The 126,981-nt window shown below is 36.5% G+C and overlaps 5 protein-coding genes and 1 non-coding gene across 15 annotated transcripts; 4 read left to right on the forward strand and 2 right to left on the reverse strand.

Moving 5' to 3' along the window:
* Positions 1-24,385: 24,385 nt before the first annotated feature.
* Positions 24,386-30,459, forward strand: LOC110617008. Of its 5 annotated transcripts, XM_021759585.2 has the most exons (5): positions 24,388-24,714; positions 27,354-27,550; positions 28,770-28,813; positions 29,064-29,355; positions 29,846-30,459. In XM_021759585.2, the coding sequence occupies exons 3-5, from the start codon at positions 28,775-28,777 to the stop codon at positions 30,142-30,144; spliced, it is 630 nt and encodes a 209-aa protein (XP_021615277.1). In that variant the 5' UTR covers positions 24,388-24,714; positions 27,354-27,550; positions 28,770-28,774; the 3' UTR covers positions 30,145-30,459. The 5 variants fall into 5 exon arrangements, with proteins under 5 accessions (XP_043813302.1, XP_021615277.1, XP_021615276.1 ...); XM_043957367.1 differs by lacking the exon at positions 27,354-27,550 and having other exon boundaries at positions 24,386-24,714; positions 29,853-30,459; XM_021759584.2 differs by lacking the exon at positions 27,354-27,550 and having other exon boundaries at positions 24,391-24,714.
* Positions 30,460-30,690: 231 nt separating this feature from the next.
* On the reverse strand, positions 30,691-36,411 carry LOC110617006. Of its 5 annotated transcripts, none has more exons than XM_021759578.2 (3): positions 36,308-36,411; positions 33,249-33,637; positions 30,691-32,969 (listed from the first exon to the last, which is right to left on the reverse strand). In XM_021759578.2, exons 2-3 carry the CDS (start codon positions 33,623-33,625, stop codon positions 30,863-30,865), a joined length of 2,484 nt encoding a protein of 827 aa, XP_021615270.1. In that variant the 5' UTR covers positions 33,626-33,637; positions 36,308-36,411; the 3' UTR covers positions 30,691-30,862. The 5 variants fall into 5 exon arrangements, with proteins under 5 accessions (XP_021615270.1, XP_021615273.1, XP_021615269.1 ...); XM_021759581.2 differs by having other exon boundaries at positions 30,691-32,982; positions 33,249-33,320; positions 36,232-36,405; XM_021759577.2 differs by having other exon boundaries at positions 36,232-36,405.
* A 3,146-nt stretch (positions 36,412-39,557) lies between these two features.
* TRNAR-UCG lies at positions 39,558-39,631 on the forward strand. Its single transcript has one exon. It is a non-coding gene; the product is annotated as a tRNA-Arg (tRNA).
* Positions 39,632-41,183: 1,552 nt separating this feature from the next.
* LOC110618314 (translocase of chloroplast 90, chloroplastic) lies at positions 41,184-45,546 on the forward strand. Of its 2 annotated transcripts, none has more exons than XM_021761471.2 (2): positions 41,184-41,861; positions 42,957-45,546. In XM_021761471.2, exons 1-2 carry the CDS (start codon positions 41,735-41,737, stop codon positions 45,161-45,163), a joined length of 2,334 nt encoding a protein of 777 aa, XP_021617163.1. In that variant the 5' UTR covers positions 41,184-41,734; the 3' UTR covers positions 45,164-45,546. The 2 variants fall into 2 exon arrangements, with proteins under 2 accessions (XP_021617163.1, XP_021617164.1); XM_021761472.2 differs by lacking the exon at positions 41,184-41,861 and adding an exon at positions 42,563-42,695.
* Positions 45,547-51,117: 5,571 nt separating this feature from the next.
* LOC110616529 lies at positions 51,118-53,123 on the reverse strand. Its single transcript, XM_021758921.2, has 2 exons — positions 51,760-53,123; positions 51,118-51,364 (listed from the first exon to the last, which is right to left on the reverse strand). Exon 1 carries the CDS (start codon positions 52,970-52,972, stop codon positions 51,773-51,775), a length of 1,200 nt encoding a protein of 399 aa, XP_021614613.1. The 5' UTR covers positions 52,973-53,123; the 3' UTR covers positions 51,118-51,364; positions 51,760-51,772.
* A 12,313-nt stretch (positions 53,124-65,436) lies between these two features.
* LOC110617720 (bifunctional purple acid phosphatase 26) lies at positions 65,437-71,807 on the forward strand. The gene is made up of 10 exons (XM_021760691.2): positions 65,437-65,757; positions 66,217-66,405; positions 66,889-67,089; positions 67,377-67,488; positions 68,310-68,536; positions 69,373-69,511; positions 70,693-70,913; positions 71,010-71,131; positions 71,261-71,422; positions 71,617-71,807. Exons 2-10 carry the CDS (start codon positions 66,226-66,228, stop codon positions 71,690-71,692), a joined length of 1,440 nt encoding a protein of 479 aa, XP_021616383.1. The 5' UTR covers positions 65,437-65,757; positions 66,217-66,225; the 3' UTR covers positions 71,693-71,807.
* Positions 71,808-126,981: the final 55,174 nt, after the last annotated feature.

A 126,981-nucleotide genomic window follows, 5' to 3' on the forward strand; every position in this document is an offset into this window, starting at 1 on the left:
GCAAACTGATAGAGCATATTTTAGTCCATATTTTCATGATCTTATTGATGTTTATTTGCACCTATTCTACCTAATTTTGTGGTTTTAATCATGTTTTGCAAATATTAGGTGTGAAGAAACAATTTGAAGAAAATGCTCTTAAAAGTGCCAAAGGATGCCCAAAAACAGCCACTTTCGGAAGCACCTTCGGAAGCACTTTCGGAAGCCAAAACTCAACCACTTTCGGGGGCACCTTCGGAAGCACTTTCGGAAGCTGAAAGTCACCCAATTTCGGGGGCACTTTCGGCGGCCTAAAGTCCATTCCAGAGGCGAAAGTCACCCACCTTCGGGGGCACCTTCGGCCGCCGAACCTTAGCTCCAGAGACGAAAGTCCTACCCCCGAAACTTAACTTAGGCGGCCGAACTTGCCCCCGAACATGCTCTTCCCTATTTAATGAGCCAAATCTTGAAGATCACATATTTCCTACATAGTGCTATGCTCATTCAAAATTCAAATCAAGGCTCCACCTTCCTCTTTAGTGCATGAATCTTCTTGGACACACCTTGGACATCAATCAAAAGACCAAAAAGGGCTTGCAACTCCACACATGCACAAAGAAAACTCAAGGGCACTATGGGGCAATCACTCAAAGATACTTGGACACTAAAAAGGAAAAAGGTAACCTCTCAAGATCTATTTAAAGGCCTCAAGAAGACCAAGAATTATAATCTTCCATCAAGGGATTGATCAAGGCTCTCCAAAGGCTCCTCCACCTTAGTTCTTCATCTTTTCTTCTTCTTTTCTTTTATTTTCTATTTTGGTTCAGCCATGAGTGGCTGAAACCCTATTTCTAGTTGAAGTTTGGTTGAAACTAAGGTTGTTTAAAAGGTTGTGAGATCTGAACATAAAGTGTTTGCTTTTGATTTATTCAATATTCATGCAATTGTGCTTAATTATAAAGATTGCTTTGTTGTTTTGATCAAATTGGCCACTTGATTCTTGATTGCAAAGTTAATTGATTGTTGATTAGGATATTTGTTAGTCCGTAATTGCTGGAAATATTCTGATCTAAGAACACTTGGTGTAAAAACCCAAGAAATTGCATGATCTAGCAACATCTCATGCGTTTGAGTAGTTAGGGTTTGGATCTTTCTAGTTCTTCATGCAATTGGCAATTGTTTTGATGCCTATGGCCCAAGGACGTTCCTTGGCAATTTGTTGATTAGTAATTGGTTAGAGGACGTTCCCTAATCAATTTGTTCATAAGGAAAGACATGGTGGTGAGAAGCGTCTTCCACCCCCATAACCAACCTATTGAGTTAATCAAGATTACCATGTTTCAATGATCAACCCAAACAACCAAAGTGGATCCATATCTTCAACTAGACTTTGCTCTTATTGATTTCCTCTTTTATTTTTATTACTTGCTGTTTTAATTACTTTCATTAGTTGTTAATCAAATATCTCAAAACCCCCCTTTTTACTTTCCTTGCACTTTACTTTTGTTCTATTTGCAATCACTTGCTTTCACTTGTGCTTTCAATTGGTTTGATTGGTCTTGATTAAGATAAATAAATAGGTAATCAATTCTCTGTGGATACGATCCTTCACCACTATCTACAATTGTATTTGTAGGTAACCAAGAAGGTTATTTTTGACCGGCTTCGACAACCGCTCCTGTCAAAAATTGGCGCCGTTGCTGGGGAATTGATCTAATTTGTTTATTTTTCTTTCATGACCAGGTCTGAACATAGGGACACTCTACCCTTTAATCTAGAAATTGAACGCACCATCAGAAGGCTAGGAAAGCAAGCCTCAACCGCAGAACCTTCTGCCCAACATTCGGCCGCCAAAACTCATCAACCTTCGGCCGCCGAACTTCCTTCACTCCAGCAACCAGATTTTGCACCAATGGCAGAACCTCAAGCACCAGCTGCTGCCCATGATGGACATGCTGTCCAAGGCCAAATAATCCAAGAAAATCCAGCAAATAGGCCACAAGCAGAAAGGGAAAGAACCATGAGGGAGTTAGCAACTCCCATAGGTGATTATGCTCCACTTTGCATCACCTATCCACCTCTTACAGTTCCCTTTCAACTGAAATCAGGTTTGATTCATCATCTCCCTAAATTTAGAGGTTTGCAAAATGAAAATCCACATAAGCACTTAAAAGAATTTAAAATTATTTGCTCATCCATGGGACCTCAAGGGATCTCTGAAGATCATGTTAAACTAAGAGCCTTCCCTTTTTCATTAGATGACCATGCTAAGGATTGGTTATTTTATTTGCCACCTGGATCTATAACTTCTTGGGATGATATGGTCCAAGCCTTTTTGGACAAATACTTCCCACCATCTAAATCAATTGGCATAATAAGAGAAATCACTAGCATAAGGCAAAAACCAACTGAGGACTTATATGATTATTGGGAAAGGTTTGAAAGACTATGTACAGGTTGTCCACAACATGATATGTCAGACAAAGCCCTCATTCAGTTCTTCTATGGAGGATTGATTCCATCAGAAAGGAAACTCATAAATGTAGCTTGTGGAGGATCTATCTTAGACAAGACACCAAGGGAGATGAAGGAACTAATATCCAATCTTGCAGCTTCATCTAAGCAATATGAAGAAGAGGGGCAAACGCAAAGAGGAATCTATGAGGTAAGATCATCCTCTGTTGAATCTCAATTTTCAAAACTAACATCTCTTGTGGAAAAGATCGTCCTTGGCCAAGTGCAACAGATTCAAGCACCCCAGCCTCCTAGGCTGTAACGACCCCAAAAAGGACCGTCACCGGCGCTAGGATTCAGGTCGGCTTAAGGCCGCCAGAACCCGTAGCAAGCCTGCTATACTCTCTGTGTACCTGTAAACCTCATACATGATCATACATTTTCGGTGCAAATAAAACTCTTTGCTAAACCAAGGCTTAACCTGTGCATGCACTATCTCTGTACTCTGTACTCCTGTACTCTGTACTCTGTATCCCTGACTAGAGCTTGCTCTAGATGGGTTAACTCATACCTGTTAAGCCTGGTTTTCACATACAGGAAAACATATATACATATACAGATCATGTACAAAACATACATCACTAGGTCAAGCAACAACTATTACATCTATTTAATATTACATGTCCACTCTAAGCTATTACAGATCTCTTTACTTTTTCTGTACTCTGCTGGACTGTCCCTGTACACTGTACACTGAACCTGCAAAACTGGGGTTAAGGGAGTGGGTTGAGCTCTATAGCCCAGTGAGTAGAACAGTAAAACATCTCAGTAAAATATGATCTCATGGAATGCACCATATCACAGACAAGCCACATCAAGAGTAAACTTGTCACCACATAGTCTCAGTAACTCTGTGCCAGGGCGTAGAATCGAGCACCTGGTCTTCCTGTCATATATGTATATGTGTATATAACACCTCTGTACTTACCATTGCCAGGGCGTAGTCAAAGGCTCCTGGACTTTGCTATACCTGCCAGGGCGTAGTCAAAGGCTCCTGGACTTCTCTATACCTGCCAGGGCGTAGTCAAAGGCTCCTGGACTTCCTGTCTGAGACTATTGGATCATTCAGCATTCACTCACATCACCAAATAACGATGCAATGCAACATATTCGTGAATACTAATGCAATCAACCTATGGCATAAACATGATGCATGAGATATGCTAAAAGCAGTTTGTGGTTCAATTAAAAGTCATAAGTTTAGTTCCACTCACCTCTGGCTATCTGGACTGACTGACTCTGCAGGCTCTGAACCTCTGGAGCAGGACTCACTGCTGCTCTCTCTGGTTCCTCTGGTCTGTATCAGCACATAAAGACTCAAATGAGGGACCAAACTATCGTAAGACTACCTCTCTTAAACTACCCAAGAAACCCTTTCATCTCACTCTAAAACTCATGCAAAACATGCAAAAGAAAAGCTGGACAGAACACTTTCGGCGGCAGGTTCGGCGGCCGAAAGTCCTCGCCAGAGACGAAACTCAAGCACCTTCGGCGGCACCTTCGGCGGCCGAATCCCCCACACAGAGCCGAACATGCAAAACTCGCGGGGGCAAACTGTGGCAGCCTAAGCCACCATACAAGAGGTTCGGCGGCCGAATGAACCTTCGGCTGCCGAACCTGAGTTCATCCAGAACTCAGCTTCAACGGCAAACCATCTCCTCCTTCCCTTCAAGCTCTCCAAACATGCCTACCTCCTCTACTCAACTCACATATACTCATGTATATGTCCACAGGGGTCCAAAACGATCTAATAACCCCAAACAACAGAACAAACATAACACATAAACATGTATACATGCCTAAATCATCAAAACTAGCATGCATCTCCTTCCATAACTCCCATAAAACCTTCAGAAAACATATTCAAGAACATCACTTACCTCCTGTCGTAAGAAGCTACACACTCTGAACAAGGGAAAACGGATCACCTCCTCTCACACTCTCAAACTCTCTCAAACTCACTTTTTGCTTCACAACCTTCAAAACTGGGTAAACGAGCAAACTCCTGCATGAGCTGCTCAAACTTAGCAAATAAAGCATAGGAGACGTGGCCAACGTCTGGACATGAGCTGGTGATAACACCTGTCCAAAATGCTGACTAAGGGATACAAAACTGCTGGCTAAGTAACTCAGCTTCGGCTGCCGAATCGCATGCAAAACCATGCAACATTCGGGGGCCAAACTTTCCTTCGGAAGCCGAACATTGGGCACTTTCGGCGGCCGAACTTATCTTCGGCGGCCGAACTTGGCTCCTCTGCCTTGGTTCATCTCAACTCTAAACTATGAACTGTAAAACCATAAACCACCTCATAACACGTAGACAACATAACTCCTACCCTTATATAGAATCCCAACACCCCGGATTCCACCAGACAACAGGAATTCCGGTGCCGGATTCTAGCCGGGTATTACATAGGCCATGTGAGATCTGCTTACATGTAGGACACCCCACTGATCAATGTCCTCTCCAAGAAGATCATCACCAAGTCAATGCTATTGGGAGGTACAACAGCCAACCTAGATATGATCCATACTCCAATACATACAATCCAGGTTGGAAAGATCACCCCAATTTTAGCTATGGAAAGAGCAACAGTGATCAGAACTACCAAAGTTACCAAAGAAATCAAGCCCAACCAGCACCTTCAACTCCAAATCAGAACCTTGAGAAGATCATGCAAACAATGATGGAAACAATGGTGAGCACCATGCAAGGCGTGCGACAAGACCTAGGCCAAATGACCACATCTATGCAAGGCGTGCGACAGGACCTAAGCCAAATGGCCACCTCTATAGGCCAACTGCAATCCCAAGGTAAGCTCCCTTCTCAAACTGAAACCAACCCCAGACAGAATGTTAGTGCTATTACTTTGAGAAGTGGCAAAGAGCTTCGCGATACTAATCATGAGCAAGAAAAATCAAAGCCACCTGAAGCCTCTCCATCGCAATCCGCAGCTCCTCCTGCGCAAAAGACTGACCCAAAGGTAAGCTTTCACATTCCACCTCCTTTTCCCAAGAGATTTGAAAGAACACAAAAAGAAAAGGAAGAAAAGGAGATCCTTGACACTTTCAGAAAAGTACAAATCAATATACCTCTGCTAGATGCTGTTAAGCAGATTCCCAGGTACGCTAAATTTCTGAAAGAACTTTGCACTAATAGGAGAAAGCTTGCAGAGAGAGAAAAAGTAAGTGTAGGTGAGGTTGTGACTGCTGTTATTAAAAGAGAACTCCCTACTAAATGCAAAGACAAAGGTATGTTTGCTATCTCTTGCAAGATAGGGAATGTTGGTATAAGGAAAGCCATGTGTGATCTTGGTGCATCCATAAATGTCATGCCTCTCTCCATCTACAAATCTCTCAATGCATGTGCACTAAAAGAAACAAGAGTTGTGATACAATTGGCTGATAGATCTGTGGTATATCCCATAGGTGTTCTAGAAGACGTGTTAGTTCAAGTAAATGAACTAGTCTTTCCTGCTGATTTTTATGTGATTGATACTAAGGAAGATAGTTGTAATACTAGTTCTGACATTCTTCTTGGGCGTCCTTTCTTGAGTACTGCTAGAACTAAGATTGATGTGCATGATGGTACTCTCACTATGGAATTTGAGGGAGAAGTCATTAAATATAATGTCTATGATTCCATGAAATATCCACATGATATATCCCCTGTTTATGGTCTTGATATTGTTGACTGCTTAAGCCAGGAAATTTTTAATGAAAATCAAGATGATATTCTTAACAGTGATTTCTGCAGAGATACTGATCAGGTACAGATTAAGAAGGAGCCAAAACCTAAGGAAACGGTTTGTAGCATCCAACAGATAGTTTGCAGTCAAGCGCAGATTGGAGAAAACTCAGTTGCACCACTTCAGAATGGTGTGCAGACCCTTATTGCGCAAAAAGAGGCACCTGAAGACCTCTTAGGCGCATCCTTTTAGCCTCCCACGCAAAACAGATCCATTTCGCCTCCCTCTCAGTATACTCCTGCGCAAGAAGAACCACTTGAAAGCCTTTCAAGCACATCATCTCAGTCCCAATCTCAAATCTCTCCCACTCTCTATCCAATGCAGACAAGCCAAGCACGAATGGAAAAAGGAGAGCCTAGTTCAGTCAGAAATCCATCTCAGAAAATCTCAGAATCAGATCTGAAGCCTCTTCCAGACCATCTGAAATACATGTATTTGGGAGCTAACAAGACACTACCAGTAATAGTGTCCAATGAATTGAGCCAACAAGAAGAAGCAAGCCTCTTGAAAGTACTACAGAAACACAAAGGAGCCATAGGATGGACTATTGATGACATCAAAGGTATTTCTCCATCCACCTGCATGCATAGAATTCACATGGAGGATGAGTGCAAGCCAGTCAGAGATGCTCAAAGAAGACTGAATCCACCTATGATGGAGGTAGTGAAAAAAGAGATAGTCAAGCTCCTTGATGCAGGCATCATATACCCAATCTCTGATAGCAAATGGGTGAGCCCTGTACATGTAGTTCCAAAGAAAACTGGAATTACCATAGTTCCAAATGCTGAAGGGGAACTTCTCCCCACTAGAGTCCAGAATGGATGGAGGGTATGCATGGACTATAGGAAGCTCAATACTGCAACAAGGAAGGACCACTTCCCACTGCCTTTCATTGATCAGATGCTAGAAAGGCTTGCAAGTAAATCACACTATTGTTGTCTTGATGGTTACTCAGGTTTTTACCAAATCCCAGTTGCTTCAGAAGACCAAGAGAATACTACCTTCACTTGTCCTTTTGGCACTTTCGCCTTTAGAAGAATTCCATTTGGACTATGCAATGCACCTGCCACCTTTCAGCGATGCATGATGAGCATATTTTCTGACTATGTGGGTAAAACAATTGAGGTATTTATGGATGACTTCACAGTTCATGGAAATTCTTTTGATGAATGCCTGACCAATTTAGAAAAGATCTTGCAAAGATGCCTTGAAACTAACCTTGTGCTTAATTATAAAAAATTTCATTTTATGGTTAATCAAGGTATGGTCTTAAGTCATGTTGTTTCAGCTAAGGGCATTGAAGTGGACAAAGCTAAGGTGGATACCATCAAAAATTTGCCTTACCCTTCCAATGTTAGAGACATCCGTTCCTTCCTTGGACATGCAGGGTTCTACAGAAGATTCATCAAAGATTTCTCAAAAATTACTTTGCCATTATGCAGATTGCTCCAACAAGATGTAACATTTGAGTTTGATGCAGATTGCAAAAAGGCGTTTGATTTGATTAAAGAATTGCTTGTGACTGCCCCAATTATTCAAGGGCCTGATTGGAACCTACCATTTAAAATCATGTGTGATGCAAGCAATTATGCAGTAGGCGCAGTCTTGGGGCAACGTGTGGGCAATTCGCCCCATGTCATTCATTATGCCTCTCGCACACTAGACGCTACACAAAGCAACTACACAACAACTGAAAAAGAACTCTTGGCAGTTGTATTTGCTTTGGAGAAGTTCAGACCATATCTATTGGGAACCAAGGTCATTGTCTATTCTGACCATGCAGCCTTGCGATACTTGATCAAGAAAAAAGAAGCAAAACCAAGGCTCATAAGGTGGATCCTACTTCTACAAGAATTTGATCTTGAGATAAGAGACAAAAAGGGCAAAGAAAACCTTGTGGCAGACCACCTCAGCCGACTTCCATCCAACACTGCACCATGCCCAGTCAAGGAAGAGTTCCCAGACGAACATCTGTTCGTCACTCATTCTGCCTAGAGGATCATGTCATGCACACCACATCCCAGGGGAGTATTCAGATTCCTTTGTTCTCCTTTTTCTTTCTTTTACATTGAGGACAATGCATAATTTAAGTGTGGGGGTGCATATAGCTTCTTTTTCTTCTCTCTTTCTTCATTCTTCCTTCTTCTTTCTCATGCTTTCAGATGCAAAAAAAAAATTTCTTTTTTTCCTTTCAGTTTTAAGTTCCTTTTAGTTAATTAGCCACAGTTGAATTTTAATTTATTTATGCTTTCAATAAAACACACACAACCACAACCTTCTTCATCTTTTTGTTTTGCTCTACTCAAACTGATGAACATATTGGATGAGTTTTTATTTCCATGACCCCATTGATGTGATAACTCTTTAAACTTATGTTGAATCAATTGCAGTGAGTTGTATTCATGTTTGAGAATTGCCTTTTGAATTGAATCTTTGAGTTTGCCATGGTGAAAAATATATTGATGACCCTTAATTGATTGAGAATAAATTAAAGTTGTGTGAATGAACTTAACATGACTTGCTTTAGCAATTGGTGTTGATTTGCCCAAATCATTGAGAGAAAGAAAATTCAGCAAAGGCAAAGACCTCAAAAGCACAAATTGAAAATTGTTCCAATGGTCAAAAGACTATGAACAAAGCTAGTAGCCACTTGGATAGGTGACCAACTGAAAATCTAAACCTTCAAATCAAAAATAGGTTGGTGACCTTTCCAAGCAAAATCTAAAGTGCAAAAGCCTGAATAAAGTACTTCAAGGTAAGGGCAAGTCAATCCAAAAGCTAGAAAAAGTCTTAACAAATTAATGTGCATGTCTCTCTTGAGGAAAACAAATCCTAGCCATGGTAAGCAAAGGGAAACAAGGAAAAGAGGTAAGTAATCTTCATGCATATATTCTTCACTGCAATGCTTCAAAATAAGTGTCTAGAGTATGAGATTAAGTGGTAATAAGGATCTAGAGCAAAGAAAGCTTATTTGACTATGTTTATTTGCTTGAGGACAAGCAAAAGCTTAAGTGTGGGGGTATTTGATAGAGCATATTTTAGTCCATATTTTCATGATCTTATTGATGTTTATTTGCACCTATTCTACCTAATTTTGTGGTTTTAATCATGTTTTGCAAATATTAGGTGTGAAGAAACAATTTGAAGAAAATGCTCTTAAAAGTGCCAAAGGATGCCCAAAAACAGCCACTTTCGGAAGCACCTTCGGAAGCACTTTCGGAAGCCAAAACTCAACCACTTTCGGGGACACCTTCGGAAGCACTTTCGGAAGCCGAAAGTCACCCACTTTCGGGGGCACTTTTGGCGGCCTAAAGTCCAGTCCAGAGGCGAAAGTCACCCACCTTCGGGGTCACCTTCGGCCGCCGAACCTTGGCTCCAGAGACGAAAGTCCTACCCCCGAAACTTAACTTAGGCGGCCGAACTTGCCCCCGAACATGCTCTTCCCTATTTAATGAGCCAAATCTTGAAGATCACATGTTTCCTACTGTAACGACCCGGAAACCGGACCGCTACCGGCGCTAGGATTCAGGTCGGCTTAAGGCCGCCAGAACCCGTAGCAAGCCAAACATACATCCTGTGTACCTGTTTAATCCCATACATGGTCAACAACATACATAAAAATTAAAAACTTTTCTTTCATTCAAACATTTCTTTGCCAAGCCTAGCCTGTGCATGCACAAACATAACATAAACCTCTCATTGGAGTCCTCATCAAATACTCCAATGGGGTAACAGAACATAACATAGGCTTGGATTACATAGGCATCATAAAAACATTATATCTCATACAAGACCATGTGTACAGGGAATACAACAGACTCTAGTCAAGCACATTATCAAACTTACATTACATTACATCTCATACTTTTACATTACCAATAAACCATGTCCACAGCTAAGCTATTACATAAACTTCTCTTACTCTGATGACTTCTCTATCTACTCAGCACCTGCAAGACTGGGGTTAAGGGAGAGGGGGTGAGCTATAAAGCCCAATGAGCAGAAACTAAAAACATTTGCTTTAATTCCTCCATTTTTAGGTATATTATTATTCATTTTATTATTATGATAATTCCTCCATTTTTAGGTATATTATTATTTAACTTTTTCTTATTCATGCTTTCATGAAATGCAACACATCACAGCTAATCACATAAAGGATGGTATTGTCACCATTAGTCCTCAACATCTCCAAATGCCAGGGGCGTAGAATGGGCCTCACTGGTCTTTCTCTTACATAGTGCCAGGGGCGTAGAATGGGCCTCGCTGGTCTTTCTCTTACATAGTGCCAGGGGCGTAGAATGGGCCTCGCTGGTCTCCCATAACATATCATCATAGCATAACATCAGAGGACTATGGATCACCCAACAACCATCCACATCAACATCAATTTATGCAATGCAGCATATTCGTAAATTCTAGTGCAAACATCCTGAAATATTGCACCTACATAGTGCTATGCTCATTCAAAATTCAAATCAAGGCTCCACCTTCCTCTTTAGTGCATGAATCTTCTTGGACACACCTTGGACATCAATCAAAAGACCAAAAAGGGCTTGCAACTCCACACATGCACAAAGAAAACTCAAGGGCACTATGGGGCAATCACTCAAAGATACTTGGACACTAAAAAGGAAAAAGGCAGCCTCTCAATATCTATTTAAAGGCCTCAAGAAGACCAAGAATCATAATCTTCCATCAAGGGATTGATCAACGCTCTCCAAAGGCTCCTCCACCTTAGTTCTTCATCTTTTCTTCTTCTTTTCTTTTATTTTCTATTTTGGTTCAGCCACGAGTGGCTGAAACCCTATTTCTAGTTGAAGTTTGGTTGAAACTAAGGTTGTTTAAAAGGTTGTGAGATCTGAACATAAAGTGTTTGCTTTTGATTTATTCAATATTCATGCAATTGTGCTTAATTATAAAGATTGCTTTGTTGTTTTGATCAAATTGGCCACTTGATTCTTGATTGCAAAGTTAATTGATTGTTGATTAGGATATTTGTTAGTCCGTAATTGCTGGAAATATTCTGATCTAAGAACACTTGGTGTAAAAACCCAAGAAATTGCATGATCTAGCAACATCTCATGCGTTTGAGTAGTTAGGGTTTGGATCTTTCTAGTTCTTCATGCAATTGGCAATTGTTTTGATGCCTATGGCCCAAGGACGTTCCTTGGCAATTTGTTGATTAGTAATTGGTTAGAGGACGTTCCCTAATCAATTTGTTCATAAGGAAAGACATGGTGGTGAGAAGCGTCTTTCACCCCCATAACCAACCTATTGAGTTAATCAAGATTACCATGTTTCAATGATCAACCCAAACAACCAAAGTGGATCCATATCTTCAACTAGACTTTGCTCTTATTGATTTCCTCTTTTATTTTTATTACTTGCTGTTTTAATTACTTTCATTAGTTGTTAATCAAATCATCTCAAAAACCCCCTTTTTACTTTCCTTGCACTTTACTTTTGTTCTATTTGCAATCACTTGCTTTCACTTGTGCTTTCAATTGGTTTGATTGGTCTTGATTAAGATAAATAAATAGGTAATCAATTCTCTGTGGATACGATCCTTCACCACTGTCTACAGTTGTATTTGTAGGTAACCAAGAAGGTTATTTTTGACCGGCTTCGACAACCGCTCCTGTCACAAACATACCTTTGTCTTTGCATTTAGTAGGGAGTTCTCTTTTAATAACAGCAGTGACAACTTCGCCTACACTTACTTTCTCTCTTGCAGCTAGCTTTCTTCTATTGGTGCACAATTCTTTTAGAAATTTTGCGTACCTGGGAATCTGCTTAACAGCATCTAGTAGTGGCATGTTGAATGTAATACCCAGCTAGATCCGGGCATTGAAATCTCGACTTTTCGATGGAATCTCCGTCGGAATCTAGAATTCAAAGATGCCGGAGCCTTCTAGAAGGATAAAATGTGTTTTCTAAAATATTTTCACATGATTTTATGGTTTTAATGCAAAAGAAATTGAGTTTTGAAGAGAAAAGACCAAGGAGGGAGGAACCCAGGTTCGGCCGCCGAACATGGGATAGTTTAGGGGGCACGTTAGGCTGCCGAAGGTGGTGGAGCTGTGGAGATAGCTTAGGCCGCCGAAGGTGGTTGACTGGCCACCTATAAAAGGCCCTCAGACCGAAAATGGGTGAGTTTTCTCCCCATTCTAGAGCTAAGGTGAGTTCATGTCCTCCTTTGGTTGATTTCATATTCTTTCTTCAAATCTTTCCCGTTTTAACAAGTTTTAGCTTGGGTTTTGAAGTATTAAAGCTTAAGATCAAGTTTTGGGAGCTTGGAGACCTAAGGAGCTAGATTTCTCCCATCTCCAAGTTAGGGATCGTATCTCCTCTCGATCTTCAAGAGGTAAGTGCAAATCCTTGTCTTCTTGCATGTTTTAAGTAAGTTTTAAGGGTGTTGATGCATGGGATAGAGTAGATGTGCATGTTAGAGATTTTGATGGTTTTATGCTCAATCTTTGTTTATGTGATGTTATGTTGAGAGGTTTAAGCTAGTTTATGCCCTATATGCATGTGGGAGTGTGTATGCATGTTTGGGAGAGAGCATGTGAGGTTTTGGGTTGCTTTGGAAGGTTTGGGAGGCTGTTTGTGCATGAGGAGGCTGAGTTCTGCCTTTCTGGAAGAACTCAGGTTCGACAGCCGAAGGTACTTTCGGCCGCCGAAGGTACTTTCGGCCGCCGAACCTGCCTGTGGTGGCTTGTTTTGGCTGCCGAACCCTGCCCCCAAAAGTTGGACTTTCGGCTCTAGAGGGGAGTTTCGGCCCCCGAAGGTGCCACCGAACATGCATGAGTTTCGGCTCTGGAGGGACTTTCGGCCGCCAAACCTGCCGCTGAAAGTGCCTTGTCCAGCCTTCCTTTGCATGATTCCTATGAGTGTTTTATGATGTTTTAGGGGGTTTTTGGGGAGTTGTTTATGAGTTGTTTAGAGTGTGTTTGGCACCTCATTCGAGTCCACCTATGTAGGATCGGACTTGAGGGACCGAGGAGGCCAGCAATGTTGGCTATTGCAGAGTCAGTCCAGCGTCTGCCAGAGGTGAGTAGAACTAACTCAAATGTTTTAAGCATGTTCACGCATCATGAATACCATGTCTATGTATTAAGCTGTTGCATTAGATTTCACGAAGATGTTGCATTGCATAATTTGCTATTGATGTGGATGGACCAAGGCGACCCCAATAGCCCTAGATATGATATGTTATAGAAGTCCTGAGGAGCCCCTTCGAGGGCCGGGCACTATGGTATGTTACAGAAGTCTTGAGGAGCTCCTTCGAGGGCCGGGCACAGACAGAGGGAGTTTTGGAGGTCATGTCCATCCGTGATGTGAAATGTTTGTGCTGTGACGCATTCCATGAAAGCATGTTTTATTATTATTATTGTTTTCCATGTTCTGCTCACTAGGCTTTTTAGCTCACCCCTTTCCCCTAACCCCCAGGTTTGCAGGTCAGAGGTAGTCCAGGAAGACGTCAAGGGTAAAGGTTATGGCTTTGTAATAGATTAGCATGTTAGTGTGGACATGTAATGTAAATTGATATAATGCATTGTAAGATAATGTAATGTAATGTAATGTAATGAAATGTAAAGTAGAGTAATGGTTTAGTATTGTGCTTGGCCCTAAGGTCTGGTTAATCCCTTTTTGTACATGATGTATGTTATGATTTTTATTGTTGAGATGTGAACCAGGCTTGATGTATGTATTGTTGACCCAGCTAGAGCATTTGATGAGGGCTCTAGCATGGGGGTTTTTGTGTTTACAGTTATGTAGCATACGAATCAAGCTTGGTATAGGAAAGGTTTTAAAGTTTTTATGTTTATGTTTAATCATGTATGGGATTATACCAGTTGTACAGGATGTATGTTAGACTTGCTACGGATCCCGGTGGCCTTAAGCCGATCTGGATCCTAGCGCCGGTAGTGGTCCGGTTTCCGGGTCGTTACAGATTTCCACTTTTCTGAAAGTCTCAAGGATCTCCTTTTCTTCCTTTTCTTTTTGTGTTCTTTCAAATCTTTTTGGAAAAGGAGGTGGAATGTGAAAACGTTCCTTCGGTTCAATCTTTTGCGTAGGAGGTGTTATAGATTGCGCTGGGGAGGCTTCAGGTTGCATTGGTTCTTGTGCAACTTGCTTTTCTTGCTCATATCTAGTATCTTGAAGCTCTTTTTCACTTCTCAAAGTGATGGCACTCACATTCTGTCTAGGATTAGTTTCAGTTTGAGAAGGGAGTTTACCTTGGGTTTCAGAATTGCTTCCAGATGTGGCCATCAGATCCATACGCTGATTGAGGTTTTGTATAGCACTGGCCATGGACTCCATCATCTTTTCAAGGCGTTGGATGGGATTTGAAGGTGTTGGTTGGGCTTGGTTCCTTTGATAGTTCTGATGGTTCTGATTGTTATTGGCTCTTCCGTAGCTGAAATTGGGGTGGTCTCTCCAACCTGGATTGTATGTGTTTGAATATGGATCATGTCTAGGCTAGTTGTTGTACCTTCCAATGGCATTAACTTGCTGGTTGTCTTCTTGCAGAGTAGGACATTGATTAGTTGGATGTCCTGCATATGAACAGATCCCACATGACCTAGGCGGCTGGGCTTGTAATACCCGGCTAGACTCCGGTATCGGAATTCCTACCGTCCAGTGGAATCTCAGATGTCGGAAACCTCTGGAAGGGTAAAACCATGTTTTTATAAAAAGTTTTAATGTATTTTATGATTTTAAGTAAGAAAGAAATGGAGTTTTGAATGAAAAAGACCATGGAGGCATTTCCAGGTTCGGCCGCCGAACATGGGACAGTTTAGGAGGGCACGTTAGGCTTCCGAATATGGCTCATGTTCAGCCGCCGAACCTCATGTTCGCCCGCCGAACCTCATGTTCGCCCGCCGAACATGCATGCGTTTTGGAGTCGCATTCGGCTTCCGAAGGTGGCCTGGCTTGCCACCTATAAAAGGTCTCGTGACCGAAAATGGGCGAGTTTTCTTCCCCATTTCCAGCCAACGGTGAGTCCATGCTCTCCCATGGTTGGTTTTGTTGATTTTCCTCAAATCTTTCAAGTGTTAACAAGTGTTTACTTTGTTTTTGAAGATTTGTGAGCTTAGAGCAAGTTTTGGAGCTTAGAGCAAGTTTTGGAGCTTGGAGGTTCAAGGAGCTAGATCTCTCCCATCTCCGAGTTGGATCGCCTTTCTTCTCGATCTTCAAGAGGTAAGAGTAGATCCTTAGCTCATTTCATGTTTTAAACAAGTTTTATGAAGTTTATGGGGTAGAAATGCATGTTTAAGTTAGTTGATTGCATGTTAGGGTTAATGTTGAATTTATGAGTAATGTATGTTGTTTGAGTTGCTTTCTGAGTTTGTGTTGGGGTTTAGGATAGTTTGAGACCCCTAAATGCTTATTTGCTTGTGTATGCTTGTTGTAGAATAGGTAAATGCATGTTTTAATGGTTTGGGAGGCAAAATGTGCATGTAGAGGCTGAGTTCTGCCCTTTGGAAGAACTCAGGTTCGGCAGCCGAAGGACTTTCGGCCGCCGAACCTGCCTGTGGAGGCAAGCCTTTGGCTGCCGAACCCTGCCCCTGAAAGTGGACTTTCGGCTCTGGAAGGGAGTTTCGGCCGCCGAAGGTGCCGCCGAACATGCATGAGTTTCGTCTCTGGAAGGAACCTTCGGCCGCCGAAAGTGCCGCCAAAGGTGCATGACTTTCGGCTTTGGAGGGACTTTCGGCCGCCAAACCTGTCACCGAAAGTGCCCTGTTCAGCCTTCCTTTGCATGATTTCTATGATTGTTTTAAGGTGTTTTAGGGGGTTTTTGGGGAGTATTTTAGAGTCATGTTCATGTATGTTTGGTCCCTCATTTGAGTCCACCTGTATAGGTTCGGACCCGAGGAACCGAGGACCCCAGCAGTGAGATAGCTGCTTCAGTGTCTTGTCAGAGCTAGCCTGAGGTGAGTAGAATGGATCTTTATGTTTCAAAGCAAATAATGAAAGTTTTAGCATGATTCACGCATCATAAATGCCATGAGATATATTAGGTTGTTAGCATTAGAATTCACGAATATATTGCATTGCATATTATGTTGTTGATGTGGATGAATGTTGAATGATCCTTTAGCCCTCACTATGATATGATATGATATGATGTGATATGGAAGTCCAGGTGTGGCCTGCACTACGCCCCTGGCACTATGTAAGAGAAAGTCCAGGTGTGGCCTGCACTACGCCCCGGCACGAATGGATATGTATGATATGATATGTGTAAGAGAAAGACCAGGTGTGGCCTGCACTACGCCCCTGGCATGATTGGATTGTGTAGAGGGCTATTGGTGACAAGTTCATCCTTAATGTGATTTATCTGTGATGTGATGCATTCCATGATAGCATGTGTTTTAAATGTTTTATTATTCTGCTCACTGGGCTCTAGTAGCTCACCCCATTCCCTTAATCCCCCAGGTTTGCAGGTACGAGGCAGTCCGGGAAGTCAGCTAGAGTAGGAAGTTTTATGTATGTAATAGCTAGTAAGTGGATATGAGAAAGAATATGATGTAATGAATAGTATTGAACAGTCATGTAATGTAATGATGTTTATTGAGGTTTAGAGTTGTGCTTGACCCTAGCATGTATGGTTAATCCCTTTGTGTATACATGATCTATGTAATGTGTTAATGATGTTTATGTAAACTAAGCTTAATGTATGATATGTTACTCTATTGGAGCATTTGATGAGGGCTCCAGTGTGGGGTTTAATGTTTATGATTATGAGTTGTGTATGCACAGGTTAAGCTTGGTGAATGATGGAAAAGTTTAAAATTTTTATGTATAATGTTGATCATGTATGGGATTAAACAGGTACAGGATGTATGTTAGGCTTGCTACGGGTCCCGGCAGCCTTAAGCCGATCTGGATCCTAGCGCCGGTAGCGGTCCGATTTCCGGGTCGTTACAGGGCTGCTTGCATTTGTTGAGCTAGTTCTATGGCAAAACCTTTCATAACAGATGTTAGTTCAGAAATAGTGGGTGAACTTACCTCATGGACTCCTCTTTGCATTTGCTTTTCTTCTCCATATTGCCTTGATGAGGCTGCAAGTGTAGAAATCAACTCTCGCATCTCCCTAAGTGTCTTGTCTGCAATGGATCCACCACAAGCTACATCTATGAATCTCCTTTCTGATGAGAGCAATCCTCCATAGAAGAACTGTATGAGAGACCTGTCTGACATATCATGTTGTGGACAACCTGTACATAGTCTTTCAAACCTTTCCCAATAGTCATATAAATCCTCAGTGGGTTTCTGTCTTATGCTAGTGATTTCTCTTATTATGCCAATTGACTTAGACGTTGGGAAGTATTTGTTCAAAAAGGTTTGGACCATATCATCCCAAAAAGTTATAGATCCAGGTGGCAAATAAAATAACCAATCTTTAGCAAAGTCATCTAATAAAAAGGGAAAAGCTCTTAATTTAATATGATCTTCAGAGATACCTTGAGGTCTCATAGATGAACAAACAATGTTGAATTCTTTCAAGTGCTTGTGTGGATTTTCATTTTTCAAACCTCTAAATTTAGGGAGAAGATGAATCAAACCTGTTTTCAGTTCAAAGGGAACTGTCAGAGGTGGATAGGTGATGCAAAGTGGTGCTTGATCACCTACAAGTGTTGCCAATTCTCTCATGGTTCTTTCTCTTGGCATATGTGGTCTCATGGCTGGATTTTCTTGAATTATTTGGTTCTGGACAGCATGTCCATTAGGGGCAGTAGCTTGTGCATTAGGTTCTGCCATTGGTGCAAAATTCGGTTGCTGGAGTGGAGAAGGTTCGGCGGCCGAAGGTTGATGGGGTTCGGCGGCCGAAGGTTGGGCAGAATGCTCGACAGCTTGCTTTCCTAATCTTCTGAGGGTGCGTTCAATTTCTGGATCAAAGGGCAGAGTGTCCCTGTGTTCAGATCTGGTCATGAAAGAAAAATAAACAAGTAAAATCAACTCCCCGGTAACGGCGCCAATTTTTGACTCGCGGTTATCGAAGCCGGTCAAAAATAACCTTTCTGGTTATCAACAATTTACAACTGCAGATAGTGGTGAAAGGATCGAATCCACAGGGAATTGAATACTTATCTATTTTTTTCAACAAGATATCCCAACTAACAGTCAATTAATTTTGCAATCAAGAATCAAGTGGCCAATTTGATCAAAACAACAAAGCAATCTTAGATTTAAGCACACAATTGCATGAATATTGAACTAATCAAAGACAAATAGTTTATGTTCAGATCTCACAATCCATAAAACAACCATAGTTTCAACCAATCTTCAACTAGAATTAAGGGTTTCAGCCACTCATGGCTGAACCAAAACAGAAAATAGAAGAGAAGAGAGGGAGATGGTGAACCGGCAGTGGCAAAGGTGGAGGAGGAGCGGCGGCCGAACCTTGGAGAGGTTAGGAGATTGAATTCTTCCTCTTCTTGTCTTCATAAGGCCTTTAAATAAGTCTTGAGAGGCTACCTAGGGTTTCTTGGGTGTCCATGCATCTTTTAAAGGTTGCCCAAAGTGCCCTTGGTCTTATATGTGCCTTCTATGTGCATGTGTGAAGTTGCAAGGACTTTTTGGTCTTTTAATTGCTGTCCAAGTGTGTCCAAGAAGTCTTCTTCACATTATTCTTGCCACTCATGCACTAAAGAGGAAGGTGGAGCCTCTTTTGAATTTTGAATGTGCATGGCATGAAGTGGGAAACATGTGATCTTCAAGATTTGGCTTCTTGAATAAGGAAGAGGTAGTTCGGGGGGACTTTCGGCCGCCTAAGCTTGTTTCCGGAAGCTGGACTTTCGGCTCTGGAGCAAACTTTCGGCTGCCGATGGTGTCGCGCGAAGATGGGTGACTTTCGGTTCTGGACGAGACTTTCGGCCGCCGAAGGTGCTTCCGAAGGTGCTTCCGAAGGTGGTTTTTCCAGATTTGGCACTTTTTGGCAGTTTTAAGAGCATTTTCTCTTGATTGTCTCTTTTCACCTAATATCTGTAAAACATGATTAAAACCACAAAATTAGGTAGAAAAGATGTAAATAGACATCAATAAGATCATGATAAAGTGGACTAAAATATGCTCTATCAGTGGGTAAGCAAAACCCGAGGCCTGAGCGCCTCCTTATGATTCTCCCATACCCTCTTCTGACATACTCACACCCAAACTGCCATCCCTCCTCTGATCATCTTCCACTGATTCCCTCACATCCGCCGACATCCTTCCCAGATCGGTTCTCCTCCTGTTTACATCAAAAGACCTTCGAGGGTCCCTTGATGTTTCTCCTCTGTTGGTTCTACTAGACCGTGCTCTTGGTAGAGCAGGGGGTAGGGCATCCATGCCCTCATTCTCAGGTGGAACTCCAGTCAATCGTGCAGATCGACGAGTGCCTCGCATTCTATTTTCTGAAAAACAACATACAACATGTAAACATTAGCATCATACGGTTCATACGGATACACATGAACCCACATCATACATAGCATATCATTAATGCACATGCATATCATCATGGCATTACACATCATCATCAAGACAGGACTCTATATCCTATCCTGGTGGACATGATTTTTCCTATTGTGCTTGCCCTTCTATAACATCTATGAGCCTGACACGCTAAGTCCGACCATATGAACCTAGGGCTCTGATATCACTCTGTAACGACTCAGAAATCGGACTGCTACCAGCGCTAGGATTCAGGTCGACTTAAGGTCGCCGGAACCCGTAGCAAGCCTACTATGCATCCTATATACCTGATAAAATCCCATAGATGAACCTACATTTTCATAAAAAAAATTATAAGCTTTTCATATACCAAGCTCGACCTGTGCATTCAACATCAACTGTATACATAAAACCCACACTAGAGCCCTCATCAAATGCTCTAGTATGGTCAACATCGCATACATCAAGCTTGGTTCAACATAACTCATTACAAAACTTTTACATAAAAACATGTTTACTGGGATTTACAAAACATAAGTTAGGGCAAAGCACAAATCTAATCGATTACATAATACATGTCCACTACTATTCTATTACATAAACTTATACCAGCCTCTAGCCGACATTCCGCTCTATCTCTGATCCTACAAACCTGGGGTTAGGGGAAAGGGATAAGCTACAAGAGCCTAGTGAGCAGAACACAAAAAAAAAATAGTTTAATAAACATATGCTCTCATGAAATGCATCACAACACAAACAATACACATCAAGGATAGACTTGTCACCAGTAACCCTCTACATATCCAATGTGCCCGGCCCTCGACGGAGCTCCTCAGGACTTTCACTTAAACATAACATAACATATACAACTGTGCCAGGGGCGTAGAATGGGCAAGCCCTGGACTTCTGTATCCGTATCATATCATAACCTGCTCGAGGGCTAGTGGATCATCCAATATCCATCCACACCAACAGTAAATTATGCAATGCATCATATTAGTGAATTCTAATGCAAACATCCTATAAACATGGCAATCGTGGTGCATGAACATGCTCAAAAGTTTGATTACTTAAAAATAGTAGATTAGTTTAGTTCTACTCACCTCTGGCTGACGTGTTACTAACACTGGAGCAGTTACCTCACTGCTTGCCTCTTCGGTCTCCCAGGTCCGATCCTACACATATGGACTCAAATGAGGGACCAAACATACTCTAACAAGACTCTAAACATCTTTCCAAAAACCCCTTAAAACATCATAAAACATACATAAGAAACAAGCAAAGGAAGGCTGGGCAGAGGACTTTCGGCGGCACCTTTGGCGGCCGAAGGTCCTCTACAGATCCGAAAGTCGGGGTCTTTCAGGAGCAGGTTCAGCGCCCGAAAGGCTGCCTCCCATGCAGGTTAAGCGGCTGAACCTTGCTTCGACGGCTGAACCTTGCTTCGGTGACCGAACCTTGCTTCGGCGGCAGAACCTAGGTTCTCCAAACTGGCAGAACCCGATTCTGCCTCATGCATTTCAGCCCCGAAACTCTCAAATCCTCACTCCCAACTTCCTACAACATGCATACTCACTCCAACATGTATAAGGGGCATAAAACTAACTTAAGCCCCAAAAACATCACTTAAGCATACATTCAACAAAACCCAAACCCAAAACCTATAACATTAGATCTAGGCATATCATGCATTATAAACCCTTAAACCTCTTAAAACTTACTTAAAACATAATAAAAAGCAATGATCTACACTTATCTCTTGAAGATCAAAGGTAGATGTGACCCAACTTGGAGATGAGGAAAACGGTCTCCGGAGGTCTCCAATCTTTAAAACTTTGGATTCAAGCTTAAAACTTCAAAAATAAATAAAAACTCATGAAAATTTGAAGGAAAAATATAAAATCATCAAAGGAAGGGCAAGAAATCACCTTTGCCCAAAAATGAAGAGAGAAACTCCCCTATTTTCGGACTAGAGGCCTCTTATAGGTGGCTGGTCAGACCACCTTCGGGGGCCGAAGGAGAGCTCCCGCAGCAGCACCATGTTCGGCGGCCGAACATGAGGTTCGGCTGCCGAACCTAGGCTTGTTCCTCAAAACATTTTTTGTTTCATTTTTTAAAACTTTAACTCAAAACCAATCAATAAAATCATAAAAAATATTTTGTAAAAACATATTTTTCCCTTTTAAGAGGTTCCGGTATCCGAAATTTTCGGATTCCAACAGGGATTCCGTCGGAAAGTTGAAATTTCGACACCGGAGTCTAGCCGGGTATTACATGAAAACACCCATCACCTTTGAATTTGAAGAATTGAAGACCAGTAGGGGGACCTCTGATGTTACACAAACAGTCGCCCAAAGTAAGCCATAAGCTGTCACCATAAGATAGGGTTACGTGGTAAGGGCTTGATAAGACGATATGCGGTCTCACTAGTGGGAAGGAAGACTCGGACTTCATAATCACCCGTTTCTTCACCAAGACTCGCCCAATTCAGGAAAGGCCAAGTCTTCTCATGAAGTTACTATTAGTAGACATAATCCAGCAGACTCCTGTTACGCCTATAATCATGGGATCACCGATCGCTTAGCTGGAAAGATCTCTTGTCGATGAACCAACCACATCATTGTCAGATTTCCAGGAAAAACTCTAATTAACCCCACGTCCTTACAGTATAAAAGCTAAGGATCATAGAAAAGGTACACAATTCTCTTATACAACTACTCTTTAGTTCTAAGCATTACAATACTATCGTCTTTCTTCATCTTACTGACTTGAGTGTCGGATTAGCTGCTATAGGTGCTAACCACCTCACTCTCTCTTTTTTGTAGGATTGACCAATCACAGCATAACTCCATTTTGGTCATCTCATCAATTTGGTTTCAGCCACCAAAATGCGATTAAACCCAAATGCAACAACTCAAAATCATAAAGAAACATCCAACATTGACTTAGCACATAGAAATACCAAATCACTGACATGCAATCAACTCAGCACATAGACATTCAAGATTCAATATAAAAGGGGGAAAAAAGACATAAACTTTGTATGCATTTTCATTCAGCAACTCAAGCTATACATAACTCTCATTGAGCCTACAAGAAACGAGTTTTGAGAAAGCCAAACTTACTTCTTGAAGGAAAAACAACCATAGCAACAAGAAAAAAATTTCGGAGAAAAATGGATGATTTCCAAAGATTTCAAAAGCTAAAACTCAAAAATTCAACTTGATTTTTCAAAACGAAGGTAAAACTCATGAATTTTCAAGGGACTTATGGAAAAATCAAGGCGAAAGACATTAAGAGGTTTTTGGCTCACCTATGTCCGAAAGAAAAGAGAAAAACTTCTCTCACAATCAGGTTAGAGGCATTTTATAGTTGGGTCTGCTAGCTTGTATTTGGCGGCTGGACTTGAAATGTTCAAAAACCGAACCTTGATAATTTGAAAATCTCTTTTTTAAAAAAAAAAAAACAAAACAAAACAAATTTTAAAATGCTTAAAATTTATTATATAAAAGTTTATTTTCACTCTTCTAAATCATTCGATTCTGAGATTCCAGATTTCAATAAAAATTTTGTCGGAAAGCTAAAATTTCAACACCGAAATTTAGCCGAATATTACAAAAAATATGTATCCTTTGATATTCTTGCATTTAAATGTTATACTTCTTTCGTCTCATTATTTTTGTTCATCTTTCTTTTATTAGTTGTCTTAAAATTATTATTTATTTTTTTTTAAATCTTTCAAAATATCATAGTATTTAATAAAATTTAATATATTTAAGATGGATATAATTAGAAAGTTAATAAAAAAATTATATTTTTTTAATATGCCTGAAAAAGTAGGGATAAAAATTATATTACGGAGTGATAATAAATTTAATAAATTGTAGAAGTTTAATTGAGAAAAAACATTTAATGAATGGAATGAAATAGAACTGAGAAAAATAATTCAATTTAGGAAATGAAAGGTTTATAAAAAAGAAAAACTTGAAAGGTCATTATCTTGGATTTATTTTCTTTAAATAACAATGGCCCGCTGAGTCTTCACTTGGGCCTTTAGCGTTAGATAGATGAAAAGTCAGTATTCCAAAATTAAGAATAATATATTTAAAATTTTTAAAAATTGCTAATTAGTTTGACAAAATTGGCATTATCATCTATTTTAATATAAATATAATTTTCGTTTGAAGTTATAAATTTTTTTTATTAATGATATTTAGAAAAACTTAATAAAGCTTATTGTAGACACATGGCGATCTTAATACACCCAATTTAAACTTCAATATGGTAGATGAAAACACTAAATTGATAAGAAGAGAAGTTTTTTTTTAAAAAAAAAAAAAATATCTTCAAAAGTCCTATTTTTTTCAAATAATAAAAAATTATAAGGTTAAAAATCACCAGAATATTATCTTATAAAATTAAATTTTAAAAAAATTAAATATACTCTGTTTTCTTCTAAATAAAGTGAGCAATCATATTAATTTATTGTCAAATTTATTTTATAGTTTAATTAAATTTTTATAAAAAAATTATTTATCCAAATTCATAAGAGTTCCTTAAATTTTTTATGATATATTTTCTCAATTATTAAATAAATATAATTTTTAAAATTATTGGGAAACCAAATTTTAAATAAAAGGTTACTTCCTTAAATTTAACTCCCAAACAGTTGAGGTTGGAATGGTCGAACGAGGCGAAACGAGTTAATGTACTGTAATATCCTCGCACGTTTTCTTCCAGTGACCAGAAAAGGCAGAACAACTGAAAAATTGGCAAGTCTGTCTTCCGTGTGATCGATCGTACACGTTCGCAAAAGACCACCTTGTCCGTTTCTGTCACTGCTTCAACCCCGCAAATCCACCATCAGACCTAAAAACCAAACTAAAACCCTTCCATTTTTCAATTCTTGGCCATTAGCCTCTCCTTCGATCTTTCTTAGATAAAAATATCACCTTTCTTTCTATTATGGGGAAGAGAAAGCGAACTACCACTAACCACAACGCCTCCTATCTTCCTTCTAATTCGGGTACGTTTTCTTTCTTTTTATTCTCTGCCCATCTGTGTTTGGTTCCCGAGGAAATGTTACAAAATCGTATGAAGAAAGGAGGATATGATTTTTCTTTTTTATAGAAAAAGAATTGGAAAAGAAAATTGGATTGAGGGTGGCGGCATTTGATGAGGAGTTGTTAACTGAAGTTACCAATTCGTTCAAAGATTTTCGTTTTTGTTGAGGTGGGCTTTTATATTTTCCGGGTTTCTGATGGAATATAAGGGAAATGATGAAAGGCTTGATTTTTCCTTTTCCCCAATTTTCTTTCTCTTTAAAGGCAAAATGGAGAGTCAGGGTTTGTTTTTGTCTTGGTTGGTAATCGTTGTGTGACTTTTATTTATTTTATTTTCCTCTGCAAAATGTTTCGGATTTCTTTTGTTTTACTTGTTTGTCTGATGATCCTTATGCTTTATCTGCTTTTATTTTACCCTTTGTCTAAACAAGATTTGATTGGTTGTCTATTGTTTTTGCAAAATGGTGATTAATTCTTAGAAATCTGAAGAGATGAAATTAATTAATTTGGCCAAAAGATTAGTTGTAGGGATTTGACTTGGAGTGTCTATTATGAAATTGAAGAATAGAATGGTCAAATAATTGTCCTACTGAAAAGGAAAGGAAGTAAATAAAAACAAGGGGGAATGGCCAAAGAAATGAATTACTTCATAGGCAAGTTAATAAATTATGATTGCTGGGTTTGTATTTTGGCATACAGCACTTTGTTGAGTCAGGTCCTGGCCATGATATTTAGTGGATCAACAGCATGCATTCTGACTACTTTAAGCGATTTGGATGCCATTTTAAAGTCATTGTATTGTCTACTTCAGATAACAACTTGTTTTTTGATAATTGCAGGATCTCTTAAACTTTCTTATTAATGAACTCTTTTTTCTAGCCTGATGGATCGACCTCACAGCTGTCAACTTTGGCCATTTAACTTTGAACCATTTAATTGTTATAATTATTTTGTAAAAATCCTTTTAGCTTCAGGCTTCATACTTCTTTAATGCTTTGCCGAGGGATTTGATTAAAGACTGAAGAACATTCTATGTTGACTTTTTCAACTTTTTTTTTTTGGGTTTTAAACCATAGGTGTCCTCAGCCCATCCAACTAGTCTAAGGGATAAAGGGTTCCCAACGAGTATTTACTCCATCCATTGGTTCAAACTCTTGACCTTACTCAAGGGAGAAGAGTTCGACTATCAGCTTTTTTAACTATTTAATAGTCTAGAATTGCATTTTGCAATAATGACAAGAATCTCCTTACCTAGCTGGCTCCCCCCTTTTCCCTTCCAACCCATCTATCTTGAGTTTTGATGGGCATAGGCTTGCAGGCCCTATTCTATTTTCTCCACTGCATAGTAATGAATAATAAATTTTATTTTACTTTTTTTATATGAAGGGCATGCAATTAAGAGAAAGGGAAAACAATAGAGTGATCAAGAAGAACCTAGTAGGGAGTAGGGAAACTCCAATGTTTGGCCTTAATAGAGATAAGAAAAATGAAGACAAATGAGATTATAGAGAAAAAGATGAGGTTAATCTTATGAAGTAAGAAGCTACTTGTTTGGAGAAATGTCCTTTAATAATAGGTGGAAGCAGGCCTCACTTGTTAATTTACCATGATAAATTATTTGCGGACTATTTTAAGGTCATTTGCAGTTAGTGAGAGAGTGGTTTGGCACACCCCCTATAGTAGATATGAAAGGAAGAAGGTTGATAGTGTCTTTCCCTTGTCAAACATTGAACGTTCACCCTTTACCAAAACATCGCTAGGTTTGGTGGAACACCACCAAATGAGTGGAATGTAAGATCTTTCAGACTTTGTGTGATATCCAGATTTTGGTTCTGATTTTGGGTCTCAGGAGCTACCCATCAATATTTGGTATTTCGAATAGAGATTATATTAGATATGACAGAGTCATTTGAGCTCCCCCTGCCTGGACCAGTTCTTTCGGTGTTCATTTACTAGTGATTCAACCTGCCTCCTTGTTGTCAACACTTCATTGCACTTGACTTTCTTTTTCTACTAGCCCCTTTAACTATTCTAGAAGATACAGTTTGACTTTCCAAACTCTACAAGTTATCTTCTTATTATTTGTTAAGTTTTTCCTTTATCAGTTTTCTTAGGTTGAGCTCAAAACTTTCTCTTTTGAGGTCAGGATATCTATCCACTGCTTTTCACGTTTCATTCTTGGTGACTATACATTGATAATCATTTCAGTTCTTCAAGAAGATTTAGGATCATTTGAAGTGTCTTGCAAGAGTCTTCTTGATGGAAATTTATGTGTGCTTTTAATATCTTCACATTAGGAATGGGTGTAGTTGCTATTGGGATGGATACTGTTGATCGACTTTGATCTTCAGGGGGCATTTGCACCCACTACTTGTGCATATCACCTAAGTCTCCTTCACCCCACTTATTTGATCTTCCTTACTCTTTTTCATTTTTCTGAATCAGAGCTACTTGGTTGGATGTCTGTCCTCAGACAGCATAGGCATGAATTAATGCTTTAAAAACTGTTTTGGCTTGTTATTTGGGAGCTGCAATGTTTTTTTCTTGTCTTTTTTTCTTATTGGATTTTCGTCTTTATTTTTTATTCATGTTCTCCTTTTAGGCGTCCTGGCTAGCCCAATGCATGTAGGATTACGAAGTGATAGTCAAGAATCATGGAGGCATGGTGAATGACAAAAATCAACAAATTGCCCCCTTGATAGCCAATTTGGAGTTGGAGCTGCTTCATAGGAACTAGGAAGTCAAAGGCTCTATTAAGCACCTTCAGGAGGTCCTTAAAGAGTTTCACTTTGTTATAAGGTTGAGTGGGTTACATCCTTGAACTTTTTTAAAGATTTATTGGTTCAAGGACAGTGGATGTGAGCATCCCTCTGAGGTTGATGAGTTCCCCTTAAAATCGTGAAACCACTTGCTCTTCTCTTTATGGAAATAGATATCCTTATGTTTTACATGACTGAGGTGATTGACAATATATGACCCCAATGTTTCTGTTTGTCTTAGGTTGTCTTGTTGATAGAATGTTTGCTCCACTATCCTTTTGCCACTTCAGTCCCCTTTTTGTGAGAGTTTCCATCTTTGTGTTTTCACATGTTTATATCACTCCTTTTTGTATTTTTTGCTGTCCTTATACACATATGTTTCTAAATGAAGCTCAATGTTCTACTTTTTGGGCATCAATTTTTTATAAAGCTTCTTTTTCCTACTACATTTCTTCTTTTTGAATTTGCTCATGAAGCAGAATCAATGAAAAGATTTAAATATTAACTTGAATATTTCAATCCCTTTCAAGGTCATTGTTTCGTCATTCTCTTTGGAAGTTAATTTTTAAAAGAAAGGTAAAGTTTGATTTCAAATTTTCACCTCTTTCCCTCCTTTCCTGTAATATTTGTTACTCCTACGAATGACCAGAACTCCTTCGAAAAATAGCACCAATATGATGAATACTGAATTTTTTGATATGAAGGGCCTGCAATTAAGAGAAATGAAAAGTAAGAGGGTGATCTAGGTAGGAACATTCCAATACTAAAGTTAGTACTGGCTTTAATGGAGATAAGGAGAATGAAGGGGAAAGGGGGTAAATGGAGAATAAATGATGAAGGAACTTGGGATTATCAAGTCAGCAGCAGCTACTTGTTTGGAGGAGTATCTTCTATAGAAGGTGGAAAAATCGTCAAGTTATAATGATACATCATATGTGAGCCGTACAGTTATTTGGTATCAGCTAGAAAGGTATTGTTTGGCAGTTAGTACACCCTTTCAGCACAGAAGGATAGGCAGTTGATGGCGTCCTATCCCTGTGAAACATTGTACGTGAACCTTTTTATCCAAGTTGGGTGATGTGGGGTAGATTTGATGGAATCAGTCGGTCTCACTAAGATTTTGTGTCATATAATTGAGGGTTGAAATAAATTATTATTATTATTATTATTATTATTATACTGTTAGTTTATTCTTCTCCTCCATATAAACAATCAGCATGTAAATGCTAATAATTTTTGTTTATTTCTGAATGTTGCAGACAACATGCCATGCTCATCTGGAGCAGAATTACTGTCTAGGGAGGTAAGGTTTTTTCTTTCCCCCCCTTCTCTGTCTCTTTTTTCTTTTCTTGAATTTGAAAGGATGCACTTGGCTTTCACATTCTTTTTATATTTTCTTGAATCAGTCATATTGAATGATCCTTATACAAGCCTCTTGGTTGATAAATGAGGAGAAAATTGCAAATTGAAAAATTATGTGGATCGGAACAGTTTCACACTGGACTTGTGCTTGATTTATCGAATATGATTGTCATTAGTTTTCCTTTTTGCAGAAATCTTCTCATTTACTTGATTCTATTGAATTAAGGCCTCTTTCAACTGGGATGGAAGCCACAGATAGTACCATGAAGCTGTTGAATGTGAATTCTTCTCTTGCACATCAGCATTACAATGTTGGCCGTCCAATTTTCTTGAAACGATCACGTCACCACTATGGGCATCAATACTCTCGAAGGAATTCAGGGAACAATGCTCATGCATCGAGTTCTCATGGGAAAATTGCCCCTTTACGTGATGAGAGACTTGCCTTCAGGTTGTCTGGTTCAGAGTTTGGACACCATACAGGTCACATATCTCTGTTCTGTCATCTGTGAATTTAGGTCGGGGAAAATTGTGATTTGGGTGCTCAATTAATTTCTATAAGGATGCATTTAAATAGATATGGTTTTCAAATGATGAATGAGGTATTCGGATTTGATATCATGTTGAAACTTCGTGATATTGCAAACTATTTCTTCGTTTGATATAATTAATATTGTAAAAAAAGAATTCAAATGAATTTTTATAAAATTACGAAAGACGTCATCGGTCTTTCAAATGAAAATTTTTTAAGTTAAAAAGAATTAAATTCTTTCATTCCAAATAAGATAATTATTAGAACTGGAATCACTTGAATTGAATTCTTGCAAAATTTTTGATACCAAATGGAGGACATACGTAAAAGGTAGTCTTCAATCTACTTTTCATAAATGTGAATGTAACTTAGAATTCACCATATAAGCTTCTTTCATTGTCTCATACTGAGCTGACTTCAAATTTTTTTTCACTTTCTTAGCGACCAGAGAAAAAGCATTTGGCAGGGCAGATAGAATTAGGCTAAGTTCCCTGGTAATGGATGCATCTGATGCAGTGAAGATAATATGTGGGATCTGTCAGAAGCCGTTAAGACGGAAACCATATTTTCTTGGAGAGGCACTTTCTTCCGGGGAATGCTCTATTGTGGCTGTTTTAGTCTGTGGTCATGTGTATCATGCAGACTGTTTGGAGCAGAGAACAAGTGATGAAAATAGATGTGATCCCCCTTGTCCATCTTGCTTGGGCTTGCTTTCTCAGGAGGATCCCTCAAGAGGATAAGAGATATACGGATATTCACTTTTATGATACTGATTATATAGGATAAAACCCAGAAATACCTAGGTGGAAAAGCATAGGTTGGTTGATTTAGTCTATAGGATTATTACAAGCTTGTGAAGAAACATTATGCATTTGTTGCTTCATCTGTATTAGTTAGTGGGAAGCACATGTTTTTCGTCAAGTGATGGACAATAGCATAGTTACATTTCCAGTGTAATATTATAATTCTCCTACTTTTGTTGTACAAATTCACAATCACGTTTTGGAGTTGAAAATGTTGACAAATTTAACTAGGAGATTTCTTCTCCTTTCTTATCTCTTGGTTGAGATGTTGTCTGGTGATTCCCTAGCTCTTGGAGCTGAATGGTAGCTGATCAACTAGGATGTTCTTTAACTTGCTCCTCTGGTTTATGCGTGCTAGTTTATGGATGGTGAATTTGCATTTCAGCTTTACATATGTAAGCCATTTTGGCATTTCGTTTCAGAACTAGCAAAACAAATACTGGAACAATGATTGCTAATCGACTTAAGTAGAAATTCCAGTCATAAAGCACTGTGTAATTCTTGATGCTCATTGCAGATTACTTCAAAATTAATGTCATCAAGAACTACATTACCTTTGCAAAGGAATAGAAAACTGTACAGCGACACACATGCATAAGTACAGACCTATAACGTTAGCGAAAGCTCGTCGAGAGCTTAAACTTCCCAGAAAGAACTACAAAGGTTCCTTGCAGGTGATCTTATTATGCCCTTGTCCCTTGCACCTGGAGCAAGTCATTACTCTTTTAAGTTCATCCATTCTTCTAATTTGTTTTTCCTTTAGTTGGGTTGGCGGCCGAGGTGTAGTCGGAGGAAGCACCTGCTTTACCTCCGAGGCATCTTCTTCATCCAAAGGCTTAAAAATGTCCAAAACTGGATTTATGGACTTGGAATATGTCGAACGGAAGCTATCAACTGTGTAGTGTTTCGAACAATAATCATATACACTCTTTCCAATGCGACTGAAGACAGCAATGGCATGGCGACAAGGTAATCCAGTCAATTCCCATGTCATACAACTACAGTCCCTTTTGACAATATCCACAACATAAATTGAGTCGCCATGAACCTCAAATACGGTATCAGATGAAAACAATACTTTGAAAGCTAGTGAATCCAGAGTTTCCTCCTGCAGTTTTTTCTCCTTGGATGGAGTAAGCTTTGTAGTCCATCCATTTGAATCCATCTCACGTTTGTGCATCAACTCCATCATTTTGCATCCAAGTGATTCTACCTTCTGGGTTACAGGAAGCTCCCACAATTCTTCAATCCAATTACTGTACAACTCCGCAATATTCACTGTAATTTGATTATAAAGCTCGCCCTTGAAAAATGCATTTGTCCAACATTCTTTCTCAATCTGCATAAGCCAATTGTATGCTTTTGGAGAAACCTGTTTAATTTTCTCAGTGAACATTCTGAAATTATCAAGTCGGACTGTATGTGCAGCAGCCAAAAAACTAGCAGGCAAAGCAGCCATCCCATCTCCATGGAATGGCCCTCTCAAATTTCTCATGAATTCATCCAGCAGGGGGTATATAGAGTAACCATGGTGAGCATTCTCAAATACTTGAAGCACAGATTTCGTTAGTCCCTTCTCTTTATCAGAAACAAAAGTTAGGGATTGTGAAGTAGAAATTGCCGATTTCAACTGCTCCAAAAACCAATGCCAGTTATTATCATTCTCAATATCTACTACAGCAAATGCAACCGGAAAAGCACCATCATCCCCATCTAACGCTGTAGCTGTCAGCAAAACCTCATGGAATTTTGATTTGAGATTTGTAGAATCAAGAAATAGAAGTGGGCGACAACCATTCTTGAAACCATGTATTGCGGCATGAAATGAAACAAAAAGGCGTTGAAATTTGCTGTCATCATCAATGAAAAGCTTCACAAAACTACCTGGATTTGCCTCTACCATCTTATCACAGAACCAAGGCAACTGGCTATAAGCCTCTTTATGGGAACCCTGAAGTTGCTTTCTTGCTTCTTCAAGTCCACGTCGCACTTGTGTGTAGCTCAGTTCAATCCCAAAATCTTGCAAAACAGATTTAGCAATGTCTTTAGGTTTGTGATGTGGGCTATCTCTTAGCCTGTCCTTTATAACACTGACCAGCCAACTTTTTGCTGGATGAGCAGCCTTCCATGATTCCCCTTCACATGTATGTGCTTTATTCATCTTTTTTATCCTAAAGACTTGATCAGATGGAACCCAAGATGCATGAATTGACCAAGAGCAACCTTCAGCCACACATATGCCACTTGCTCGATTGGTGTCATTCTTTTTTAACCTGTACACAAAACGATGTGCAATGGCATATTTTTGCAGTGCATCACGAAATTCAGCTACATTCTTGAATTCTTGGCCAACGCCAATTATTCCATCTTTCCAAGCGGCAATCATTTCTTCTAGAGAAACATCATTAGAGTTCATATCAGTAGATGAATAAAGAGAAATGTCTACCCATGGAACATCTGATTGCTTTGCTGCCTGCTCTACTTCATCAATTATGGCAACAGTGCCATAATTATGAGAATTTTTCTTCCTTGATGTACTTTTTCTTGCCTCATTAACCTTGTCAGTGGCAGGATCACTGGCACCAACTTTCCTGGACACAGTACGCCTCCGCTTCTTAACAGTATCAGCTGGGGTAGCATTCATATCAAGTACAGGAGAGATGGGAGCAGTTGCATCATCAACATGGGCAACAGAAGGTGTACCAGCTGCATCTTGAGATGCTTCAGCAGGCACAGTCTTGGCTCGTTTTGTCCCACGTGGTCTGTGAGTGATAACTACTATGAATCAATGCAAATGAAAACAAAATGGAGAGAAAAGTGAAAGTGTTGTCACTGTCAATTTTTCATAACGGGACAATTTTCAGTAACAAACCAGGGTTACTATGCAAGACATTAGCAATTATGTCTACACTTTTACCTTGAGGTAAAGAATGGTGTTTTATCATAAGTTATCCAGTAATCAATTACAGTGAAGTGGCAATCACAAGAGTTACCACCTAAGCTCCTAGAAACATGAAACATCTCAAGGAAGGAAAATTTACCTGCCAGCACGCTTGGGCAAGTCTTCATGATTAAAAGCACGCTTGGGCAAGTCTTCATGATTAAAACCTTCTCTGCCCATAACAAAAACATCTGCGGTTACTGAATCCCCATGAAAATCATACATCCTTTTTACATCTTTGTCATTTGCTAAAGTAATTAGAGTTTTCCTATTTCCTGGGAGGAAGTATTTCATGGACAATGATTCATATTCTAAGTTGCACTTTTTGGCAATTTCTAGCCTGAGATCATCAAACACAGTTTTATGATTGATATCTAGAGCATGTGCTTCTCCACCAGTGTATGAAATATACCCATCATCACTTGTAACAAATTCACCACCAAACTGGCATATCAGAATAAGCTTTTTTCTCGGCATCAGAAATCACTTCTGCACATCAGACAAATAATTAAAAAGCAGTGTTTAGAACAGCCGATACAAGCCTATATGTTATAGTACCTCCAACCTCCAAAGTAACACTTCTATATGCAAAGTCATTTCAAAACAAAGTGCAGGTTGTATGCCTACCTACACCATCCAAACAGAAGTTGGTATTCTAAACCAGCTACAACCATAAAAATCACATACAAAACCATCAAGAACAGATATACCAGTGGACCAGCAAGAGAATAACCCCCTTCCCTCCTCTCCATATATGCTTGCCCCTGCGGCCTAAGAAATTGTAATCTAAACCATTCCACCACCAAAAAAGCAAAAAAGACCCAAAAGACATGAACTGCTAATATTAAATACAGATTTTACTTTTGAACTATAACAAGTATCATGCATTAATTACAATGTTCATGTCATGAAAAATTAGTTCCTTTTCTAACATTTGTCACTCGGATTTAACTAGCTGATTGATAATTTTCATATCGTTTTTACTATATTTCTCTTCAAAATGAAGATCAATAGCCAAATGAACGTCAAGTTACTCAGATATGAGAAAGAATACACCTTCCACTCTACAATTGAAAATTCCAATTTTCAAAAGCATCCCTAGAGAATTTATTTATTTATTTATTAATAAAATTCATGGATTTGAAACTATTCACTCCTACAATCCCCGCTCTTCAACTCTTTTTATGAGATCCTAAAAGTACTCACACACACACAATCAGGCACAATATCAATTGACATCCAGAAGTTCCTCACCGATAAAATAAAACATCAAAAAGTATCCTAATTAATCATATTTCTTTTTTGTGTATGGCAGCATTGCAAAAATGCACTTAGGGCAAAAAAGTTACCTTCCCCACATAAAAAATGAAAAAGGGGACTGATTGCCACGAGAATGACAATTAGTTCAGGAAATGGCATTAAAAAATTAGAAACAAAATTTTTCTGCATTTGGAATAATACGCACACATGTAGTCACTGCTGATTGAGAGTTAATTTCACTCACAGTCCTCAACTTATATAGTTGTATGAATGACTGTCTCTCAACCTCAATTTGTGTCACAAAAATCCTTGAACTTCACTTTGAACATCATTATAGTCTTTATGACCTGCTAGAACTGGTTGATAGGCTAATTTATAGCGATAGGTTAATTTATAGCGATATTTCACTCACTGTTCCTTAACTTAGATAAGTGTACCACAAACGTCCCTTAACTTTAAATTGCATTGCAAAAATTCCTATACTTCAATTTAATAAACAAAGAATTCCTGATACAAAATTTCTGCTTAAAAATAATATAAAATTTGATATATTAGTTGCTGATATAAAAAAAGAATGAAAAATCTATTTACAATATCAACCTATATATTAAAAGAACACAGAAAATCATTCATAAATAATTAATTAGAGTTTGGATGTAATTAAAACAAAGTAAAATAACATACATTACAAATTTTTTCCTTAGATAAAAATAAAATCAATAAGATTAAGATAAAGTAGATGGGATTATTCTTTAGACATTAACTTTAAATTGATTGAAAAGTAATTCAAGTAAAAATGACACTGCTAATCTTTCCTATAATTTTTAATAAGATAATATATATATATACTATTTCTAATTATTTACTTTATAGTTCAAATAAATAGAAAATAAATAAAAGTTTAAGTTTTAAGCTAAATATAAAAGTTCGAAAGATAATTACATAACCATAATTTAAAATTTATTATGAATAATTTTACAAAAAAAAATCAATATATAAATATATATATATAATTAAATTGAAAATTTTAGAAAATTTTGTACAATATATACATTAATATAAATTCAATCTAAATTGAGGACAATAAGAGAAATTTAGACATAAGATAACCTGTAAACCGGTTATAGCAAATCACATTAATTTTGATGATACTCAATTAATTTTTAGGACTTTTTACAATACAAATTGAAGTTGAACGAGACTGCTGATACAAATCTAAGTTGGGAGATAATAGGTATGGATAGAACCATCTTGATAGGGAAGTCATGAACATGAGCTGCATCAACCAATTCACTTTGAGTTTAGCATTTTTAGCAAGGAAGTGATAGAAGATGTCCCGTTAAAAAAATAATAACAATAATTTGTTCATTCCTTTAATAACTCAAAGCAATGAACTACTGTTTACCCAAGGCAAAAATGGGTTTGCTTATTTGTGTCCCTTTCTAACTAACAAATTGAAGAAACGAAGACAAATTATCAACACAAATTACCTTGAGCTTCCTACAGAAACAAAATGGTCACAAGTTCCAAGATTTCACTATACAGTATTTTCACCACTAATGTAGAAAGCAAGAACAGACAGAGCACAAGAAGCTAAGCTTTCAAAGGCTGAAGATCACAGCATTACGTTCCAACTTCCAGAAAAACCCAAAATTTACTACTTTCAGCAAGAAAACATCACATGCACTGTCACCAAATGTAAGCCTATTCTATAAGCTACCCAAAAAAATCCAAAATCATAATTTAAGGTGAAAAACTTAATGATCAAATTAGCATAACCACATTATGTTAAGATATAAGCTAATTCAGTACAAGATACTAACCAGTAAAGCGCAGAAATGTATATTTGAGAGAAGATGGAGAACGCAGGCTCTAGGGCGGGAGAGAAGAAGGGCTTACCAGAGCAGAGGTGAAGTAATTTGGGGTAGAAGAAAACCCTAGAGTTTGGGGCCTTGCGGAAAAAATGCGAATATTGAAGTAAGAGGGGAGAAGGACGTATTGGCGCACGAAATAACAAATGTGGGGGTACAATTGGAAAGAAGAAAATATTTAAGGGGTTGTGTTAAAATTTTTGGAACATATATCACACGGCTGCTTGGACCTAATCACCACCCAAAATGCCGCCCGGCCCAGTCTAAAATGTCATGTTTTATATTCAAAATAATATTTTTATATAATTATTATAGTTAGTATAATTAAAATAATAAATTTTATATTATTTTTTTTCTCAAATACGTCTATTCATAATTTTTAAAATTAAATTATTTTTTTAATTAATAAATTTTTTTGTTTCAATACATATTAAATTGGGTTATATTTTAAAATTCATAAACAAATTCTAATTTTAAGAAGAAAAATTGCATATAGTTTAGGACATGGATATCTTCTGATTCTTTTTCTTACAAAAGTTATTTATTGTAGACCCACTAGTGCTAGAACTGAAACCTTCCTGTTCAGACCAAATGAGGTGGTAAGAGTTTGTCCCCGTTGAAATTTTAATTTTTAAATAGTAATATGTTTGAATACAGATTTATTTTAATTAAATGGATACTTTTAACCCATGTTTTTTTTTAAAGAATAGAATGTTGATTTTTTATTAATTTAATTAAATAAAAACTTAATAAATTAAAATTATATTTTATTAAAATTTAATTCTAGTTAAATTAAACAAAATTTGAAAGAATTTCACTTACGTTAATGAATACCTTAATCTTCTATATATAAATTTCAGATGGAGTTTGTAAGTATAAATGTTACATCCATTACAGCTCTTTTTGAAAACTAATAAACTCAATCTTCTTGTTTCAAAAAAAAAAAAAAAAAAAACTCAATCTTCTTCTTCACAATTACCAAATACTCATCATTTCATATGATTCATTTTATAAAAAACTAATTTAAATAAAATTTTATAAAATTATGTAAGATTTCTATTTATTTAAAATGAAAACTTTTTGAATTAAAAAAATTGAATTCATTTATAATAAATAAAAAATTAGAAAAGAAATTAATTAAATTAAATTATTGTGAAATTCTTTATTTTAAATGAAAACTATTGTGAAACACAAAAATCTCCCATTTGCTTCTGTCTTATTTGTAGGGCCGTGCAATTGATGGATTGGATTTCGAAGCAAAACGAAAAATTTAAAATTGAATTTTAAAATTATTAAAAATTAAATTAAACCGATTATTAAAATCGAATCAAATGATTAAATTTTAGTTTAATTTAGTTTAATTTTTAACAAAATTAATTTAAAAAATTGATATTTTAAACATTTTAATTCAAGTAACAGATGGAAGGACATATTTCAAACTTCAACCATCATGCCAAGAAACAGATAAATCAAAATTGAAACTTCAAACTTCAACCATCATGCCAAGAAACAGATTTAATGCATTTATAAAAGGCATGTGCCAAATTCATAGCCAATAATTAAATATCCAAATTAACAATAAAAAATAAATGCTTAAATATCAATATTCAGTAACATTTCATGAAAATAATAATATCAATATTCAAATTAACATATTAAAAAATAAAATATTTTAAAATTAATAATTAAATCAATTTAACATATTAAATAACTGAATCGAATAAAAATTTTAATTTAATTTTTTAATTAAAATTAAAAAGTGCACGCGGCTGCTCATTTGAAGAACAAAACAAATTCAATATATTGTCATTTCAATCAAAAACCTTAAAAAAAATAGAAAAATTAACTATTTTATTCCCGTAATATAATAAAATTTACCAATTAATTTTTCTATTTTAAAAATTATATTAACATATTTTTAAAATTTTAAAAAATTTATTAATTAGTTCATTTCTCAATTTTAACCGTTAAATATTATAAAAAAATATTCTTTCAAAATAAAGTGTTATAAAAAAATTTAAAATATCTCTAATACGAAAGTATTAATTAATAAATTTTTTTAAAATATAATCAATTAATTAATTAATTTTTTAAAATCATAAAAATTGAAGATTAAAATATTTTATTGTTAAAATTAACGAAAAAATTAATTAATAGACTTTTTAAAATATTAAAAATACTTTAATATATTTTTAAAAATAAAAAGACCTGCTAATAAATTATATCAAAAATTAAATAATAATTTTTGTTAAAAAATAAGCTCACCTAGTATTGACATCACTCGGCAACATAGCTGCATCACTTTTTTACATTCTCATTATTTCATCGTTTATCATTTTACCTTCTCTTACTCATTATATTCTTTTACCACCTAAAATTTCACTTGTATGTAATGGCGGAGTCAGGAGCTTTTTTTTGGTAGGGCACCACCAACGCGCCGCTGCGGCACCTTCATTCCTTTCAAAGCATTTTTCGGTTGCCGATACGGCACGTGCCACCTTATCGTACCCTCCCTCCGCCCCTGCTTGTATGTGAATATTTTAAAATTTATTCATATAGCCCTTAATTTGTTATGACGATCCAAAGAGGGAAGTAATAAAAAGGAGAGATAGATAGATAGAAGGTAGCAGCACCAGAGAAAGGGAGAGGAAAAGGTACGAAGAGTTTTATGAGATAAAAACAGTAAGAGAAGAGAGATCATAATTAATTAATGTGATTTTAGATATTTTATGTATCGATAATTTTAATAAAAAGATTATTTGTTGATAAAACTATAGCCGGCCGATAAACATGCAAACAGTTAAATCATTTGTTGGATTAAAATATTAAAAAATTGAGGGTAGCTTATACGAAACTTATTAATTGCTAGATTATATTTCTTTTATAATTTATTAATTTCTTTTTGAAAATAAAAATTGAAGAGTGGCAAAATAAAATCTGAGATATAGATTATGTCTGTAAGTGCTATAATTTATTAATTATAATTTTTTAAAATTAAAATTTTTATATAAATTATTTAAAATTACAATACATAATACATAATTTAAAAATACTATAAATAATAAACTAATTAGTTATAATATTTATTATTATTATTATTATAAAAATAATTATATTTTAAATTATTATATAGTAAATTAATATTTTTATATTTATCTCATTACTATATTAAATTGGTATATATCTTTATTAGTAGTCATATAACATAATTATAATCAGCTATCCGATAAAGTTGGATTGCATACAAAGCATATTTGATAAGACTATGAACATCCCCTGACCGCATAGCGCAGTGGATTAGCGCGTTTGACTTCGGATCAAAAGGTCGTGGGTTCGACTCCCACTGTGGTCGTTCCTCATTTTCGTCGCTTAATATTTTTTTTTTGTAAATTTATCCATAGGTTTTAATTTTCTCGATTTTGTTTTAATTAGTAAACCTAGTTCCAATTTTATCTAATTCTTTAGCAGAATATTTTGATAATATTTTTAAATACTTCTTACTCACTTGGGAATAATTCAACTCATTATTAAAAAAGAAAATTTCAAATTTCATAATAAATAAATTAATTTATGAATTTCTGTCAACCATGATGATGTGATCTGATGAAACATTATATTCATTGTACTACGTACGAAGAGAGAAATATAAGAGCTCAAAATGGATTTAAAAACTTAACTTTTATTTTGTCTTCAACTTCATTATTCCCATTACTAAATTTTCTTAAAAAATATTAAACCTAAATCAATTACCTCCTCACTCTCACGTACTCATACCCAATCCTTTCATATGCACCACGTTTATTGATCTCAAATTTTATGATGATTATTGATATTCACTTATATGATTTTCATTTATTTCATCTCTTTTTAATGTTAATATTGACGTTTTAGCACTGTCCAATCGGTTAAATTCGATTCGAATTTGAATTGAATTAAAAAAATTAAAAATTAAATTTTGAAAATATTAAAAATCAAATCAAATCGATTATTAAGATATAATTGAATCGAATCAAATCGATAAAAATCGATTCAATTTGATTTTATCAAAATTGAAGTTTGTAAATTTAACATGTTTAGGCTTGGACCGCTAGCTGGATTAGATAAAAGAGAAGGGAAAGAGGTTGGATTTGAGCTACTGATTGAATTGGATAAGAGTTAGTATAATAGTATATAATAAAATCAATTAGTTTAATCGGTGGATTATTTAACACATTTAAAATCAAAACGAATCGAAAATTGAATAATTTAAAAAATATTAATCAAATTAAATTGAATGTTTTGACTCAAATTGCTAAACCAAAATCGATTAATTCAATTTGATTTCTTAGTTTAAACCAAAATATGTTCTCTCCTGTTGGCTTTATTGGCTTGCCCACTCCCGTATGGGTAATACAATGTTATTAAGAACCCTATCAGTCCATCTAGCCTAGCTAAGCATGTACCTCTAAGAACATCTTTAATAGAACTTGCAAGTCCCATTTTAGAGGGTCTCACTTTAATGTCATGTAGGTACTATGTCATACAAAGTGGGACTCTTGAAAAAATGGGAATCCCTCCTCCAAGGTAAGTTCCAAGTCCCAACGGTTAGAATCAGTCTCACTTTCTTCAATCATTTTGGTGGCAGAGGAGAAGTGTGATGCAAAACAAGGACTGAAACTCTTCTAAATTAAAAATGCTCTAAGAGCCATGCTAGCATCAATCATCATGTGTATTGCTTTTGATGCGGCTTATATGTCTTTTCTTTTGATTTTGATCGATTTAGTTGAGTGTTTTGATTTTATCTTTTAATTCTTTTTCTATCTTTCTTTATTTGGTTTGTTTTAATTAAGACTTTAATTTTTGTTCTCAAATCCTCCTTGTTCAAAATGCAATATATTATGTTTGAAGGAAGTAACGTTGAATTCGCTAATATTGGTCTAATTTACACGTGTGACGAAATATCCGATTATTTTTTTCATTCAGCGGCCTTCGTGAAAGTCAGACTAACAGCCATCATATCATAAGCAGGTCTATATTTCCTCCAATTTATCGAATTCTTTTGGTTTATTTTCATCTTTTCAATTTTCTTGCTGTGGGTTTCCTCATTTCGTGCTCGTAAAATCCCAAAAGAATCAACCAACTTTATCTCTGTTTTATCTAAAGCATCTCTTTTCGGCCTCTTGCTTCTTCTCTTGTTTCTTGTTATCACCCTACAGAAAAGGAATCCCAGAAACCGGGAAATGAGTTTTGGATTTTAGTCATTTTTGCATTCCTCGTATCAAATTCTCGGTTGGGTAATTTTTGGATTTCTTTGAGAGGGATTTTTTATTATTTTTAGGGATGGGAAGCTGATTTTTGCAATATGTGTACCATTTTTGCAATTTGATTTCTTGGAAATTCCTTTCCATCTGCTGTTGAGATTATTGATAGCTGAAAGATTTGTGTTTTTAACAAATTGAATTGTGTGTATATCGGGATGAAGGGTATTAGAGATTGGGCTTTTGCTCAATTACTGTCCAAGTCTTTGGCCTCGGCTAGACTGTTGTCTAGCAGTGGCAGTTTCTTCTCTGAAGGACCTGTGAATGAAGATTCTAATGACCCAGGTATTTGGCTATTCTTTTCTCCTTTAGCTTTCGCTTGTTTATGTTTATTTCTTAAACTTGTGACAAACATTGATAAAAGAAATTGCTTATGCCTCGCTTACTCATTGAAACCATGAAAGGAAATCATGGTAACCATAACTCTACCTGTTTACGTTTTCGGTCTTTAGTGACTATTTTTTCTGGTTATGAGACACCTCACATGTATGCATTGAAGAAGAGGAAACTTAAAGAAAAGAAGTAAAAGATGAATTAGGTAATCTTGATCAAGAAGAGGTCCCAAATTGTTTTTGTAAGAACAATGGCCTTTTATTGCCGTAATGACATCGTTTTGATCTTGTATGTTAAGGATGTTATTGGGAACTCAATTACTAAACTAGTCTTTGAAGGATTTTTTACTTCATAAATCAAATGGTTCAAGTTGGGTCCTAGCGTTGCATGATAACTGTCAACTATAATAGGGATCTTTGTCAATGTCTTAAAATTCAGTTGCTTTTGGGAACCCAGTGATGTAAGTATACATGCTGAAATGAGGATTAACAGGATGTTTGGGTCCTCTTAAGTCCATACTAGCTTTCATGTGTAATATTGCATATAGTGTGACATGTTCCTTTTGGATATATATATATATATTTTTTTAATTTGGTTGGTGGGGTTATATTGGATCTCAATTAAAACTCAATTAATTGAATGCTTCAGTTTTGGCCTTCTCATATCATGAATTCATATGGTGCTTGTCTTGGCTTTTGAGTCACCAGATGATGGAATTGTTCATATTGAACAACATTCGGTGGAATGCAGTCAACATCTATGTGATCCGTGGTTGATAAATGGATGGTAAACTACAAAGTATCTTTGGAATCATCTGTCTTTAACTGGTGTAGCGCTTGAGCTTTTCCTCTTGTTGATGTTTATATGAGAATAATTACCTTACAGTACTCAAGCCATATATTCCTATGCATAGGAGTATTTTCTTGGTCAAAATTCTCCATGCTGAGAACTCATTTTAATAGTATCAGAAAATGTCTTTGTTTTCAGCCTGGCTCAAAATTGTATGTTGGTTGTACTGAGAAAGACCTTATTTCCTGTTATCTGCAGCTCACATGGCATGTCCAGAGGTTACAGTACTGCTTCCAGATACATTATGCTCTTCTGATAACACTCACGAGAATGGGCCTCATCCCTCTCTGCAGGAAGATGCTAACAGAACTAATCATGCCAGTGATCCATTGGCAAAGATTGAGGATCTCCAGGTTAAGTTTTTCCGGCTCCTTCAGCGGTTAGGTTATTCAAATGACAATGTTTTGGTAGCAAAGGTTTTGTATAGGATACGCTTAGCAATATCAATACGCGGAAGGGAATTGGATTTGAAAAGAGCTAGAAAAGTAGCTGAAGAACAGGAAGCAATTGACACACCCGAACTAGATTTCTCTGTTAGAATACTTGTCCTGGGGAAGACAGGTGTTGGGAAGAGTGCAACCATAAATTCTATATTTGATCAGAGAAAGATGATAACTGATGCATTTGAACCAGCCACTAATCACATCGAAGAGATTGCTGGAACTGTCAATGGATTCAGAATAACTTTTATTGACACCCCTGGATTCTTTCCTTCATCTGCAAGTAACATGAGAAGAAATAGGAAGATCATGCTCTCTGTGAAGAGATTCATTAGAAAATCCCCACCTCATATTGTTCTTTTTTTTGAACGGCTTGACCTTGTCAACATGGGTTATTATGATTTCCCCCTTATGAAGCTTATGACTGAAGTATTTGGGAGTGCAATTTGGTTTAACACCATCCTTGTCATGACTCATGCTTCGTCAACTCTTCCTGAAGGACCAAGTGGATTTCCGGTCAACTATGAATCATATGTTACCAGATGCACAGATTTGATACAACACTTTATACACCAGGCAGTATCAGACACAAAACTGGAAAATCCTGTACTTTTAGCAGAGAATCATACTCAATGTAAAAAGAATTTCATGGGGGAAAATGTTCTTCCCAATGGACAAGCTTGGAGATCTCAATTCTTATTGTTATGCATGTGTACCAAAGTTCTTGGTGATGCTAATATTCTCTTGGAATTTCAAGATAGCATTGAGTTGGGGTCATCTAGCCCCCGGGTGCCTTCACTGTCACATCTCCTTTTATCTCTTTTACGGCACCGTTTATCAAGCCCAAATGGAGCAGAATATGATGTTAATGAAATTTTACTTTCTGATGCAGATGAAGAAGATGAATATGATCAATTACCTCCAATCCGAATCCTGACAAAATCTCAAATCGAGAGATTGACAAAATCACAGAAAAGGGACTACCTTGATGAGCTGGATTACCGGGAGACTCTTTATTTAAAGAAACAGTTAAAGGAGGACATTAGTCGGAAGAGAGAGAAGAAGCTTGCTGAATCAGAAACTTCGGGTGAGGATAATAACCATGAAGACCAGCAGCCACCTCCAGATAATGTCCTGTTACCAGATATGGCCGTCCCTCCAACTTTTGATTCAGATTGCCCTGTACATAGATATCACTGCGTTGCTACAAGTGACCAATGGCTTGTGAGACCTGTTCTTGATCCCCAAGGATGGGATCATGATGTGAGCTTTGATGGTATAAACTTGGAGACAGCTATGGAAATAAAAAGGAACATTTATGCCTCAATTACAGGGCAGATGAGCAAGGACAAACAGAATTTCAGCATTCAGTCTGAATGTGTTGCTGCTTACACGGATCCTAGGGGCCCTACTTATTCTTTGGGTTTTGATGTTCAATCTGCTGGTAAAGATCTTATCTATACAGTTCACAGCAATACAAAGCTGAAGACTCTCAAGCACCATATTACTGAGTGTGCAATGTCGTTAACATGCTTTGGGGAGAATTATTATGTTGGTACCAAACTTGAAGATACCATATTGATTGGGAAGAGACTGAAGTTCATAATGAATGCTGGCCAAATGAGGAGCTCTGGACAGGTGGCATATGGTGGGACTTTTGAAGCAACATTAAGAGGGCGAGACTACCCTGTAAGGAATGATATTATCAGCCTGTCAATGACGGCTCTGTCATTTAAGAAGGAGACAGTGTTGGGTGTAGGTTTTCAATCTGAATTTCAGCCTGTACGAGGCATGAGAATGGCAGTTAATGCAAATCTAAATAGCCAGAAAACTGGACAAGTTAGCTTAAAGATGAGTAGCTCTGAGTGTACTGAAATCGCATTAGTAGCCATTTTTTCAATTCTCAGAGCCCTTTTCCATAGGAAAGATGAGGGAAATGGAAGGAAAGAAGTATTAGAGATGTGATGAGTCTTGATCTCTTGATTCCCAATTCTCTTAATTTGAAGAGGAAAAATAACCAGACAGGAATTTTTATGCATAACCAGGTTTTTATAGCGACAAAAGAGTTGGATTTTTTGGAAGTTGTTCCCACTTCTTTTGCTCCACACTTTACTTTCATGTTGTGTAGGTTAGATAATGATGTTTTATTATTATTGTTATCGTTTTTTTAATGCATACTGGTAGAGGGTGAATAGTGATTTTTTTTTCTGTTGACCTACTACTCTGGCCACATGTATCTCTGTAGCGAGCAATCGCAGTTATAGTTGTACAGGAACACAAGGAAAATCAATCTTATGGTTGCTGGAATAAATAACCTTTTGATGTTCCAACTGGGTTGGATCTTCGAATTGTTATGAAGCTTCTTTACATTGTGCAAAAATGGCTGTAGATTCCTTAGCGAAAATAGATCAACTTCATCTGTGTTCTGACTTGTGACTTTTCTTCTCCAATTGACTTGTCAGCACACTGCATTTAGAGAAGCTGATGCCATGCCATGTTTGAGCTGGAGAAGGCTCTAAGGTGCTGCAAATAATGTGTATGGGTGCGAGTCTCACAGCTTCATGTATAATCACTTTTGATGGTACGTTCATTGATTCAATTCTAGCATTCAAGGATTACGCTTATGAAACATGAAATGCTTCTCATAAGCATGTCGGAACTTGGATTAAATGCTCCGTTGAATATGTGCTTACACTAAGGTTGACCTATTGGAACGACTGGACTAAAATTATAATTTATTTAATATTTAAATTTATAAAAATTATAACAATTAAAAATAAATTAGTTATATTATTAATAATTTATACAAAAAAATACAAATTTTTATAAAAATAATGAAGTTATACTTATTTAATTTTATCAATTTATAAAAATTTACAGAAAATTCAGAGTATAATATATGTAATTAATTTTTATTTTTTTTAAAATAAATTATTAATAATATAATTAATTTTTATTTAATTTTTATAAATTCAGATCTTGAGTATATTATAATTTTAGTTCTATTCAATAATTTTAATTTAAATATTTATAGATCCACAAATACATACTCAATATATTTAATTAACATATCTTGCATGAAGATGATATTAAATTGCATTCCAATTATGATATTAGTAAATTTTAATATTTAAAGGACAACAGAGCACACTGAAGCTCTGCAATCTCATATTAAATTAAAGCTGTCAGCCATTACAGTTGCAGCTCAGCCCAATAATGGAAAATAAAAACACCCTTGAGTTCTCCAAGTCATTAATTTTTTAACGTGGGGTGGACAGCCAGCAAGGAGAGTGCAAATGTTATGGCTTTTGTCCAATGCTCCCAATTATTGCTGCTTTTAAAGGCAGTAAAATTTAATTTTGGAAAAAATTATTTTTTAATCTCTCAAATATATTTACTTTTAACACCCAGTATTTTAGTCTTAAAATTAAATTTCATCAAAATATGACATCCTTTATAGTGAAAAGACATCACATTCATCTATTTTAATTAATTTTTCATAGTTTTATTGAATTTTTATGTTTAGTTATAAAATTTTTAGTTTCATCTATTATTATTTGATATTTTCACTTAATTCAAAACAAATTAAGGAATATTATTTGATATTTTCACTTAATTCAAAATAAATTAAGGAATGAATAAGACAATTTTAAAAAAAAATCTAAAAAAATTTAGAGAAATTTTAAAAAAAGGACAAAAATATGGGATAAGCGTGTTTTAACATTATACCCCATGTTTTTCACTAGACAAAAAAATGGAGCTAAAATTGATAGTAAAAAATATAAGATAGACCCGTATTTTCATGGTTTAACCCATATTTCACTCCTTTTCATGTGTAATGCCCCATGTTTTTACCAAAAATTTTAATTTTTTAGGTTTTTCACTAGGGTTGACCATTAGAAATCTCAAAAGAGTATAAATACATTATAATTGAAAGACTAAAGACTTTTTGTCCACTTTTAAATACATATACACGATAGAAATCGCAAAGAAATCAAAAAACAAGATTTGGAAGATCTATAAGGAGAAATCCATATATTTTTAATTTTTCTTTCTTCTATTATTCTTTTAACTTGTTGTTCACAATTATTTTAGGATGGTTTTTGATAACTTCTCAATAGAATTTATTATTGAATTCTTGAATATGATTAACTAAATTCATTTGTTAGGAGACTTGATGTTGTAAATTCGGAGAGAAATTAATATGTTTTCTATTAATTGTATTGTGGGTAAAACTCTCTACTTATACATATTTGTATACGATAGTTACAAAGGATAAGCATAAAATACAAACACAACATTAGCTAATAATAAGATAAGTGATAAGAGCTAAGAAATTAGAAATTCGTGATCACATATTATCACTAACAACCCCCTTCATGCTGAGCTACAGGTGACTGAAGTCGAAACTTGCACAAGTGAGAGGGGAATAAATTTTGACCCAATGGTTTGGTTAAGATATCAGCTATTTGATCTGCACCCTTGATAAACCGTATTAGAACAATACCGAGTTTAATTTGATCTCGAATAAAATGATAATCAATTTCAACATGCTTTGTTCGTGCATGGAAAACTGGATTGGAAGTGAGATAAATAGCACTAATATAGTCACACCATAGCGTTGCATATTAAGCAGGCGCATGTCCAATTTCACGCATAAGTGAAGTTATCCACATTAACTTTGTTGTTGCATTAGCTATAGCTTTATATTCACTTTCTGTGCTTGGTCTTGCAACAGTTGGCTGTTTCTTACTGGACCAAGAGATAAGATTATCACCAAAATAAACTAAATAACTACTTGTAGATCGACGATCATCCGAGCAACTAGCCTAATCACTATCCAAATAGCATTGAATAGAAAGTGTAGATGATGGACGAAGCAAAAGCCCATGAACAGAAGTACCATTAAGATAACACAATAATCTCTTACATGTCTGCCAATGGAAATCCGTGGCACAGTGTAAGAACCGAGCTAGCTTGTTGACTACAAAAGCAATATTAGGTCTAGTGATCATCAAATACTAAAGTGCCCCCACTACTTTATGATATTCTGTCATAGAAGACAACAATGTGCCCATATTCTTGCTTAAATTTGGAATTTGCCATTGGTGTACCATACGGTTTTAAATCCTCCATATGCGTGGCTTGAAGTATCTCTGAAATTTATTTACTTTGAGAGAGCAAAAGCCCATCTAGTGTTCAAGTGGCCTCTACCCCAAGAAAATAATTAATATCACTAAGATCTCGAATCGGAAAAGTAGCAGCCAATATGTGAACAAACCAATCAATAAGTGAATATTTAGAACATGTGACAAGAATATCGTCAACATAAATGAGCACAAATAACTAATCAAAACCATTGATATAAACAAATAAAGAGTGATAGCCTGAGTGTACTGAAATTTGATGGAGCACATAAAATTTTTGAGCCTTTCAAACCAAATACGCGGTGCCTACTTCAATCCATAAAGAGATTTGCGCAGCTTACAAACATAATCAGGCTTAGTGTGATCAACAAAGCCTTTGGGTTGTTCATTGTACAAATCTGTATATAAAAACCCATGGAGAAAAGCATTAGAAATGTCCAATTGACACATATCCTATCCATTTATTACAGTAAGAGATAAAAGAAGACGGACAATAGTAAATTTGACCACCGGTGAAAATCTATACTCGATTGTTGTGTAAATCCCTTTACTACAACCCGGGCTTTATAGCACTCAATATTACTATTAGAATGTTGTTTAATCGATAAACCTATTTGTTTTGAATGATAGTAACATTTGTCGGCCTAGGCACTAGTGTCCATGTTTAATTCCTAAGCAAAATTGAAATTTCTTCTTGCATAGCCTCTTGCCACTCTTGCATCTTGTTAGCTTGCAAAAACGTTTTTGGTTCCTGAGATGGCAAAAGGTGAGCAACAGATGCATATTTATGATTTGGTTTATGATTGGATCGTAAAATCATGGGATGAGTTCAAACTTGATTTGGGATAGTTGTAGGTTGGTCAGGTCAAGTACTGCTAGGGAAAGTCATAGGAGAAGAAATATGGATATGATCTATAATCCTTTGGATGGCTCAAATATTGGCATGGTTTCTGTTGAACTTTGAGTGTCGGTTGGTGATATAGGCCGAATGAGAATTTGAGTGAAAGAGAGAGTTGGAGATGAAGGAGTGTGAGGTGAGGAGGGAGTGGAAGAAAGAAAGGTAATTGATGAAGGTGTTGGTGAAAATAACGTTGGATCAGCTTGGGGTTCCTACATGTTGAACGTTGTAGATAATTTGGCATAGGAAAAGTTATTAGAATATGTTTAGCTAAATAGACGCGCCCTGACTTATAATACGCTTAGTTGAACGATAACTAAATTTATGATTATTATAAGAATGTAATAAGGGAAAAATATTGCAACCAAAAGGCTAAAAAGACAAATAATTTGGGTCTTTGAAAAATAATTTCAAGAATGGTGACGCTTTTTATAAGAGATGGCAACGTATTGATCTAACATAACACTTTGTTCAAGATCATAATTCTAATATTTTAAGGGTAGATAAGCATGAGCTAAAAGAGTAAGACCAATATAAATGAGATGTCTAATTTTTCTTTATCTGTACCATTTTTGTTCATGAGTATATGGACAAACAATTCTATAAATATTTTGGTACTTAATTTTTAGTCTTGCGGGTACAATACTCTACTCCCTCCTTATTACTTAAAGGATTCTATACACTTGTAGATATCGCATCGCGCATAGTCTGTCAAATATCATTGAAATTCAATAAATTTATTAATAATTTCTTCAATCCAAATGCAAAATAACTCAATTAATCAAAGAACTAAATACAAATCAATCGCTAGTTGTACAAAATACTCTCAAAATCATTTAAATACAAACACAAAATTAGTTATGGAGTTGCAAGATACTTCCACTGAGATAAAGTCATGGATCGTCCAACAAGGAGTGATAGAGTAGCCATAAAAAGCAACAGTAGAGCAATAGTGAGTAGCGATGGCGAGCAACAATAAGATGCAGCGTAGCAACAATAGGAGCAACAATCTATATGCAAATTCGAGGCTATAATGGTTGCGACAATTTACCATTTATGTGAGAGGCTGTAATGGTTGCGATGACTGATGCAAATAGCCTTGCATGCAATCGGACTTGAGATGAGGGAAAAGAGGGATGAAGAGGATTTGGAGATTAAAAGAGTGAAAGTAATTTTTATTATTGATAAAGGTATTTTTGAAACTATATTTTATTTTTAAAAAATAAATTTAAATTATTAACTTTATGAAATATTACTTTTAATTTTAACGAAATTAAATTTTAAAAATTAGAGCGTTAGATAGTTTAACAGAATTAAATTTTAAAAACTAGAGCGTTAGATTTTAAACTTGTTTAATTAAAATAATTCAATTAACAAATTTTAAATTTTTATAAAATATTAAAATTATGTTTAATTAATTGATATTTTTATTTAATTTTAAAATGAAAAAAATGACTTTTTCTCTTAATTTAATTAAATTATTTTTTAAAAAAATTATTAAAAAATAATTTATTTAAATCAAATAAAATTTTTATAAAATAAATATTCTATTTATCGTAGAATTTTTATCCATTTTATAATCATCCTGCAAATACTGCAAGTTCCCTGCGAAAATGCAAAAGAGAAGTCTCGCGAAAAAGGAAAAAAAATAAAACGAATATTAGAAGCAACTATTGGTTGCAGGAAAAAAAAAAGTGATTATGGACAACTTCTTCCTTAAATTTTGTCATCATCTGAGCTTAAGATTCCAAACTTTTCCTCAAAGAAAAGCCATTTGCCTTTTTTTCTTTGGTCTGAGCTTTTTACAGTTCTGTAACTTCGACAATAACAAGGAATATTCTTTCAAAGAAATAGCGTATTCGAAGAAATGTTGGGCCTTTAAATTATTATTTTCAATAAAGAAAAGATTCTTATCAGATCCTAAAAACTTTCTGCAAACAGGAGACAATATCTAAACATCAATGCCAAGGCAGACTTTTTTAATGAAATTGATTTTAAATCCTTAAATTTTTATACCAGACGTACACCGTCAATTCTCAAACCCAATACCTCTGCAGTCGCCTTGCCTTTCCTTTCCTTTCCTTTCCTTTCCTTTTCTTTTCTTTTCTCTTCTTTCTTGCACTAGTAAAAACCAAAATGACACATAAGATCAGAGATCCTAAGAATTCTAAATTTGCAGGAAGGGAAGCTTCCCATGCCAAATGCTCCAAACATTACAACAAATTAAATCATTTTGTAAGTTTTTTTTTTTTTCCTTAAATCTTTTTGTAAGTTACTAAATATAAAAAATTGCTATAAAAATTTGTATTTAAGTTTTTAAATTTTAATTTTATTATTGAAGTGGCGATTTTTATCCCACAAAAAGTCTGATTTTTATAATGAATGCAACCAATCATCTAATATTCCAATCAAGAATCCAATTTATTTAGAACAACTAAACACATGCATCTAAGATTTACAACAAAAGAATTTGTTTTAACTACACAGATCACTTAAATATGACAGTTTCAGTTTACCTTTCTTACAATGTCAAGGTGAAGAACCCCACAGAACCTCAGCAACAATGGTAGCAGCTTCAGCATCAGAAACAGAAGCTTCCCTAACTCTCTTCAATATCTCCTGTTTGAATGCTCTCTTCTCCCTCTGCCTTAAACCTTCTCCAACTTCCAGCTGCACTGCAAATTTTGCTACACAGCTAGCAAATGGATGGCTTTCTAAGAATCTCTTCTCCCTGCTCTCTCTCTTCTCCTTCTTCCTCTGATTGCTATCCTCTTTATTAGTTTCTTTCTCATCAAATCTACCCATGTCAATCAAGTCACCACCAAGCTCTGATCTCTGCAAATCCACAAGCTTCTTTATCAACCCTTCTCTGAGCATAGCTTCTATTGCTTCTTTGCGACCAGAATACCCAATTTCAAGAATGCAATCCATTGTTTGAACAAGAAGTTGCAGGTCTTTATAGTCCAAGAAATTAATGATTTTGGGTATTTGACCATTGGATTCGATCTCATCTACCAGTGGTGACTTGATTAACTTGATGAGTGTACAGAGTACTTTCATTGATTTCCAGGAAGCCATTGATACAAGAGCATGAATCAGAGGACCCATTAGTACTTGACCCACGAAAACATCTTTATTGAATTGAAACAAAGCTGCAACTACAAAAGAGCACTGTTCTCGAATTCTCTTCGAGCAATTGGGATCGCAGATTATTTTTTCAAGTAACAAAAGAATCTTAGATTTAAGAACCAAATCTTGTAACTCGCGATTAAACCCTTGAGAGAGCCGTTTCTCAAACTGAGTTAACAAACCCACCAACTCGTCCTCGTTCTGTACAGTCTCCTTCAACAAAGTCGTCAAATTATCTATGCTTTCACGGTCGATCCAGGCTTGAATCTCAGACTCAATAGACCCAGCGACTCGGGAGATTGAGTGAGTGGAGACTCGGCGAGTCAAGAAATTCTTGAGGCTATAACCACGGGATTTCTGAAGAGTGTCAACGAGGGTTCTAAGGCTGGTGAGGTGCTGTGAGAGAGTAGAGAGATGTGGGTCTTTGGAGAGGATGGTGTCAGACTCAGTTTCGAGCTCTAACAGAGCTTTAATGGCGGGTGAGTCAGGATCAGCAGACTTGGGAGTTGGGTGGGCTTGGAGATCGTGAGAGGCTTGTCTGAGAGCTTCGAGGACCTTGAGAACTCTGGAAATCTCCTCCTTGGAAGATGGGTCTTCCATTAACGACCAGTACCAGAGACAGAGAGGCGTAGACGCGTAGACGGGGAATTGCAGACTTGTAGCATATGTAGAAGGATGCAGAAGGTTTCCGAGAAATGAACTGAAAAAAACCAATCAGAGAGCCCACAGCGGCTAGCTCGCGTGAGCAACAGCCACTTGTAAACAATATTTCTGTCTTATATATACGCAAAATAATTCATTTTTTTATTTTAAAAATATTAAAATATTTTTAATATTTTATAAAATTTATTAATTAATATTTTTATTAATTTTAATAATTAAATATTATAAAAAATATAGAAAACTGCTTAATAAACGTTTTAAAAATGAGTGATTTACCCTGCAAGTTTATTTATTATCACGAAATTTAGACTAAGCTTAAATAGGTCATACAGACTAAAATTGAAGTCCAATAAAATAAAATTTAACTCACTTAATTTGATAGATTAATAAAGAAATCAATCTATTTACATTTAGAATTCGGTTAATGTAAATAATAAAATAAATTAAATAATTCCTTAACAATGAAAAAACAATTATATATATAATAATTATATATAATATTATATATAATTATATATTATTAGAAGATAAAAATAATATATATATATATAAATTATTCAAACTAAATCTACGCGCATACAAAAATTTTATTTCTTCTAAATCTCAACTCATCCCGTTGATTTTTTAAATTGAATTGACTAATAACCCCTATTTTTTTTCCTGTTAAGGTGAAAGGATTGTGATTTTCAATATTTGTTTTCACATTTGGAATATTATTATATATTATTATTCTGTACATCTTTTCTGACCAAATAATTTAAAATTAAATTCATTCAAAAGCTTTATGTCTGCCATATGATCCGTGAGAATATCCTTTTAATATACGCTTAAAAAAATTCATTAAGAAGAAGATCAATGTTCTGTAATTTTTTTTTTAATTTAATCTCATAAGCTCATCATTTTAAAACTCTTCTTCAGTTTGTAAATATTTTATTTTTAAGCTGTTTTATGCAAATCGGTGTTTGCACGTTGGGCTTAATTAAATATCCACACGGGAGCTAACTGTCCAACGCTGATTGGTGCGCTGGTGGTCTAATTTCAGTTAGAAACTCAATCTAGACTATTGGTGCTTTGGGTTTGTTTATGCAATTTTCCATTACAACAATAAAAGAAAGGAAAAGTGCAAAAAAGTGTCACATCTTTTTGTTGATTTTTGTTTTAAAATTTATAATTTAATTCATATTAAAATAATATTTATAAAATAACATTATTAATAAATAGTACTAATTTTTATATGTTATAAAAAATGGTGATATAAAAATTATATTATGAAATATTAATTTAATATAAATTAAATCTTAAATTTTAAAATAAAAATTAATGAAATAATAAAATATTTTTTATATTTTTTAATTAATATTTATATTTTATTTGTGAAATTGATATTTCTTAAAGGAGTCCGAAAATTAGTTTATATTAATTTATTTTCTAAATGAATTAAGCTTAATTTTGGCAAAAATTTAATTAAATTAAACTTCAACACTATCCAGTTCGACTTTGAAAAAAATGAAATACTTTGAAGAATGCTTATATTTATTTATATTAAATCTGCTTGCATTGAAATGTGCTGCTATTGATATGGATTTGGGTTTTGATAATATATAAAACATTATAAATTTATTTTAATTAAAAAATAGATCACACTTGAGAATATATCAAGATATATTCTCACATATATCTGAAATGAGAGATAGATAAAAAAAAAAGGGTTTTTTCTTCAAAAGGGACTTCCTTTTCCTCCTCTCCATTTTTATTTTCTCTTATTTTTATACCTATCCATATTACTCTAATTCATAAATTTGATTTGAACGTCAGAGAGTCTCTATCGGAGGCATCCCCAATAGACCCCTGGCCATCTTTCTTTATTTTACAGATTCCTTATTTCTTCATTTTGTAGATTCCTTCCTCAAATTAAGTATTGAGGGACTCAAATTGATACGGATCCAATAAGGCAAATTTCTAACAATAGTGTGGAGTAAACTTATATAATTCAATGGATCTAAAAGGAGTTCAAAATCATATTCATATGATCGATATACATTTGGGGCGTGCTTCAACTCATATGGGGCAGATTTGGTGCAACACTTGCAATCATAGGTTTAGGAAGTCTAATCAAACCTATGGACCAAAGCTACACAAAAAGAAGTTTAGAGTGAATATCAAGAAAGGCTTTTGTGAAGATCCAGCTTGGTCATGATGGGCTTGCTATGTTTTATTATTTAAACGCTTGCTTTATTTTGGTTTTATTTGGGCTTGTATTCTAACCATATTTTATTTTTTAAGTTTTAGAGTGTTGGGCCATGTATTAGGCTTATGTTTTAATATTTATGAGTCTGATGAGTTATTTTAGTGTGTGATTGGGCTTGAGCCTTATGTGTCGTTCGGCCAGGCCTAATAAGAGTGTCTTAGGGTTTTATTTGTTTTCTCTTACTATATAATGATAAGAAACAATTGTAAAAAACAACTTTGAATCTAAATTTTCATAATTCTTGTAACGACCCGGAAACCGGACCACTACCGACGCTAGGATCCAGATCGACTTAAGGTCGCCGGGACCCGTAGCAAGCCTACTATATATCTTGTTCATCTGATAAAATCCCATACATGATCATACATTTACATAAAAACTTTAAACTTTCACATATACCAAACTTGACCTGTGCATGCACTAAACTGTAAACATAAAACCCCGTACTGGAGCCCTCATCAAATGCTCCAGTTGGGTCAACATCTCATACATCAAGCTTGGTTCATCATTACTTATCATTAAAACATTTCATAAAGATCATGTACAAAAAGGAATTAACCATAAACATTAGGGCCAAGCACAATACTAATCATCATTACATTACTTTACATTACATCATTTTACAATTCATTATATTACATGTCATTTCATCATGTCCACGACTATTCTATTACATCGACACCTCTTTTACTCTTGACGACTTCCCGGTCTATCTTGAACCTGCAAACCTGGGGGTGAGGGGAAAGTGGTGAGCTACTAGAGCCCAGTGAGCAGAACAGTAAAACGATTTATAAAAATATGCCATCATGAAATGCATCACAACACAATTAAATCACCTTTGGATGGTATTGTCACCAATAGCCCTCTACATATCCAATAATCCCGGCCCTCGACGGAGCTCCTCAGGACTTCCTCTTAACATAACATAACATGTCCAACTTTGCCAGAGGCGATTAGGCCACACCTGGTCTTCTCTTACTCTGTGCCAGAGGCGATTAGGCCACACTTGGTCTTTCCATCTCATATCATATCATATCACATCAATGGCTAATGGATCATCCAACAACCATCCACATCAACAATAAATAATGCAATGCATCATATTCGTGAATTCTAATGCAAAACAACCTAATACATATCATGGCATTCGTGATGCATGAGTCATGCTAAAAAGATTTCATTTCTTTAAAATAAACAAGTTGTGTTCTTACTCACCTCTGGCTGACGCTTTACTGACTCTGTAGCAGCTAGCTCACTGCTGATCTCCTCGGTCTCTCAGGTCCGATCCTACACAGGTGGACTCAAATGAGGAACCAAACATACTCTAACATAACTCTAAACATCTCCCCAAAAACCTCCTAAAACATCACAAAACATCCATAGAAAACATGCAAAGGAAGGCTGGACAGGGCACTTTCGGCAGCCGAAAGTCCCTCCAGAGCCGAAACTCAACCACTTTCTGCAGCAGGTTCGGCGGCCGAAAGTGCTTCCAGAGCCGAAACTCACCAACCTTTGGGGGCAGGTTCGGAGGCCGAAACTCCCTCCAGAGCTGAAAGTCCAAACTTTCGGGGGCAGGGTTCGGCAGCCAAACTGCCTCCACAAGCAGGTTCGCCGGCCGAAAGTGGCTTCGGTGGCCGAACCTGGGCTCTTCCAAAGGGCAGAACCCGGTTTTGCCTTGCCAATCCAGCCACTCTCAACAATCCAACAAGCACAAAACTATACTAAAACATGCATAAACACATATTCAAGCATTTAGGGGCTTAAAACTAGCCTATACCCCAACAATCATCACATTAAGCATGCATTTACCATAAAGGGTACATAAACCCTAACATTTTAGATCTATCCTAAACATGCATCATATACTCTTAAAACCCCTCAAAACTTACTTAAAACATAAGAGAGGGTGAGGATCTACTCTTACCTCTTGAAGATCGAGAGGAGAGGCGATCCAAACTTTGAGATGTGGAGGAAATGGGCTCTGGGGTCTCCAAGTTTCCAAGCTTCGATCTTTGCTCAAAAATCTTCAAAACCAAGTTAAAACTCATAAAAAACATGAATGATTTGAAGGAAAACATCAAAACTAACCATGGAAGGGCATGGACTCACCTTTGCCCGAAAATGGAGAAGAAAACTCGCCCTTTTTCGGACATGGGGCCTTTTATAGGTGGCTGGCTAGACCACCTTCGAAGGCCAAAGGTGCTTCCACAACTCCACCACGTTCGGCGGCCGAACTTGTCATTCGGCGGCAGCAAAAGGGAGCCACCTTCGGCGGCAGAACATGAGGTTCGGCAGCCGAACCTGGCATTTCCCTTCAAAACTTTCTTTTCTTTCAAAACTCAATTTTCTTTCTTAATCAAACCATAAAAACACGTAAAAGCATTTTAGAAAACCTTTATTTTACCCTTCTAGAAGATTCCAACATCCAAGAAATTCCGGATTCCAACGGAGATTCCGCCGGAAGGTAGGAATTTTCGGTACCGGGGTCTAGCCGGGTATTACAATTCTTTTCATGCCTTTGGCGTGTATTGCTTTGAGTGAGAGTGAAGATTTGCCTTCATCAATTGCACCAAGAATCTTGGCTAACTTATCAACTAATCGTTGTGGCGTTTGTCGGATTCTCATTTAAATCCTTCGATCATTGGTGTTTCAACTTCTCTAAGTGTGGGGTGCCATAGGAGGTGGGTTTATCAACTCTTTGGATTTCATGTTTACTTGTGCGTGTAGGTTTGAAGCTTGTGTCACAGGGTTCCACGTCAGCTGGTATCAGAGTCAAAGTGAGGTAAATTCTGATTTATCTTAGGATCTAGAGTTTTTGAGTTTTTCTTTTCTTCCTTGTTGATTTCGGTGAAAGCTTGTGTGCCCATGGCTGCACCTTGTTGATTATTAATCATCACATAATCTCTTTTGGAAGAAAAATTCAAAATTCAAAATTCATAAAAAAAAATACCTTTGCCTTATTTATCTTGATCTGGCCGAAATTGTGATATGCTTCCTATTTCATCTATATTACCTTAACTATCTCAATTGATGGCTGTAATTTATGGGAATCAATTTTGAATTTTGAATTGCGTTGAATCAAGTTTAGGTGACAAAAGAAATTCTGCCTATTTCCTAAAGTGCACATTTAAGAAAATTAAATCTAAATTGATTTGATGTCAAATCCTTCTTTTAACACCAGAATTTTCGTCCATAATGTTGAATTGAGTAAAATTTAAATTTTTTTTCTGATTTTATTTGTGGGGTTTTGATACTTGCCTTTTTGTGTAGATTTAAATAGATCCATATTTAATTTGCTTTGAAGTGAATTAAATTCAAACTTTTGTCTAGATTCGTTTTTATTTGAATTATAAGTTTCTTTTTTTGGTTTAAACTTGCTTTTGCTTTCTTGACATTGTTAGAGTATTGTTTGCTTGTGTCTATACTGTAGGTGATAATTTTCAAGTAGCACAACACCTTGCTCGTGTGTTACTTTTCAAATTATCAGTGTCTTCTTTCTAGTTTTTGCGCGCTTCCTTCTTTCTTTAGGTTTTCTTCTTTGTTTCTTTAAATGTACCTTGTGGTTGGTTGGTTGACCTTAGTTTCTAAAGTACAATTGAAGAATCAGCAAAAGAATGGTAAGAGTGCAAACACTTGAGTACTTTTATTTCTAACATCATATTTTCTAGTTCTCTTTGTTCTTTATTGATTTAAGGCAGGATGAGTAAATACAAAAATATGATAGATAGCGATGATGAAAGTGAATGGGACATGACTAGTGATTATAAGCTCTCCAAAAAGTCAGTTGGTGATGAGTTTAGAAGGATTTATAAGACTCTTGAGAGGTTGAATGAAACTATGGAGAGTTTGAATGTCTCACAAGCTCTCACTCCTACAAGAATACCTCAAAGAACTCTTAATTGCAATAGGCTTCAAGTCCGAGATGAAGAGTTGATGCATAAGAGATTTATCCCTTCATACTATTATAGGGATTTGAACAACAGGTTGAAAAGACTTATTCAAAGAGGGAAGATGGAGAAAGAAAAGGAGAAAGAAGAGGCTAAAGTTTCAATCTCAACTTTCATAGAGATTGAAATTGAAGAGGAAGTTGTAATGAATGAAGTTAATGTAGTTATTGCTGAAAATTCCATCAATGAGTTTATAGAAGAGGTTGTGAATGACGGTGGACATGGGGAGCACATGATTAATGAGGTAGAGGAGGCAAATGAGGCTGTTTTGGAAGTTGTGGAGGAGAATGGATCACATCCACAGGATCTTTTTATGACTAATATTTTTATGACTAGTTCATTTGTTCTTGATGTGCAGGTTATTGATGAAAACATCTATGATGAAAGTTTTATGCTATTTCCACTTATTCAAGAGGAGGTCTTTGAAGATGCATTGGTTCCTAAAACTTCTCTTCCTGACATAAACATCAACAAGATTCGAAGATAAATATTTTCTAAAGGAGGGAATGATACGAATCCAATAGGAAAAATTTCTAACAATAGTATGGAGCAAACTTATATTATTCAAATGGATCTAAAAGAAGTTCAAAATCATATCCATATGATTGATATACATTTAAGGCGTGCTTCAACTCATATGAAGCAGATTTGGTGCAACACTTGCAATAATAGGCTTAGAGAGTCTAATCAAATCTATGGGCCAAAGCTACACAAAAGGAAGCCTAGAGTGAAGATCAAGAAAGGCTTTTGTGAAGATTCAGCTTAGTTATGATGGACTTGCTATGTGTTATTATTTAAAGGCATACTTTATTTTGGTTTTTTTGTTTGTTTGTATTCTAGTCATATTTTATCTTTTAAGTTTTAGAGTGTTGGGCCATGTCTTGGACTTATGTTTTAATATTTATGAGTTTGATGTATTATTTTAGTGTGTGATTGGGCTTGGACCTTATGTGTTGTTCGGCTAGGCCTAAGAAGAGTGTCTTAGGATTTTATTTGTTTTCTCCTTTCTATATAAGGATAAGAAACACTTGTAAGAGGCAGTTTTGAATCTAATTTTTCATAATTCTTTTCATGCCTTAGGCGTGTATTGTTTTGAGTGAGAGTGAGGATTTACTTTCATCAATTGCACTAACAATCTTGGCTAACTTATCAACTAATCATTGGATTCTCATCTAAATCCTTCGATCATTGGTGTTTCAGTTTCTCTAAGTGTGTGGTATCATAGGAGGTAGGTTTATCAAATTTTTGGATTGCATATCTACTTGTGCGTGTGAGTTTGAAACTTTTGCCATATGGTTCCACGTCACAACCCCATTTAAGAATATGTCAAAATATATTCTCACTTATTCTTATTCCTCCCCTTCATTTTTATTTTCTTTACATCTCTTACCTATCCATATTACTCTAGTTCATAAAGGGTCTCTACTGGAGCATCCCTAATAGACCCCTTACCATCTTTTTTCATTTTGCAAATTTTTTTTTCAAATCGAGTATTGAGAGATTCATATGATTGGGTAAGAGGACATCCATCTATCAAGTTTGTTGATTGCATTGAAGTTCATAGTATTGTTTCTAAAATAAAATTCCTAAAAATTAAAGTTTATTAATTTCTATTTGGTGTAAATTGAATTGAACTGAAATTTATTGTGTTTTTTCTATTAAATTATATTTTAATTTTTAATTCGATTCACTTCAATTTAGTTTTTAATACTTTTAAATTTTAATAATTATTAATTATAATTATATCTTAATTTTTGATTCGGTCTTGATGTATATATATATATATATATATACATTACAATTATTATTAATTTTATAAACTATGATATGATATGTTTGATATATATATTGCAATGCAATCAAATTTTTATTAAATTTCAATAAAAAAAAATTTGATTATATTACGGTATAATAAATATAGCTTAAGGCTCTATCTGTTTGTTAAAAATAGTTTATATTTGAAAAATATTTATAGTAGAAAATATTTTTTAATAAAATAATTTATTTTTATTATTTATTTTTAATTTAAAAAATAAAATTTATTAACAATTTTGTATATAAAAATTTTAATAAAAATTTTAAGATGTGAAAAATTACTTTCTCTTCAAAAAAGAAAAATGGCTTTTTTTATGAAAAAAAAATATTTTTTATCAATTAAATTTTTTAAATATTTTAAATACTAAAAAATATAAAAAATATTTTTTTAAAATATATTTTATGTGAAATAAACAGAATACAAAAGATTTATTTTGAATTAAAAAATTTAATTAATTTTAAATATAATAGTAAAAAAACACTTGCAAATAAATAAGTTCAGTTGCTTAAATAATTTAATAAAAATAAAAATATGTTGATATGATTATGTATTATTTTCTAAGGTAAAAAAAAAAAAAAGAAGTGATGAGATATTGATTTTAAAATTACTTGTTTTTATAATGAAGATATTGAGCGAGAGATATTTTTTATTGTATAACACATTTATTAAATTATTAAATTTTTGTTGAATAAAAAAATGGGTAAGAAAAATGGCAAAATAGAGGTCAACGCAGCACATTCGGATCCAAGGGCACCGTGTGGAATTTTGTTCATGCAAAAGCGACTCCACTTTTGTAATTTTATATTTTTGCTTAATTGTTAATACTATTTCCTTTTTTAGACTTTAGAGGTTTGGATTCAAGCACGTGCTATAATTTGTATCCATGGGGTCCTCTCGATCTATCATTTTCTGGCAGTTGGCCTCCTTGTATTGGGTGGCCCATCCACCAAATGCAATATTTTTTTTTTACAAGATAAGTTTGGATGATTACAGCCCATGCTGATTTAATATTACGGAAAATTCTTAAATAGATTTTTGTCTTTTTTTTTTTCGAAAGATTTTTATTGATGTACAAATACAATATAATTTAAATATAGGATGTATACAAATCCAATTAAAGAAAAGAAAAAGTCTCTAAAAATATAAAGAAAAAATAAAAATAAAACAATTTACCTAGAGATTGGACAATATTTAAAGATATTTAATCTTAAATATAAAAAACCAAAGCAAATAAAACTCTAATTAAATATTTGATTCGATTGATCTGTATTCAAATTTAGTGAAAATTTTTAATTATGATGCTTCTTGATTTTAGAGAGATCTAATCGTCAAAACCAACAAAGAAAAGAAAATTTTTTTTTTTTTATTATATTAGCCTCAAAAGGCCATAGGGACACATTGAAGATCTACGGTAAAACAAAGCAAAGGCAAGCAAAGTCTTCTAGAAAATAGAAGTAAGAGACAAGTTTCAATCATCGCATGCAACACTTAGACAGGTTAGGAGAGAGAAAAAAGAAATTTTCTTATCCATGTCGAGTTTGCTGAGGCTTGGAGTAAGGAGAACATTCTCAAAACATATAGCATCAACCAGAGAGGAGGTGTACTCCTAGCAACCCCTTTTTGTCTTTGAGTTCCAAACTGCGAGCCACTATTTAAGAATCTAGCTTGAGAATGTACGGATTTAGAGAGTTCATGGACATGAAAAATCAACAAACAACTAGAGAAAAAACTGAAAACATGCCGTCAAACAAAACCCCCTCTCTTAAACAACTGCTGCAAAACAACAATAGAAAACCAAATAAAGAAATCTACATTCCATAGGGTGGTGGGGAGAGAAAACTCACAGTGTAAAGTTCCCCTCTGTCTAGAGGGATAGAAAATAATCGACGAAGCAACAAAAACAAAAACCTTAAGTCTAGACAAAGAGAATCGACGAAGCAGCATAGAAAAAAGCAAAACCTAGTCGTTAACACTTTTATTCAATTAGATTTGCTTCACTATGTACTTAAAATGTATGAACGTAGATTCTATATAATTTTTTTTTATAGATGAATCCATTTATCTATTTCTTAAATTTATAATGGACTAAGTCCACATAAAATTTTCTCTAACATTACAACAATACAATAGAAATCCACATTTCTTAAAACTTTCACGGTTACTTCATGTACCACAATATTTAATAACAAACAAGCATTTACATTTAAAAGGGTGAATATAATATTTACATTAATGCCCTATAGTATTTTTGAATCACTTAACATGATGGAAGGACAAATTATCTCTATGCTTTATCAAATAACCCACATCACCCATAATCTTTTGTATGTCAGCAAGAGGCAAAAGCATCTTAAAGAGCTTTAATGATAATCAAAGCATCACCTTTGATGTAAAAATGCTCTTTTGTAAGACTTGAAGCTAGTAATATAATATTTCAACAAGCCAAAGCTTCTAGCACTGAAGGAGTATCAATCTTAGGTATTTATGACAACACTAAAACACCAACTTTCCAAAAAAGTTCCTCGTCCCTGCTGCAGTTGCCCCATGACTTCCTACTTTAAGAATAATTTTGTCAAAGTAATTTAATCCAAGTCTAAGAGATTGGCCAAAGCAGGTCAGAGTGCCCTGAAAAAGAACTTTGATTCAAGGCCCATCAGGCCTCACTCAAATGAACCGATCTCACACTGTGGATTTCAGCCCGATAACGTAAAGCGAGCCGGACATACCACACGTACGGACCTATCTAAAAGAAGTCTAGTCTAGTGACGTGACAAGAGATAGGAGAGCATACTAAGTCAACTCGCAGTCTTGCCCGCATGCGCGTCAAGAGAAATTAAATAATTGTCTGGCGTGGAAAGGGGTCCTGACACATCCGTATGTATGAATCTGAGTAATAGAGACATGTGACACTATAATAAAAAAGCAGTTAGACGTCACTAGCGAACAAAGCAAACAAAAATAAAAGGAGAAAAACGTCTTACTTATACAACTACTGTAAATTCTATTTTCTAGATTTTAAAATATAAGTGACTTAAGACGAGATGAAAGTGCATGAGACCTAATAGCCTTGACTGTTAGCACCATGTAATTTTCTCCTTTGAAAAAAATATTTTTCTGTTAGCTAGTTTGTGTGAGTATTCAAATGACAGAAAATATAAAAAATATTTTTAATAAAATAAATGGAATTTTAATACATATAATTTTATAATTATTTTGTTTAAAATAATGCAGAAATATTTCTCTTTAATACATAATATCTAAATTGTATAATCTCACATTCTTTTGAAAGTGATATTTACTTGCAAATAAAATATAAATTAATTTTAAAAATTAATCAAAACCGGTAACTTAGTTCTTTTCTTTCTTCTTTTAATTTGAAATAAATTAATTTCTTAAATTTTACCTAATAATAATTCAGTCCCATTCAAATTGCAGTTAACTCTAATTTTCAAGTCTATGAAATTTTTTATTAATAAATTAATCATTCTATTTAAATTTTATCTTTAAATAATTATTATATATTATATATTAAATATAATATATAATAATTAAAGGATAAACTACCACTTAGTTTTGACTTTCCACTAAAATTTGAATTGATATTATATCATATTAAAATTGAATTGGAAATTTTATTTTTAGAGATTTTTTTTTCAAATATTTTTAAAGAATTTACTACTTTAATAATATAATATAGAAAAATTTATTAATTAATCTCTTATTTTTAAAAAATATATTTTTAATATTTTAAAAAATATACTAATTAATTATTATTAATTTTAATTATTTAATATTTATTATTTAATTTATATGATATAAGAAAATTTATTAATTGATATTTATATTTTATAAAAATATATATTAAATAATAATACGTATTAAGACATTTTAATTTTTTTTACTTAATAATTTAAATTAATAAAATAATTAATTAATATATTTTTTTAAAATTTTATAGATATTTTATGTAAGATTCAAAATATCATAGATTAAATGATAACATTTTTTTTAGGAGTTTGAATAATTTTTTTAAGTTAATGAAAAAATATATATCTATTTGTAATTAAAATTGTAATTATAACTTAATTTATTATTAAATGTTAATTATACCTATCATTTAACATTATTTTCAATTTTTATATTTTTTAAATTATAATTATAAGTACGTTTTTCTTAGAATTATAAATACGTTTTTTGAGAATACGTTATAAATACGTTAACTATTATTACATTATAATTATAATAAATATAATACGAAAATTAAATTGAAATAAAAAAGTGAAAAAAACTATTTAAATTATATCAAAAATCAAAATTACTTAAAAACGGAATTCTAATTTTAGTTCTTAATTTTTTGAAGGAGAAAAGAAAAAAAACAAAAAGCTTAGATTTTTTCTATACTATTGTTAGAAAGAAGAGAACCAGACTATTCTTAGAAAAGAAAAGCAGATTTGACAGGGGATGGAGATTCTGAATCCTGCCAAAGAAAGACAAATTCCATAAGGTGAAAGTAATGGGTTCCATAAAGATCAATCCATTCTCCCATACATAATTCTCCTTTCTTGTGAAGCTGTAGATAAGGCTGATAAGAACACTGTTCCACTGCTCGTCTCTATATCTGCTTTTCTAATCCATCCCATCACCGTTTAACCATTTTTCGTACATTTGTTTTCGTGGTCTCTGTCTCCTCTCATCCTGCATCTGTTTTGAGGTACTCTTCTGTTGGCTACTGCATACTGTTTCTTGTGGGTGTTCTTTTTCTTGATTCATTTGCTCATAATTGTTCATTGCTTGTGTTGGGATTCATTTTTCCGGCAAATATGGTAGGTGGGTTCTTCCAACGCACAAATTAAAGACATTTCCTTTTTTAGAAATGGGATCAGATTGGTGGTTTTTATTTTATTTTTTGTTTTTTTTTTTTATTTTTTTATGTTGATTACTGCTTCTGGATGATATTATCCGAAGGGTTGTTCTATGTGCGCATTGAAATGATAGGTTAAGAAGTGATGATTAAGATTTTGTAGATTTGGGGTTAAGGATTAAGGATTAAGGTTATTATCTGATTATTAGCACGGATTTTTGTTGGCAGTAAATAAAATTGCCTAAGGAACTGAGTGGATTTACTTTCTAACAATTTTTAACCACTTCTTTTTCTGCTATGATGCTAAAGGCTGTTGTGATGGGATCCGTGTTAATGTTGCTTCAACTCGTATTGACATTCTTTCTCTTCTGGGGACTTGTGAAAAATGGTGACGCTGGGATCACGAGTTCTTTCATTCGAACTGAGTGGCCATCTGTTGATATCCCTCTTGATAATGAAGTATTTGCTGTTCCTGATGGACACAATGCACCACAGCAAGTAAGTATTTGCATATTTGAGTACCTCGTGCAAAAAATAAGATTAGAAAAAAATATATTATGAATTTATTCATTCTGCTGCTTGATTTCACAATTCTCCATGCTTGTATATTGTCCATGTTGCTGCTTACATTATGGTATACAATGTAGTGATACGCGTCATGTGAAGTCTTCTTGCCATTGAGTAGTTTCTGTTGGTTAAATCTCTTTGTTTGTTGGTTATTGATGAAGAGGAATTGTGTAAATGAGAAAGCAACAGCATTTGCACTGGTAAATATACATTCCACAAAATTGTGTAGTTGCATTTTGCCAAAACCAATAAAAGTAATTTATGTTCTCAAGGAGCTCACAACTGTCAATTTGAGATGTATGGAATTGTTTGTAATCAGGTGATGATGAGGTATTACGCCTTCTACTGTATAATTTCTTGTATATGTTATGTTTGTCCATTTACCTGCATTCTCCTGGTTTACTTTAACTCCAGGTTCATATAACCCAAGGTGACTACAATGGAGAGGCCGTGATTATCTCATGGGTGACACCTGATAATCCAGGGTCCAGTAAAGTGCAATACGGTGTGTCAAAAGCCAAATATGATTTTACTGCAGAGGGGACAGTGACAAACTATACCTTTTACAAGTACAAATCTGGCTACATTCATCATTGTCTCCTTGATGGCCTTGAGGTAATGTAAACTTATGAGTAGCTTAATTTTTATCAAAACAGGAAGCACATTTTTTTAAAATTTCCAATCTCTCAAACTATGAGTAAATTATAAAAAGCCTCTGGTTTATGTCATGCCAAACTTAACTATGACTTTTGAGTAACTAGTTCTTGGAAAGAAAATCCCTATTATTTTGTTAATAAATTTTCTCATTCCAAGCATGCAAATTAACATTTCACCTGTCAGAAATTTTCTGGTTTTGACAAGCCTTGTACGACTTTGTCACTTGGGTTGTTTCCTGTTTCTAGTATGACACCAAATACTATTACAAGATTGGAGATGGTGATTCCTCTCGTGAATTTTGGTTTCAAACACCTCCAATGATTAATCCAGATGCTGCTTATAAATTTGGTATAATTGGTAAGTTGTTTCTCTTTTCCACAGTCTTGTAGGGGCAATTTTAAATTTGTTTTCCTTAAAGAATTCAAATATTAGTCTGCTTGAATCTTCAATATGTGGTTTTTATTTCAATCTAAATGGAATTTGGTATTTATGCTTCCAGCTTGACAAATTTCTACCGGGTTTCCACATGAAACTATTCTGTCATATGTACAATAGCTAGATAAGTCAAATTGCCTGACCTCAAAGGGAATTGGTTAATTATCTAGTCAACAAGATGCCTATTTTACTAAGGCAATGGCCCCCGCCCATCAATTAGAGTCATGTAGTAAACATATTGAAACCTCTCCATCTCTTCAAGGCGCTGGCCTATAATTTAGATTCCTGTAGTAACAGTATTCGTATATCTAATGGGTCATATGTTATTGCTTTTAACTAATTGTTAGAAATTAACTATGAAAAATAGGTCCACTATCACGCTTAAACTTGAATTTGTTGTAATTTTGTCTATTATAGTTTGATGTTGCCAAAATTCAAATTTGGAAGGGCCATTACTCTATCTAATTATGGTCTTTTATAGAGTGGAAAACAGTAAACTTGTATTTTTTTCTCCTTTGTCCTTCTGTATCCTTAAACTTGATTCAGGTCAATTATCAGGTCATCCACTGATGACTATGGGGATTGCTTGAAATCTTTACTCTGTAGGAAAGCATTACCCTTTAATGCTTTTTTTTTTTTTTTAAATTTATATGCATACATATAAGAACTCAAAATGATTTTCCTTTATTATTTTGAATTTTTTATGTGAATTTCACCAATGAAGAGCTCTATGCATGTGGCAGGTGACCTGGGGCAGACGTATAATTCCCTTTCTACTCTTGAGCATTATATGCAGAGTGAAGCCGAGGCAGTGTTATTTGTTGGAGATCTTTCTTATGCAGATAGATATAAGTATAATGATGTTGGTGTACGGTGGGATTCCTGGGCCCGTTTTGTTGAGCGAAGTGCAGCATATCAGCCATGGATGTGGTCTGCTGGAAATCACGAGATAGAATACATGCCTTACATGGTAAAATGTTGAGAGCTTTTCTCATTGTTAAATTATTTTGTGATAATGTTATTTATTAATATTTTGCGTTTTTTATTGACGCTATGAGATCGTTTCAAAATGAAGTTTATTTTTATTTTCTTGTCATTTCATAAAAATACTTGAATATTGAAATAGTGAAAACTCAAGTAGATGGTAAACAGTGCCATTTATAGGCATTTGATTCCTCTTGTTGCTGTACTGTTGCAACTGTCAAAGTGATAAGCACGGAATATTTTTACCAATTATGTATTGTGGTTATTCTTTCTTGTTATGTTTTTCTTTTTTTTTTCTCATTCCATATAATAACTAAAAGACGCTCAACATAAGCTTGTATTGGATCACAAAGAAAAGAGGTAACTTTTAATTTCAAGTTACTGCGTTTTTATTTTGCGGTCTGTGATCCTTGTTGTGGTCACCTCTCCTTAGTCCTTAGTGGTCATGGAAAATATCAGTGAGATCTTAGAAGAAGATGAACATAGTAAATCCGTGGCAACTGAACTTTTTGTGACATGAGGATGGGGTCTGTTTCTGGTCTGAACCTCAATCTTCTGAATGAGTCTTCTCTCTCTCTCTCTCTCTCTCTCTCTCTTCAAATGTTTTCTCCACTGCACACAGTTTCTAACATGTAGCAATATTGGACGATTACCTACTGAGGGGCATAATTCAGATGCTAGAATTATGTCATTGCTCTGGCATTTTTAATATTTCAAGTTTCTTGTTCAGTTGTATGAGTATACATAATTATTAAACTGATAAATTTAGTAGAGTAGTTTCTTGTTGTGCTTCTAATCCTTTTAGTGTATAAATATGTGTAGGGGGAAGTCCTTCCTTTCAAATCCTATCTCCATCGGTACCCCACCCCCCATTCAGCCTCCAAAAGCAGCAGTCCTCTTTGGTATGCTATCAGACGTGCGTCTGCTCATATAATTGTGCTATCCAGCTATTCTCCTTTTGGTAACTTTTCTTTCCCTTATTTTTCACTTTTCTATTAATTATTTAGTCATCCTTTGTTTTCTTTTTTTATTCTGTGGAACACATGAAAGTATGTCAAACTCAAAATTGAAATTGAATAAAATCACATTCTCTGGCTCCTCTATCCAACTGGAGAGAGTTTAAGAATTCCAATGAGCTAATTCCTCATGATAAACACATGAATTTGCAATTTATTCTCTTTCACAATTTGCTAGTTTGTACAATGGTTCCCATAATTTTATCAAATCAAATAAACACCCGATAAGCAGAATAAATTCCAATAGTGCCATCAGTGTGAATGGCAAAAGATTATAGGCGTAACTTTATGATGAACTAGCCCTCTTGAATGCCAAGTGTATGCTGTATTGCAATCCTGTACTCTTCCATTGAAAATTTCCGAGGCTACACATTTGAATAAGTAAAAGGAGAGAAAATATTCTCTTTTTCTTTCTCCAAATCAAAATTAGTATAAAGAATATCTCAGAAATTTGAAGATGCTAATAGTTTACACAAAAGCAGCTAAATGTGTGGCACCTTGTTTTGTGAAATAGATGCCCACTTCATGCATAAAGTTATAAGCAATGTGAGAATTTTGTTTTTAAGTAATTTGTTTTAGCTTTGCTAGAGGATGAAACAAAGCCTTGGCTTCACATGCCAATTTCACTTTTCATTTTGGTTAATTTTGATTCAAAAATAATTAAAGGTTTGAAACTTTCTTAGCAACGTATATATATCATTTCTATTTATATAACTGGTGCTGCAATGTTTATGAAAAACCATGAGTCATAGAACTAGCCGGAAGTCTGTTGAGTGTTGATTCAAGAGGAAGCAACAACTCTCTGGTTGTGCAATTACTTACTTTGGTGTGCTTAGTTGGAGAACCATGCAAGAAGTCTTTTTATTTATTGTCTAATTTATTATTGATAAGGTTTTGCTTTTGATATGAATGTTGTGTGATGGTTTTGTTTAGAGGTATTTTGCTTGTGTGCAATGGGATTGCTCATTATAGAGCCTTTGTTTTGTCGTAGCTTTCTCTTTTCTTTCATTATATCTGGGGAATTTCACATCCTCATGTTTGTAATGCTTTGTCATTTCTCTCACAGTACAATTTATTGTTATTATTAAAGAGTATTTATGTTGTGACTGATTTAACTTGTGTATAGTTAAATACACGCCTCAGTATATATGGCTCTACAACGAACTTGAAAAGGTTAACAGGGAGGAGACACCTTGGCTCATTGTTCTCATGCATGTCCCAATATATAACAGCAATGAAGCACACTTCAAGGAGGGTGAAAGTATGAGATCAGTCTTTGAAGAGTGGTTTGTCCGATACAAAGTTGACATAATTTTTGCTGGCCATGTTCATGCTTATGAGAGATCAGTATGGTTCTGTACTGCTATGTCTTAATTGCTTGTTACAGTGTTGCACGTATTACATGAAGGATACTAATGCTTTTCTCCCTCGTGTGAATTTCAGTATCGAATATCAAATATTCACTACAATGTATCCACTGGTAACTGTTATCCTGTAGCAGACAAATTTGCACCAGTTTACATAACTGTTGGAGATGGAGGAAATCAAGAAGGTCTTGCTGCAAAGTAAGTGAAATTGCAAGATTGTAAATTCACCCTGCTTTGGAGGAAAATATAAAAGGGGGAAATCAGTATAATGATGCTGTATAGACTCATGTTTCCTATAGCATTTTGAATGGTTTGTTTTATCCGTAGGTTTAGAGATCCACAGCCAGATTATTCTGCATTCAGAGAAGCTAGTTACGGGCATTCAACATTGGAGATAAAGAACAGGACCCATGCATTCTACCAGTGGAATCGAAATGATGATGGGAAACAGGTGGCTACCGATGCGTTTGTCTTGCATAATCAGTATTGGTAAGTAAACTTTGGTTGTCTTGGCCATTTATCAACAATTTGGCAGTTGTCACCTCCATTTCAGAACTGAGAGAGGGAGTTGTTGGCAGCACATCACATCGAGTGATCTTATGATGCAATTTTTTTTTTTTTTTTTTTTTTTATCATTATTGATGTGAGAATTTCTCTCAAGGATGAAGTTGTGTTTTACGCAGGGCAAACAATCTGAGACGGAGAAAACTGAAGAAGCATCATCTGAGGAGTGTTGCTGGTTGGATTGCCACTCAGTGATGAGATTCAGGAGGCTAAAGCTGCAAAGGATAACTGAAACTTGCCTTTGTACTCTACTCAGACCAAGTAAATGGCTTTCCTGGATAATAAATGACTGGTAATTCGTTTATTTTAAGGATTATATTGCAGGAGTGTGTGATGTTCTCTGCCTTCTGTCTCAATGTCACACGCAATCACATTCAAGTGCTAGTCAACATTAAAGCTAATTTTTTTATCAAAATCAAATTGAATTAAATAATTAAAATTTTTAAAATAAAAATTAATAAAAAAATTAAATTAAAATTTTAAATTAATTTTATTTAATAATTTTTCTCAATTTAAACTGATCAGCACGAAGCTGTAGAAAGGGCATCATTTCAAATATATGTACAGAGAGAAAAGGAAGAGGTCTAGATGTTTTATTATTATTATTTTAACTATTTCAATACTTAGAGTTTCAGTTTTTTTAAATTTTTTATTATATAATATTCATGTAGATATTCCACGCTATTTTTTAGATTTAATTGGCTTTTTTTTTCAGAGTTATAGATTTATTTAATCGAAAAAAAAATTAAAATAATTTATTTAGATCGATTTAGACTTATTTTCAATTATTTAACGTTATTTCCTTCTCGTCAGAGCTTTTATATGAGCTTTAAACTTAAGCACATGTTATAATTTGTATTTATGACCTTGATTTGTATATGAATCTCAGTACGGTATTCTAATCCAATGAAATTATAACATATTAATAAAAAATAAAAATTTATTAAATTTTATTTTATTTTATTAGTAGTGATGTGGATAGTATTCATAAAGCACCGAATAATTTTTTTTATAGACTTAATTTGTTGATAAGTGCATCTGAATAAATCTGATTTTATTCTTCCGATTTCTATTTCGAAAAAGAAAAATTCTCTCCCTTTATATGAGATTTGAATTAGAGGAAAGCAATTTCATCGATTAGATCCGAATATATTATAAATAGAAATTATAGTATTTATTAAAAATTAAATTAAATTAATTTTGAATATAAATCAAATTGAATTGAATCGATTTGATTCGATTCGATTTAATTAGTTAAATTTTTTAATAAATTTTTTATTTTTTACATTTTATTTTAATATTTTAAATTTTAATTAAAATATTTCACATTCCCTTATATTATTAAAGATAATATTTTATTATCATTAATTAGATCAATTTCATCTTTTTACATTTTTATTAAAATCAAATCAAATCGAAATAATTAAAATTTTTAAAATTAAAAATTATATCAAATAAAAATAAAAAAAAATTAAATTGAATTTCTATATTAATTTAGTTAAATCGATTTTTTTTTTTATTTCAACATAATACCGTTTGCCTCTAATTTGGATTAAAGTATATGCCATAATTTGTAATTTGTATTCATAGAGGTCCCCCAATTTATCAATTTCTCACACTCAAGTCCCTTAGCGGGGTGGTCCATTTCCCAAAATCTAATTATATGGTAAAAATTGGAAATTACAAAAAAAATTATTTGCTAAGGAAATCTTTTATCGTTTATATAAAACTTAATATGATTAATATATATAACAAAATCATTATATGTGCTATTAATGGACTTCAAGTATGCTTATTATTAGAATTTAAAGATTTTCAAATAAATAATAATTTTGAGACAAATTAAAAAATAATAAAAATTATGATATGAAAGAGTAATTATATTGAATAAGTTAATTCATGTATGGTTAAAAAATTCATTAAAACGTAAATACAATTTGATTTTATTAAACACTTTCACCCTCTATCATTTAATTATTAATACTTAAAAAAATATTAAAATAATTTTGTAGAAAATATATTTTTAATATATCTTTTAAAAGTAAATAGATAAAAGTGTTAATAATATTAAAATTTAAAAATTAAATAGCTATTTATTTTTGAAATTTGACTAACATAATATACTGAAATATGTTTAGAAGATAGATGGAAATACTAAAATATTTAATATAATCAAAATTTAAAAACTTTTTAATTAATTTTTAAAATAATGGATCAATCCATTAACAGTAACAGTATTCAAAAGACATTTTTATAAATTTCCCCATTTTCAATTAAAAAAATTTATTAATTATTATATTGGTTAGTTTTAATCTTAAATATTTTATTATTTAATAGTCTCTTAATTTATAAAATTATTTATTAATTAGTTCTTTAAGGGCAAATTAATTAATAAATTTTTTAAAATTTTAAAAATATTTTAATTATATTTTTTAACAGTGAAAACTAAATAATAATTTTCTATTAAAACGAAATTCTAATTAATTTTTTTTAAAAAAAAATCTCATATATATATATATATATACCATCAAACTTACAGGATCGAATACACAATTGATTCAGAGTTATTAATACTTTCAATAGTACGTGACTTTGTTACCCAAGTTTCTTCTACGGCACATCAATTTGCCGGATTGAAGAGGTCTGGTTTTCCGGTCGATATACAAAAAAAGTAATATTATTGGCCTCTCAGAGTTATTATCTTTCAAACTATAAAATGATTTATAATATGCAAATAATTTTTCTGATGTGGAAGATCAGCCTAAACCGCAACTACATAGTATACTTATGGTGTTTTAGTTTTATTATAGAGGTCAGGGTTCCTGCAACCTTAACTTGAAATCCCTAGAGTTAAGTCAGAGTGAGGAGAGAGAAGAGTGCCGTCAACACGGGCTTATATGAGTAACAGATATAAAATATAAAATAAAACTTACTATATTTAACAAAACTTGAAATCTTTTTCAGAATATAAAGAAATAAATGGAAGATAAATGGTTTATAGAGAAAGTATGAATATAGATAAATAGAGAGAGAGAAGGGTTTTTTCAGATATGCCTTCACAAGGGGAGAGGCTCCCTTTTATAGAGAAGTTTCTTCCTTTACTATTGAGTCACAAGAGCTTTACTGTTGATTCACGCGATTAGCACTGTTCATGAATAGTAATTTGTCTGCTCCTTTTTACTGTAGATGATAATTTGTCTGCCACGTCTTTACTATTTTTGTCAATCTGTCCGTCATTTAAAATTTACTGTGTCTGTCTTCAGTCTGAATCTGATGATGAGGACGATGAGCTCATCCTTCTTTTTCCCTTTTTCTTTTTTTCTTTAATTTTTTCTTTTCTTCTTTTTTCCTTCTTTCTTTCTTTTCTGCTTTATCCTTTGTTTTACTTTTGATTTTAATGGCTGGCAAAATATCATAGCAATCATCTTCATTGTTATTTCCTGATACAGTAGGTTTATCAGAGGATGACGTTTTTGACACTGTCGACTCTGAATCTGAGCTTGAGTGTTTCTTTTTACTCTTAGCTTTCTTCTTGGAAATTTTTGCAGATGATTTCCCTGAAGATTTTATACTTGAACTGGAACTTTTGCTGGTATCCAATTTCTGTTTTACTGGTTTTATCGATCCTTCTGAATCAAGCTGTTTACACATACTTTCATAAATGAGCTTGTATTCTTCGGGAGTTTTAGCTATTGCGAGCAAAGCTTGGTATTAGGCTTTTTGGGCCCCAAAACTGGGCTGTTCTTGTAACATCAGTTTACTACTATAAGATATAGCAAGGAACTGGGCTTTCTTTAGGATAAGATTTTTAATATGGGCTTCCAAGGTGAAATTTTTAAATGATCCCCACCATTTTATTTTATGCTTTCTGGATATAATGAGAATATTAAGTTCAGTGATATAAGTAAAATCAAAGAACCATTGATAAACCCAAGGAATAAAGAAATTTGTACAAAAATACATTAGAGGGGTATATATTTTTCATTTTAAGTTGGATTAAAATTTTGTTTAAAATACTTATATAATTGGGATACTTCTGGGGATAAAATATCCTCAGTTATTCTCCTAAAAGTCCACCGATTGAAAAACCAATTGGAAAACCTTGTGGTGGTTTTAATACTGCTATTGTCAAAATAGATTAACCATGAGTGAGTACAAGTCGGGTTTTGAATATTTAAAACGTTTTTCCATGCATCCATATAATCAAAATAATTATATGATGGGTAAAATCAAGTTAAATTCTTTAATTGAATTGATGTACTCAAGCTTTTTTATGGCCAATCCAAAGGATGGATAATTCTTTTTATTTTTAAAGATGAGTATAAAATCACATTTTTATTATTTCTATTAAAATTATGTTTTACTTGTACTGACTCAGTTTGTTCTAAAACATTCTAATAATATTCTTGAGTTTTTAAAATATCTACTGGCCGGAAATACCAGTTTTCAGGATAATTTTTATGAATGACCTCCCATGGGTTTACATTTTCAAAACCATGTTCTAATTCAATTTCAAATTCTGAATTTGTTTTGAAAACCCATTTATGAACACCTCCATGGAAGGATGACTGGATTTTTGGCAAATCCACAGCCTTTAACGAATTTGATGAGTCTTTACTGTTTACCATTTGAGACAGACTAGTCGTACTATGAACGGTACTATCGCTTTAGGGTTTAGATCCATACGTGTGGCTCCTGAGGAGGAGGCCATACCTTGTAGGGCTTTAATAACTTCAAGAGATTGAGTTAATTCCTCAATCCATCTTTTTATATCCATCGGACTTTGGGCTTTATTGGTTTTACTGATCTCATCTGTGTGATCAGACAAGGCTTTAGGAGTTGGACTTGGGCTTCTCTCTTTGTCTTTATTCTTACTCTTTTTCCTTCCCATTGTTCTGTAAAAATTCTCTAGTTAAAAAGTCTGGAACATTATTTTTACTTCCTTAATAAAAAATACTTAAAATTGCTTGCCATCTAGCAAAAATTTGTTTAGAGGCAAGATTTTTAACATCTTTCTTTAAAATATCTTTTGCTGATTTACAATCAATTCGTACTAAGAACTTTTGGTTTAACAAATCAGACTGAAATTTATTTATGCAAATTACAATACTTAGAATTTCTTTGTTAATAGTAGAATAATTTATCTGGGTCGAATTCCAGTGTCCTAAGGTAAACTGGATTATTCTTTACCATCTATTCTTTGTTTTAGAATTTCTCCATATCCTATATCTGAAGCATCAGTTTCTACAATTTTAAAAGCTTCTGGATTAGGAAGACATAAACATGGGATTTCTTTTACTAGGGTTTTTATGTGTCTTATAATATTTGTATGTTCTTCGGCCCATGGTTTTGTATTTTTCTTTAACCTATCATGGAGAGGTTTTATCATCCTATTTAGGTTTGGGTAGAAGTCTATAACATAATTTAAACATCCTAAGAATCTTTGTAGCTGGGTTTTATTAGTTATCTCATCTGGGAATTTATCTCCAAAGGTCATGGTCCTTTCAATAAGTTGAATTACACCTTGTTCTATATAATGGCCTAAAAATCTAATTTTAGTCTGAAATAAATTCATTTTAGTTTTACTCAGAGCTAACCCACTCTTTCTTATTACCATACAAAACGTTTTTAAATGTTTAAAATATTCTTCAATACTTTGACTAAAGATTAACATATCATCTATGTAAACAATACAGAATTTTGAATAAGGATTGAAGATATCATTCATTATTTTTTGAAATTCTGAAGGTGTATTTTTTAAACCAAAAGTCATTACATTCCATTCATATTGTCCGAAAGGAACTGTAAATATTATTTTATATCTATCTTTAGGGTGAATTTGAATTTGTCAATATCCTGTGTTCATATCAAATTTACTGAATACATTTGCATTATATAATCTATTTAAAAGATTTTTTTTATTAGGTATGGGATATCTAATCCATTTTAATGCTGTATTTAAAGGTTTATAATTTATAACTAACCTTGATATACCTCTCTCTATTTCTGCACTTTTATTTACATAAAAAGCTGCACATGACCAAGGACTTCTTGATTTACTAATTAATTTTTTATTTTCTAACTCTTTAATTTCTTTTTTACAATGCTCTAATAATTCAGGTGCCATTTGAATTGGTTTGGCTTTAGTTGAGATAGATTGTTCATTAAATCCTTCTTCATATGGTAAATCTACCATATGCTGTTTTCTGGTCCAAAAAACATTAGGATGATCTGCACATAATTCTTCTTCCATAATTTTTTTTAATTTTTCTATCCTAGTTTTCACAATCTCACTATCTAATTGGTTCTTAATCCTAGTTAAATGTACATTATTTTTTAAATCTATTAAGTCTTTATTCAATTATCCTAATGGAATGTGCGGATTTATATTTTTTCTTTTAGGTTTTTCTATAAAATCCATTACAATCTTTTTATTTTTTGTTTTAATTTCTATACAGTCATCTTTTACTAAATAAGGTATTATTAGGTTTATAAAGGGGTTCCTAAGATTACCATATGATTTATTTGTTGAGATAATAAAAATACAGTTTTTATCTCCAAATCCTGATTTACTATTAATGCTTCTGCCTTTCCTAAAATATTTAGGTTAGTCCTATTTGCCGTTATTAATTTTTCCTTAGTCTCTTATCAAAATCTTCTAGGTACTAAACTTGATTTTATACAATTTAAATCTGCTCTTGTGTCAAATAATGCTATTGTATCTATTTTAAAATCTCCTGATAACTTAATTGTTAATTTTACTAAATATTTTCTAGAAATTATTTCTTGTAATAACAAAATAAAATTATTATCTATTTTTTCATTATCTAATTGACTAATTTTATTATTTCCTTCTTCTTCTACTTCTTCTTCTACTTCTTCAGATGAGGAGGATGATCCAGAAATTAATTGTTCTTCTAGGAGTTTTATTCTTTTTGAATCTTTTTAAAGCTGATGGTTTAAATCTTTTACTTCCGCTTTTACTATTCTGATTTCTTTTTGTAATTCTTCTATAGTTATTGTTTCTTTAGGTTTCTTATTTTTGTTTAATATTCTGGTTAAATCATAAGTTTATATTTCTATTTTAGGAACGGTATTTTTAACTTCTTCTATTTCATCAAAACTTTTTATTAATCTTTTAAGAAATTTTTCTTTAGTATTATTATCTTCTAGATTATTTATTAATTTCAATAATGAATTTTGTTCTTTTATCAAAACATTTATTGATCTATCTGAAGAGCTGCTTTCTAATTCATCTATTTGATTCTCACTTTCTGATATTTCTGATTCTGAATTTTCTGAATCTACATATAACTCCTGAATTTTATTTATTATCTCTTCACCTAATTCTAATTCATTTAATCTTTTATTAAACCTACAAAATTTAGATGTATGACCTCTCTGTCCACAATTATAACATATTAAATCTTTAAATGATTTTTTATTTTGGATCTTATTTTCTAGAGTTTTCTTACTATATTTTTTATAAGGATTATAATTTTCCTTTTTTTAATATTCTTCCTTACTTGGTTTTGTTATATATTTTTTCTTGTAATATCGCATTTTTTTATAATATTTTCGTGGCTTAGATTTAGAGCACTACCCATTACAATTTTTATCCTGTATTATTCCATAATCAAAATTTTTACAAAAAGATCCTAATTCTTGTTTAGTTCTATGCATTTCATACTTTAGAGTTCTTTGCAATTTTAAAGCTTGACAAATTTATAATCATTCTTTTTGAATTATACTTACCAGTTGGCCATATGTCAATCTTTTATATGGTATTGGGTTACTAAATTGTTGTTTTATATTATTCCTGACTTTTTCTCCTAGGAAATAAGGGAGTACTGCTAAGAATTTTTCTTTCCAAAAATCTAGATTTGAATCTTCTCTTAACATTAACCTTGTTAGAAATGTAGTTTGATAGGATTGAAAATCACTTAACTTTTTACATTTTAAATTGCTCAATAATTCTGCATTTTTATCTTTTAAAAGGGAAGGGTCTCCTATAAAATGTAATTAAATTGTTAGAATTAAGGTTGATACTGCATCTTGAATAGTTTCTCCTAATTCATTATATATGGGTTAACCATTACTATTTATTTGGACTGAATTTAAGATTTCTAATTGTTGCATTTCTATTAGGTAGTAATCCCACCATCCTTTTAACTGTCTTGTGAATCCTGCTATAATTATTTCAGCTATTGCTCTATCTGAAGCAAAAGACTGGTTTTATATGCATTGGCTGCCATAATCATTTGTTGGAGTAAACTTAAAATATTATACTCAGACAGACCATCTATATTCTATTCATATACTGTTGAAGCATTATATTTAAACTGAGATGTAATATTTGGCTTTTCCATTAATCTCAAATCTGGTGCTCTACTTACTATTTCTCTATGTAATATAAGATTTATTTCAAATTGCTTTGTATCTTCTGAATCTGGCTGACTTTGCTCAGTTTCAGATTCTGACTCTTCTTCTAATGAATTTATATTTCTAGATTGAGGAGTTTCTGGAATTATATTTTTACTGGATTCTGAAGTTTCTATTTTACTTAACTGGTCTTTTAGACTCTGCAAAAATTTATTTTTATTAGCTTTTAGTTCTTTTTGACTCGAACTAGATATCTGATATGGTTTAAACATATGTGGTTTTATTTATTTTTTCTCTTCTATTTCCACTTCTTTTTCTTTTAATATTTTCTCTATTTTCTTTAGCTAAGTTCCTATACATATTAGGCTGGCGTTACTAAAATTATTATGTTCTATGACCTTTTTATCTGTATCATTTTCTTTGGTTATTTTATATGGTGCACAAATTATTTTATTTTCTCCATGCTTTATTTTACTAATTGTTTTAGGTGGAAAATCACTCTGAATTACTTTATCGTTTACTATCCATTCCGGTCTTTTATCTCTTATCGTTATGGGATTTATACCTTTTGTTTTCCTTAACTCAAACCATTCAAAAATTTTATTTTTCCTGTTTTATTAACATATTCAAAATATTCTTCTTTTAATTTTTCAAAATTATTTTGTTTTACAATTTTATTTAATTTTCTTAACTTTTTTGTCTTAGTTATTTCTTCTAGAAATTTCTTTTCAATCTTTTCTTTACTAAGAACATTTAATTCCCTATTTATATTATTTATATGTTTTGTTATAGCTGATGGTGATTCTAGTGATGAAGGTGCTATTTCAACCTGCTGATTTAAATAGTTTTCACCGGATTATACACTGCTTGGGGGATGAGGAACTATAATATACTCCTTTCATTTTAAGGTGCCTATCTGAAATATCTGATGTAGAAAATCTAGGTTTTACTATAGTTTGGATTATAGGTTTAGGTTCATCTCCTTTATATGTAGCATATATTACTGAAGGTAAGTTTGAAGTTTTACCTATATCCTCTGTTATTACTGAAGACGACGACTCTGTATACCTGCTGCTTATACTTCTATTAAATTTTAATGATACCTTACCATCTTCAAATTGCTCTATTCTACTTAAACTTGTATTTGGTTTTACCTTTTCTTGTTCTGGTGGAGGTACTACACCTTCTAATATCCATTCTTCTGGCAAAATTATATCTTTCCATTGAATTGTTTTAGGAATTACTATATTTGTTTTAGTTAAATCTGTTTGTAAAAATCTCGTTTCTCCCCTTTTAGGTTGTAATTTATATTTTGTTCCAAAGGCTGAATTCATGGCTTTATAATGAATTTTATATATTAATGCTATTGGAATATATCCTTGTTTCATTTTATAATTATGGGTCTTTATTTCTAAAACTATACTATCTAAAATATTTAAATCATTTAAAGAGATTGTCATATCTGGGTAGACTTCAAAAGTTATTGGTCCTTCACTTAAACTGGTTTCTATGGATCCCAATAAAGAATCCTGGAAATTTAAAAATCTTACATCTCTTACTACTGCTAAAATACTAGTATTTAATCTTTCTCTAGTTAAAGGTTTTATTCCTACCTGTATTAGTCCTATATGAATATACTTATATTTTTTACTTCTATGATGACTTAATGTTTTTGATGATACAAGAGTTATTTTCTCAAAAGGTTTACTTAACTGGAAATTTCTTTCTTCTGTTTTTATTACATAATCTGTTTTAAAAACATTAAATTTTGGAATTTTATAAATTTATTCTTTATCTACTTTAGGAATTTCCCATTCATCTATAACTTTTACAAAATCTTCCAATATTAATTCATTTTTATTGATTACTCTTTTAATTTTTGAAGACTCTGAATCATCTGATTTTACTGTACTTGCCGATTTACATAGAAAATGATATATTTTAAAAGATCTTGAAATATGTCGTGGCCACTGCTTGTCCATCAAACTTACAGGATCGAACACACAATTGATTCAGAGTTATTAATACTTTCAATAGTACGTGACTTTGTTATCCAAGTTTCTTCTACGGCACATCAATTTGCCGGATTGAAGAGGTCTGGTTTTTCAGTCGATATACCAAGAAAGTAATATTATTGGCCTCTCAGAGTTATTATCTTTCAAACTATAAAATGATTTATAATATGCAAACAATTTTTCTGATGTGGAAGATCCGCCTAAGCTGCAACCACAGAGCATACTTATGGTGTTTTAGTTTTATTATAGAGGTTAGGGTTCCTGCAATCTTAACCTGGGATCCCCAGAGTTAAGTCAGAGTAAGGAGGGAGAAGAGTGCCGTCAACACGGGCTTATATGAGTAACAGATATAAAATATAAAATAAAATTTACTATATTTAACAAAACTTGAAATCTTTTTCAGAATATGAAGAAATAAATGGAAGATAAATGGTTTACAGAGAAAGTATGAATATAGAGAAATAGAGAGAGAGAAGGGTTTTTTCAGATTTGCCTTCACAAGGGGAGAGACTCCCTTTTATAGAGAAGTTTCTTCCTTTACTGTTGAGTCACAAGAGCTTTACTGTTGATTCACGCGGCTGGCATTGTTCATGAATAGTAATTTGTCTGCTCCTTTTTACTGTAGATAAATAATTTGCCTGCCACGTCTTTACTGTTTTTTTCAATCTGTCCGTCATTTAAAATTTACTGTGTCTGTCTTCAGTCTGAATCTGATGATGAGGACGATGAGGTGTCCTGCTTCTTTTTCCCTTTTCCTTTTTTCTTTAATTTTTCTTTTCTTCTTTTTTCCTTCTTTCTTTCTTTTCTACTTTATCCTTTATTTTACTTTTGATTTTAATGGCCGGCAAAATACCATAGCAATCATCTTCATTGCTATTTCCTGATACAGTAGCTTTATCAGAGGATGACGTTTTTGACGCTGTCGACTCTGAATCTGAGCTTGAGTGTTTCTTTTTACTCTTAGCTTTCTTCTTGAAAATTTTTGCAGATGATTTCCCTGAAGATTATATACTTGAACTGGAACTTTTGCTGGTATCCAATTCCTGCTTTACAGGTTTTATCGATCCTTCCGAATCAAGCTGTTTACACATGATTTCACAAATGAGCTTATATTCTTCGGGAGTTTTAACTGCATTGGGCTTTTTGGGCCCCAAAACTGGGCCGTTCTTGTAACGTCAGTTTACTACTATAAGATATAGCAGGAAACTGGGCTTTCTTTAGGATAAGATTTTTAATATGGGCTTCCATGGTGGAATTTTTAAATGATCCCCACTATTTTATTTTATGCTTTCTGGATATAATGGGAACATTAAGTTCAGTGATATAAGTAAAATCAAAGAAACATTGATAAACCCAAGGAATAAAGAAATTTGTACAAAAATACATTAGAGGGGTATATATTTTTCATTTTGAGTTTGATTAAAATTTTATTTAAAATACTTATATAATTGAGATACTTCTGGGGATAAAATATCCTCAGTTATACCCCTAAAAGCCCACCATTTGAAAAACCAATTGGGAAACCTTGTGGTAGTTTTAATACTGCTATTGTCAAAATAGATTAACCATGAGTGAGTACAAGTCAGGTTTTGAATATTTAAAACAGTTTTTTCATGCATCAATATAATCAAAATAATTATATGATGGGTAAAATTGATTTAAACTTTTCAATTGAATTGGTGTACTCAAGCTTTTTTCTGGCCAATCCAAAGGATGGATAATTCTTTTTATATTTAAAGATGAGTATAAAATCACATTTTTATTATTTCTATCAAAATTATGTTTTACTTGTACCGACTCAGATTGTTCTAAAACATTCTAATAATATTCTTGAGTTTTAAAATATCCACTGGCCGGAAATACCATTTTTCGGGGTAATTTTTATGAATGACCTCCCATGGGTTTACATTTTCAAAACCATGCTCTAATTCAATTTAAAATTCTGAATTTGTTTTGAAAAACTATTTATGAACACCTCCATGGAAGGATGACTGGATTTTTGGCAAATCCACAACCTTTAACGGATTTGATGAGTCTTTACTGTCTACCGTTTGAGACAGACTAGTCGTACCATGAACGGGTACGATCGCTTTAGGGTTTAGATCCATACTTGTGGCTCCTGAGGAGGAGGTCATACCTTGCAGAGCTTTAATAACTTCAGGAGATTGAGTTAATTCCTCGATCCATCTTTTTATATCCATCGGACTTTGGGCTTTATTGGTTTTACTGATCTCATCTGTGTGATTAGACAAGGCTTTAGGAGTTAGACTTGGGCTTCTCTCTTTGTCTTTATTCTTATTCTTTTTCCTTCCCATTGTTCTGTAAAAATTCTCTAGTTAGAAAATCTGGAACATTATTTTTACTTCCTTTAATAAACTCAATATCAAAATCAAAAATACTTAAAATTGCTTGCTATCTAGCAAAATTTTGTTTAGAGGCAAGATTTTTAATATCTTTCTTTAAAATATCTTTTGCTGATTTACAATTAATTCGTACTAAGAACTTCTGGTTTAACAAATCAGACTGAAATTTATTATGCAAATTACAATACTTAGAATTTCTTTTTTAATAGTAGAATAATTTATCTAGGTCGAATTCCAGTGTCCTGAGGTAAACTCTATTATTCTTTCTTTATCATCTATTTTTTGTTTTAGAATTCCTCCATATCCTATATCTAAAGCATCAGTTTCTACAATTTTAAAAGCTTCTGGATTAGGAATATATAAACATGAGATTTCTTTTATTAGGGTTTTTATGTGTCTTATAATATTTGTATGTTTTTCAGTCCATGGTTTTGCATTTTTCTTTAACCTATCATGGAGAGGTTTTATTATCCTGTTTAGGTTTGGATAGAAGTCTATAACATAATTTAAACATTCTAAGAATCTTTGTAGCTGGGTTTTATTAGTTATTTCATCTGGAAATTTATCTCCAAAAATCATGATCCTTTCAATAGGTTGAATTATACCTTGTTCTATATAATGGCCTAAAAATCTAATTTTAGTCTGGAATAGATTCATTTTAGTTTTACTCAGAGCTAACCCATTCTTTCTTATTACCATACAAAACGTTTTTAAATGTTTAAAATGTTCTTCAATACTTTGACTAAAGATTAACACATCATCGATCTATATAAACAATACAGAATTTTGAATAAGGATTGAAGATATCATTCATTATTCTTTGAAATTTTGAGGGTGCATTTTTTAAATCAAAAGGCATTACATTCGATTCATATTATCCGAAAGGAACTGTAAATGCTGTTTTATATCTATTTTTAGGGTGAATTTGAATTTGCCAATATCCTGACTTCATATCAAATTTACTGAATACATTTGCATTATATAATCTATTTAAAAGATCTTTTTTATTAGGTATGGGATACCTAATCCATTTTAATACTGTATTTAAAGGTTTATAATTTATAACTAACTTTGGTGTACCTCTCTCTATTTCTGCACTTTTATTTACATAAAAAGTTGCACATGACCAAGGTCTTCTTGATTTACTAATTAATTTTTTATCTTCTAACTCTTTAATTTCTTTTTTACAATGCTCTAATAATTCAGGTACCATTTGAATTGGTCTGGCTTTAGTTGAGATAGATTATTCATTAAATCCTTCTTCATATGATCTGCACATAATTCTTCTTCCATAAATTTTTTTAATTTTTCTATCCTAGTTTTCACAATCTCACTATCTAATTGGTTCTTAATCCTAGTTAAATGTACATTATTTTTTAAATCTATTAAGTCTTTATTCAATTGTCCTAATGGAATGTACCTTTGTTATTCAATTGTCCTAATGCCAAAATCTTCTAGGTACTATACTTGATTTTATACAATTTAAATATGCTCCTATGTCAAATAATGCTATTGTATCTATCTTAAAATCTTTTGATAACTTAATTGTTAATTTTACTCAATATTTTCTAGAATTTATTTCTTGTAATAACAAAATAAAATTATTATCTATTTCTTCATTATCTAATTGACTAATTTTATTATGTTCATTTCCTTCCTCTTCTACTTCTTCAGATGAGGAGGATGATCCAGAAATTAATTGTTCTTCTAGGAGTTTTATTCTTTTTGAATCTTTTTGAAGCTGATGCTTTAAATCTTTTACTTCCGCTTTTTCCATTCTGATTTCTTTTTGTAATTCTTCTATAGTTATTGTTTCTTTAAATTTCTTATTTTTGCTTAATATTCTGGTTAAATCATAAGTTTATTTTTCTATTTTAGGAACGATATTTTTAACTTCTTCTATTAGTCAAAACTTTTTATTAATTTTTTAAGAAATTTTTCTTTAGTATTACTATCTTCTAGATTATTTATTAATTCCAATAATGAACTCTGTTCTTTTGTCAAAACATTTATTGATCTATCTGAAGAGCTGTTTTCTAATTCATCTATTTGATTCTCACTTTCTGATTCTGAATTTTCTGAATCTACATATAACTCCTGAATTTTATTTATTATCTCTTCATCTAATTCTAATTCATTTAATCTTTTATTAAACCTACAAAATTTAGATATATGATCTCTCTGTCCACAATTATAACATGTTAAATCTTTAAATGATTTTTTATTCTGAATCTTATTTTCTGGAGTTTTCTTACTATATTTTTTATAAGGCTTATAATTTTTCTTTTTATAATATTCTTCCTTACTTGGTTTTGTTATATATTTTTTCTTGTAATATCGAGCTTTTTTATAATATTTTCATGGCTTAGATTTAGAGCACTGCCCATTACAATTTTTATCCTGTATTATTCCATAATCAAACTGTTTACAAATAGATCCTAATTCTTATTTAGTTCTATGCATTTCATACTTTAAAGTTCTTTGCAATTTTAAATCTTGACAAATTTGTAATCCTTCTTTTTGAATTATACTTACCAGTTGGCTATATGTTAATATTTTATATGGTATTGGGTTACCAAATTGTTGTTTTATATTATTCCTGACTTTTTCTCCTGAAATAAGGGAGTCCTGCTAAGAATTTTTCTTTTCAAAAATCTTGATTTGAATCTTCCCTTAACATTAACCTTGTTAGAAATGTAGTTTTATAGGATTGAAAATCATTTAACTTTTTTACATTTTAAATTGCTTAATAATTCTGCATTTTTATCTTTTAAAAGGGAAGGGTCTCTTATAAAATGTAATGAGATCGTTAGAATTAAGGTTGATACTGCATCTTGAATAGTTTCTCCTAATTCATTATATATGGGTTAACCATCACTATTTATTTGGACTGAATTTAAGATTTCTAATTGTTGCATTTCTGTTAGGTGGTAATCCCACCATCCTTTTAACTGTCCTGTGAATCTTGCTATAATTATTTCAGCTATTGCTCTATATTCCATTCATATACTGTTGAAGCATTATATTTAAACTGAGATGTAATATTTGGCTTTTCCATTAATATTAAATCTGGTGCTCTACTTACTATTTCTCTATGTGGTATAGGATTTATTTCAAATTGCTTTATATCTTCTGAATCTGGCTGACTTTGCTCAGTTTCAGATTCTGACTCTTCTTCTAATACATTTATATTTCTAGATTGAGGAGTTTCTTGAATTATATTTTTACTGGATTCTGAAGTTTCTATTTTACTTAACTGGTCTTTTAGACTTTGCAAAAAATCATTTTTATTAGCTTTTAGTTCTTTTTGACTCGAACTAGATATCTGATATGGTTTAAACATATGTGGTTTTATTTATTTTTTTCTCTTCTATTTCCACTTCTTTTTCTTTTAATATTTTCTCTATTTTCTTTAGCTGAGTTCCTATACATATTAGGCTGGCATTACTAAAATTATTCTGTTCTATGACCTTTTTATCTGTATCATTTTCTTTGGTTATTTTATATGGTGCACAAATTATTTAATTTTCTCCATACTTTATTTTACTAATTGTTTTAGGTGGAAAATCACTATGGATTACTTTATCGTTTACTATCCATTCCGGTCTTTTATCTCTTATCGTTATGAAATTTATACCTTTTGTTTTCCTTAACTCAAACCATTCAAAAAATTTTATTTTTCCTGTTTTATTAACATATTCAAAATATTCTTCTTTTAATTTTTCAAAATTATTTTGTTTTACAATTTTATTTAATTTTCTTAAATTTTTTGTCTTAGTTATTTCTTTTAAAAATTTCTTTTCAATTTTTTCTTTACTAAGAACATTTAATTCCCTATTTGTATTATTTATATTTTCTTTTATAGCAGATGCTAATGGTGATTCTGGTGATGAAGGTGCTATTTCAGCCTGTTGATTTAAATAGTTTTCCACCGGATTATACACTGCTTGGGGGACTGAGGAACTATAATCTACTCCTTTCATTTTAAGGTGCCTATCTGAAATATCTGATGTAGAAAATCTAGGTTTTACTATAGTTTGGATTATAGGTTTAGGTTCATCTCCTTTATATGTAGCATATATTACTGAAGGTAAGTTTGAAGCTTTACCTATATCTTCTGTTATTACTGAAGATGACGACTCTATATACCTGATGTTTATACTTTTATTAAATTTTAATGATACCTTACCATCTTCAAATTGCTCTGTCCTACTTAAACTTGTATTTGGTTTTACTTTTTCTTGTTCTGGTGGAGGTACTATACCTTCTAATATTCATTCTTCTGGCAAAATTATATCTTTCCATTGAATTGTTTTAGAAATTACTATATTTGTTTTAGTTAAATCTGTTTGTAAAAATCTCATTTCTCCCCTTTTAGGTTGTAATTTATATTTTGTTCCAAAGGCTGAATTCATGGTTTTATAATGAATTTTATATATTAATGCCATTGGAATAGATTCTTGTTTCATTTTATAATTATAGATTTTTATTTCTAAAACTATACTATCTAAAGTATTTAAATCATTTAAAGAGAGTGCATATCTGGGTAGACTTCAAAAGTGAATCCTGGAAATTTAAAAATCTTGCATCTCTTACTACTGATAAAATACTAGTATTTAATCCTTCCCTAGTTAAAGGTTTTATTCCTAAATGTATTAGTCCTATATGAATATATTTATATTTTTTAAGAAGCAACACAAGCTAGGCCAGTAATATCTCTGCCAATGAGAGGAATCAATTCAGCGGGTGGCGCCTCCCTCCTTTGGGAAACTACTCCAGAGCTAGCAGCCAGCTTCTGAAGTTTATCACCGGACTCCATGGATGAAGAAAAACTATCACCAGACCTGAAAGCAGATTTCAGAGGGAAAGGAGATTCTGAATTCTGCCAAACAACGACAAATTCCATGAAGTGGAAAGTGATGGGTGGGTTCCATGAGGATCCGTCCATTCTCCCATACATAATTCTTGTTTCTTCTGTAGCTATGAGATCAGTCTTTGAAGAGTGGTTTGTCCGATACAAAGTTGACATAATTTTTGCTGGCCATGTTCATGCTTATGAGAGATCAGTATGGTTCTTTACTGCTATTTCTTTCCAATATTTTGCAATATGGTAATTAATGTGCACATTATGTGACTGAGAAGAGGATATATGAGTGAAATTATTTATGGTAATTATTTCTTTTTCCTTCTTTTTGGGATAAAAACCATAGCTTCCGTTGTCAACAGAGAAACAAATTGTAATACGAACCACACTATAAACAGATTCATTTAGTAATTGCTTGTTTCAGTGTTAACTGTTATCCTGTAACAGACAAAACAGCACCAGTTTACGTAACTGTTGGAGATGGAGGAAATAATGGTCTTGCTGGAAAGCAAGTGAAATTGCAAGATTGGCAATTCACCCTGCTTTGGAGGACCGAAAATCAGTATAATGATGACAGATAGACTAATGTTTCCTATAATATCTTTAATGGTTTGTTGGATACGTAGGTACAGAGATCCACAACCAGATTATTCTGCATTCAGAGAAGCTAGTTATGGGCATTCAACATTGGAGATAAAGAACAGGACCCATGCATTCTATTCTACCATTGGAATCGAAATGATGATGGGAAAAAGGTGGCTACCGATGCGTCTGTTTTGCATAATCAGTATTGGTAAGTAAACTTCGACTGTCTTGGCCAATTATCAACAATTTGGCAGAATAAAGTTGTACTAAATCTTATTAAAGATATTTTCTTTATATTTTCACATACAAGTTATTTTCTATGTAATAAAGGAAACTATATTTCTATGATTTATGAAATGTTAAATGCTGATAACTTCTAGACATTTTAAGAGATTTGATTATTATGATCATTATTGAAACTGAATGAAGATTTGAGACTTACTTCCACTACAAAAAAACAGACTATCAGCGACGGATTTAGCGACGGAAATTACTTCCGTCGGAAAAAAAATTTAGCGACGGAATTAGCAACGGATCAGCGACGAATATTGCATTTTGGCATTTCTGACAGATTAGCGACGGATTATAAAAATATTAGCGACGGAATAAATTCCATCGCTAATTCGTCAGAAAATACAAATCATAGAACAAAAAAACCTTAATCATTCATCCTCACTTCTGATTTTAGCCACCCACTTCCTCTCCTCTCCTCTCCTCTCCTCTCCTCTCCTGGATGCCACATCTTTCTCCTTACCGCAATCGCCGCCGCTGCCGCTGCTGGATGCTCGCCACTGCTGGACGCTCCTCTCGCCATCACTGCGTTGCCGCTCGCCACTGCCGCTACTTCCGCCACTGCCTATCAAGTAAGTGTCTACTTTGATTTTTAGTTTCTTTTTGTTATATTATTGAAATTTTGAGTTTTAGTTTTTGAATATGTTATGATATAGTGAAAATATTATTTATTTAGTTATAAATTTGTGTTAATCAAAATTTATTTTTAGTTTTACTAATTATTTAAAAAAAAAAAATTGAGGGCAACAGCAAGCACAGCAGCAGCTGTTGCTGCGCAGCATGTAAGCTGCTGTTGGGCACGCAGCAAGCTGCTGCGTGCCCAGCAGCAGCTTGCTGCTGTGCGCAGCAAGCAGCTGCTGGCAGCAAGCAGCAGCAGCAGCAGGTGCTCCCGCAGCTGGCTGGGCAGCTGCTTGCTGCTGCCAGCAGCTGCTGCTTGCTGCTGCCAGCAGCTGCTGCTTGCTGGCAGCAGCAGCTGCTGCTTGCTGGCAGCAAGCAGTCGCTGCTGCTGCAAGCAGTCGCTGCTGCTGCCAGCAGCAAGCAGCTGCTTGCTGGCAGCAGCAACAGCTGCGGGCAGCTGCCCAGCCAGCTGCTGCCAGCTGCTGCTGCTGCTGCCAGCAGCAGCTGCTTGTTGCCCAATAGCATCGCACAGCAGCATGCTGGCTGCTATTGTAGTTAATGTGGGTTTAATTTTTTATTTAAAATATATATAATTTTAATTGAAAAAAGAGATCAAATAATAATTGTGGGCCAATAAATCAAATAATAATTTATTTTATCTAATTGTGTCATCATTTAAACTGCTTTTTTTTTTTCCTTTTTGTCTAATAAAGCAATATTGGATTTAGTAAAGACTTTTGTGATTAAGGAATTATAGAAAAAAGAATAAAAAAATAAATTTCAGAAATTAATTTGATTTGATTAGTATATTAATGAATGGATTAACAAACTAATCTATTAATTTAACTTTTTTAAAAAAATAATAATATTTAAAAGTAGTTAGTTAATTAAAGACATGAATTAAAATAGTATTTGTGAGTTTGCTTTACATGCCTTCCTTTCAACTCTACTTTGATATGTTACTTATGGACAATTATTTTTTCAGATGCCTCGAAGAGCAGTATCATCCAGAGGTAGAGAACATAGCCAGCATCTGTCTATGAATGAAATAGATGAGGCAGTACATGTGCAGGAGGAAATACTAGAGCACACTCCACAAGCATTAGGGGGCCAAGCAAACGCATCCTCATCATCATCAGTTCGAACTAGAGGTCCGAATTTGGGACATTCTATCCCATCAAACTCGTCTGATCGACAATTGATTAGATTGAAAGGAACTGTGTAAGTCATATACAACTTTTTGCTATTGATTTAATATGTATTATTACTTACAACTACTCATTATATATAAAAATATTGCAGTTTTTTAGATTCTACGGTTACTAGATCAATCACTAATGACATTAAGATGCGCTATACTGCTCCATGGAAAACTTGGTCAGAAATACCTTTAAAGACAAAAGACGAGCTCTTCGGACTTTTTTGGGTAAATACAACTTATATTCTAAAATTTATAATATGCATTTTAAGTTTTTTAAATTTACTTAACACTGATTGTTATTTGTAGAGTCGATATGCATGGGATGAGAGTGAAGAAGGTATGGTTCGAATTGCTTGGGAAAAGGTAGGTAAAGAAAGACTGCAAGACATTCTTAATAGAGTTAGGAGCGAATTGTTGCGCAAGCACAAGAAGACAGATGTTGCTTATCTATACAATTTAGGACCAGATTGGATGGAGACAGAGATATGGAATGAACTTGTTGCATATTGGAGTACACCAGAGTGGAGAAAGAAATCAGAAGCTGGTAAAACAAATAGAAACGTAGAAAAAGATGGGACTATTACGAAACACTCTGGTGGTTCAATAAAATTGGAGGTTCATGAGAATAGATTGGTATAACTCTTTTATTTCTTACTTTTATTTATACAATTCTATTTTTATATATATGGTTAGAAATTATTCGTGCATCTTGTGTTGTGTGATTATTTCTTTTTTGTAGGCAAATAAGTTGGGTAGACAACCAACTCAACTTGAACTATTTCGTGCAACTCACACAAAAAAGGGGAGTCAAGGTGTTTACATTGATGGAAAATCACGACGAGTTGATGTAAGTTACTTTTTGCTTATTTAATGTTATCACATTATTTTTCTAATTGTTATGTTATCATTAGTTGTGTATGATTCATGAAATGTTTATTATGTTTTCTTTTTTTACTTAGGGAGCTTATTTGAGTGCAATTGCTGAAAATGTGAATAACAATTGTGAGAGTCAGTTTGCTTTTGATTTGAATAAGTGGATTGAAATTTCTGGAAGTAGCAAAGGAAGAGTTTATGGTTTTGGATCCTCTGATATTGCAAAATCAGGAACTCCAACTACATCTTTCTCATGCACATCAGCTCATCCTGGAGGACCTTCTCAAACTATGTTTTCTTTAGAGGAGGTTGAACAAATATTAGAGCAAAACCGGATCAAAATGAAACAAGACATGGAGCAAATGCAAGAGCAAATGCGAGAGCAAATGCGAGTGCAGATAGAAAAACAAATAAAAGATCATATGAAATCATTGAAGAACAAAAATAGATCTTCACCGCATAACACAACTGCAGATTCAAATGGTTCAACAAATTCATAGATTACTTTTAAATTTTATGAATATTGTTAAATATTATGGATTTATTTTAAATTTTATGAATATTGTAAAATATTATGAATTTAATTTAAATTTTATGAATATTGTTAAATATTATGGATTTATTTTAAATTTTATGGATTTATTTTAAATTTTATGAATATTGTTAAGTATTATGAAATATTTGATTTATATTCAATATGATTCTTAATTATAAATTATTTGAATAAAAGCAAGAATTTTTTTTTTGTCTTAATATTTCCGACGGAAAATTTCTGTCGCTAATTATTTTTGACAGATTACCGCCGGATTGTTATAGGATGAATTTAGATATTCCGGCGGATTTAGCGACGAAAAAATTCGTCGCTAAAATTTTCTGACGGAATTATCCGTCGGAAAATCCATCGCAAATTTTTCCGACGGAGTTAAAATCCGTCGGAAATCGGTCGCTAATATTTCCGACGGCAGCCCGATCCGCTGGAAAAAATTAGCGACATGACTTTAAGCGACGGACTTGAGTCCGTCGCTGAAAGTTTCAGCGACGGATTTTTTACTTTCAGCGACGGAAAAATCCGTCACTGATACCCTGTTTTTTTGTAGTGTTCTCTAGAGAGTTTGTTTCTCTTCCTCTAAATCATCTGGAGACTCTTATTTTGATATTATTGATAATTGAGAATTGGTCTTTCTAGAGAATTTGTTTCTCTTCCGCTTTAAGAATTTATTTCTCAAAAACTTTGTTTCTTCTTGTTCTACGACAGCGTCTCTTGCTACAGGTGGCTTCATAGTTATTACAGGCTGGAAAGGCCGTGGGCTGGCCCTTTTATTCGACGCTTAGTGACAGTGAGTGTGATGCCTTAGTTTATTTCTTTGGATGGTGCTTCTTGTGGCAACGTTGGCCTTCGCATACATTGATTGGTTTGTTCTTATCCTGCTTTCTCCGTGACATGCATGGGGTGATTTGGTTGTGGTTGCCACTTTCTTTTTTCTGGTTGTTGCTGGATCTTCTTCTTCTCTAGAGTTGTTCAATCATTTATTCGTTTGTTGTTGTCTTCTCTGGTATGCGGTGCGGCCATGGCAGACACGCTAGGTTTTGGATTGTCGATTCAGCAATTTGATAGGTGTCCCTATTTCTATCAAATTGGGTTGCTTCCCAGGATTGAGTTTCTACTCATTAGTGCTTTGGGTTTGTGGATTTGTGTTTGGTTTGGATGGGTACTGAGCTGTTTGTAATTAATCTGTGGCCCATTTGGACCTTTTATGACATTACTCTGAGCGGCTGCGGTTAATTTGGTTGTTTATCTTCCCCAGCCTAAAGAAATCTTTGTTTAGATTTCATTTGGTAGCTTCCTCCAATGGTGGTCCCCTCTCTTTCGGGTGGTGGTTGTGTGTTTTGTTGTTTTGTTTCTTTAGTTTTCTTTTGATTTTCTCTTTCTTTTCTTTCATTCGTTGCAGATCTGAACTTTTAGTTAAGAGGAGTTTATTGTGGATCCATCATTGTTGCTTCTGTTTGGCGATGTTAGGGTCATTAGAGGTTTATTTTTCTTCTCGTTTGGGAGATTCAATTGTATGGTTGATGATAACAAATAAGGGGTTTGTCTACTTTTGATACCCACAGCTAGCTGAGATTGAGAGGGAGATTCACTCGGACTCGTGGATTTCTCGTTGGTGTATATAGGTTTTCTGTGTTGTGGGTTGCAGATTTGACTACTCGTTGACTTTTCTAGTTTGTGTTGGTATTTTTCTTTTCTGGTTCAATTCTTGCAGGTTTTTTAGGTGCATGTAGTTGATGGGAGAGCACAACTGTTAGCTTTGATAATGTGGATCCAAGGAGTTGATGGCTATTCATGTTTCGTGCATCTTCTCTCTTGCTGTTGCTTTTCCAATTTGGCTATGATAAACTTGTACTTGCTAGTTTCAGGCATCCAAAAGTAAGGTGTCTCTTCTATTTATTTCAGCGAGGACACTACGCCCCTGTACAATTGATTTATTTGGTTTCAAACGGAATCAAAATGAAAAAATAAAAATAAAAATAAAATAAAAATATTAAAAATCAAATCAAATTGATTATTAAGATATAATTAAATCAAATTAAATTAATAAAAAATAATTCGATTCAGTTATATCAAAATCAAAATTTATAAATTTAATATATTTGATCTTGAAATGCTGATTGGATTGAGTAAGGGAAAAGAAGAAAAAGATTGAAGTTGGGCCGTTAGTTGAGTTAGGTAAGGGATAGTATAATAATATATAATAAAATTGATTAATTCAATTAATCGATTATTTAACATATTTAAATCGAATCGAACTGAAAATTAAATAATTTAAAAAATATTAATTAAATCAAATTAAATATTTCAACTAATTAAACCGCTAAATTAAAATTAATCGGTTTGATTTAATTTCTCAATTTAAACCGAGATATAGTCTCAATCATTCACACTAAATAATGTCTTCAATTTTCTCTTTGTAGGTATCATGTTGGTACTGTGTTGCCTCATGCTTCCATTTTGAGTGCTTGTACTTTTTTGGTGTTGATATTTTATTTCTATGGTTCCATAGTCATCTTCCATGCGCCGGTGTGTACCTAAACTAAGGATTAGGATTAGATTGATGAAGGTAATGCTAAGCTCTTCTCTGCTTAGTATTAGTTTAGGTTAGAGTTCACAATATTGATCTCACCATGTATTTGGGTTACTCTAAATCATACAGAAAATAGTATTCAGTTTAAATTAAAAAAAATTAATTAAATTGAATTAATTTAAAATTTTAATTTAATTTTTTTATTTATTTTGATTTAATCTTAATAAAAAAGTAAAAAAATTAAACCAATCAATGAAAGAGATTCAATTATAATTAAAATTAAAATATTTTAATTAAATTTTAAAATATTAAAATTGAGATGTAAATAATAAAAATTTTAACCGATTAAATTAAATTGAATTAAATTGTATCGAACTGAATTAAATTGATTTAATTTAGTTTTATTTCTGTTTAAAATTAATTTTATTTAATTTTTATAAATATTAAATTTTAATTTTTAATTTATTTAATTTATTCATTTTTAAATTGAATGTACCGAATGTGATTATTTTATAGGCTATTATATTTCTATAATTGGACCTGAGACCTTTTGTTTAAAGCAAACATCAATGTTGCGGGCTATTATTTTCATTTGTAATAGTTTTTTTTTAAGTTTAAATAAACTTAAAACTGTTCATCAAACTCAAATAAAATTCATTCCATTTTTTTAAAAATAAAATCCTCAAGTTTAACTGTAAAAATAAATAAATTATGATATAATAAAATATTATTTTTAATAAGAAAAATGTTATTTTTATTATTTTAAATATCTATTTATTTACTATTTTTAATTAATATAAAATTCAATCTTTAATATTAAAATTAAAAAGAATATATATTTTATTGGATTAAAACTTAACTGAACTTAGATATAAAGTTCCATATTCAATTTAATAGTAAAAAATACTAAATTGGGCCAATTTGGATTTTAATAAAAAGTTAAAAGTCTAATTTGGACTATTGCCCTTTGTTTCTTTTAAAAACACTTACTATTCAAAATTTACTAACCCAATTAATGAATATATTTTGTGCTCAAAATTAAATTAAAGTATTTTTTGCTTCATTCCTTTAATTATTCTTTTTAGTATAAAAGCGTTTTTTTTAGAAAATTTACTTTTTCATCCTTAAATTTTATTATTCATTACAATTTGATCCTTCTATTTTAAAAATTAAGGCTCCCTACATATGTTTCTGTTCAAATTCAAAATTTTTCTACATGCAAAATTTCAAATTTCCTATAAGTCAAAGCGTTACTCTTAGTTTGAGAAGAGATAAACTTTATAACAACTAAAATACTCATAGTAAATTATTTGGACCTCTAATATATTTTCTTCCATATCAAATGATTATCTTCTGTTTGATATTGATTTATTTTATAAAAAAAAATTAAATATAAATTTTTATATAATCACGTATCTTTCATTCTTTATAAAAAAGAAAATTTTGTAAGTTAAAAAAAATAATAAATTCTTGCTTTACAAACAAGAAATTTAGTAGAAAAGAGGTACCGGCCTAATTTGAGAAATTCTCAACACTGATGCATATCTATGTGCAAAATGGGAGCTGAGAAGGCATTTTGAGGTTTTTGCAGAGATTTATTTCTTAAGTATTGCATATTAATTCAAACAAAGACCAGGATCCATAATAAAATGAACATGGATGCAGTATTTACAATTAGGAAGTAAATGTAATATTTACATTTAGAGCATCAAAGTATTCATTACCATGGTATTTATATTTAGTATGAGTAAAATAAACATTTAACAAGTTTAGATTCAATATAATTATGTTAAACTAATTGATATTACTAAGATCAGATTGATAAAGTAGCTGAAATAGAATTGCATTGTAATTGGTTAGAACCTGTAAGGAAAATAATGTGAGATGGTAGTGGTGGGCAGCTATTTCGATGTTCAAGTCAGTATATCGATGAATAGAGAGAATGCAATGAATTGCTTATAACTTTAGCATACCTTTTTACCGCTATGATTCTTCTCTTTTTATACTGTAAGAAAATGAAAATGAATAGGAATGTTTTCCGATAATCTAGTGGTAATGGGGCCGGCTGCCTGATAAGAGATATCACCAGCTAATAGGTTGGTAATCCTGCGATTACAAGTATAAGGGTGATGTGCTGGATTATGCCAGATAACAATAATTTCATACTGAGACTCGCCTTACCGAGGAAAAGGTGAGTATTGATAAAGATTCGAGTGTTTAAGGTATCCAGGTCTTCCTTTTCTCGTCCGGATTGTATTTCCTACTTGTTAGGTTTTTGCCATGTCGCTCCGTCTTGTGGCGACAACTCATAACTTATTTTGAGCGATTGTTATGTATCATCAGAGGTCTCCCCGTTGGTCTTTGAGTCTTCATATTTGAAGGGGATAGCTATTCTCGAGGTTTGGGGCATGTAGCCTCCTGAGATTGGTTTTAGACTCCTCACGCCGTTTCGTCTATCTAGCCTTTCTATGATGACTGCACTGCTTATCGTGCCGTATTTAAAGCCAACCATCAAAATCATCTTATAAAAGCCCTTCATTTTCCTAGTTCCATTTTTGCTGCCTCTCGTGATCCTTTACTTTCAGAGAAAATTGTTTGCAACTTCTTCTCCATTTTTACTCCTCGTAAGTTCCTTTTCTTTAATATGAACAGAGATACTTCTTCTTCCCCTAGTGAGGGTTCTTCCTCCAACTCCTCCTCTGATGGCCCCATCCGAGCATCGGCCCCAACCGTTCCGTTAAGAGAGTCTCCAGGAAACGAAGGTGGCTTGCATAGTGAGACCCATCTATCCTCTCGGAGCGTGATGTAGGTCGTCTCTATGATACTTACCAAATTCCTCGAGAGTCTTTCTATGTCTTTACTCATTCTCCGTGTGTCTGCGTGAGTGATTTGATTCTTACTGAGGATACTGTCTTATTTTTTAGGAGCAATTGAAAGAGGATCTTCGATTTTCTATGGATCCATTTTTGTGGATGTCCTTAGGTTCTATAAGCTTTCGGTTGCCCATCTTCATCCTAATAGCTGGAGAATTCTGGTGGCTTTCTGGTTTGTTTGTCTCAATAATCACATCGAACCAAGTATAGCGCTTTTTTTCTAATTATACCAGCTGGGTACCTGCAAGAACGAGGAGTTTTGATACTTCAGTGATCGATACCTTCCTTCTTGAAGTGGTGAAAAAATAAATTTTTTATTCTCCGGCACCGGATGCTAAGGGGATTTGGGTGTCTCCAAACAAGCTAGCATTACTAGGTAGAATTGAAGAAAGATGGGGTCCACCCGAGGAGGAAGGAGGATGAGGCTTTAGCCTTTCTCTTAACGATGGCTAAAGCGCTAAAGAAAATGGACATCACCTTGGCGATGAGGAATGCTATTTTGTCTTGGCAGAGTCAACTGCAAGTAAGCCAGACTCAGGGTCCTTACTCGCCCAGCTTACCCAGCCTTGAGGAAGACCCTTCCCTGGCTCGAGATCAGGGTACTTCTCTTTTTACCTTTTTCATATTTCGAATTGTCTTACTTACTTTTCCCTTTTTTACAGATATGATTGGGTCTTGAAGCAAAGTTGCGGAAGCGGCACATGCTACCCGCAAAGGCAAAGGCAAGGCTATTACTGGGGCTACTAGTCCCTGCCAAGCGTGCTCGCAACACAGAAGAGGTGGTCATGCTTCCTCCTCCCCCACCCCTGCCTGTGGTAGAAGATTCGACCCACCTTTAGCCCTAGTCTTCTAATCTTGGCGCTTCTGCTTTTGCACTAGCTTCTAAGCTTCCTGCTGATGTCCCCTCCCTCTCTACACCTGCTTCTATGAGCGTGGGGGTCGAATCTTCCTAGCCATCAAGCATCTAGTGCCTGGCCTTGGCACTAAACTGGGCACCTTCACTCCTTGATGATAATACTCTAGGCCTCATGCTAATCAAAATTGCCCTGAGGCCCGCAGATCATCATCACCCAAATGAGATTGAGACAGACGGGCTTTTTGATAATACCATATACTCTGCGCTGGAGGGTGCCCTTTGCACTTATTTAGCCAAGGAGCGACACAAAACTTTGAGGCGAGAGTTTGGTGCAAATGAGACGGACAAAAGGCTCTTGATCGAGGAATATTCGAGGTTAAAGGCTCGGGTGAATGAGGTTGAGGGTACTATGAAAGAGTCATCACCCAGATGAGATCGAGACGGTCGAGCTTTTTGATAATGCCATACATTCTGCGCTGAAGCGTGCCCTTTGCACTTATGTAGCCAAGGAGCAGCACAAAACCTTGAGGCGGGAGTTTGGTGCAAATGAGATGGACATGAGGCTCTTGATCGAGGAATGTTCGAGGTTAAAGGCTTAGGTGAATGAGGTTGAGGGTACTATAAAGGAGTCCCTGGAGTTGGTGGATAAGCTTCGGGTTGATCTGGATGAGGCCAATACTTCCAAGCTGGACCTTGAATATTAGGCAAAATTTGTCGAGGATCAGGTGGCCTTATTGCATCGCTAAGTCTTGAAATTATAGGCTAAAGCTGAAGGAGCCCGGGCTGCTTCAATTAGGGTGGTTGAGCTGGAGGTGGAGCTGTAGGAGACAGTAGCCCAGGGTAGGGAGATGTTCATTCAAGGTTAGGATTTGATAAAGAAGGAGCTAGTGAAGCAGTTTCCTTCTGAGGATTTTTCCTGGAGAGACGACATCTTTCCTAAGGAGGAGGATGCGATTGAAAAGGAGGGGCGTGTTGAGAACACTCCCAACGATCGGATCTCTACGGATAATATAATGGATATAGAAAATACCGATGTAATGGAGACTCGAGTGGGAGAATCTAAGGATATCGCTCCTCCTATATAATCTTTTTGTGATTAATGAAAATATATTTTGTCATTATTTTTACTGAGTATCTATATACCCTATGCTCGTTAACAACATTCTTTCAAGACTTAAATAATTTATTCTTTTCAAAGAATTGCCAAGGGTTAACACACGTTCATCATAATAAAAAATAACTTAAAAATCTTTGAACAATGGAGATAACACCCAGACACATGGCCTGGCATATACTTTTCATGGGCCTGATCTTGAGGCTAGTACCTGTAACGATCCGGAAATTGGACCGCTACCGGCGCCAGGATCCAGGTCGGCTTAAGGCCGCCAGAACCCGTAGCAAGCCTGACATAAAACCTGTAAACCTGTTTAATCCCATACGTGATCAAGAATATACATAAAAATTAAAACTTTTCTTTCATACATTCTCTCATACACCAAACTCAACCTGTGCATACACTGAACATAAACATAACTATAAACATTGACCCCTCTTTGGGATCTCATCAAAGCCCCAATGGGTGACATAACATGCGTTGAGTTGGTTTACATATATATCATAAAACATCTGAGATCATGTATTAAAAGGGATAACAATACTCTATGGTCAAGCACACCTCTAACATCCAAGAACATTTTTACATTACATTACATTTCTATACTGTACTTATACATAATATCTCAACATTTTTCATGTCCACACTATCTATTACATAACCAAGACTTCATTACTCTTGCTGACCTCCTGGTCTACCCTGTACCTGCAAACCTGGGGGTTAAGGGAGAGGGGTGAGCTATAAAGCCCAGTGAGCAGAATAATCAAACATTTAAAACATATGGTAACATGGAATGCATCACATCACAATCATATCACATCAAGGATGAAGTTGTCACCAATAGTCCTCTACATGGTCCAACTGTGCCAGGGGCGTAGAATGGGCCTCACTGGTCTTTCTCTTACATAACATAGTATAACATAACATTCCAACTATGCCAGGGGTGTAGAATGGGCCTCACTGGTCTTTTTCTTACATGGTGCCAGGGGCGTAGAATGGGCCTCACTGGTCTTTCGTACTGTATCATCATCATATCGTGACATATGAGGACTAAATGATCATTCAACATTCATCCGCATCATCAACATATTATGCAATGCAACATATTCGTGAGTTCTAATGCAAGCACCCTATTATATCTCATGGCATTCATGATGCGTGAATCATGCTAAAACTGGTTTATTTATTTTAAAGCATAAGAGTTATTCCACTCACCTCTGGCTAGCTCTGACAGCCACGGAAACAGCTGAACTCACTGCTGAGGTCCTCGGGTCCTCGGGTCCGAACCTACACAGGTGGACTCAAATGAGGAACCAAACATACATGAACATGACTCTGGAATACTCCCCAAAAACCCCCTAAAAACACCTCAAAACATTCATGGAAGACATGCAAAGGAAGGCTGAACAGGGCACTTTCGGCGGCAGGTTCGGTGGCCGAAAGTCCCTCCAGAGCCGAAAGTCAGGCAGGTTCGGCGGCACCTTCGGCGGCCGAAACTCCCAGACAGAGACGAAACTCATGCATGTTTGGCGGCACTTTCGGCGGCTGAAACTGCCCTCCAGAGACAAAAGTCCTCTTTCGGGGGTAGGCTTCGGCAGCCGAAGGCTACTTCCACAAGCGGGTTCGGCGGCCGAAAGTTCCTTCGGCGGGCGAACCTGAGTTTCTCTAAAGTGGCAGAAACTCAGCTCCAACATGCATAAACGCCTCCCAAACCTTTCAAACATGCATAAACCTATTTTACAACACTCCCAATCATACACAATCAAGCATACAAGCTCATAGGGGTCTCAAACTAGCCTAAACCCCAACTACAACACATCAAATATACCCACATTGCTCAAAAACACTCATTAAACCCATAAACTCAAAACAACCTAAACATGCATTTCTACTTCACGAAACAACTTATAACTTGTTTAAAACATAAAGTGAGCTCAAGATCGGCCCTTACCTCTTGAAGATCGAGAGGAAAACGACCCAAGCTCGGAGATGGGAGAGATTTGAGTTTCTTGAACCTCAAAGCTCCAAAACTTGCTTTATGCTTGAAAATCTTCAAAACAAAGTGAAAACTAGTGAAAATCGTGAAAGATTTGAAGGAAGAAACTCAAGATCGGTGAGGGACGGTGGAGAGCTCACCTTGGCCGAAAGTGGGGAGAAAAACTCGCCCGTTTTCGGCTAAGGGACCCCTTTATAGGTGGCTGGCCAGGCCACATTCGGGAGCCGAATGTGCCTCCGCATGCATGCCATGTTCGGCAGCCGAACATAAGGTTCGGCGGCCGAACCTGGGCTTCCCTCACTTATGCTTTCGAGGGCCTAAAGCACTCCCGAAGTGCAAGCATGTTCGGCGGCCGAACTTGAGGTTCGGCGGCCGAACCTGGGTCTTCCTCCAAGATTATTTTCATGCAAAAACTCATTTCCTTTTTACTTAAAACCATGAAATACATTGAAACATTTTATGAAAACATGTTTCTACCCTACTAGAGGCTTCCGACATTCGAGATTCCACCGGACTGTAGGAATTCCGATACCGAAGTCTAGCCGGGTATTACATTCTCCCCCCCTTAAGAACATTTGTCCCCGAATGTTCACCAAACAACACATGCATAGCAAACAACATAATATACATACAAAGCACATAAAACTTACCTTAGAAAAGATGGGGATATTGCTGGAGCATGGACTCCCGTGTCTCCCAGGTACACTCCTCAATATTGTGGTGATTCCAAAGGACTTTCACCATAGGGATTTCCTTGTTCCTTAGCTTTATGATCTGGGTGTCTAGGATCCGTACTGGCAGCTCAACATAGGTGAGATCCTCTTGGATCTCCACATAAGGCTCACTAAGAACCTTGCCCGGATCTGACACAAATTTCCTCAACATAGAAACATGGAAAACCGGATGGATTCTCTCCATTGAAGCAGGCAAGTCCAGCTTGTACGATACATTCCCAATCTTTTACAAGACTTCAAAGGGTCCGATGTACCGTGGAGCCAGCTTACCTTTCTTCCCGAATCGAATCACCCCTTTCATTGGAGATACCTTGAGCAATACCAAATCTCCCTCCTGAAACTCTACTTGCCTTCTGCGGATATCTGCATAACTCTTCTGTCTGCTTGCAGCAGTCTTGATCCTTTCTCTGATTATGGGCACCACTCTACTGGTGATCTCTACTAGCTCAGGCCCTGCCAAGGCCTTTTCTCCAACCTCTTCCCAGCAAACAGGTGATCTGCACTTCCTCCCATACAAAACTTCATATGGAGCCATCCCGATGCTAGCATGATGGCTGTTATTGTAGGCAAACTCCACCAAGGGTAGATGCTGCCTCCAAGAACCGCCAAAATCCAGCACACACATCCTAAGCATATCTTCTATCGTCTGGATGGTCCTTTCTTATTGTCCGTCCGTCTGTGGATGGAAAGCAGTGCTAAAATTCAACCTGGTACCCATGGCATTCTGCAGACTCCGCCAAAACCTGGAGGTGAACTGGGGTCCTCTATCGGACACTATTGAAACAGGAACCCCATGCAGCCTGACGATCTCATCAACATACACCTGCGCCAATTTGTCCACAGAATAGCCACTCCTGACAAGGATGAAGTGAGCAGATTTGGTGAGTCTGTCCACAATCACCCATATGGAGTCCAATCTGTTGGACGCTGCCGGTAACCCCACCACGAAGTCCATAGCTATATCCTCCCATTTCCACTCTGGAATAGGTAGTGGGTTAAGCATTCCAGCCGGCTTCTGATGTTCTAGCTTCACCCTCTGACATACTTCGCAGGATGACACAAACTGTGCCACTTCTCTCTTCATAGCTGGCCACCAATAAACCTTCTTCAGATCTTGATACATCTTGGTGGCTCCGGGGTGAACGCTGCATCTTGCATATGAGCCTCTCTCATAATGTCTCCTTTTAGCCCTATGTCATCTGGTACACACAATCGGCTCCCATAGCGGAGGATCCCCTTGCTGTCGAATCTAAACTCACTATCCTTGCTTGACTGAACAGTCCTGACAATCTTCACTAACTCTGGGTCCTCATGCTGTTTCTGAGCCACCTGCTCCAGAAACACGGGTGCCACTCTCATATGGGCTACTAAAGCACCTGTACCAGACAACTCCAACTGTAGACCTTCATTCATGAGCTCGAAGAACTCCCTCACTACTGGCCTCCTCTCTGCCGCGATGTGGGATAGACTGCCTAGTGACTTCCGGCTTAGGGCGTCTGCCACAACATTCGCCTTACCCGGATGGTACTGAATCTTGCAATCATAATCACTCAGTAGCTCTACCCACCTTCTCTGTCTCAAGTTCAAATCTCTTTGACTCAGGATGTACTGCAGGCTCTTATGATCTGTAAAGATCTCATATTTAACCCCATGAAAGTAGTGCCTCCACATCTTGAGTGCAAAGATTACTGCTGCCATCTCAAGGTCATGTGTAGGGTAATTCAACTCGTGCTTCTTGAGCTGCCTAGAAGCATAAGCAATCACCCTTTCATTCTGCATTAGCACACAACCCAGTCCCACCCGGGACGCATCACAATAAACTGAGAAGTCTTCATTACTAGATGGCAGAGCCAACACTGGTGCAGAAGTCAACCTCTTCTTAAGCTCTTCAAAACTCTCTTCGCATTAGTCGGTCCACACAAACCTCTGATTCTTCCTGGTCAATCTGGTCAGAGGAGCTACAATCTTTGAGAAGTCCTAAACGAACCTCCTGTAGTAACCTGCCAAACCCAAGAAACTCCTGATTTCTGTCATTGAAGTGGGTCTAGGCCAGTTAGCCACAGCTTCTACCTTCTTGGGGTCCACCTCTATTCCATTTTCTGACACCACATGCCCCAAGAAAGAGATGCTCCTCAGCCAGAACTCACACTTGGAGAACTTGGCATACAAGCCATGTTCCCTCAAGGTCTGCAGAACTAACCTCAGATGATGGGCATGCTCCTCTGCATTCTTGGAATACACTAAGATATTATCTATGAAGACAATAACAAAGTGATCCAGGTATTGGCTAAACACTCTGTTCATGAGATCCATGAATGCTGCAGGGGCGTTGGTTAACCCGAACGGCATAACAAGGAACTCATAATGCCCATATCTGGTCCTGAAGGATATCTTCGGCACATCCTCTTCCCTTATCCTTAGCTGATGGTACCTCGATCTCAGATCTATTTTGGAGAAACAACCTACTCCGGCTAGCTGGTCAAATAGATCGTTGATCCTTGGCAACGGGTACTTATTCTTGGTAGTGACCTTGTTCAACTGCCTGTAGTCGACACAAAGTCTGAGAGATCCATCCTTCTTTTTCACAAATAGCACTAGAGCACCCCAAGGTGAGGTACTCGACCGGATGAAACCCCTATCTACAAGCTCTTGCAACTGATCTTTTAACTCTTTCAATTCTGCTGGTGCCATCCTGTAGGGAGGGATAGAGATCGGTCTAGTTCCAGGCATCAATTCAATTTCGAACTCTATCTCCCTAGCAGGTGGTAAACCTGGCAGCTCGTCTGGGAATACATCTAAAAACTCACTGACCACGGGCACTAAGGCGGGCTCTCTGACATGACTATCCAGCTCTCTCACATGAGCTAGAAAACCCTGACAACCCCTCCTGAGTAGCCTACGAGCCTGTAGGGCTGATATCAAACCTCTAGGTGTACTCCCCCGGTCTCCTCTGAAGACCACCTCTGACCCATCCTGACATCTGAACCTGACTACCTTGTCTCTGCAGTCCAAGGTAGCACCATAGGTAGATAGCCAATCCATCCCTAGAATGACGTCAAAATCTGTCAAGTCTAGAACCACAAGGTCGGCGGATAGGCATCTTCCCTCCACAAAAACTGGACTATACTGGCAGACTGACTCTACCACTGACGGGTCACACTTAGGTCCACTGACCCATAGGGGACACTCTAACCCAGAGACCATCAATCCCAACCTCTCGACGGCCCTCGGAGCAATGAAAGAATGAGATGCACCAGAGTCCATTAATGCATACACATCAGAACAACTAATGATGAGATTACCTGACACCACGGTGTTGGATGTGTTTGCCTCCTGTTGAGTCATGGTGAAGATCCGCGCTGGAGCTGACGAACCCTCACCCCTGAAACCCGCTGAAGAAGAGGCTGCTCCTCTCCCTCTGCCTCTGCCGCTAGCCTGAGTCGCGGCTGAAGCTGCTGGCTGAGCCACACTACCAGAAGCTGTCTGCTGAGACTGTGCTCCAAAAGCTGCCCTAGGACACTCCCAAGCCATGTGTCCCTCCTGCCCACATCTGAAGCAGGTTGTCGTCCCAACCAGACATACTCCTTTGTGCGGCCTCCCACACTTCTTGCATACTGCATTATCTGCACCAGAGCTTGAGCCACTCCCTAATCCCAGACCTGACTTGATTTTATTCCAGAACTTGTTCTTCTTTGGCTTCTTAACGGTACTGTTCCACCTCTTGCTGCCTGAAGCTACTGCACTTAAAGAAGAAGAGCCTAGGGTCTTAGAACCAGAAGGCTGTGCCACTGACTGCTTAACCGTCCCCTGAATGATGGCATCGGCCTCCATCTTCCGGGCCATATCCCCTATGGCATGGAAGCTCTCTCTATCTGCTGACTGGATCAAGGAGGAATACCTGGAGTGGAGTTTCATGATATACCTCCTTGACTTCTTCTGGTCTGAGTCAAGATTTTGCCCTGCAAATGGCAACAGCTCTAAGAATCTGTCTGTGAACTCATCCACACTCATATCATCAGTCTGCCTCAACTGTTCAAACTCTATCATCTTCAATTCCCTTGAGCTGTCAGGGAAAGCCCATCCTGCAAACTCGTTTGCAAACTCTTCCCAAGACATGTTGTCCACTCTCGGGTTCACATAATTCTTAAACCACTCTCGTGCCTTCTTGCACTTAAGCGTGAACCCAGCTATCTGAATGGCTCTGCTGTCATCAGCCCCAATCTCATCTGTGGTCAAGATACACAAACGGGTCATCCCCTTTTTCATACTGAGGAGCACCCAACTTCATGTAGTCGGTCATCTTGACCTTGCTCCCACCAGATGAGCTAGGCTTAGGTACTGGGTTTTCTGGAACTGTGGGTTCTGCTGGTGGAGGAGGAGCAGCATCCCCTGGGATAGGGTTTGCTGGATTTGGATAGTAGGGTGGAGGTGGGTACATGGGGTACTGTGGGTATGGTGGATAGTGAGATGGGTATGGCATCTGTGTGGGATAAGGGTTAAAGCTATGGTAGTCCGATGTGCCTCCCATCGAATACCCAGGGTTTTGCGAGAAGGGTGGGTAGTAAGGTGGCTGAACAAATCCCGAGGCCTGGGTGCCTCCTTGGGACTCTCCCATACCTTCTTCTGACATGCTAACTCCCAGGCTGCCATCCCTCCTCTGCTCTACATCCATATCATCCCCCATGTTCTCTGACATTCCTCCCTGAACTGTTCCCCTCACTGATCTGCTTCTACCCAGATCCAAAGACCTTCTAGGGTCTCTTACTGCTCTTTCTTTGCTAGACCTGCTTGACATTGCCCTAGGCAATGCAGGAGGACGGGCGCTCGTGCCCTCATCCTCAGGTGGTACTCCAGTCAATCTTGCTGATCGACGAGTTCCTCTCATCCTGTTTTCTGAAAAACAGTGCACATCACATATCATAGCATTAATGCACATGTATATAATCATGGCATTTCACATCATCATATAAGACATGACTCTTTTTCCTATCCTAGTGGACATGATCTTTCCTATTGTGCTTGACCTTCTATAACCTCTATGAGCCCGACACTCTAGGTCCGACCATATGAACCTAAGGCTTTGATACCATTCTGTAACGATCCGGAAATCAGACCGCTATCGGCGCTAGGATCCAGGTCGGCTTAAGGCCGCCGGAACCTGTAGCAAGCCTGACATAAAACTTGTAAACCTGTTTAATCCCATACATGATCAAGAATATACATAAAAATTAAAACTTTTCTTTCATACATTCTCTCATACACTAAACTCAACCTGTGCATGCACTGAACATAAACATAACTATAAACATTGACCCCTCTTTGGGATCTCATCAAAGCCCCAATGGGTGGCATAACATGCGTTGAGTTGGTTTACATATACATCATAAAACATCTGAGATCATGTATTAAAAGGGATAACAATACTCTATGGTCAAGCACACCTCTAACATCCAAGAACATTTTTACATTACATTACATTTCTATACTGTACTTATACATAATATCTCAACATTTTTCATGTCCACACTATCTATTACATAACCAAGACTTCATTACTCTTGCTGACCTCCTGGTCTACCTTGTACCTGCAAACCTGGGGGTTAAGGGAGAGGGGTGAGCTATAAAGCCCAGTGAGCAGAATAATCAAACATTTAAAACATATGGTAACATGGAATGCATCACATCACAATCATATCACATCAAGCATGAAGTTGTCACCAATAGTCCTCTACATGGTCCAACTGTGCCAGGGGCGTAGAATGGGCCTCACTGGTCTTTCTCTTACATGGTGCCAGGGGCGTAGAATGGGCCTCACTGGTCTTTCGTACCGTATCATCATCATATCGTGACATATGAGGACTAAAGGATCATTCAACATTCATCCGCATTGTAATACCCGGCTAGACTCCGGTATCGGAATCCCTACCGTCCGGTGGGACCTCGGATGTCGGAAACCTCTAGAAGGGTAAAACTATGATTTTATGAAATGTTTTCATACATTTCATGTTTTTAAGTAAGAAATTAAATGAGTTTTTGCATGAAAAATCTGTGGAGGAAAACCCAGGTTCGGCCGCCGAACTCCAAAGATCGGCCGCCGAACATGCATGCTTTCGGAGGGACTTTAGGCGCCCGAAAGCATGAGTGAGGGAAGTCCAGGTTCGGCCGCCGAACCTCATGTTCGGCCGCCGAACATGGCATGCATGCGGAGGCACATTCGGCCCCCGAACGTGGTCTGGCCAGCCACTATAAAAGGGTCCCTTAGCCGAAAACGGGCGAGTTTTTTCCCCCATTTTCGGCCAAGGTGAGCTTTCCGCCGCCCCTCACCCATTTTTGATGTTCTTCCTCTAAATCTTTCAAGATTTTCACTTGTTTTCCCTTGGTTTTGAAGATTTAAGCTTTTGAAACAAGTTTTGGAGCTTGGAAGTCTTGGAGCTAAATCCCTCCATTTTCCGAGCTAGGGTCGTTCTTCCTCTCGATCTTCAAGAGGTAAGCTTCGATCTATACCTCTTTTATGTTTTATGAAATTTTTATGCAAGTTGATGGGGTAGAATGCATGTTTAGGCTTGTTGTTAGGTTTATGGGTTTATGTTGTGATTTGAACAATGTATGTTGGAAATGTGTTGTTTGAAGTGTTGTAGTTGGGGTATATTATAGTTTGAGACCCCTAGGTGTGATGTATGATGTGTATGCATGTGTAGAATCAAGTTTATGCATGTTCTGAGGCGTTTTGGAGGCTGTGGACACAAGGGAGCCAAGTTTCTGCCCTTCGGCAGAAACTCAGGTTCGGCCGCCGAAGTGACTTTCGGCCGCCGAACCCCCTTGTGGAGGCAGTTTCGGCTGCCGAAGCCTGCCCCCGAAACTCAAGTTTCGTCTCTGTCTGGGAGGTTCGGCCGCCGAAAGTGCCGCCGAACCTGCATGACTTTCGGCTGCAGAGGGACTTTCGGCTGCCGAACCTGCCGCCGAAAGTGCCCTGTTCAGCCATTTCTTGCATGTTTTCATGAGATGTTTTCAGGATGTTTTAGGGGGTTTTTGGGGAGTATTTTAGAGTCATATTCATGTATGTTTGGTCCCTCATTTGAGTCCACCTGTGTAGGTTCGGACCCGAGGAACCGAGACCCCCAGCAGTGAGCCAGCTGCTTCAGAGTCTCTTCAGAGCTAGCCAGAGGTGAGTGGAATAAACTTTAAGTTTTAAAGCAAATTAATGAAATGTTTTAGCATGATTCACGCATCATGAATGCCATGAGATATATTAGGTTGTTTGCATTAGAATTCACGAATATGTTGCATTGCATACTTTGTTGTTGATGTGGATGAATGTTGAATGATCCATTAGCCCTTGTATGTCATGATAGCCTATGTGAGTCCAGGTGTGCCTGCTACGGCTCTACGCCCCTGGCACTATGACAGATTATGGAAGTCCGGGTGTGCCTGCTACGGCTCTACGCCCCCGGCATGTATAAGTAAGAAAGATAGGGGCTAAATGGTGACAAGTTCATCCTTGTTGTGAAATGTTTGTGTTATGGCGCATACATGAAAGCATGATTTAAATTGATGTTTTATTATTCTGCTCACTGGACTCTAGTAGCTCACCCCACTCCCTTTTTCCCCAGAGTTGCAGGTACAGGATAGATCAGGAAGTCGGCTAGAGTGAAGTTAAGTCATGTATGTTGTAATAGGTAGTAGTGGACATGAACATGATGTAATGAGTATTTATGACCATGTAATGTAATGAATGATTTGATGATGTATTGAGGATTATAGTAGTGCTTGACCTAGAGGTGTGTGAATCCCCATTATGTACAGAGTATTTAATGAGTAATGATGTTAATGACCATGATTATCCAAGCTGATATGTATGATGATGATACCCCATTGGAGTATTTGATGAGGACTCCAGTGTGGGGTTTATGTATGATTTTGTGCATGCACAGGTTTTGCTTGGATAAGAGAAAAGAAAAATTTTTACAGATCATGTATATGTTGTTATGTATGGGATTCCACAGGTTTACAGGAGGTATGTAGGCTTGCTACGGGTCCCGGCGGCCTTAAGCCGATCTGGATCCTAGCGCCGGTAACGGGTCGGATTTTCGGGTCGTTACAGAGTGGTATCAGAGCCCTAGGTTCATATGGTCGGACCTAGTATGTCGGGCTCATAGATGTTCTAGAAGGTCAAGCACACTAGGAAAATCATGTCCACTAGGATAGGATGTAGAGTCCTGTCTATATGATGATATGATATGCCATGATGATATGCATGTGCATAAATGCTATGATGTGATGCTATGTATGTGATGAGGGTTCATGTGTTTCCACATGAACCATATGATACTAATGATTGCTTATACTGTGTGCTGTTTTTCAGAAGATAGAATGAGAGGAACTCGTCGATCTGCACGATTGACTGGAGTGCCACCTCAGGACGAGGGCGCTGATGCCCGTCCTTCAGCATTGCCCAGGGCAATGTCCAGTAGGTCCAACAGAGACAGAGTAGCTAGAGACCCTAGAAGGTCTTTGGATCTGGGTAGAAGCAGATCAGTAAGGGGAACAGTGCAGGGAGGAATGTCTGAGGATATGGAAGTAGATCAGAGGAGGGATGGCAGTCTCGGTGTGAGCATGCCGGAAGAGGGCATGGGAGAATCAGAAGGAGGCATTCAGGCCTCGAGTTATGTCCAGCCACATCACTACCCACCCTATTCACACCATCCAGGGTATTCGATGGGAGGTACATCGGATAACCCCAGTTTTAGCCCTTATCCTCCACATATGCCATACCCACCTTACTACCCACCATACTCTCAGTACCCCATGTACCCACCTCCACCTCCCTATACCAGTACAGCAAACCCTACCTCAGGGGATGTTGCACCTCCACCACCACCAGTACCTACTGTCCCAGAAACACAAGTACCCAAACCTACCTCATCTGGAGGGAGCAAGGTCAAGATGACCGATTACATGAAGTTGGGTGCTCCTCAGTACAGAGCAGGCGATGACCCATTTGAGTATCTGAGCAAGGTCAAGACTATTACAGATGAGATAGGGGCTGATGACAGTAGAGCCATTCAGATGGCTGGGTTCACACTGGAGTGCAAGAAGGCACGTGGTTGGTTTAAGAACTATGTGAACCCGAGAGCGGACAGTATGTCCTGGGAGGAGTTCGCAAATGAGTTTGCAGGATGGGCTTTCCCTGAGAGCTCTAGAGAGCAGAAGATGATAGAATTCGAACAGTTGAGGCAGACTGAACAGATGAGTGTGGAGGAGTACACAGACAGGTTCCTGGAGTTGTTGCCATATGCTGGGCAGAATTTGGACACAGATCAAAAGAAGTCAAGGAGATATATTATGAGGCTGCACTCCAGGTATTCCTCTTTGATACAGTCAGCAGAGAGGGAGAGTTTCCATGCCATAGTGGATATGGCTAGGAGAATGGAGGCTAGTGCTATCGTTGAGGGGAAGGTAAAACAGTCAGTGGCACAGTCTTCTGGTTCCAAGACCCCAGGTGGGGAAAGGTTAGACTCTTCTTCTCTGAGTGCAGCAGTTGCAGGCAGTAAGAAGTGGGATAGAGGCCACAGAAAATCTAAGAAGAATAAGTTCTGGAACAAGATCAAGTCAGGTCTGGGTTTAGGCAGTGGCTCAAGCTCTGGCGTAGAGGTTACAGCATGTATGAGATGTGGGAGACCACACAAGGGAGCATGTCTGGCAGGGACAAACACATGTTTCAGATGCGGACAGGCGGGTCATTTGGCTCGAGATTGTCCTAGAGCAGCCTTTGCAGCACCGTCTCAGCAGACAGCCTCCGGCAGTATGGTGCAGCCAGTAGCTCCAGCCGCAACACAGGCCAGTGGCAGAGGCAGAGGGAGAGGGTCAGCCTCTTCATCAGCAGGATACAGAGGTGAAGGTCCATCAGCTCCGGCACGGATCTTCACTATGACTCAGCAGGAGGCCAACACATCCAACACTGTGGTGGCAGGTAATCTCATCATTGGTTGTTCTGATGTGTATGCCTTAATGGACCCGGGTGCATCTCATTCTTTTATTGCTCCGAGATTCGTGGAGAGGGTAGGATTGATGGTCTCTGGGTTAGAGTGTCCCCTATGGGTCAGTGGACCCAAGTGTGACCCGTCAGTGGCAGAGGCAGTCTGCCAATGTAGTCCAGTTTTCATAGAGGGAAGATGCCTTTCCGCCGACCTCGTGGTTCTAGATTTGACAGATTTTGACGTCATTCTAGGGATGGATTGGTTATCGACCCATGGTGCTACCTTGGATTGTAGAGACAAGGTAGTCAGATTCAGAGATCAGGATGGGTCAGAGGTCGTCTTCAGAGGAGACAAGAGGGGTACACCTAGAGGTCTGATCTCAGCTCTTCAGGCTCGTAGGTTGCTTAGGAGGGGATGTCAGGGGTTTCTAGCTCATGTGAGGGAGTTAGATAGTCATGTCAGAGAGCCCGCCTCAGTGCCTGTGGTGAGTGAGTTCTTAGATGTTTTCCCAGACGAGCTGCCAGGGTTACCACCTGTTAGGGAGATAGAGTTCGAGATTGAGTTAATGCCTGGTACCAGACCGATCTCTATTCCCCCCTACAGGATGGCACCAGCTGAATTGAAAGAACTGAAGGAACAGTTGCAAGAGCTAGTAGATAAGGGTTTCATCCGACCGAGTACTTCACCTTGGGGTGCTCCGGTTTTGTTTGTGAGGAAGAAGGATGGATCCCTCAGACTTTGTATCGACTACAGACAGTTGAACAAGGCCACTACCAAGAACAAGTACCCTTTGCCGAGGATCGACGATCTATTCGACCAGCTAGCAGGAGCAGGTTGTTTCTCCAAAATAGATCTGAGATCAGGGTACCATCAGTTAAGGATAAGGAATGAAGATGTACCGAAGACAGCTTTCAGAACCAGGTATGGGCACTATGAGTTCCTTGTGATGCCGTTTGGGTTGACCAACGCCCCTGCAGCATTCATGGACCTCATGAACAGAGTATTCAGTCAGTATCTGGATCACTTCGTTATTGTCTTCATAGATGATATCTTAGTGTATTCCAGAAATGCAGAGGAGCATGCCCATCACCTGAGGACAGTTTTGCAGACCTTGAGAGAGCATGGCTTGTATGCCAAGTTCTCCAAGTGTGAGTTTTGGCTTAGGAGCATTTCATTCTTGGGGCACATTGTGTCAGAACAGGGTATTGAAGTAGACCCCAAGAAGGTAGAGGCTGTAGCTAACTGGCCTAGACCCACCACAGTGACCGAGATCAAGAGTTTTCTGGGTTTAGCAGGTTACTACAGGAGGTTCGTTCAGGACTTCTCAAAGATTGCTGCTCCTATGACCAAATTGACAAAGAAGAATCAGAAGTTCATATGGACCGATCAGTGTGAGGAAAGCTTTGAGGAGCTTAAGAGGAGGTTGACTTCAGCACCGGTGTTAGCTCTGCCAAAAAGTGATGATGACTTCTCAGTATATTGTGATGCGTCCCGTGTGGGACTGGGTTGTGTGCTAATGCAAAATGAGAGGGTGATCGCTTATGCTTCTAGGCAGCTGAAGAAGCATGAGCTGAATTACCCCACACATGACCTAGAGATGACAGCAGTGATCTTTGCACTCAAGATGTGGAGGCATTACCTTTATGGGGTAAAGTGTGAGATCTTCACAGATCATAAGAGCCTGCAGTACATCCTGAGTCAGAGAGAACTGAACTTGAGGCAGAGGAGATGGGTAGAGCTGTTGAGTGACTATGATTGCAAGATTCAGTACCATCCGGGTAAGGCGAATGTTGTGGCAGACGCCCTAAGCCGGAAATCACTCGGCAGTCTATCCCACATTTCAGCAGAGAGGAGGCCGGTGGTGAAGGAGTTCCACAGACTTATGAGTGAGGGATTACAGTTGGAGTTGTCTGGCACAGGTGCCTTAGTGGCTCAGATGAGAGTGACACCCGTGTTTCTGGAGCAGGTAGCTCAGAAACAGCATGAGGACCCAGAGTTGGTCAGGATAGCCAGAACGGTTCAGTCAGGCCAGAGTAATGAGTTCAAGTTTGATAATAAGGGGATCCTCCGCTACGAGAACAGATTATGTGTGCCAGATGACATTGGTCTGAAGGGAGATATTATGGGGGAGGCCCATAATACCAGGTATAGTGTTCACCCTGGAGCCACCAAGATGTATCAGGATCTGAAGAGAGTGTATTGGTGGCCAGCTATGAAGAAGGACGTGGCACTGTTCGTGTCAGCCTGCGATGTGTGTCAGAGGGTGAAACTAGAGCATCAGAAGCCGGCTGGAATGTTGAATCCACTACCGATTCCAGAGTGGAAATGGGAGAATATAGCTATGGACTTCGTAGTGGGGTTACCGGCGACGTCCAACAGATTGGACTTCATATGGGTGATTGTGGACAGACTCACCAAATCTGCTCACTTCATCCCTGTCAGGAGTGGTTACTCTGTGAACAAGTTGGCGCAGGTGTACGTAGATGAGATTGTCAGACTGCATGGGGTCCCGGTATCTATAGTGTCAGATAGAGGGCCCCAGTTCACCTCCAGGTTTTGGCGGAGTCTGCAGAACGCTATGGGTACCAGATTAGACTTCAGTACTGCCTTCCACCCACAGACAGACGGACAGTCAGAGAGGACCATCCAGACAATAGAAGATATGCTCAGAATGTGTGTGCTAGATTTTGGCGGTTCTTGGAGGCAGCATCTACCTTTGGTGGAGTTTGCCTACAATAACAGCTATCATGCTAGCATAGGGATGGCTCCATATGAAGCTTTGTATGGGAGGAAGTGCAGATCACCTATCTGCTGGGAGGAAGTAGGAGAGAGGACTCTTGCGGGTCCGGAGTTAGTAGAGCTTACCAGCAGGGTGGTACCCATAATCAGAGAGAGGATCAAGACTGCTGCTAGTCGGCAGAAGAGTTATGCAGATATCCGCAGAAGACAGCTAGAGTTTCAGGAGGGGGATTTGGTTTTGCTCAAGGTGTCTCCTATGAAAGGAGTGGTTCGGTTCGGGAAGAAGGGTAAGTTAGCTCCACGGTACATCGGTCCTTTCGAGGTGCTTCAGAGGGTCGGTAATGTGTCGTACAAGCTAGACTTGCCTGCTTCGATGGAGAGAATCCATCCGGTTTTCCATGTTTCTCTGTTACGGAAGTACGTGTCAGATCCGAGCAAGGTTCTTAGTGAGCCTGATGTAGAGATCCAAGAGGATCTCACCTATGTAGAACAGCCAGTGCGGATCCTAGACACTCAGATCAGAAAGCTGAGGAACAAGGAAATCCCGATGGTGAAAGTCCTTTGGAACCACCACAATATTGAAGAATGCACCTGGGAGACACAGGAGTCCATGCTCCAGCAATACCCCAATCTGTTTTGAGGTGAGTGTTAGTTGTTCTATGTGTTGCATGTATGATATATTGTATGCTATGTTGTATGTTATGATTGATGCCATGCTTTGTATGTTAGTTGAGGAACATTCGGGGACGAATGTTCTTAAGGGGGGGAGAATGTAATACCCGGCTAGACTCCGGTATCGGAATCCCTACCGTCCGGTGGGACCTCGGATGTCGGAAACCTCTAGAAGGGTAAAACTATGATTTTATGAAATGTTTTCATACATTTCATGTTTTTAAGTAAGAAATTAAATGAGTTTTTGCATGAAAAATCTGTGGAGGAAAACCCAGGTTCGGCCGCCGAACTCCAAAGATCGGCCGCCGAACATGCATGCTTTCGGAGGGACTTTAGGCGCCCGAAAGCATGAGTGAGGGAAGTCCAGGTTCGGCCGCCGAACCTCATGTTCGGCCGCCGAACATGGCATGCATGCGGAGGCACATTCGGCCCCCAAACGTGGTCTGGCCAGCCACTATAAAAGGGTCCCTTAGCCGAAAACGGGCGAGTTTTTTCCCCCATTTTCGGCCAAGGTGAGCTTTCCGCCGCCCCTCACCCATTTTTGATGTTCTTCCTCTAAATCTTTCAAGATTTTCACTTGTTTTCCCTTGGTTTTGAAGATTTAAGCTTTTGAAACAAGTTTTGGAGCTTGGAAGTCTTGGAGCTAAATCCCTCCATTTTCCGAGCTAGGGTCGTTCTTCCTCTCGATCTTCAAGAGGTAAGCTTCGATCTATACCTCTTTTATGTTTTATGAAAGTTTTATGCAAGTTGATGGGGTAGAATGCATGTTTAGGCTTGTTGTTAGGTTTATGGGTTTATGTTGTGATTTGAACAATGTATGTTGGAAATGTGTTGTTTGAAGTGTTGTAGTTGGGGTATATTATAGTTTGAGACCCCTAGGTGTGATGTATGATGTGTATGCATGTGTAGAATCAAGTTTATGCATGTTCTGAGGCGTTTTGGAGGCTGTGGACACAAGGGAGCCAAGTTTCTGCCCTTCGGCAGAAACTCAGGTTCGGCCGCCGAAGTGACTTTCGGCCGCCGAACCCCCTTGTGGAGGCAGTTTCGGCTGCCGAAGCCTGCCCCCGAAACTCAAGTTTCGTCTCTGTCTGGGAGGTTCGGCCGCCGAAAGTGCCGCCGAACCTGCATGACTTTCGGCTGCAGAGGGACTTTCGGCTGCCGAACCTGCCGCCGAAAGTGCCCTGTTCAGCCATTTCTTGCATGTTTTCATGAGATGTTTTCAGGATGTTTTAGGGGGTTTTTGGGGAGTATTTTAGAGTCATATTCATGTATGTTTGGTCCCTCATTTGAGTCCACCTGTGTAGGTTCGGACCCGAGGAACCGAGACCCCCAGCAGTGAGCCAGCTGCTTCAGAGTCTCTTCAGAGCTAGCCAGAGGTGAGTGGAATAAACTTTAAGTTTTAAAGCAAATTAATGAAATGTTTTAGCATGATTCACGCATCATGAATGCCATGAGATATATTAGGTTGTTTGCATTAGAATTCACGAATATGTTGCATTGCATACTTTGTTGTTGATGTGGATGAATGTTGAATGATCCATTAGCCCTTGTATGTCATGATAGCCTATGTGAGTCCAGGTGTGCCTGCTACGGCTCTACGCCCCTGGCACTATGACAGATTATGGAAGTCCGGGTGTGCCTGCTACGGCTCTACGCCCCCGGCATGTATAAGTAAGAAAGATAGGGGCTAAATGGTGACAAGTTCATCCTTGTTGTGAAATGTTTGTGTTATGGCGCATACATGAAAGCATGATTTAAATTGATGTTTTATTATTCTGCTCACTGGGCTCTAGTAGCTCACCCCACTCCCTTTATCCCCAGAGTTGCAGGTACAAGATAGATCAGGAAGTCGGCTAGAGTGAAGTTAAGTCATGTATGTTGTAATAGGTAGTAATGGACATGAACATGATGTAATGAGTATTTATGACCATGTAATGTAATGAATGATTTGATGATGTATTGAGGATTATAGTAGTGCTTGACCTAGAGGTGTGTGAATCCCCATTATGTACAGAGTATTTAATGAGTAATGATGTTAATGACCATGATTATCCAAGCTGATATGTATGATGATGATACCCCATTGGAGTATTTGATGAGGACTCCAGTGTGGGGTTTATGTATGATTTTGTGCATGCACAGGTTTTGCTTGGATAAGAGAAAAGAAAATTTTTTACAGATCATGTATATGTTGTTATGTATGGGATTCCACAGGTTTACAGGAGGTATGTAGGCTTGCTACGGGTCCCGGCGGCCTTAAGCCGATCTGGATCCTAGCGCCGGTAACGGGTCGGATTTCCGGGTCGTTACACGCATCATCAACATATTATGCAATGCAACATATTCGTGAGTTCTAATGCAAGCACCCTATTATATCTCATGGCATTCATGATGCGTGAATCATGCTAAAACTGGTTTATTTATTTTAAAGCATAAGAGTTATTCCACTCACCTCTGGCTAGCTCTGACAGCCACGGAAACAGTTGAACTCACTGCTGAGGTCCTCGGGTCCTCGGGTCCGAACCTACACAGGTGGACTCAAATGAGGAACCAAACATACATTAACATGACTCTGGAATACTCCCCAAAAACCCCCTAAAAACACCTCAAAACATTCATGGAAGACATGCAAAGGAAGGCTGAACAGAGCACTTTCGGCGGCAGGTTCGGCGGCCGAAAGTCCCTCCAGAGCCGAAAGTCAGGCAAGTTCGGCGGCAGGTTCGGCAGCCGAAACTCCCAGACAGAGACGAAACTCATGCATGTTCGGCGACACTTTCAGCGGCCGAAACTGCCCTCCAGAGACGAAAGTCCTCTTTCAGGGGCAGGCTTCGGCAGCCGAAGGCTGCTTCCACAAGCGGGTTCGGCGGCCGAAAGTTCCTTCGGCGGCCGAACCTGAGTTTCTCCAAAGTGGCAGAAACTCAGCTCCAACATGCACAAACGCCTCCCAAACCTTTCAAACATGCATAAACCTATTTTACAACACTCCCAATCATACACAATCAAGCATACAAGCTCATAGGGGTCTCAAACTAGCCTAAACCCCAACTACAACACATCAAACATACCCACATTGCTCAAAAACACTCATTAAACCCATAAACTCAAAACAACCTAAACATGCATTTCTACTTCACAAAACAACTTATAACTTGTTTAAAACATAAAGTGAGCTCAAGATCGGCCCTTACCTCTTGAAGATCGAGAGGAAAATGACCCAAGCTCGGAGATGGGAGAGATTTGAGTTTCTTGAACCTTAAAGCTCCAAAACTTGCTTTATGCTTGAAAATCTTCAAAACAAAGTGAAAACTAGTGAAAATCGTGAAAGATTTGAAGGAAGAAACTCAAGATCGGTGAGGGACGGCGAAGAGCTCACCTTGGCCGAAAGTGGGGAGAAAAACTCGCCCGTTTTCGGCTAAGGGACCCCTTTATAGGTGGCTGGCCAGGCCACATTCGGGAGCCGAACGTGCCTCCGCATACATGCCATGTTCGGCGGCCGAACATAAGGTTCGGCGGCCGAACCTAGGCTTCCCTCACTTATGCTTTCGGGGGCCTAAAGCACTCCCGAAGTGCAAGCATGTTCGGCAGCCGAACTTGAGGTTCGGCGGCCGAACCTGGGTCTTCCTCCAAGATTATTTTCATGCAAAAACTCATTTTCTTTTTACTTAAAACCATGAAATACATTGAAACATTTTATGAAAACATGTTTCTACCCTACTAGAGGCTTCCGACATTCGAGATTCCACCGGACGGTAGGAATTCCGATACCGGAGTCTAGCCGAGTATTACAGTACCCACCTATGAATGCCTATGTCATAGCTTGAGCCTCGAATGTCTCAAAAGTCTAGCATGCGGCTATCTCCTGATAATCAAATTTGGTGAAACCCGCCTCATGGCCTGGCATAAAGTCATCGATTGATGGGGCCTTCACTCGCTTTTTTAGGCCTGATCTATACCTTCCCCATGGCTTTGGGCATGCCTTAGGATTTATTAACATAGGTCGAGGGTTGCCCCATGGCCTTTTGTAGTCACTTTGGATTAACGGCACCAGCGCCCAGATGGTCTGACAGAGCCCGGCTCGTGACCTGGCCTGGCGGAACCTGCCTTGTAGTATTATTTAGTAGAACCAATACCCGAATAGTTTGGTAGAACTCGCTTATGACCTGACTTGGCGGAACCCGCCTTGCGGCCTTGTTTAGTGGGACCAACACCTGAATGGTCTGGTAGAACCCACCTTGTGGCCTTCTTTAGTGAGACCAATACCCGAATGGTCTAGTGGAACTCATCTTATGATCTGGCTTGGCAAAACCCCGCCTTGTGGCCTTGTTTAGTGGGACCAATGCCCGAATGGTCTAGGAGAACTCGCCTTGTGACTTGACCTGATGTAACCCACCTTGTGGCATTATTTAGTGGGACCAACCCCCAGATGTTCTAGCTTAACCCACCTTATGAGTTGACCTAACAAAAACTGCCTTGTAGCCTTATTTAGTAGGACCAACGCCCGGATGGTCTAGCAAAACCCACCTTGTGATCTGGCCTAGTAGCGGAACTTGCCTTGTAGCCTTGTTTAGTAGGACCAATGCTCGAATGGTTTGGCAGAACCCACCTTATGGCCTTATTTAGTGAAACCAACATCCAAATAGTTTAGCGGAACCTGCCTTATGACTTGGCCTGGCATAACCCGCCTTGTGGTCTTATTTAGTGGGACTAATGCCTGGATGGTCTAACAGAACCCATCTTACGATCTGGCCTGGCGAAAACTGCCTTGTAACCTTGTTTAGTGGGACCAACGCCTGGATGGTCTGGCGGAACCCACCTTGTGACCTGGCCTGGTGAAACTCGTCTTATAGCCTTGTTTAGTGGGACCAATGCTTGGATAGTCTGGTAGAACTTGCCTTATGACCTGCCCTAGCAAAATTCACCTTATGACCTTGCCTGGCGGAACCCACCTTGTGGCCTTATTTAGGGGAACCAATACCCAGATGGTCTAGCGGAACTTGCCTTGTGACTTGGCCTGGCAGAACCCGTCTTGTGGCTTTGTTTAGTGGGACCAATACCCGGATATCTGGTGGAATCCGCCTTATGATCTGGCCTGGCAAAAATCGCCTTGTGGCCTCTTCTTATCTCTTTCATCCTTTTTCTTTCTCTAAGGAAGGCAATCTCATCATTCCTTATCACCGAAGAACACAATATATGAAAATACCTCGTTAACTTTATTATTAAAAAGGAATATCCTCATGTTACAAATATACCGAGAGTGAGGGACCATTCAGCTCCCCAAAATTTTCACCTTGTAAAACTTCTAGGCGAATGACTTTTGAGACTTAAAAGGTTTTCTTACCAGTCTGGTAATTATATCTGTTGTTTATTTACCTTCCCTGACCATCCCTAGGTCCTTTTGTTATTACATGTATGACCCTTACAGGTTCTTAATCAAAGGTTGTTTCGAGGGTTGGTTCCTCGGGCTCAAGTCTCCTATCTTTCCTTCCCATTCCTTGTGAATTTTGAAAAGTGTCATCTCTTATCAGTCTCTTGATCTCATCCTTTAGTTGTCGACATTCTTCTGTTGTATGTAATACCCGGCTAGATTCCGGCATCGGAATCCCTACCTTCCGGCGGACTTTCCGTTGGAATTTGGAATTCTGAAGATGTCAGAGTCTTCTAGAGGGGTAAAATGTGTTTTCTAAAACGTTTTTATATGTTTTTATGGTTTTAATGCCAAAAGAATTGAGTGTGAAGAGCAAAAACCAAGGAAGCATTTGCAAGGTTCGGCCGCCGAAGGTGAAGTTCGGCCGCCGAACATTGCATGGTTTTGCTGCCTCCGAAGCTCAAGTTTGGCTCCCGAAAGAGGCTGCCTTTTGGCCGCCGAACCCCAAGTTCGGCCGCCGAAAGTGGTGAGGTTTTTCATGCAGGTTTGGCCGCCGAAGGAAAGGCGGTTGGCCACCTATAAAAGCCCCATTGACCGAAAATGGAGTAAGCATTCACTCTCTTTTCGTGCAAAGGGTAGGCTCATGCTCTCCTTCGGTTGTTTTCATGATGTTTCTTCAAATCTTTCAAGGTTTTCATGAGTTTTCTCCTTGTTTTGAAGAGTTGTAAGCTTTGAGCAAGATTTTGAGGTTTGAAGACTTTGGAGCTTGGATTCTCCATATCTTCATGTGTGAGGTTGCACCAACTCTTGTTCTTCAAGAGGTAAGTGTAGATCCTTAGCTTTTATGAAGTTTTAAATGAGTTTTAGGAAGGGTTAAGAGGGTTTATGCATGAGTTGCATGTTTAGGGTTTTGATACCCTTTGTGACAAAAGTATGGTATTGCATGTTATGTGAGGTTTTGTTGGGGGTTTAGGCTAGTTGGAGACCCCTATATGCTTGTTGTTTGAGTTATGCATGTTTTGGAGAGGTTTGAGGCATGTTTTGGGTTTTGAAAGGTTTGGGAGGCTTGTATGCATGCGAGGCTGCGTTCTGGATGAACTCAGGTTCGGCCGCCGAAGGTAGTTTCGGCCGCCGAACATGCCTTTGACTGCTTGGTTTGGCCGCCTAACCTTGCCCTCGAAAGTTGAGTTTTGGCTTGGAAAGCAGACTTTCGGCCGCCGAAGGAAGGTTCGGCCGCCGAAAGTGCCTGACTTTCGTCTCTGGAGAGGGACTTTCGGCTGCCGAAGGTGCCGCCGAAAGTACCCGAGTTTCGTCTCTGGAGAGGGGGTTCGGCCACCGAAGGTGCCCTGTCCAGCCTTTCTTTGCTTATTTTGTATGCATGTTTTGAGGTTTGTTAGAGGGGTTTTTGGGGAGATGTTTAGTCTTATGTTAGAGGTGTTTGGTCCCTCATTTGAGTCCACCTGTATAGGATCGGACATGGGGAACCGAGGAGGTCGGCTGTAACGACCCGGAAACCGATACCCTACCGTAACGGCCCGAACCGCCACCGGCGCTAGGATCCAGATCGGCTTAAGGCCGCCGGGACCCGTAGCAAGCCAAACATACCTCCTATCACCTGGTCAAATCCCATACATGATTAAAACTTAACCATAAAAACATGAAAGCTGAACAACTGTTGAACCCAAACCTGACCTGTGCATGTATCCTGACATGAAACATACATCATAAAAGCATAAAATCATAAAACCTCCACTGGAGTCCTCATCATATACTCCAATGGGGTAACCTTACATGCCTCAAGTTTGGTTCAACTCAACATATAACATAAACATAACCATGCATTAACAGGGATTAACCAGTCTATAGGGCCAAGCACAGCACTAATCCAATAAACATAACTCTACTATACTTTACATACATTATCTCAATTTACATTACATCCACTTGTATCACATGTCCACTTCTAACACTACTAAACTGTAACATAATCTAAGCTATTACAACATGCATATCTTAACCTTGACTTTACCCTGCTGACTTCTGAGCTCTGACTTAAACCTGCAACACTGGGGTTAGGGGAAAGGGGTGAGCTAAAAAGCCCAGTGAGTAGAAACAGGAAAAACCATTCATTAATTACATGCTTTCATGAAATGCGTCATAACACAAGTAAATCACATAACTTTCTCTGGTCCGTCTCGGGGTTCATGCAGATAACTATTCCCCACGGAGTGTTTTCTGAGAGTACTCTTGAATTGCTAGCATCTTTACTCTCAAGGATCGGACATGACCCCAAAAATCCCTCTGTCGGTGCCCGGCTCCCCAAAGAAGCTCACAGGACTAACATAGACGTAACATGGTGTCTGGTCCACAGAGAGCTCACATGGACTTTCCTACAGGTACTCGTCCGACTCTCAAAGGACTAGACAAGACTCAATGACAGATATGGGCTATTGGAGTCGCCTTGGTCCAAACCTACCTCAGCATCAACATGAAATAATGCAATGCAACATATTCGTGAACTAGTGCAATCAACCTACTATACATAATCATGATGCATGCTCATGCTTTAGGCATTAGAATTTCTTGAAATAAAACATTAAGTTTAGTTCTACTCACCTCCTAGCAGACGCTGACTGACTCTGCAACTGCTAACACTGATGGCCTCCTCGGTCCCTCGGGTCCGATCCTACACAGGTGGACTCGAATGAGGTGCCAAACACATTCTAACAACTCATAAACAACTGCCCAAAAACCCCCTAAAACATCACTTAAACATCATGGAAACATGCATGGAAAACGCCCAAGAAACGGCTGGACAGGGCACTTTCGGTGGCACCTTCGGCGGCCGAAAGTCCCTTCCAGAGACGAAACTCGGGTAGGTTCGGCGGCACCTTCGGCGGCCGAAACCCCAGGACAGAAACGAAAGTCCTTCCTTCGGGGGCACATTCGGCAGCCTAAAGACTGCCTCCCATGCAGGTTCGGCGGCCGAAACTCCTTTCGGCGGCCGAACCTGGTCCCCTCTGGACGACAGGTCCGATTCTGCCAAGCAAAAAACCAAACTCAACATACCCAAATCCTTACATACTCTCTCCCAATCATGCATACTCACTCCCACAAGCATAAAGGAGCATAAACTAACATAAACTCCTCAACACAAACCTCACATAACATACATTGGGTATAAAACCCACATAAACCTAAACATGCATATCTACCCAAACTCAACCATCAAACTCTATAAAACTTACTTAAAACTTCATGAAAACACTAGGGAAACAAGGATCTACACTTACCTCTTGAAGATCGAGGGTGGTGTGACCCCTAACTCGGAGGTGTGGAGAATCCAAGCTCCAAAAGCTCCAAGCTCCCAAAACTCCTTTTAAGCTTTAAATCTTCAAACACAAGGGTAGAAATCATGAAAACTTGAGAGATGGGTAGAGAAAACACGAAAACGACCAAAGGAAGGCATAAACTCACCTGAGCTCGAGAATGGGGAGAAAACTCTCCCATTTCCGATCTGAGGGCCCTTTATAGGTGGCCTGGTCAAAGACCTTCGGCAGCCTAACGTGCCCCCTAAACTCATGCATGTTCGGCGGCCGAACTTGACTTTCGGCGGCCGAACCTTGGCTCGTTTAAACAAGACTTTCGGAGGCCAAAGGCGCTCCCGAAGCCTTCCCATGTTCGGCGGCCGAACTTCACTTTCGGCGGCCGAACCTGGCAAATGCCTCCTTGGTCTTTTCTTTTCAAAACTAAATTCATTTCCATTTAAAACCATGAAATCAGTAAAGACATTTGAGAAAACACATTTTACCCCTTCTAGAGAGATCCAACACCCTAGATTCCGCCGGAAGGCAGGAATCCCGATGCCGGATTCTAGCCGGGTATTACATTCTACCCCCCTTACAAAAACATTCGTCCCCGAATGTTAAAACAACAAACACAAGCATGCAAGCAAGCAAGCGAATCCTAAAGCTTCTCTCCAAAGAGAGACACCAAACGCTGGAGTAAGAACTCCCAGGTTCCTAAACTCCACGAGCTTCTGCTGCGCTACTCTGATCCTTCTCTATCTTCCTCCTCCTCTGCTCTTACTCTTCTCTTCTCATCTTCACTAACTGGCTTCTTCTCACTACTAACCCAAAACTAACTCTAACTCTCACAGGTAGTACCCGAATTTCAGATCTATCTTGGAAAAACAAACAGCTCCTACTAGCTGTCCCAATAGATCATCCATCCTACATGGGAATACCTGCCCTTGGTAGTGACCTTGTTTAACCGCTTACAGTCGTTACAAAGTCTCAAGAATTCATCCTTCGTTTCCCACAACCATACTGGAGCAATCCAGAGTGAGGTACTAGGTCGGACAAAACCCCTTGTCTACCAAGTCTCGCCTCTACTCTACTGCTACCTCTCTCTATGCAGGCGCCATCCTATAGGGAGGGAAAGAAATGGTTCTGCGTCCAGAAACCACTCCTATACCCAACTTCATTTCCCTAACAGATGGTGAACCTGACAACTAGCCGAGGAAAACTTTTAAGAACTCTCTCTAACAATTGGCACTGAGGCTGGTTCCCTGACCTGACTGCTAAACTCTCAAACAAGAGCTAGAACCCTCTGAAAATTCCTCCTACGTACCCTACGAACCTGATAGGCTGACATCAAACCTCTAGGCATCCCTACTGTGTTCCCTCAGAAGAAAACCTCTGACCCATCCTGTCCTCTGAACCTGACTACCTTGTCTCTGCAGACCAAGATAGCACCGCGAGTAGAAAAACCAGTCCAACCCTAAACTGACGTCCAGACAGTCAAGTCTAGGACCTCAATGTCGGGTGGAAGGCATCTACCCTCAATTGATACTGAACTGGACCGGCAGACTGACTCTGCCACAG

This window comes from Manihot esculenta, chromosome 6 (assembly GCF_001659605.2).
Source record: "Manihot esculenta cultivar AM560-2 chromosome 6, M.esculenta_v8, whole genome shotgun sequence".
Taxonomy (NCBI): Eukaryota; Viridiplantae; Streptophyta; class Magnoliopsida; order Malpighiales; family Euphorbiaceae; genus Manihot; species Manihot esculenta.

Bases quoted from the DNA above. Each gene is read 5' to 3' on its own strand.
- LOC110617008 (XM_021759584.2), top strand. From the start codon at position 24,654: ATGGGGAAGAGAAAGCGAACTACCACTAACCACAACGCCTCCTATCTT. The intron at 24,715-28,769 runs GTACGTTTTCTT...TGAATGTTGCAG, and splicing joins CTATCTTCCTTCTAATTCGG to ACAACATGCCATGCTCATCT. The intron at 29,356-29,845 runs GTCACATATCTC...TCACTTTCTTAG, and splicing joins AGAGTTTGGACACCATACAG to CGACCAGAGAAAAAGCATTT.
- LOC110617006 (XM_021759578.2), bottom strand. From the start codon at position 33,625: ATGCCGAGAAAAAAGCTTATTCTGATATGCCAGTTTGGTGGTGAATTT. The intron at 32,970-33,248 runs GTAAATTTTCCT...TATCACTCACAG, and splicing joins TTGCCCAAGCGTGCTGGCAG to ACCACGTGGGACAAAACGAG.
- LOC110618314 (XM_021761471.2), top strand. From the start codon at position 41,735: ATGAAGGGTATTAGAGATTGGGCTTTTGCTCAATTACTGTCCAAGTCT. The intron at 41,862-42,956 runs GTATTTGGCTAT...TGTTATCTGCAG, and splicing joins TGAAGATTCTAATGACCCAG to CTCACATGGCATGTCCAGAG.
- LOC110616529 (XM_021758921.2), bottom strand. From the start codon at position 52,972: ATGGAAGACCCATCTTCCAAGGAGGAGATTTCCAGAGTTCTCAAGGTC.
- LOC110617720 (XM_021760691.2), top strand. From the start codon at position 66,226: ATGGGATCCGTGTTAATGTTGCTTCAACTCGTATTGACATTCTTTCTC. The intron at 67,090-67,376 runs GTAATGTAAACT...TCCTGTTTCTAG, and splicing joins GTCTCCTTGATGGCCTTGAG to TATGACACCAAATACTATTA. The intron at 69,512-70,692 runs GTAACTTTTCTT...ACTTGTGTATAG, and splicing joins ATCCAGCTATTCTCCTTTTG to TTAAATACACGCCTCAGTAT.